Source organism: Manis pentadactyla, chromosome 3 (genome assembly GCF_030020395.1).
Source record: "Manis pentadactyla isolate mManPen7 chromosome 3, mManPen7.hap1, whole genome shotgun sequence".
Lineage (NCBI taxonomy): Eukaryota > Metazoa > Chordata > Mammalia > Pholidota > Manidae > Manis > Manis pentadactyla.
Genome location: NC_080021.1, coordinates 31,211,261 through 31,355,439, shown reverse-complemented (window position 1 = coordinate 31,355,439; position 144,179 = coordinate 31,211,261).

The following is a 144,179-nucleotide window of genomic DNA, read 5'->3' as shown; positions in this document are numbered from 1 at the left end:
AGGAACAGAGAAACAAAAGTAGTGGGGCACAAAGATTTACAGAGAAATGAAAAGAATAAGAGAAGTAGAAACATCTCATTAAAAAGATAAAAAGGATGCATTTGAGAATGAGGGGCAAATATGGAAGATGTAGAGAAAAATTCACAAGCAGAGCCAAAATACAGTCACAGGAAAAACTGATCAAAAAGAGACAAGTAATATTGATAATAACAGCTGTCAGTCTCTCTGGTATTCAAAATCCAAACAACTGCTTTCTCTTTTATTAAGATACCTTGAAAGCCTGATTCATTCCAGTATTTCAGAGCTATCTTGAAATTAAGACTTAATAAATTATTCTGAACATTTTCTCTTCAAGTCAAATTTGGTTTCAGGGTTTATTTGAGTAGGTATTATTTATAATTAAATCCAAAATGATGGAAAATATCTTTAGACATGAAGAAAATTACTGCTATTAATAGCTCTTTAATTTTCAAGGCTCTTGTCCAGAAGAGTCTAACTGGAGGGACATGATTCTGTGGATTATAACCTGTGATGTGCATAAATGTTTAACAACTGGCTCTCAGGGAAAGGAGGGGAAGGCCTGGTTTGCAGCATTTGCCAAATTCTATGGTATATACTCTTATCATGGCTTATTTTAAGATACCAGAATATCAGTAGATATGGATCTTGGGGAAAATGTACACAATTAATTTTATGGCATACAGTGATGGTAACTCACTTTTTAATACTTGATAAGTATGAAGTAATGGTAATTACCATACATGACTTCTACCTGTATTAACAGTCTTTCAGTTGCCGGTGGCATAAATCCAACTTAGCTTCATTTGGTTCTTAAGCTCCTTGTTGCTTTTTCACATGACAGATGTTCCAATGATTTCAGCTTTCATGAGAGATTTCTGTCTTCATCCTGACCCCTTAAAAAAGGCATACCTCAAGAATCAAAAAGGTTATGGTCTGGTCATGGAGACAGATTTACTTGCCAATATGCTAAAGTACAAAAGTATAAACCCCAAGAACAGAGAAAAAAGTATTAACTAGCATTTTGTTGTTAGTTTTCTTTTTCCTATATATATATTCAAAAATTTCAAAAACAAATGATAAATTCCTTGAGGTACTGGCTACATTTTACAACTTTTCCCTTTGTGACTATATTAATTTGGATGAAAATGGAAAATCCCATCATTATGATATTTGCTACAACTCATAGGTACCCAGTTTTCAGTACTATCTCATTACCAGGAAAATATGTCATTTTCCTTTTAGTTACATTTTCTGATTTGGATAGCTGATTTCTTTTGTTTATGATATCTATTGTTAATTGTAAGTCATAGTGATAGAAATAATGAGATGATACCCTTTTTCATAAAAATTTTATCTATTTCTCTTCTAATATTTACTTTTGAGGTTAGAACTTCAGATGCTGGCTTCTTTTCTAATTTTTGCAGACTGGTTATAAATGCCTTCATTTGAACAAGATGACTTCTACCTGATATGGTAAATACCTCAACAAATTTTAGTGTGTTATTATATTCCATCTAAAATGCACATAATCTTCTAAGAATTTAGCTATATGAAATGTCTAAATGTCCACATAACCAATTTTGGTATTTTTTTCTTTAATTTCTTTTGAAGTTCTATTCTACCTATGTTGCAATGATATTCAGCTAACTCTATTATACAGAAAATGAAGTTGTTAAAAACAAAGCACAAACATAGATTCAGTGATAAACATTTCAGCTTTCACTAGTAGGAAATTCTGTGCTAATGTGTTCAGTTTGGGAGAGGAATAAAAATGTTTCTCAGATTTCAGTGATGTTACATTAAGAAATAATGATTTGTTCCAATAGAATTTTTCCAAATAGACACACAGTTCACCTCGAGGCTACTTTGTACTGTTAGGCAATAAAAGAAGAATAACTCATTTTGTATCACAGTCATTTTTCACCACTGTGAGTGCTTAAACATATACTCAAATGTAGCTATTCTGAATTTCTGATTGTAACTAATGGCAAGTACTTTCAGGTCTGGCCAGTTTAATATTTAAAATGAGAATTAATGATTCTCAAACCTAGGATATTCTGAATTTATACTTCAGTGACAAAATGTCAAAAATATCCATTAAATTAAAGAAAAAAACCTGATAAAGAGAGAAATAAGTAGGACACACTCTCTTAAAAGTTTATTTTTAGTAGCCTGCTGTAGCAACTGAATCTCATTTGGACAGTTATTGTTTAATTTTTTGATACTGTATACAAATTTAGATGTTTTGAACATTTGGGTGACAATTCTCCATGGATATCCAACAGTTCTGCACATCTTTTAAGCAAGGTATTGATTGATCTTTGTACCATATTATCTTTTTTAGAATGTTTGTATAGAGAGCCATCTTTAAAGATAAGGATAGTATTTCCTTCTGGAGCAAAGGGCAAATATACCTACAGACCACTGTCATAAAGACAATGCCTTCCTCCAGATTAAAGGGCAAGCAGGCTTATTAGCCATTATAAAACATTCAAGTTCCTAAACTCAAGAGCCCCTCTCAAATCCATGTAGCCATCATCTGACTCACCGCACAGAGCCATATGGGAATTGTGTTTAGAGAAACAGTTCAGGAAGGCTGGTACTCTAGCTGCAACTATCACTTAGTACTATAATTCATCCTTCATTTCTGACCCAGGTGTTGTGTCTTCCATCAACATCTATAAAGTTGTGGCAGTCTAGCGTATTAGTTTCCAAGGAAGGTAAAAATCTAAGACCCTTCATAGTTTTTGACAATAAACTACTACCTAGTGTGTGGACAGGTGAGACACTAAAACTTTTATAGTAGTTACCTTTTCTAAATACAGTTATTCATGTTGTATATTATACAGGTGGATCTCTAGAAACATAGGCCTAATTTTATGAAATGAGGACTGATGACTGTCACTGACATTCTTCTCTGGATTAGTTTTGCTATGATACCTTCATTAAAAAAATTACTGCAGAATTGTTAATTCTTACAAGTATTCATTAAGCCAAACTTTATCTATATATACTATTACTCATTCTCTTGATGATTTTTTTATGTAAGGATTTTTCATTTGAGTATGCATCCAATCAATGAGAGTTAAGGAAATTAAAATAGTTATATTTATTTATCATCATGATAAGATTTATCAAATAAGATAAATCTGTTGACTCTTGCTTTTAATAGTCTCTTTTGATTATTTTTTTTTAAATTCATAATTATGGAACTCCTCATAATTTATTTGCACATGAATTCTAGATATTTGAATTTGACTGATGTTCCTTGAAACAAACAAAAAAATAAGGTTTCCATCTTCATAGAAAATTACAGTGGGAAGACAGATATAAAACAAGAAAAATCTCTAAGGGATCAAGTGGTAACATGAATAAATCAAGTCAGATATGTGAGAAACAATTGAGAGTGCTCAAAAGAATGGCAAATTGAAAAAATGCTTATGCTGTAAGTACAGAGTATCAGATATTAGTTATCATTTTTCTGTAGTAAAAGATCTTTCTAGTTTCAAGAGGAGCCAGGAATCTAGTCTTTTATGTAAAGATTTCAGATTCTAGAATGTGAGGAAATATGCTGTGGGACAAGCAAATCTCTGAAACTGTTTAGTCTTTTTAACTCCATTTAACAACTTCTGTTTAACAAAAATTGCAAAATAGTATGATGTGTACTATAATGGAGGTTTATATAAAGTGTGTAGTAGCATTGGGAAGGTTACATTAAAAAAGATAATCTTAGAAGCATTCATTCTTGGAAGGATATGTCCGTCCTTTCTATGGCATTGCTGAAAGAAAGCAAAGGGAACACGTGGAAAGCATGGGTCTAAGAGTTTTCCATGTGTGGGGAACAATTTGTGGTCAGTGTTTCTGAACACAAAGTTTCAGAAAACCCATGTGGGATATAAAAGAGGGGATATAGAGAGTGGTGGATGTGTTTGATCAGATGGGCAGGGCCAATTCATTGAAGTCCTTGAATGCCGTGCTTAAGAGTGCACTCTCTAGTGATGAAAAGGCATTAAAGCATTTGACTAGGGGGACTGCCTGATTGATTTGTATTCTAGAAATACTATTGATTGTTTTACTGAAGAGGGAATGGAAAGGGACCCAAATGGAAGCAGTTATTTCAGAAGGATAAAGGGACTGGGACTCAATTCAGTTGATTGGATTAGGTTTGGAGAGTAGAAGGAGCTCATGTACTTGATAAAAAATAATTTCTTGGTATGAAGGGATTTAGTTTTGTCTCTACAGCCTATATTAAAATAGTACTTTTTTTTTCATGTGAATTCACTAGATTAGTTCTCACAGGTTCAAATTAAAAGCTTACTAAAATTAGAGTGAAAAATATATACAGATGCTTTTAACAACATATTTTTAAGGTATTTTCAGAAATACTAGTTCTCTCAAAGGATGAATTTTTCATATTCCTTGAAAATAAACCTTTCCTCTCAGTATAGGAAGGAGAGAATACAGCTAATATACCAGCATGATTAGCATGCTTAAATGTATCTATTATCTGTCTCTACCTATCTATCATCTATCTATCTATCTATCTATCTATCTATCTATCATCTATCTATCTATCTATCTATCTATCTATCTATCTATCTATCTATCTATCTATCATCATCATCATCTATCTATCACCTATCTATTTATCTCTATCAATCCATGACCTAGCTGGGAGGTTTATGGCTGTGTCTGAAGCCCAAATCTATTGTTTCTTTTCTCAGTCTTGTCTTACTTGCAAATGACAAAAGCCAGTCTATATTGGTTTAAGCAAATAAAGGGGATTACTTGACTTATGTGACCTATAAGATCATAAATAGGAAAAAAATGTCAGTTTTAGTATTTGGGGTATATTTAAAAGAAAACCCAACTGATACTTTTAAATGAACTTATTAGTTCATTAATTAATTTAATTTAAAAATCCATCAGTAGATACAGAGCGATTGGGGCTCCGGCTCCCTTCCTATTTGATTTTCTCTCATTACTCCCTACATTCAACTTCATCCCAAAGTTTCCAAATGCCTGAAGCAGATCCAGGTTTTCCTTTGATGTACTGAATGTCCAAGAGGAAGAGAGAACTTCTTTTCCCTCAACCTTTATACAAATTCCTAGATTCTAATCTTATGGGACCAAGTTATAACATTTTCCTAATCCTGAGTCAACTGCAGTGCACAGAGGAAATGCTATTTACTGACTGATTTATTGGTAATTGGGTTAAATATCCATCTGTGAACCAATCATTATGAGTTGTAGAATATGATTAAGGTTTAGTGTCATGGGGCAATTAAGATCCATTCTTCAAATTGGGTTTGGAGTCAGTTCCACCAAAATGACATAGCGATTACACAATGTGGGAGAAGTGAAATGCATACTGCAAATGTATCTAATAATGCCCATGACACCTTGCTTCAGGAATGCTGGATCCAGGTCACTGGGAATATTGCACTCTCTCTTACCTCTGTCTTCCTTACCTCTGTTTCACATCTGCATTACATTCTCAAATTGCCGCAAGGTGGCTACTAGCTTCTGTAGGCTAAAAACATTCTACCAACTTAAAACCTACAGGGTAGGAATTTGATTTTCTTAGTAGCTCTAAACAAATGATCAGTGTGAATCTTTATTAGACCACCAGGAGTCACACATCTATACTTGAAATGAATTCTACCAGAGCTATGAATGCTTATATTCATTATTTCTGGGTCAGACATTCTTGCAGATAAGTTTAAAGATAGCTCTATTCAAATATCATGGACTTAGACTGGGAGCCAGGTAGATCCCCAACAAAAAAGCGGGAGACATTTATTAAAGGAGGGAAGTGATTGCAAGGCAAAACAACAATAGCAACAATAGCAAGCCTCACAGAAATGTAGATTAAAAAAACAAACAATTAACAATAGCATCTGTTCAATAGAAAAACAAAAATTTCATTGAATTGTTTTATGTCAAAAAATGTCAATAACACGTTTCATTTAATTTAAGTGGTATACTTACTGTTTGTAACAAAATAAAATATTGCTTGCCGTTTGGAAACAACAAAATATTTAGCCCACATATTTACATAAAATCACTACATTGTATTAACAGAGGATTACTTTAAAATAACAATAACAAATTTAAAATCCTCTATTACTTGGAATGAGTTTAAAATTTAATGTCACTTACTTTGAAATAATTTATTGAACATTCCTGAGACCCATAAAGAGGACCAAATTCTCAAGACAGAATTAATCTCAGCTTTGGCCTAAGGATTTTTATTTATTTGGTTTAAGGGATTATTGAAAGTTTTCTTACATTTGAAAAATATACTTCAAAAATCATTTCTATTTGCATTAAATAATCCAAAATTTATGTAACATTATGTAGTATTGGTGACTATGTCAAGAACAAGGTTGATGAATTAAAAAAAAAAAGGGGGCTGATAACTGCAGGAATAAAAGCCATTTTAGAAGGCTTTTTCATTCAAAAGATATTAATGTGATAAGTGCTCCATGGAGTCTGATTAGTGGATCTGCTCAGTATAAAATCTTCATGTAAGTCAATTTCCAGTTCTACATTTTACCTTTGGTAATATAACCACTGACTATACAAGACAGTTTATTTTTCCTAATTCCATTAAGTCTAAAACAAAAAAATATCATTAACTGTGTATCTAAACATGACTCAAGTTTGCAACCTCATATTTGTCTGATTAAGTTATATATACATATGAGTATATCTATAGAAAGTTGACCCTCATTAAAGAATTGGATGCATTAACAATGGCAGACATGATTCCTATTAATCCTGGCTTTCCAGTGTATCTAGAATGAATCATGACATGAGCTCTAAGCCAGGAGTTAAGGAACCCATCTTCCCTGATAGGATGGATTTCTAACATCTTTGTAGTGCAGGGATGAGCACTATATAAATAATACAAGTTGATTACGTGACTGCTTTTCCAAGAAACCACCTCTTTGCCTTAACTGCCCCTTTATTAGCCCTATCAATAACAGAACTCTGTTTTATTCAAGGAGTCACTTAACAATATTGAATGCCTCTAAGAAGTATAACGAAAAGATATTAAAATTACATGTTTTCCTGTCTTCAACATCTTTTAATCTTATGCAGGGTAAAATATACGTATGTATCTGTGTGTGTGTGTGTGTGTGTGTGTGTGTGTGTACATGTGTGCTGAATACATAAAGAACAGGTATAATCAAACATAAGATGATATTTTATTGTTATTTTCCATTGTTATCATTATTATTATGCTATGTTAACTTGAGTGAAAAAATAAATGAAAGTGAAAGAAATTAATAAAATAATACCTAGTAGCAGATGATTATGAATAGAATTGTGCAAAAGGAAAAAAATCTCAAAGGGAAATGCTCTAAAAATTTTACAGAAAGTACATGTAGTTGAAGCTGTAAGCAGTGAAATAAATTTCCACATTTGTATAATTTGCTGTAGATCACACAACCTGCTTTTTTAGGGACCCAGGTACAAGGCAAATGATTAAAAATGAAAATTTCCAAATATATTTTAATAAGTTTTAAATCTTTATAATGGGCTAAATTGAGGGCACTGTATTGGTGCATAGCAGGGTGTTTTACAAATGTGAATGCAACCAATCTGACGTTTCTTAAATATTCTAAGGGGAGAAATAAAGATTTGATAGAGTGTTGCCCTTTAGTCATTAATGTAATACTTTAAAATGTACAGGTATTTGATTTTCTTAACAATCACTGAACATTTCAGCAATAGTATAAAAATTTTGCCTCTGGGTGGCTCTTAACAGTGTATGTGACATGATTGGCTATTGGCTTAGGAAAGAGATTAAAAATCATAAGAACATTGTGGATAATTTCCAGCCCAGTTGGGTTTAAGCTTTATTCCAAATGAAGCATATATCAAAGGTCTTAGAGAAAAGAAAAATTACAAAGGCCAGAGCCTGTTCAGTTAGGTTTAGCAATAGTTAAGACTCATTTTGTATATTCTGTTCTTTTTTAGCTTTAATTCCATGACTATTCTGAGAAAAGACTGATTTTGTGGAGTGGTGAAATACAATGATATTTTTTATTTCTTGTTATTACTTAGATTTTTTTCTTTTAAAGAAGTCCACGTGCATTTTAGCTCTGTTGCAAGTAGCAGTGCACTTCATAATACTTTTTTGTGTGCACATGGAAATATATAAGCATTATATCTTAGGTGTGCTTACTATAGTATAAATATGGAACTTGGTACCAACATTCTACAGAGAACTTCCTTCTTCAGGAGTTCCCAGCATTTTATCTGTAAGATTTTCAGATCACTTCTCCATCTGTTTATCTTCAGAGGTATCTTCTTTTTCCCAATTTTTTTTTTGTGGTAAATACATCTTATCCATTTTAAGGTGTCCAGTTCAGAGGTATTAACTACACTTGTAACGGTGTGTTACTAAAACCAGAAAAAGACCTTGCCAAAACAAAACTTGAAACCCATTAGCCAACAATTTCCCATTTCCACTTTCCTTAGTCCCTGAATACCACCAATCTACATTCTGTTTCTATGATTTTGGCTACTCTAAGAACTTCATATAAATGGAATCATATATTATTTGTCTTTGTGTGACTGGCTTATTACACATAGCATAATGTCAACAAGTTCATCTATTTTGTTGTTTATATCAGAATATCCTTTCTTTTTAAGGTTGAATAATATTCTATTGTACCAATATAGCATATTGTGCTTACCCATTCATCTGTCAGCAAACATTTAGATTGTTTCCATTTCTTGGGTTTGCTTATCTATTCATCTATCAGAAAACATTTAGATTGGTTCCACTGATGGACCCTTGGGTTGCTTCCATATTTTAACTACTGTGAACAATGTGTTCTTTTGGATAAATATCCAGAAGTGTAATAGCTGGATCATATGTTAATTCTACTTTTACATTTTGAAGAGCTTCCATACTGTTTTCCATTTTATATTCTCACCAATAGTGCACAAGTGTTCCAATTTCTTCACATCGTCACCAACACTTGTTATTTTCTGTTTTTTTTAAAATAGTAGTCATCTTATGGGTATGAAGTGGTATCTCATTGCAATTTTTACTTGTATTTCCCTCATAATTTATGATACTGCGCATCCTTTTATGTACTTATTAGCCATTTGTATATCTCTTTCGGAGAAATTGCTATTCAAATTCTCTGCCCAATTTTGAATTAGATTGTTTGTTTTTGTTGAATTAGGAGTTCTCTCTCTAATTTGGATATTAATCCTTTATGACATATGTGATTTTCATATATTTGCTCCCATTCTGTGTGTTGCCTTTTTAGTCTGCTGATAGTGTCTTTTGATGCATAAAATTTTTAAATTTTCATGAAGTCCAATTTGTCTATTTTTTTGTTGCCTGTGACTTCAGTGTCATTGCCAAGAATTCATTGCCAAATCTAATACCATGAAACTTTGGCCCCATGTTTTAAGAGTTTTATAGTTTTAGCTCTTACATTTAGGTCTTTAATAAATTTTGAATTAATTTTTATGCATGATTTAAAAAATGGTCCAATTTCATTCTTTTGCATGTGGATATCTAGTTTTAGCAGTACCTTTTGTTGAAAAAACTATTTTTCCCCATTGAGTGGTCTTAGCATCCTTGTCAAAAATTATGTTAGTGTTTATTTCTGGGGCCTCTTTTCTATTCCATTGGTTTAAATGTCTATTTTTATGCCAGTACCACACTCTTTTAATTACTATAGTTTTGAAATCAGAAAGTGTGAAATCTCCAATTTTTAAATCCCCTGGAATTCAGTTCAGTCAGAGGTAATGGGCTTGCAACATTTTCCTGCCTCTTTGTACCTCTGCGATCGGAAGCAGCAATCAGAACACAGATCCTTAGTATTTGGAGGACAGGTACTTTTTGCCTGTCTTGGTTCCCAGAAGCAGCATACAAGCTTCTCCTGGCATGTAGATGCCTGCCATGAGGCTTCAGAGTGAGAAATGTGTAGCTGCTCCTATACTAAGAGCTGGAATTGACTGAAGTAACCACAATGTATCTCTAAGCCTCCCTTTAGAAGTTGTAAGCCTTCAGTAGACAAGAATTACAAAATAGTTATGCATCTGACAGTTTCTGCCAGTGAAACTGTTGTCTAGAGGTAAAGATAGATTCCTAGTACTTCCAACTTTGCCATCTTCCCAGAATTCTCTCAAATATGTGTTAGAGACAAACTGAAAGACCATCTAGGAAACAGGGTAACAAACTGGTTTGTCTTCCTTGAAATGAAGTGAAGGCGGTGAGGTGGAGTGGGCTCAGATTATGTTGTTTCATCTCTCCTTTCAGATGTGGGCTTGAGTAAAGCTCTGAAGAACAGTTTCCTCACCAAATGGGGATAACAATAGCACCCACTTCACAGGAGACCTTGTGAATAAAAAATAAGGTAATGTAAGTAAAGGCATTGGCATTCAAAAATGGAGGTGAACTGTGGCCTCTTTATTTTCCGTCTTAGGAGGTGTCATTTGGAGAAGAAAATGTTCATGCAGTCTAACTGATTATTTACAGACAACATGCATTCCCAGATTTATTCAGACAACCTAAATCAATTGAACTGCCTTCAGTGACTTCCAGAACACCACCGTCATTAAAAGATGATATTAGAATTGTGACTAATGAATGTTCTCCTTTGTGTGTGGTTATGTTCTAGTTTCATACAGAATCAAGAATCAAAACACAAAACTGCACATTCTACTTGAACAGCCTTTCTGTGGCTACTTCAATCAAATATAAATTCAGTGACATGAGAACCAAGGGAGTTGGAGATAATATTATATTTTATGAAATGAAGTCACTGTAAAGAGTGATCTTCTAAGATCTAAAAATGTGAGTTTCTTTTTGGTGTGTCTTCATGGATTTGCTACAAACTTTGTGAAATGTCAAGGCATGACATTGTAGTTGAATAGATTTCCAAATTGGTAAGCACCAGATACACTACACATATTATGTCTTTCATTTCAAAAGCAATTTTATGAAATAAACACAGAAACACAGGTGAGCTGTATTATAAAATGGAAAACATATTTAAATACTGATTTTGAGGATCATGTGATAAGTTAATATTGAATAACTGAAATAATTTGTTAAAGTCACAAAATACATGGTGAATTTCATAATGTGTATGTCAATTTTTGTCATTCTGGTCATTCCTTGTATTTGCCTCACTTGATATTTCCCCTAAGAGATTTACAATGTTTATATCTCCTCTCATATAGAAATCACCGATCACAATGTGGGCAGAGAGCTGAAAAATATTTTAATAAACTCAGAAGCTTTGCCTTGACTGGGAATAGCAGAGTACTAGGAGAATGTATTTTCCAAATGTTAACATCATGCTTTAAATATTTACATTATGACTACATTTGACAGATTTCTGGTGAATTCTTCATAGGGATCAAAACTATGAGAATGCTTATCTTCATATTTAGGCTGATAAATTACAAATGACCAGATGATGGCGCTCAGGAAAATTTGCATAGCATCTCAGAAACGGATGGTGAAAGCAAATGAAAACAAAAACAGGAATCAAGAAGACAGTTTTTATCTTAGCAAGTGAGAACCATTCACAAATCCTCAGGGGCTACAGCTGCTGTCAAACTTTTAGTTCAGGGAGAAACAGGTGGAAGTGAATTCATTCACTGGATGGGGCATTGAGCTGCTTATGTTCCTGCCCAAGTAGAGAGTATAGTACTCAGCCTAAAATGATCAGACGTCATATATTTTGATTCTTTGTTTCAAAATGTATAGCTTCATCTTACAAAAGAGTGACTAATTTTCATATATTCTTCCTTTATACCCCACTCCCTTCCATAGGTCTGTTAATAATAATTACTCATGGGCAGGTACACCAAGGGTGTTATTGCAACTCAGTTCACTTAGAAATTAATTCTCCCTGAATTAACAGAGTTTTGCTTGAACTTGAAAGGATGAATAAGGGTTTGTCACATGAACAAAGGGTAAAAGGGACTTAACAGAGGATATTGCTCATGTTTTGACTCAAAGGTACCAATAAGCTGGGTAGGTGTATAGGGGACCATATAATTTGTCATCCAGATTAGAATACATATGAGAGTAAAAAAGGGCACTGATAATTAAAAATGCATTACTTTTGAGATGCTTATTGACCCATGAATTTAATTTAATAAGTTGATTGGTATATATAATAATGCAATAAAACTTATTTTTCAAAACTAGTATTTCTAAAAATTAAGCAATTTGATGTGTTTATTAAAGAAAAATTTAAAATCTTTTTCAATATTTGAATATTAAATTCAGAAGCAGAATAATTATTTTTTATTCTTATTTATAACTTAAAAGACTTTTTCAGTTCTTTCTCTCTCTAGTATGTAGAAAATAGTCTTAACTAAAAGATTTTCAAAATATTGTTATTATTTCATAAAATAGCCTAAATTCTAGTTGATTGCATTTTACAGTAAATATACTTGAAATCATTGATAATTTCATTTGATTCTTCTCTGTAAGCAATAACACACAGGTTAAATTTAAAAAATATAACAAAATTAAATTTACTTATTTTTAAAATTTTAATACATTTACAGATTCATGTCACCACCAACATAATCAGTCAGATTGGTTCTGCCATCCCCAAAAACTCCTTATCTTTCCCTTTGTAGTCACACTCTCCCCTAACTCCTAACTCCTGACAACCACTATTTTGCTCTTTTACTACAGTTTTGTCTTTTTGAAAGTATACTTTTTCACAATTCATAAATTCATAGTTAGATATGCAAGTACTTTACAACAAACATTTTCAAAGTTACTGTCTTTCTGCCTCCATTAAGAATATCTTTGATTAACAAAGATGGTGGCATGAGAGGAGAGACAGAGGCTTCCTCCTAAAACTGGATACAATTAGAAAATTTAATTGGCGCAACTGATCCTGAAAGAGCAACAGGAAAGAGGACGGCATCAGATTGCACACACCTGGAGAAAAGAGCAGACCTCAGCGAATGGGGTAAGGGACCAGAGCTGTGCCTCCGCGGGACCCGAGCCCCTCCCCCACCTCAGCTCACCGGCGAGAGGAAGAGAAATGGAGCAGGGAGGGAGGGGAAGGCTTGGGGCTGCTGAATACCTGGCTCTGGAGATCTGCTCTGGGAGCACAAATCTACATTTCATGGTGCTTTCATGAGACTCGCATGACTACTGGGTTGGAAAGTTAATACAGGCAGAGTTCCCGGGAAGACAGGGATTTTGGCTGCTTGTGGAAAGCAGGGATCCATATCTGGCTGCTCTGGGACAAAAACATACCTGTGTGACCGGCCCACTGGCTCAGACAGTGGAGACAGGCACAGGAGTCAGGAGGTAGGGAACAGCTCTTTCCTCCCCCCAGGTACCAATACTGCTCCCCTGCGATCCCCGACATTGCTTCAGGGGCTGAGAAGCTTCATAATAGAGCTTCTGGACACTAGAGGGCGCCACATACAAACATGAAACGCTGAGGGAACCTTGCCCAGTAACACAACTCCTGAGAAAGATGTAAGTGATATGGATCTAGTGACACTTCCTGAAAGGGAGTTCAAAATAAAAATCATCAACATTCTAATGGAGGCACGGAAAGACATCCAAGAACTCAGGAATGAATTCAGGTCAGAGATCCAATCATTGAAGAACATGATGGGGGGTATTAAAAGCAGGTTGGATGTGGTGGAGGAGACAATAAATGAAATAGAAACTAGAGAAGAGGAATACAAAGAAGCTGAGACACAGAGAGAAAAGGGATCTCTAAGAATGAAAGAATATTGAGAGAACTGTGTGACCAATCCAAGTGGAGCAATATTCGCATTATAGGGATACCAGAAGAAGAAGAAGAGAGAGAAAGGGATAGAAAGTGTCTTTGAGGAGGTAGTTGCTGAAAAATTCCACAATCTGGGGAAGGACATAGTCTGTCAGGCCATGGAGATCCACAGATCTCCCAAAACAAGGGACCAAAGGAAGACAACAGCAAGACACACAGTAATTAAAATGGGAAAGATGAAGGATAACGACAGACTGTTAAAAGCAGCCAGAGGCAAAAATAAGAACACACACAAAGGAAAGCCCATCAGGCTAACATCAGACTTCTCAGCAGAAACCCTACAGGCCAGAAGGGAGTGGCATGATGTATTTAATGCCATGAAGCAGAAGGGCCTGGAACCAAGATTACTTTATCTGGTGAGACTATCATTTAAATTTGAAGGAGGGATTAAACAATTTCCAGATAAGCAAAAGCTCAGAGAGTTTACCTCCCACAAACCATCTCTGCAGTCTATTTTGGAGGGACTGCTATAGATGGAAGTGTTCCTAGGGTTGGATAGCTGTCACCAGAGGTAGTAAAACCACGATAGGGAGGGTGGAGCAGCTGATTGTGAGGCAAATGCAAAATTAAATGAACTATCCCCAAAGTCAATCAAGGGATAGACAAAAAGTACAGAATTTGATACCTAACATATAAAGAATGAAGGAGGAACAAAAAGGGGAAGAAATAGAAAAGAACCTTTAGATTGTGTTTGTAACAGTATACTAAGTGAGTTAAGTTAGACTCTTAGATAGTAATGAAAGTAACCTGGAACCTTTGGTAACCACGAATCAAAAGCCTGAAATGGAAATAAGTACATATCTATCGATAATCACCCTAAATGTAAATGGACTGAATGCACCAATCAAAAGACATAGAGTCACTGAATGGATAAGAAAACAAGACCTATCTATATGCTGCTTACAAGAGACTCACCTCAAACCCAAAGACATGTACAGACTAAAAGTCAAAGGATGGAAAAAGATATTTCATGAAAACAATAGGGAGAAAAAAGCAGGTGTTGCAGTACTAGTATCACACAAAAAATACTTCAAAACAAAGAAAGTAACAAGAGATAAAGAAGGACAATACATAATGATAAAGGGCTCAGTCCAACAAGAGAATATAACCATTATAAATATATATGCACCCAACACAGGAGCACCAGCATATGTGAAACAAATACTAACAGAACTAAAGGAGGAAATAGAATGCAACACATTCATTTTAGGATACTTCAACACACCATTTACTCCAAAGGACAGATCCACTAGACAGAAAATAAGTAAGGACATAGAAGCACTGAACAACACACTAGAACAGATGGACCTAATAGACATCTATAGAACTCTACACCCAAAAGCAACAGGATACACATTCTTCTCAAGTGCACATGGAACATTCTCCAGAATAGAACACATACTAGGCCACAAAAAGAGCCTCAGTAAATTCAAAAAGATTGAAATTCTACCAACCAACTTTTCAGACCACAAAGGTATAAAACTAGAAATAAATTGTACAAACAAATCAAAAAGGCTCACAAACACATGGAGGCTTAACAATACACTTCTAAATAGTCAATGGATCAACGACCAAATTAAAATGGAGATCCAGCAATTTATGGAAATAAATGACAACAACAACACAAAGCCCCAACTTCTGTGGGACGCAGCGAAAGCAGTCTTAAGAGGAAAGTATATAGCAATCCAGGCATATTTAAAAAAGGAAGAACAAACCCAAATGAATAGTCTAACGTCACAATTATCAAAATTGGAAAAAGAAAAACAAATGAGGCCTAAAGTCAGCAGAAAGAAGGACATAATAAAGATAAGAGAAGAAATAAACAAAATTGAGAAGAAAAAAACAGTAGAAGAATCAATGAAACCAAGAGTTGGTTCTTTGAGAAAATAAACAAAATTGATAAGCCCCTAGCCAGACTTATTAAGAGAAAAAGAGAATCAACTCACACCAACAGAATCAGAAACGAGAAAGGAAAAATCACAACGGACGCAACAGAAATACAAAGAATTATTAGAGACCACTATGAAAACCTATATGCTAAGAAGCTGAAAAACCTAGAAGTAATGGACAACTTCCTAGAAAAATACAACTTTCCAAGACTGACCCAGAAAGAAATAGAAAATCTGAACAAGCCAATTACCAGCAAAGAAATTGAAGTGGTAATCAAAAAACTACCCAAGAACAAAACCCCTGGGCCAGATCGATTTACCTCAGAATTTCATCAGACATACAGAGAAGATATAATACCTATACTCCTTAAAGTTTTCCAAAAAATAGAAGAGGAGGGAATACTCCCAAACTCATTATATGAAGCCAACATCACCCTAATACCAAAACCAGGCAAAGACCCCACCAAAAAAGAAAATTACAGACCAATATCCCTGATGAACATGGATGCAAAAATACTCAATAAAATATTAGCAAACCGAATTGAAAAATATATCAAAAGGATCACACACCATGACCAAGTGGGATTCATCCCAGGGATGCAAGGATGGTACAACATTCGAAAATCCATCAACATCATCCACCACATAAACAAAAAGAAAGACAAAAACCACATGATCACCTCCATAGATGCTGAAAAAGCATTCAACAAAATTCAACATCCATTCATGATAAAAACTCTCAGCAAAATGGGTATAGAGGGCAAGCACCTCAATATAATAAAGGCCATATATGATAAACCCACAGCCCATGGGAGGGTAGGGAGGGATAAGGGTGGGGATGAAGAAAGGGGGTATTATGATTAGCATGTATAATGTAGGGGGTGGGGGAAAGGGGAGGGCTGTGCAACACAGAGAAGACAAGTAGTGATTCTACAACATCTTACTATGCTGATGGACAGTGACTGTAATGGGGTTTGTGGGGGGTACGTGGGGTAGGTGGGAGCCTAGTAAACATAATGTTCTTCAACAAAAAAATGTGACACTGTACATGTTAATTTACACGTTGCTTTATTCATAAAATAGTTTGTGGTCAATGATTAACTTTTAAAGAAAACAGTGAAAATAGTATGATCAAACTTGAGCCACTATATAAATATGCATTCTATCTTCTGAATAAAGAAATATACAACAACAACAAAAAAAGAATATCTTTATGTGACAAATGTCTGTGTAATCCATAACTCTAAAATTAATGTCTGTGTGATTCTTTAAATGACTCTAGAAATTTACATGTTGCAACAGCAGATTTTGCAATGACATTTCATTCTGAAGTAGATTAGGAATTTAACCAAGGAAAATTAGGAGCCTAAACAGCTTTTTTCTACAGTTCAAGATATTTCAAAGCACGATTATAGGTGTCAGAATTAAGTCTTATATACTGGTTGAGCGCTATCATTTAATTTCCTTAGTTATTTCAATGCACTGATAGGTATAAATACCAAAGTTTTTCTGTTACCAAGAATTCTCACTATAAAAGCCTCAAAAGCTGACATTTTTGTTGCACGAGTTGATGAACATTTTGGTTAGGGTTTTCAGCTGAGTTTGAACAAGACATAATCCAAATTTGTAAGACTGACATTAAAAATTATTGATCATCAGCTGCGTACCAGGATTAATCCATGCTCAACATGGGGGATTCAGTGGTGAACCAGATATATATGTAGTTTCTAACCTCATGGAGTTTTCATTTTATAAAGACAAATAATAAACTGAATAAACAAATAAATTATATATTATGATAAATGCTAAGTATGAAATCAGTGGATTGCATGAAGAGGGGATCTTTGATGTCTATGTTAGATAAATTAATCAGGAAGTACCTCTACATTCCTGATTACAGATAAATACACCAAGCTGGGGAGTTTTAACAGCTGACATGTTGGAGTTGGAATTCAAATCTGGGTCTACCCAATCTCAAATTTGCATTTCCAACACATTTCAATGGGTGGTGGGAATACATGCTCAGTAAGTCCCCTTCAGATCCCAAAATGCTGAGATTCATGTGACATGGACTTTTCATGGATGTCAGTGTCTTAATGTAAAACTGCCTCCATTGGAATCTTTTAATTAGTTTTAGTGACATAGGTTTTTCATGGTTGTCAGTGACTTAATGGGAAAACTACCTCCATAGAAATCTTTTAATTATTTTTCCTATCATTAGAAAGATTTTCCTAATTAAGTCCTGGCATGAAATTAAAATAAGAAAGGGTATGATAAAGCAAGCACAAGATATGCAGAATGGTGGGATTATTAAACCAAAAAGTATTCACCTACATTTTTGTGATATATAATGTAATGTAATACAATTTCTCTCTGAATGCTATTGAGAAATTACATTATCTTTTTGTATTCAAAATGCTGCTACTAAAGTTGATGTTATCCCATGAATATGGATATGACTAAACAGAGCGACTTATTTGATGAAAAACTTGCTGCAAATAATATAGAGTGTAATTATGTCTGAAGAATAGACCTCTTTAGAGTACTTGCATGGATAACTTTTGGTATGTCTCCTAGATTATGCTATAGTATTCTGTTAAATAATTATCAGGACTTTAATTGCAAGATACCGAAAGGAGACAGGTGTGGATATGAAACACATTCTGAGTATGAACTCAAATGATTTGAGTTCAAGTCCCAGCTCTGAGCCTCAATTTCCTTTTATGTCTGTTACATGGGCATCCTGCTGTTTAGTTCACAGGGTTCAGTGTTGAAGACTGATAGTGCTGTGCTACCAGGGAGAAATATATCCTCTTATAATACTGATCCTTAAGGAGCAATGTTTTCTTTATTCACTCAGTGTTCTGGAATGGTTTCTTTAATAATTCCTAAATGTTGAATTTTCTATATATAGTTAAATTAAGCATGTGCATTTTAAATTACATGTAATGTATATCCTTTACCTCAACAGCAAAGCTTGGCCATTTCTGGCAAATGGAATTGTCCCTGTCCTAATTTTCTTTGGGAACCATTTTTTTGTTTAATGTTGTTGTCCTGCTGATCTTCTCTGCCCTGTGCTGTTCCTATATCATATCTGTTGAATCAAAATGGACTCATCATTGTTCCATGGCTTAAATTAATTTTAGGGAATCTTTCTTTCTCTATCTCTATTTTCTTAAGCTACAACTTCCACATTTATGGATTTCTATTGTTCTGGCTCTCACTGTTTCTAATTTGGTCCTGAATAGGTTTTGGGGAGGCTGCAACTTGAAGGATGTTTGTTGTCTTTCACCTGGAAGCCGGGGTGGCATCCTTCTCTAGCAGGGCAAGGGTCATCTGGGCTATTCTGGATGTTGGTTTTAAGTGAATAGCTTTCAGGTTGGTCACCACCTGAGAAAGGTTTCCCTGCTGTGTAGAAGTCATTGACTTTTGGACTTTTACTGTGCTGTGCACACTCGAACATTTCTGTAGTTTGCTACAGTCTGAGATATAGTATTTAACTATTATGAACCCAGTGTGTGCAGGCTATGAAAATGTTTTATCATCTTTAAACTATTCATTATGGAAGTGTGACAATATATTATTACTATCATTGTTATTCCATTATAAACTTTCATGCTTTTCCCCAGTTTGCGCTGGATTTATCACTGACAGGGCAAGTGACTCTCGGAAAGGTCCTTCCCTCTCAAGTTACTGTCCAATCTTGCAATTAGGAGTCCAGAAATGAAAATATTATATATTTGTTATTTTGCATTCAGATTCACTCAGTAAAATATTATTAATCATCTATTACATGCTAGGTACTCTTCCATGGGTGAGAGATGGAGTCATTTGCTAACTACATTATCTATTGTTACAAAAAGTATCTCTGGAAGGACTGTGAGTTGTTCCCATTATTCCCTGCTGGCTAAATACTCACGAGCTTGTAAATGCTTTGCAGCCGTGATTCTCGGTGGGGGTCCCCAGACCAGAGTATTAGCTCCTCCTGGGAACTTGATGGAAACGCCGGACTGAATCAGAAACCCTGGGTGACTCTCAGCAACTTGAAACAAGCCCTTGCCATGATTCTGATGACACTAGAGTTTGAGACTGTTTTACGGTATGCCAGTTCTAGAGAAGAAAGTGAGGAGGACCTGGTGGAGAGGAGAAACAGGAGAGGTGAGGTTCTGTATGTAAGGAGAAAATGAGAAATTCCCACCAAGGAAACAGAGGCTTGGCAAAAAAACTTCAGTTAAAGTACAAGAAAAGCCTGGATGTTGAGTGCCTGAGCAGAAGGTGTCCAGATGGAGAAAGATCTGAAAAATGAAAGGAATGAATTGAAAAGTTACTGAAACCTAATTTCAGATATGTCATTATTTGCTCAGAGGTGGTTGGCTCAGTAGTGAATACGGTTGACGTCTGTGCCTTACTCTGTCCCTGTAAAACATCTAAGTGTCTCTCGTGCTTGTGGGCTCCTTAGCACAATCACATTCTAGCCGATGCTTGACTATCATACAGTCCTTTGTCCTGTCATAGCCGACATATCTTCCCTGCTGGCTTTGTTTCCCAAATTCCTTTTGTTGGCAACTTGTTTACCTGAAGGTGTCATCTGCAGTAATTCATATAGCACAGCTATAATAAAAAGGTGGGTCAGCATAACTGCCAAGGAGACTTTAACTGGGTTGGTAGAATTATTCTTTGTAGGTCTCCTGAAAGACATTCTATTTTTCCTGAATGTCTCTTTTGCCAGTGATCTGTCTTTTGTCAGTGATCTGCTAAGGGAGTAAAAGTCAGTATAAATTTTATTTCATTATGTATGATGAAAATCTTTGTGCAAAGGTTTTCTTTATTCAAGTTGCTAAATTTTTTCGTTATACCCCTGCTTTTTTTGTCAGTTCACAGTGCTTGCACTGTCAGCATACGCCATATAGAATTTTTCCTGTGAAATTCTCATTAACTTTTATTAGTGTTCAAGTCATTAAGTTTGGATTTAGAATTTATGGGAAAATAAACCAACCCTTTGTTTCATTTTCCACTGCACATGCCATCCAGATCTCTCCTTCCCAAAGGCAAAAGCCTTCGTGGTCATTAACACATTCATTCTTCTTTAATTATTACATGTAGAAGCTTTCAACTTTCAACAAATTAATTGTAGATTAAATTATGTCATGTTGCTATTAAATAAAACGAATCATTTTTCATTTAGTAAATGATGAACCTTAGGGACTCTCAATAAATATTAATTAAACTATTTCATGTAGTTGTTTCTCTTTGAATTATACAATCTGGGCTTAGAACAAATGGTTAGAAATAATGGCAGGTGGGGTTTTTTTGGAAAGAGTGTAGAGTATGTACTTGGATTTAGTAAAAAATGAAGTCAGTGTGGAAGTGGCAGAGTCAAGGGTAGCATCATAATCTCAAATCAGAATTTGGTCAGGAGTCAGCAAAATTTCTCATGTTGTCCCAATTGTTTAGTAAATTATAATTAAACTGAATATATTTCCTTCCTTCCCTTAATCATTCTTTCCTTTCTTCTCTTTATTTTTATTTACTTATAATGGCCACATATAAATTATGAAAATGCAGTGAAGTAACATCTACTTTGTGAAATTAGGATTTTTAAAAAGCTGAGTTCTAATTTTCACTCGCTGGCTTTGTATTCTCAGACATTACTTTGTATCTAGGATTTTTATTTTTCCCTTTAGTAAAACTTCTGTGAAATGCACTTTAGAAAGGTAGTGTTCCATCTACTCATTCATCATTCAGTAACATTTATCGATTGTCTATGTTGCAGAGCTGCTGCTTTCACTGGTGGATGCCTGTGATCCCGTAATATGTACAAGACACATCTCTGGACACAAAAAGAAAACATATATGAAGAGGAAATAGAATACCTAAGGTTTTAAACAACCAAGTGCTTTATAGGTACTCATTGCATTCTCACCACAATGCTGTGATGTAGGAAAAATTATAAACTGATGTTAAAGAATGTGGAACTGAGGCTCAGAGATATTAAATGGGCTTTCTTAATAAAAAAAAAGATATTAAATGCAGAGATAATGAGATAATGTAGCCCTGAGGTGATACAGGTGGAATACAAACCCAGGAAAACTTGCTTTAGAGTTTAGGATCTTAAATACATTGCCAAAGAGTTTTACTCTAGAGATACTATGTAGGTATGCTTACAAACTGTACATGTGTGTGATAATATTATATCACACTTTGTTATTGATAATATTTATATCACACTTTGTTATTGGGTTGTTTTAAGGTGATGTAATATAAATAATAGTTCCAGACCTCAAGTATCTCCTAGTCTCATGAGAAAGACAAATAAAATATGATAGTAAAGATATGTACAGTCACTAAATAGGGTGAAATCAGTTACCTATGGAACTTAAATAAGGTGCAGCAGAGGAGTGAACGTTTAAGCTATGTGTGGAAAAACACATAGGTATTTACCAAGAACAGCAGGAAATAAGGTGAGGGGAAGGTGCTCTGGGCATGTTGTAACATATGCAAAGGCATGGGTCTTGGAGTTGCAGTGTTATAGAAGACACTGTTTATTGGGATGTAAGAATCACTTAGATTAAAAGAGGAAGAATACTGAGCAAGAAAAAGAGGTGTTCTTAAGTCAATGTAAGTGTCCATGTTTGTAAGTATCTCCAGTTTGCAGATGAAAAAAATTGTCATAATGGAGACATTACTATTCAGTTACTTGGAGCTAATGAAATTCAATGATAAAACTTTCTTCTACATATAAACCTGGTAGCCTTTTAACACTCTCAAATCATAGACAATTCTGGAAAATCAAATTTATCAATGCATGAGGGCATTGGAGGGTAAATCTGAGAAAGCTAGGGAAAAAGTGATAAAGAGCAAGTAGTGAAAAAGCTTATTGGTGAGAAAGGTCCTGATGAGAAAACAGCACTCTTTGGATGACCTTATCTGGGATGTTGTCATACAGGCTTAAGCAGCAGAGAAGATTTTAGAATAGATGCTATTGATAATATTATAGTAAATCACTTAGAAATATTTAAAGAACATTGAGGGTTAATGGGAAGTTAGCTAACATACAACTTTTGCAGAACAAAGAACTAAAGAGTTGTAGTAAGATATAGAAATTGAATGGATAAGTCCTATGGTCAGACTGATCTAGGAGGCAACTGGACTCAGGAGATCTGTGAGGTACTGTACCCTGAAACATTATAAATATCATATATCTGGAATTCAACAAGGAATTTAACATTATTTTTCTTGGTTTCTCTGCTCAAAAAATGAAGAAATATGAGCTAAGTAAAAGCAAGATAGCAAGAATAAGTGACTACTTGGCTGGTCACATTCAAGATGTGTTGAATAATTGACTCATTCCGGGCATTGCTCTGATTCAGCTACATTGGATTTCTTGCTGCTTTTTGAATAGGTCGAACATAATTTCACCCCAAAGCCTTGCTGTCCCATCTCACCCAGATATTTTCATCGTTTTCTCCCACTTCATTTAGATTTCTGCTCAAGTGTTGCTTGAGGAAGGTCTTACCTCCCTACTTACCTGAAATAGATAACTTCATGCTCAATTCCTATTACCATAGTTTATTTTTCTGTGTAGAACGTAACAGAATCTCACTACCAAACTGTCTGGCACATGGTAGGTGCTAATAAATATTTGTTGAATCAATGAATGTCTGAAATCAATGATTAGGATGGGGTTTCTTGTGGAATTATGTATAATTATCTTGTTTTAACCAGTAAATTATATAAAGACATACATGGCAACTTATTAAAAGCATGGGAGGAACTTCTGGAGAGACGGCAGATGGCATACACATGTTAGAAAAGACTCTGCAAATCTTTTAACACAATCTGTGGGATATAGACACAGTAAAAAGCTATTCTCTTTACCATATGCCCATGAAGTCATTTGAATCTAACAGGTAGAATACACAAAGCTGGGAAAGAAACCCTACAGAATTATGATTCAAAACGATTTTGAATAATAAGATGGACTGTATTTAAGAGAATGAAATATAACAGGAAAACTATAAAAACTACACTTGGGTTTAAAAACAACTGCATGAATACATGGTGGGTGAGGGTACAGTTAAAACCAATTTGTAATGAAACAAATGCAGCCCAGCCAAAACCTAGAGACTTTAGTAAACAACAAATTGTGTAATAAGGCTATTATAAATATTGATTCAATATTTGACTCTTCAAACAAAAGCATAGTGTCCAAGCACAGTGATAATTACTCCATTATATTCTGATCTAAATAAGACATGTTTGAATAAATGGTGTCTTTTGTTCATTTACCCATTTGCTCAATAAATTTTTATTGAGTATCTACTTTCTCAAGCTCTATTCTAAGTACTGAAAACACAACAGCAAATATATCTACACATTTGGTTTTTCTTTGTGATGGTATGCATTTTTGAAGAAATGGAAGGCTTCTAACTTCTCTGCAACTCATTTTAATGGAAGTATTGACAAATTAACATGTTTTCAGCCACGGGAAACATGACAAAGATGAAAATGATGAAGTCAATTCGAAAGAGAAGGCTTACTTTAAGTATTTGAAGATGTGTTTTTAAAGTGAATAAATGAATTCTGTATTCTTTTGAAATTGAATCTAAGACCAATAAATGAACTTGTGTGAAATAGGATTTAAGTCTCTACACATCCAAATTAATTACCTCTTAACACCGTTCTCCACAAAGCGCTGATTGTCCATCCCTGAATATTTTACAAAATCTAGATGGCCCTCTGTAGGAGTAGAAATTTTTCTTTAAAGGCCAGATGAGGCCATTTCCAATTCTGAGTTTTTGTAAAAAGGAATTAAATTTTCTGGAGCAGTTTTCAGAATGGAAGAATTGTGGTGAATGACTGTCAGAGTGTGTTTGGAAGGAGAAATTTTAGTGTGTGATCTTGTAATTGCAAACATTCTGAATGATTTATGAGACCTGTTTTGAGACTGTGCTCCTTTCCTACAGCTGAGGAGAGGTGAAGCAGAGTCCTGAAGGTGGAGATGGTAAAGAGACTGGTTCATAGAAAAAGGAGTGAGGGTAGGATGGAGAGGAAAATTGTGACTTGGTTACTAAGGCCATTGAGCTTTGCCTGACATGAGGGTGGGCCAAAGTTGTTGGTATGATTGATATAGAAATTTAAAAAAGCCTGAGGTCATAGCAAAATTTCCTAACCAGCTTCATAATTCTACTTTTCTTTTGCAGAGGGAAACGGTGCAGCTGGAGATGATTTAAGGGGAACTGGAGATGATTTAAGGAAAAAGATGATATTAGAACAAATGCAGTTTTATTGGAAATGAGAGGAGTTTCTGCAAAGAAGATCAGGTGATCAGATGACATTATTGAAATATAATAGAAATATAAAAATAATTTGATTAAATAAGGATAGAAAAAAATATCTGGAATATTATTCTGAGCGCATATCTGAATTATAGAAACTGCTAGACAGAGAGAGAGAAATTTGTACCCAAGATAGGAATTCGGAATAATAAGAGGACAGAGGCAGTGATCTGGTAAGAAGGCTAGGGAGACTTGTTAGGAATGTATTTGTAAAGGTTGACATGGAAATTGCTTAGCAGGCTTATTTTTGCAATTACAGGAGCATACTTCCTCAAATTCTTTTGGTTATGCCAATATTTATTTGAGAAAATAAGCCTCTTGGTGAGTGAAAAAGGCTTTGCTTCTTAGAATGACCAGAGAGATAACAGAAATGTCAGGTTTTGACTTGGGCAGAAGTAAAAAGTAACTAGTGAAAGAGAGCAGAGTGACTGTACCAAGCTGGAATGACAGATACAGTAGACTTGAGAAGGTATGTTGAGTCTCCATGTGAGGGAGTGAATTTGTGCTTTAAAGTCAGGCAAATTGTGTAATGAAGTTTGCAATTATGTTACCAGTCATATAGTTTGCTTTATCTCAAGATCCCCTTGCACTGTGGCAAAATATAGACAATAAAACACAGTAATTAAGAGCACAGAAGGTGGAGTCCGACCTCCTGGGTTTGAATCTAAGTTCATAATGTACTACCATCTAACTTCAGGCAAGATATTTAACATTTCTGTGACACAGCTTTCTCATACATAAAATGGAATTAGTAATCATATTCACCTCAGAAAGTTGTTGTAAGGATTAAACTGAGTCGATACATTTAAAAACAAGCTAAAACAAAAAAAAACCAAAATCAAGAAAATAAAAAAACCAAAGTCCTGGTACATAATGAGTGATATATATGAGATAGTTGTTAATATCCTGATGACCAAGTAGATTAATCACTTTTTTTTTTTAGTATATCATAACTTATTTAATGTTTTATTTAATGTATGTTTTGGTTACTTCTTTGGTGTTATTGACGACGATACTATGAGAATTTTTAGACACATATCTTTCTCCTTTTTTTTCCTCTGAAAAATGCAATAATAAAAGTCATAGAAGTTGGCTTCCTGGATCAAAAGTATAAACACTTCAGGGATTTTGAAAACACATTTTTAATTTTCTCAATAGAAAGATTGTAGTAATCAATATTCTTATTTTTCTATGCCCTTAAACTCATACTACACTTAGGTTTCTGCCTCATCATGTAGCAACATTTGTTAGGTGGGGCATTTACAGTTTTTGGTTTTCCAGAACATTTCCCCCTAATTTCCCTTCTTTTCATAGTCCCTTACCCTCCTGGCAATTAGGGTGGTCATGTGATGTACACCTCACCATCATAGTACCCTTTAGAATGGGCATGTGATCCAAGAAGAGCCAATCAGAGTTCTTCCCTGGGATTTATGTAGAAATAATGGAAGAGACCTCTCTGCCAATTTTGGAAGATATGAATTTGGGCTGTCTCTGGCCATCTTTCCCACAATATGGAGAGCTTTTTTTTTTTTTTCTCTTTCTTGTCAGTTCTGTTTTTTTTTTTTTTTTTTTTTGAGAGGGCATATCTTATATTTATTGATCAAATGGTTGTTAACAACAATAAAATTCTGTATAGGAGACTCAATGCACAATCATTAATCAACCCCAAGCCTAATTCTCAACAGTCTCCAATCTTCTAAAGTATAACGAACAAGTTCTTACATGGTGAACAAATTCTTACATGGTGAATAAGTTCTTATATGGTGAACAGTGCAAGGGCAGTCATCACAGAAACTTTCGGTTTTGATCACGCATTATGAACTATAAACAATCAGGTCAAATATGAATATTTGTTTGATTTTTATACTTGATTTATATGTGAATCCCACATTTCTCCCTTTATTATTATTATTATTATTTTTTTAAATAAAATGCTGAAGTGGTAGGTATATGTAAGATAAAGGTAGAAAACTTAGTTTAGTGTTGTAAGAGAGCAAATGTAGATGATCAGGTGTGTGCCTGTAAGATTAATCACTTTTTATATTTTCCACTATTGTTGAATCTTACTACTGTAAGGTCTTGGTAAGGCATACAGAAACAAAGGCAGACCCTTTTAGTTAAGAATTTCCCTGGAGACTTTGTTTATCATAGCTATTTTCCTTAAAGCACAAATTAGTGGCAGATTTATCTTTTATTTACTTGCTCTGATAAGATTGGGAGAATGAATCATAATTTTAAAAAGTGGTTTTATCTATCTTTGTTTTTGGAAATGTCTATGTACTCTTTTGTTATCAGAGATTTTAAAGGTTGGAGCTGCTTGTTTTCTTACCTTATTAAAGATCTCCACAGCATCTAAAATGCCCTTTTACTCTAATTTGATCATTCTCAGTATCAGTCCCCAGTAACTTAGGAATTCATGTTTCCATAAATGCAATCAAATCATCTCCTTCAGAATTTGACTACCCTAGAGTCTAGCAATACACAATCAAGTTTCGTTTTTCAGCCACTCAATCTTGTTTAGCAAAACTTGATTAGATTTTATCATCCTATTCATTAAAGAAAGATTCCATCTGTTTAAAACTTCTCCTGTTTATAGCAAATTTCTTTCTTGTTCTCTACTTTATTTTTGACTTATTCACTTCCTGAATTTTGTAATCGAAGAGGAATAACTGCAACGGTTTTTTTTGTTTTCAAACAAATGTTTTATTTTTCTTTCTAGATAAGTTAAATAATTTTCTAGTTATAAATCAGGAATTTCATATCCTCTGCCCTACTTGGTACGGCATAGGGCTGGGCTAAAATGAAATTTAAGGAATAGCTGGGGTCAACAGGTTGAATTTATAATCCAAATAATCCAAGAAGCCTCAGGATGGGAGGGTTATGATGATTCATACCAAAAATGAGTGGGGGAAAACTTCAAAAATTTAACTGGAACATTTGTGTGAAGAGGAGAGCTTTGGGAATGGATTTCACAGAAGGAGAATGCTGTAGTTCTTAAAAGGAGCTGTGATCAAGGACTGGGAAATGTGATCATGGCAGGGAGTACAGTGGGATGAATATGTGATTTGGAAATCTGATTCAACTCCATCATTTAACTTTCTAATCAACTTATGCAAACCTCTGAATTTCAAATTACTTTTCTATGAAATGGGAGGAATAATATCTACTATTAAAGGTTATATTAGATAATATGGAATTTCTGATTCACTGGTAAATATACCTCATATTTCTCCTAGAAGGGTCCACATCTTTTCTGGCTCCTACATACATCTTTGGATGTGATCTACTGCAAATGCTCTTAGGGAATCAGACTTCAGCCATACTGCTGTTTGGTTTTCATCTTGAACGTACTTGCCTTTCCTTTACCAGGAATGATTCAGTTGTCACATGGCTTGGCTCTATCAACCATTTCTAAGCTTACTGTCATCTCCTCAGAGAGTCCTTCCCTGTCCAATCAATCTATGGTATCACCATAAGTTTCTATTTTTCACACAGTGAATACTACTCTTTTGAGGTTATCTTGCTCATTTTTGTACATGCTTATTTCTCTTTCTCACTGGACTAAAAGTTCCTGGAGAATCTAAGCTGCCTTGTCTCTGTATTCTCAAAGTCTAGAGCTCTCTTCTTAAAAAGTAAGCAATCAATTATTATTTTGTTGAACTAATGATTAACTTAATAAATATGTGTAGACTGCTTGATATTGTAGCTAAGATATAGTTGTTATTGGACACCAAGAAACACCAACCTGGGAGAGTTACAAATAGCTTAAATGATAAGAAATAACTTACCTTTCTTCCCTGGGGCAAGTTGAATTGGATGGCCCAAATCTGCAGTAGTAATTCTTGCTCAGTGAAATACTAGACACTGCAGTTGAAAATTGACAGGGATATGTTTTGGATAAATAATATAATTCAAATCAATAAATGTATTTTGATCACCAATTACATGCAAGGTATGTAGAACACAAAGATAAATAGGAGATTGCTCCTGTCTTCAAATGGTTTACAATAAAACACAATCTTGAAAATATAAAGATTTAGAAACATATGATTAAATAATAATAAATCAAATGATTAGATCTTTTCTTTGATGTTTTACTTTTGATTGTGAGAAAGTCTGATTGCTGAGCACATAATAGTGCAGAGATTGATAGTTTTTGAAGAATTTGGCCACCTGCGAAAGTAGGTACTGAAAGAAACGAGATTCTGATACTCAGCCAAACTAATGAGGTGTGCTCTTTGGGGCAAATGGATTGGTATATCTCTAGCTCACTAAAATCTTATAAGTTCAGGAGTTTTCTGTAGCTCATTCAGTAACATCACAATATCTTACTCCAATGTCTAGTGCCAAGTCAGCTCTCAATAAACATGAGTTAAGTGAATTAGTGAGTTAAGTGATTACAGTGACAGCCAGAATCATAACTTCCCATACTTTCATTTTGAATGTGGTTCTCAAAATTGGAGTGTCAAAAGTTGGATAGTAACTCATGAATGATATACTCTAATTCTTATTTTATACTCAAGCCTGACACAATATGCTAAAGTGACTTGTTCAAATTAGTCACAGTGCTGGAAATCCTGAGATCTGGGATCACTACTAATATACTTCTCATTATGTAATGTTGCCAAAAATGAAGATTTCTTTGAGAACATAGCCTATCACATGGGACAGGTGTGCCTGATGTAGAGCATAGAGACACCAGGTATTGCAAGGAACAGGTTGTGTGTATGGTGTCAGTGCTTCGGTGTGTGTTTTCTTTCAATGACAGGGGCAATAACATTCTTCAGGTTTTTAAGCTTGCCTAGTGACTCAAGAAAGATTAAAAATGTTTAAATTAGGCTTTGAAGAATTAGGAGATAGTGAAGGTGAAGTTGGTATTCTAGTAAGATAGTGATGCTTAGGGCTGCTTCACGGAATATTAAGTTGTTTAATATCTGACTTGAACACAGAGTTTATTTAAAGGATAAATTGGAGAATGAAGAGGTAAATTGAGAACAGACCTTGTAAAATTTTGAATTTTAGGGGTTAATGACTGGGCAATGAGTATTCATTACAGGGTGTGAACAAACATGAAAGATACTAATTTTTTCTTCTTTTATCCTAATTTTTTCAACACAGTATGTATATGAGACCTCATGATGAAGTGATCAGAGAAGTGCATTCTATCATAATTTCAAATATGTAAGTAAGATTTAAAATGTATTTGGCACAATGAACTGTTTCACCAAGACCATATTAATTGTATTTGTGGAGCTTGTGGAAAAAAAGGAAATATATGTCTATTTATATAAAGTATTAACATTTCTTTAATTAAATTCCTCTAAAATTCCTTACAAAGTTTCCATTCAACTAGTACATGCCTTCCTCTTAATAAAATTGTGCTGAAAATAATTAGTTACTTAATTTTTATAAGGCATAATTTTAAAAAAGATTTAGTATCTTTCATAAAATATTTCAAAAGTGAGATTGGTGTGCTTGACCACATCAGATAAATTATGATTTTTTTGATAGTGTTGATGTTTTTTCTATGGTGAAATATAGCTCTCCTAGTTTTTTCACTTCTTTTAAAATTCAGTGTATCATGGGAGGAGACTTCCTTGGTATCAATAATGTTAATGTTTTCTCTACATTACTTTTCTTGTTTGCAGAAGGACCCAGGATAGTATGAAGTTATCTGTCAGATAAGGGTGTTACACATTGGAGATGCACTGCAGAGGGGATAGAGGTAGTAAGATAACTTGTAATGGTTTTTTACACATTTCTTTACCTGGTCCTTTGGGTAGTTGTGAGATGGTTGGACGAAAATCTGCAATCGGAGATCACAGACTAAGCATTAAAATGAATATATTGATTTCTAGAAGGATGAGGGATACTATGATTATCAAAGGGTCTACCTACAATTTTAAAATCCTATATGACATTTAGCTATCTCCTGGAAGTACTGGTATACATCTCTGTAGTAAAAGGAGGAAGTAATAAGAAATATATACTTTAATTTTCTCAAAGAAAATCTTTTAGTTATGTTAATTTTAAAACCTCCAAGTCTAACACAAATAGAAAAAAACCCCACAACTTTCCTTCCTAAAATATGGTATACCAGAAGGCAAGGGGCAGGAAAAAGAGTTATTTATATTAGGTTAATAGGTTAGGCCACATGAGTTTGAGAATCAGAGCTTGATTTGGGGAAAGAAGGCTGTGAGGACAAACGCGGATACAGATAAGGACACAGATTTTATTCAGACAGAAAAAAATAATCAAGAGTATGGTGGCAAGCAATAGGTAGCAAGCTTGGCAAGAATTTGCCTAAGAGAATTAGATAATAACTAAATAAATATCTGGGACAGAGAGAAGCAGCAGCAATAAAAAGACTAGAAAATGTATAAATCAGAGTAGGGAAGTAATGGCATTAGAGTTAAACCACTCTGGCATTAACATTAAAAAGTGTTTCTCCGTAGTGCAGAGATGGAGATAGAGCTCCAGATCTATGGAATCTACGAACTGGGTTGGTTATTAAGACTTGAGTATAAGGAGAAATGAAAGAAACTCCGTTACCCAATTGGGGTGCACTGAGTGTGGGCTCTCAGGTACAGTACAGTTGTCCCACTAGAGGAACTTGGGATAAAGGTGAAAGGTAAACTAGTATTACAGTGAAAGAAAAATAAATTTCCCTGATAATTAAACATATACACCTCAGACTAAGGACATTCTCTTGGCTTGAGCCAATGGACCAGCAGCTGTGAGAAGAGGACCAGTGCCAAGAAAGGTAGGGATGTGTAAGAAATTGCTTGGAGGTAAAGAAATACCAGATTTTCTTATATATCTTGCCTTTTTAAGTTTCTGTATATTGAATTTGAAACATTTACATGATATATTAGTACAAACATAAAGCTTATACCTATTTATCCAAACTTATCTTTGTGGTATGGGATCAAATATTTTCTTACTGATACTGTTGCAGGATCATAAAGGCTTAGACACACTGAAGCAAGGGAAAAGGCTGATGGTATCTAAGACAGACAACTTTTAATTCACACTTCATACTAGTCCTGAGAACTTGGAAATTCTCATTACTTCTCTGAAAATTAGTTTTCTCATCTGTAAAATGGGAATAATGAAAACTACCTCATAGAATGAATTAGATGTGCTTGTCCTTGTGAGCATTCACTTTAAGATAATCATGAATGTTTTGGTTAATTAAATACATTTTATTTATTTACTTTTTACAAGTCAAGATCAAATGGAGTTTATTCCAGGTATGCAAAAATGTTATTTTTTTTATTTTGGTATCATTAATATAAAATTACATGGGCAACATGGTGGTTACTAGGTTCCCCCCATTATCAAGTCCCCACCACATGCCCCATTACAGTCACTGTCCATCAGCGTAGTAAGATGCTATAGAGTCACTACTTGTCTTCTCTGTGCTATACTGCCTTCCGCATGCCCACCCCTACATTATATGTGCTAATTGTAATGCCCCTTATTCCCCTTCTCCCTTCCTTCCAACCCACCCTCCCCAGTCCCTTTCCCTTTTGTAACTGTTAGTCCATTCTTGAGTTCTGTGAGTCTGCTGCTATTTTGTTCCTTCAGTTCTTGCTTTGTTCTTATGCTCCACAGATGAATGAAATAATTTGGTACTTGTCTTTCTCCACCTGGCTTATTTCACTGAGCATAATACCCTCTAGCTCCACCCGTGTTGTTGTAAATGGTAGGATTTGTTTTCTTCTTATGGCTGAGTAGTATTCCATTGTGTATATGTACCACATCTTCTTTATCCAATCATCTACTGATGGACACTTAGGTTGCTTCCACTTCTTGGCTACTGTAAATAGTGCTGTGATAAACATAGGGGTGCATATGTCTTTTTGCAACTAGGATCCTGAATTCTTAGCATAAATTCCTAGGAGTGAAATTCCTGGGTCAAATGGTATTTCTATTTTTATTTTTTTGAGGAACTTGCATACTGCTTTCCACAATGATTGAACTAGTTTACATTTCCACCAACAGTGTAGGAGGGATCCCCTATCTCTGCATCTTCGCCAGCATTTGTTCTTTGGAGTCTTTTATATTTTGGCCATCCTGAGTAGTGTGAAGTGATATCTCACTGTTGTTTTAATTTGCATTTCTCTGATGACTAGAGATGTGGAGCATCTTTTCATGTGCCTGTTGGCCATCTGAATTTCTTCACTGGAGTAGTGTCTGTTCATATTCTCTGCCTAATTTTTAATAGGGTTATTTGCTTTTTCTGTGTTGAGGTGTGTGAGTTCTTTGTATGCTTTGGATGTTAACCCCTTGTTGGATATGTCATTTACAAATACATTGTCCCATACCGTAGGATGCCTTTTTGTTCTGCTGATGGTGTCCCTTGTTGTAAAGAATCTTTTAACATGATATAGTCCCATCTGTTCATTTTTTAATTTGTTTCCTTTTCCCGAGGAGATGTGTTCAGGAAAAAGTTGCTCATGTTTATATTCAAGAGATTTTTGCCTATGTTTTCTTCTAAGAGTTTTATAGTTTTATGACTTACATTCAGGTCTTTGATCCATTTTGAGTTTACTTTTGTGTATGGAGTTAGACAATAATCCAGTTTCATTTTCTTGCATGTAGCTGTCCAGTTTTGCCAACACCAGTTGTTGAAGAGGCTGTCATTTCCCTATTGTATATCCATAGCTCTTTTATCATATATTTTTTTGATATGATTTTGATATGATATGTGTTTGGGTTTATATCTGGCTCTTTAGTCTGTTCCATTGGTCTATGGGTCTGTTCTTGTGCTAGTATCAAATTGTCTTAATTACTGTGGTTTTGTAGTAGAGCTTGAAGTCAGGGAGGGTAATCCTTCCCACTTTATTCTTCCTTCTCAGGATTGCTTTGGCTATTCTGAGTCTTTTGTGGTTCCATATGAATTTTAGAATGATTTGCTCTAGTTTGTTGAAGAATCCTGTTGGTATTTTGATAGGGATTGCACTGAATCTGTAGATTGCTTTAGGCAGGATGGCCATTTTGACAATATTAATTGTTCCTATCCATGAGCAAGGGATGCGTTTCCATTTAGTGGTATCTTCTTTAATTTCTCTCATGAGTGTCTTGTAGTTTTCAGAGAATAGGTCTTTCACTTCCTTGGTTAGGTTTATTCCTAAGTATTTTATTCGTTTTGATGCAATTGTGAATGGAATTGTTTTCCCGATTTCTCTTTCTGCTAGTTCATCATTAGTGTATTGGAATGCAACAGATTTCTGTGTATTAATTTTGTGTCCTGCAACTTTGCTGATTTCAGATATTAGATCTAGCAGTTTTGGAGTGGAATTTTTAGGGTTTTTTATGTACAATATCATGTCATTTGCAAACAGGGACAGTTTAACTTCTTCCTTGCCAGTCTGGATGCCTTTTATTTCTTTGTGTTGTCTGACTGCTGTGGCTAGGACCTCCAGTACTATGTTGAATAAAAATGGGGAGAGTGGGCATCATTGTCTTGTTTCCAATCTTGAAGGAAAAGCTTTCAGCTTTTCACTGCTTAGTATGATGTTGGCTGTGCATTTTTCATATATGGCCTTTATTATGTTGAGTTATTGCCCTCTATACCCATTTTGTTGAGTTTTTACCATGAATGGATGTTGAATTTTGTAGAATGCTTTTTCAGCATCAATTAAATACATTTTAAATGAATATTTAAATGCTATTTTGAAAACAGAATAGTGAGAAAATGATGAAAACAATAAAAAAATTATGCACTGGGAAGAATCGTATTATAATCTAAATTCTGCTACAGAGTAGATTGTTACAAAGTTTTGTACATTTTGTTAAAAATCATCTATCACCATAAAATTTTCCTAACTTTAGGCTATTGAATCTACCTCCAAGAATTGATTCTATGCAACCAACTTAAAAGAAGGAGAAAAAATATATGTATAATGATATTCATTTTTAGGACAATTATTATAGCAAAAATGGAAAGCAATTTGAAAATCCAAGAGGAGGAAACCTTAAGTAATTCTGAGAACTAACATGTAGGAAAATGTCTGTTACAAAGTTAAATGAAAGACTTATTTTGTGAACTAACAGATGATTTCTTGGCGAATATTTCATGTATACTTGAGAAAACTACGTGTTCTGCTGCTTTTGATTCGAATGTTCTATATTTTCTCTTAGGTCCATTTGGTCTACAGTGTTGCACAAGTCCACTATTTCTTTATTGATTTTCTTGTCTGCATGTTCTATCCATTATTGAAGTAGGGTTATTGAAGTCTCCTATTATTTAATAGATATTTTCCAAAGAAGATACACAAATGGCCAATAGGAACATGAAAATATGTTTAACATCACTAATCAACAGGTAAATGCAAATCAAGATCTCACATCTGTTAGGATAGCTATTATTTTTTTAAAAATCTAAAAATAATAAGTGTTGGTGAGGATGTGGAAAATTATAAACCTTGTATGCTGTTGGTGGGAAATGTTAAATGGTACAGCCATTATGGGAGACAGTATGGAGTTTCCTAAACAAAATTAAAAAATAGAACCACCACATGATACAGCAAGTCCATTTCTCAGTATATATCCAGAGGAACTTGAGGAAATATCTGCATTCCCTGTTCATTAGCTCTGAATTTTTCCATTACTTGAACCAATGGATTCCTATTATAACCTAACTGCGTTTGTTTTTGGTTTCTTTCAATGAGACACAATTTTGAGTAACCAATGAAAAAAAAATCAGCTAATGGCTTAAGAATAGTTAACATTTGGAATTCCAAAGACTAGATTATCATTTCCTGGATTTTGCCTCAATAGCATAGTGAGAACTATATATTTGAATTATAGGTATTAAAACCAATAAACCAGTTTCCTCTTTCTTGCATTGCTAATAGAGATATTATTAATTTTATGTGTTATTGTGAGCTCAGTTATTTATTATTTATGGAGCACATTAGTTGCTGCCATCTCTTCTCAGCACTAGAGAATTTCTGGCTTTCTACTCCAGCTTCTCTTGAGACAGAATGCAAAGTGAGTTCCATAACCATTGAAGCCAACTGCTGTTTAGGTGACAGATTCTGGGACATTATGACAAGAGTACATAGATGACACCTTTAGATAATCCTGGAAGAACAAAGGGAAGACCTATCAAATAACTTTATTGAACCAAGCCAAAAAAATATCGCACAGAAGAATGCTTGCAAAAACATGAACAAAGGAAATGATTTATTAGAATGTTCTCTTATGAATCCTGACACAGCGAAAAGGCATTGGAATACACCTTTTTTTCCTGCTTTGTTGGCAGACTCCTCTCACTTGGGGAAACTTTATTTTATTAAATGACTGTCAAGAAAGAAAAGGATCTTCATTATCACATTTTTCAGGAAGGATAATCTGATACAACAGCTGTTAGCCTTTGTACATTATTTGTAATTTTGTCTCTTCCAAGGTATGTTAGGAGGAGGCTTGATTTTGATTTACAATATTTTATTGTTAGTGTAAAATAAATTACTGGCAGCATGCACAAAGATGCCTAGTTTTCATACAATAACTGTTTTATTCAGGAGAATACATATAACTAAGGATTATTACACTTTTTATATTTCTTTCAAAACAGCTTAAAAGTGTATATCATCGAAAATGATTTTTGTATGTAAAGCTTATCTTAGTGACATTTTTATAAATAGTTCATGGATTTAAGTTATGCACTCCTTTATTTATGAACTCTGTAATCTACATTGTAATTATCTCTTTAAGTATCTCTCCTCCTCCCCCCTTCCACCCAACTGGATGTGAACCTCTGGTGCAGGGATTATGGCCTATTAATTTAATTTTCTTTGGAACCATAACATCTCACACAGCGTCTGACATACAGTATTTGATAACTATCTTCTGAATGACTGACAATAAATGAAAGTAAATTCGTTCTTTCAAGGGCTATTTCTTGTTACCAACAGGCATTTAGTCTGCAGTTACTTATGATTTTGCTTTAAATCCTGACTACTCCATATTCTAGTAGAACATATAAAAAACTAGAACTGGGCTTAGGCAAGCCAGATGATTATATCCATATGCCTTCTATCTCTGATGGCTCCATTTCATATCCCTTTTCTCTACTTCAGCATTTTTTTAAAGTGTATTCCAAATAAATTTAGATACCAATGATGTGCTCTGTGATAAATAAACTCCATTTTCAAATAAATTTGGAAATGATACTTATATTTAATATTGCCTTCTTGGAAATTCATATAGAAATCATAAAAGAAAAGCCTTGAGAACTTTCTACTTGTACTGCAAATCATTTATGTCAAAATGATGTTTGCCAAACTTATTGGTATATGGAATTCTTTTTCTCTATAACCTATTACTGTCCCATGCTAATCATGAAGAAAACACATTATTATGTTGCCCAGTATACTTCAAAGTTACACGAACATTTTGTATGCTTGACTTTGTTCTGTTTTTGCATGCTTCAGTTGGCCAGCAGCCTATTAAATAAAGCAAAAAAATAAAGAACTGCTCTACCTTTATATATTTTATTGCATAAGATCCTAGGTCTCCATCTTGATCTGATCAATTTATTGCCCTTTACAGTTTCCTTTCTACTTCATCTCCAGTAGAAAACCCGTAAGCCAAGAGTTTATGGAATTTGGCCTGAGTTTCAACATGGTCTAAATATTATCAAAATAGAAGTTCATATTTTATATATTTTCATCCTATACTTTCTAACAAATTACCCAAAAGGTATTTGAAAAACAAATCAAGATTTCAATTATACTAGATAGTATGCTATGAGATACAAATCCATTAAACTGGTTTTGACATGTATCCACTAAGTTAAGCTTTTGATATTTATTAATTATTAGGTATTGCTTTAATTATCCTTATCCATTTCCCTTCCATTTCATGTGTTCTCTTGTATTTTCTGAAGTTGTTTGCTTAGATAAAATGAACCACAATTTTGGCACTGCTACCAGTTATTTCATAAATTTCATAGCCACTTCTCATGGTAGGGATGAAGACCAGAGGACCACTGAGAGCAGAATAACTTGCTGTAAGAGAAATTCACTAACACATGAAGCAGACGTTTGATTTTTGCTTTTGAGCATACAGTTGGCAAAAAGCTACTGAGATCACAAAATCTCTTAGACACATAGAGGTGCATTTGCAGAGTATTGTGGGAGTGCTGGCTTTTGAACTGAGAGGTTGCATCACTTCTTTCCCCCCAAGCTGTGCTCATTGGTAGTGTCATCTACTCTGTAATATTCTAGAATGAGATAAGCAAATTTTAGTGACAAATCTGAACTATTTTGTAAGCTAGCTAGAAAATGTTATTAGTAAAATAGATATCAGTTCTTAGTTAAAAAGAAAAAGGGATGAACATGTACACCCTCATTCCTTCTAAACTATAGGTATGAGGTGCAAAGATGAAAAATGATGAATTTCTGTCACAGAGGTATTTCAGCTGCTATTTTCATATGTTCAAACACAGAGCTATTCCTAAAATTCAATACAATTTAGTCATGTTTTATCTAAACCCAGTGACTGCAATTGAATACATGAAGTTTATAGCCATGACCATTATTGTCTCAATGGTTCAATTTTAACATTCAATCAGAGAAAGTGTTGGAAATATAATTTTTATTGTAATTTTTCTTATTGTATTTTGTGAGGGTTAAGTTAAGAATTCGAAATGAAATTTTATGGTATTTTGGTAAATATATACTTTGCATTTATAGTGAATCCAAGCAATTAATTGGATTAGCTTTATCAGTTATACATCCAATTCCTATTCCCTACTGTTTCATCAGTACATACATGTTATCGGTGGGTAAATCTGTAGATAAATGTTTTAATTTATCATAAGTAAATCAAGTGAGCTTAATTTGAGTCTTTGGAGATCTGTTTAAACAAAAAACGAATAGTCTGACCAATTTCTTTAAACTATTTTGTTCTATTTAATTGTCCTTCATAGTCTCATAATTGAAGAATCTTTCCACCTCTCCTTTTTTGAGAAACTTCTTTGGAAGTTTTCCCCCCCTTTTCTATTCTCCATTCTGAAAGCAGTCATAAGGCTTTAAGAAATTGTAACTATTAAATATAGTTAATAATTCTTCAGTGTTTTTTACCCTTTTTTCTTAATTTTAGTTTTGGTTTTGAAGTTGGCCAAACATCTCCAAAAAGGTCAACCTTACTTAGGGCTCACTCTTTTCTGATCACACAAATAACCCAGATAATAATAAGTAAACCAAATAAAGATCAGCTTCCTAACTACACTGGTGAACTAATGTATATGTTCCTTGGTCTTGATATGGATATATGTGCCACTGCTAAATAAGAGAGAGATGTTGGATTACTTAAATCCTCCAGAGGCCTTCACTTAGATATTTCATAAGAAATAATGGACTGTGTGCTTTTACAACTTGAAAGGGTACTCAGAGCAGGATTGGTGGATCTGTATTCTATGTCTAGGTGTAAAATAAAGGAATTGCATGGGATGTTAAGATTGCTACATTATTGAATGCCACATACACTTACTTTCCTAATGCAAGTTTTTCCTTTAGATTAGTTTAAACATGTTGGATAACAAAGGGTTTCTGAACATGAGCTTAAATGTGAGCTGCTGTCTGGAAGTGATGCTGTGAAAATAACAGAAGTACACCTCTTTGGTAGTGATTTGTAAGACCTTAGGATCATTGGGAGGATGCCTACTTGATTGCATCACATTAATTAATGAGAAATGATGATGAAAAATGTACTGGAAGAAATTACTGGGAGTCAATCACTCTCAGAAACCGACAGTGTTATGTGGGGCTACTCTATTACCTGAAAACATTCTTTCCAGGCAGGACAATGTCAAGCTCACTGCTGAAAATCTCCCTTATATCTATCAAAACTTTTCATCATTTAATGAAAATAACCCCTTTTAAGTCCTCCCATGTAATTCTTGCAACAGCACTGTCATAGTGGTCGTCACACTGTCTTGTAATTGTTAGTTCTGCAGTACCTAGTTGATCTCAGAGAAGCCTGTCTACGGTTTGGTCAAGGAGAGTCTCTGTCAATTGTTACTTCATTTAGCATTGAAAACAATGCTATAAAATAGGTATTATTACAAAAAAGAAAATGGAAACATAAACAAAAGAACTGGCTGAAAGTTAAACAGGTTACAAGTCTACTAGGATTGTTACTATTTCAGCCAGTGGTGATTCCTTGAAATTAGAAATCTTTCTGGGAGTTTAAATCTTAACTAGATCAGCATTTTGGAATCTGTGGCTTCATCTCTCTATGTGTTCCTTAAAGCCATTGTTTTCAGGGATTTGGCCCATTTCCAGGACCTTGATGAGGACAGGACCCAAGTCTCATTTCTTTTTTTTCTCTCTTATTTATTTATTTATTTATTCATTCATTTATTTATTTATTTTGGTATCATTAATCTACAATTACATGAAGAACATTATGTTTACTAGGCTCCCCCCTTCGCCAAGTCTCACTGATGCAGATACCTAAGGCTGGGGACATCTTTGTCTATTGGGCAAGGCAGAAGGACCATTCTAGTTCCAGAGCTTCCCATGGGGTTGCCCAAAATTCTTGATGGGTCTGCATCACAGCTTGATTTTCCCTCTATTCCCTCCTACTTCCTTACACTTACTCCATAATAAACCACCCACATGCTAAATTCCATCTTAAAACCCAGACTATCTGGGAAAGCAAGTACTAAATATGAAGTTTTGAAACTGAATCACTTCGTACTCAGATGACAGTGAAGATGTCATCACTGGTGGTCCGTGGAGCAGGGAAACCGGGCACAAAGTAGAGAATTGGGATGGGATAGTGGTGGAAGAGGGTGTATTGCCTGGTATACATTAGGTACTTGAGAAATCATGAGGAACTAGAATTATAAGAAAAACAAAATGAAATAGCCATTGTTAAGCTCTGTTGATGTTTTGAAAAAGACCTCACTTGTGGAATTTTAACTTCTAGTCCTTGCAACTGTGGGTTCTCTGGTAATTTAAAAACTTTAGTTCTCAAATGGGATGTCTGTCTGTCAAGGACACAGACATTGAGTTGTAAGTTGTAACATTGCCTGAGGACTTCAGACTCCTTGTTCCAAGGGACCAGAAGGCAAAAAGAGGAGTCAGTGTGCAGGCTGGAGAAACACATTGTGACTAGGAAGTGAAGGGCTGCTGGTGCACAATAGGTAAAGGGGTCCCGGGAATATATATGTCAGCCACATAATCCAATTAGCTGTCTCTTTTGATGGTAAATGGACAGGTACATCCACCCTGGCCTGAAAAAAAGCATGGTGATCAGGGGCTCAGTCCTCTCAGAAATGAGAGTCTGGGTCATGCCACTTGTATGTAAGTCACAAAGATGGCAGAGATGTGGACTAGATCGCGGATGAAGGAAATAATGAGACCAGTGGCAAACGTGGGGGCACTGATTTCTTTTTCTATAATTCCCCTAAAGGAATCCTAGAGAAGCTGCTTCCAGAAATGTGTTTGAAGAAGTAGATGCCAACAACTAAAGGAATGAACTGTGCTGGACACTGTGATATGCCCACCAATCTTTCTCAAAGAGGGACTCATTAAGGTGCTGGAAGTGTGCTCTGCAGAAAGCCCCCAGCTGCCAGCCCCTTCACACACTGTCCAAGGTCATACCCTTTCCTGGGAGTGCTCACACCCAACAAATATATAGAGGTAAGAGGATAAAAGCCTGGTCATCTTGGTCCAGAGAAATTTATATTTATTCTACTATAAGAGAGACTTGAACATATTTAAATGCTGTTGAAAAGAAGCATTAGGCAGGGAGAGATTTCTTCAGAATGCAGGAGAAGGCAGGAGAGCTGTGACATTCAGATCCCAGGTGAAATAACAAAAGGTCCTGTCTTATTAGCACTATTTGAAAGGCAGGGTCAAATACAATATCTTCTTAGAAGGCATCACCATTACTGCATTGAATTTTAAAATCATACTTGCAGTATATTGTAATGATTGCATTTGAATCATTTAATGCCTTTATTTTAATTTTCTAGACATCATAGCAATTTGGTATTGTCATCAAATCATCGGTATGATACATTACCTCCAAATTCAGGTATCTGCAATATAAACCAGGACTATAAGTATGCTTATAATTTTTCTTTTAACAATTTTTTTCCTATGAATTTTGACTGAATTAGGCCATGGCTGCTGGCAAAAACTTTGCATTAACTCTGGGCTTCATACCAAATACTACGTCTTTACCTAAAAAAAAACAGAACTTCGTATATCTGGATTGCTGGGGACTGAGGCTGATTTGGATACATGGGAATCCTGAACGGCTGGCTGTCTTTTCAGCCATGTGGCCACTTGTTCTCCTCCCTTCTGGTTAGCCCCGTTCTATTCTGTGGGAACCTGTCCCACCACTGTTCCATGCCAATTCTGCCCTGCATCCAGCTGGCCCGAACTCTACTGCTGGCTCTGGTTGCTCCATGTTTTCACGGCAGACTGAATCTTCTATTTCCAGCATGGCTGGCCCCGTCTTCATTTTTGGTCTTAAGCCAGACTCAAATTTATGCAGATAAACTGGAAATCTGGGTATGGATAAACAAATTTATGCAGATAAACTGGAAATCTGGGTGTGGAAATATGAGTTGGGACAGATATTTTGGACTGCTTTATAATCCATCAAATTTTGCAATGCATTGGTAGTTTGCAATGCATCCATAAGATGGGCAGTATTCTGTCTTCAAAGGAGTTTTTCTGTCATCCTGCTCTCTTCACTATGCTTCCATTTCCCATGGGATGAAAAAGTGGAGGGTCATGGTTCTGGATGTTCTTTTGAGATCAAGTGGTGCCAGATAACATCCACACCATTCTAACATATTTTATTGAAAGTTTCATTTATCACAAAGTGTCAGACACTACCCATTCCTAGAGAGTAGCTAAAAACACTTTAGTTTCTCTGAATCCTAAGGCACTCTTAAGTCAAGTAAGAACATTGGTAAGGAAGTACAGAAGCAAAATCTCTTTACAATCTGTATTTTGGAGATTTTTTAGTCTCGACATCCAGCAAATAATTAGGCCACTTGTTGGGGAAAAAAAAAAGCCAAGTTACAACTGCAAAATCTCTGAAATGTCCGTCTTCCATCGGCCTATGTTGAAACTATTTAATATAAATAATCAAATTTGGAGATAGGCAGAGCGATATTTTAACAAAATACAGTTAATATCGCTAATATAGTTGTTACCTTAGTCTATTTTTATACTTACATATATAAACATATTGCTCATCTTTATAACATTAATCTAATTTAAGGAACAGAATGCAAAAGCCAATTAAATCAAGCAATTTTATTTAAAGATACTGTAGTGATTTATAAAAGCAGTTGCTTGAGAACCTATAGAAACTATAATAGCTCGAGTATAACTGCATATATCACTTTGTGAAAGAGTATTTTTTTTCTTTCTTAAATCCAGGTTTAAAAAAATACAAGCCTAAATTTTCACCATCTGTTTCTCAGCTGCACAGATGGTTGCAAATTTAGTCTGTTGTAACATGCATTCTTACCGTGCTGTCCACAGTGTTCTCTGATGTGTCAAATAGATAAATTGGCAGTTAAGACCAGCAGTAACTTTTCAGCTACCTGAAAGTGATGTCGGAACCTGCGAACCCATGAAGAATTTCACTCTTTTTCTTAGGTAATCCCCTGATGGTTCCTTCTCAGCTAGTATTTTAACCCCCAGATTAAAAAAATTTTGCTGGTTTTCCATGTATCCCATTACCCCGATTAAATGTGTGCAATATTTAATGGTGATGCAGCATAGGATTGAATGGCAGGACTTGGAATTTAAATACATATGAGTTAAAACTGTTTACTATGAGAAGCACTACTTTATTATTTATCACTGATGTGAAATCGAAAATAAGAACTGATCTGTGCCCATTTGGTGACACACAGCTATTCTTGTTAGTGTGTTGGTTTTGTTTTGTTAGTGGTAGTTGGAAGAAAGAATTAGCCACTTTTCAACTATGTTACAGTGAAAAAGTCAGGGAACAAATTGTGCCACATACAGAAAATGGCACATGTGTACTGCAAGGCAGAGAAAAACGTTTGTCACAAAATTTATTCTCTAAATTTGGTGTGGTCTGGGCTCTTCTCCTCCTCACTCTCATTTCTGGTCCTGGCCAACCTTGGCAGACCCTTTGTCGAAACTCTTCACCTGAAGAAAACTGAATAGCATGCCGGGTTTGAAGATTCACCTGAACATCTACTTGAGTCAGGACACCATGAATCCTCTAAAGGAAGCAGAGAACCTAAGATCATTTACAGCTTAAGCATGGAGCGCTTCCTCTACATTTAGAGGCTATTGGGTTTACTAGAGTCCTATATCTCATTTATGCATGTGTGAGGAGTGTCTGCTTCATATTTTATTCAACTCACATTTGTTGAATACCTTTTATGGCTTATTGTCAACTATGCTAACTCATTTTTAATATATATTACCCAAATAAACAGTTCATTAATTTCATCTACACCTTTGTAAAGTGTATGTGAGTGAAAGTTTTAAAACAAAATGTGGCCACCATGTGCATACTATTTTGAAATCTGACATTTAACAAATCTCTTACTGTCATTAGTTTTATATGCCATTGTTTATTCTAAAGTATTTTCTAACTTTCTGTTATTAATAATGCGGCAATGAATGTTTTTATTGCTAAGGTTTTTTTTTTTTTTTTACTTTTTAACTTCTAAGATTATTTACTCAATCTAATTACTGTAGAAACTCTGTGGCTGGGTTAAAATGATTTTATAACCTTTAGAAGGAATAGCTGAACTGGCTTTTAGAAATGTATTGATTTACATTATTAGTAGGTGGGTATGTGAATATTCCTTTCTTCAAATACTTGAAATTCCAGTAAATCTGTGCTAACTCTATTAATATTCTTTTTAAAATCTTTTGATAATTTTACAGAGGAAAAATGATATCTCACCAGTGATTTATTTTTTACACTTGATTACAATTCTAACTCAATATGTATTTAAATTCTATGTCACACTATTCAATCCTATGCCAAATCGCCATTTAATATTGCACACATTTACACTTATTTATAGTTTTTAATTTTGTTTTTTGATTTTCTTTTTAAGAATCAATTGTTTTTCCTCTTTGGTTGTTTGCGTACTTTGTATCCTGAACAAATGTTTCTTAGATCCTTTGAAATTGTGGGTATCACACTTTTTCTTCAATAGCAGTTTTCTTCAGCTCAAGAATTATCTTAAGTTGTTTCACTATCGCCTCAACTATTACATTCTCAGGGTAATCCTTGAGCACAAATACATATTAATTTTCCTATATAAAAGTAAATATTCTGGGACACAAAGGGATGTTTAGAAGGGAAAAATCATATTTTGATATAATGGCATGGTCTATTTTTTTTACTAATACAAACATTTTATTTTTTTGGAATTTTTGCTCAGTGTTTCCAAATACAAAAAGGACCTCACTGCAGTTACATATTACAATGTTGACATACCAAGTTGACTCTGAAGCTGTTATTTCCACTTTCTTTTCTCATATGTGAGTAAAATTACAGAGTAAACATAACTGAACATAAAATAAAATCAATCAAAGAGGTCAGAGAAAGTTGTGAAGACTAGATATATTGAGCAGTCTTTCTTCCCCTAAAGGTTTTACTATAAGCACTTATTAGGTAAGCCTGAAAAAAGTTTTCCTTATAGGTGCCCTAAGATTGGTTGACTCATTATTACAAAGCATGTCTGGTAGGCTTGCTAAAGTGTATGCAGGGCTATATGTCATGAAGAATTTATATCAGATGTTAAAAGTGATTCGAGAATCCCATTAAAAGAAAGAACCTTAATCATCTACAATAACATTGCATTAATTATTGATAAATCTAATCAGTAGTCTGAAATTGCTCACATCTAATATTAATCGGAAGGCAGATGAATTCCCATCATGATGACATGCTCTTTTTACTTTCAAGTACCTTTACAGTATTATTTAAATGTTCCAGGGCTGGAGAAAACTGAGCTGATCAAGAATCAGAAAGATTAGATTCTTCAAAGGAATAACTTCACTGTGGTTAGGAAATACTCTCATAATTAGTGTATTCAATTTTGTCAGCTCATGTAAAGTGTTGTTTTAAAATCAAATTTGGTGTCAATTTCTTAGCATTCCTCTACAGTTATACTCAAAATAGACACATACATGCAAAACATTATTTATTTTCATCCTGCTTTCAAAAAGCATAGAGAGAGAAAAAGAGAGACTCATAAACTGAATGACAGTAGAATCACAACACAGCTTAAGATATAAAATACATCCATCAGAGAACTGTTTCCTTAATCTTCCTGGATCATATTCTCTATCCTCCCTACCAGGGTTAATCATCATTTTGAATTTGAATTAGTGTTTACAAATAGTATTTATTCCTTTGTACTTACTATATATATGTACACATATATATATATATATACAAATTAATTAAGGCAATATATAGTATTATCTTCCATGTTTTAATATTTATAGAAATTGTATCATTATGATTCATATAGCTCTGTATGATTTATTTGTGGAGCTATGGTCTGCCCTAGTGTATGTGTATACTAAAATTTATCATCTATTCTAATAGACATTTGTGATTTCAAATACTGCTGTTTTGAGCATTCTTGTACATCTATAAGAGAAAATATTCAAGCATTTATCCTGGGAATAAACCTAGGGTGGAAAAGTTTATCTGAAGCATATGCAAATCTTCAACTTTAATAGGTATTCACTAACTTGAGATTGTGCTGATTTGCCCTCCCACCATCTTCTTCCCTCTCTCCCTCTCCCTGCCTTCCTACTTTCCCTTCTTCTTTCTTTCTCTCCTTCTTGAAGGATTAGATTTTAAACTATTAATTCAGTCTTGTTTATAGTTAATTAATGTTTTCTCTTTCTCACTGAGTTAATTTTGGGCAGCTATATTTTTTCTAGTGCATTGTCTATTTTCTCTAAATTTTCAAGCTTAAGTATTCATAATACATTCTTTTTACATATCTTTTGAAAATCACTGCTGTATTCCCCTTTTTAATTCTTAACATTGCTTATTTGGAACTTATTTTAATTTTTCTTAATCAACCTTGTCAGTGGTTTGTCTATTTCACTAGTTTTCCTTTCCAAAAATCTAATATTTCAATTTGAGAATCTTCTGCATTGCATTTTTGTTTTCTATTTCAAAATTTCTTATTTTATACTTATGCAGCTGTTTATTTTTATATTCATATAGCTTATTTCTATTATATTTCAACACTATAATTAAAGTACTTTTCATTACACTAGTGCTAAGTTGTTTCTGATCTATCACCATTTTTTCACACTTTCAGGACTGTGATTTTAAAATTTTAATTCGTCTTATTCTTTTTTTTATCACTTAGTATTGATTTCTAACTAATGGTAATTATAACAAAACATTATTTGTCTGAGATTTTATTAGTTTCTCTTTTGAGTCTAGTAAATAGATAACATTGCTGTCCTTTCCACAAATTCCTGAAAACAATGTGTATTTTCTAATTGTTGACTTCAGGGTTAAATGTGCACCCTATTAATTAGTAAACAGGTTGTTCAAATCTTCTTTGATCTTTCAAGTTTTTCTTCTTGATCTATCAATTATGAGAGTTGTGTTAAACTATATATTTTTTTGTGTTTCTGGATTTGTCCATTATATTTTACAATTATGTATATTTTTGCTTAATATATTTTTAGACTATGATATTAGCTTTGTTTCTTTGTTACCTCATATTCAAACTTTCTATGGTCTGATGTCTTATATGTGCATATTAAATTGTATAGTTAGGTTGTATTTTATCCAAACAAATCACCTCTTTTTATCTTTAACTGTTGAGTTTAATACATTTATATTCATTAGTATCACTGATAGATTTGTACTTAATCACTCTATGTTATGCTTTTTAGATATTTGACTCCTTTGATATATAACCTGATATTTCTAGAAAAAAATATTTTAATGTACTCAAAAAATTTTTTTTAAATTCTTGACCCCAATGCCCCTAGCACTGAATTGGAGTTTGCACATATTCAAAATAGTCCCCTTCACCACTGATTGTCATGTCTCTTATCACCCAGTTTTAGGTTTGTGAGCAGCGGCAGTAAAACAAAAACTAGAATTCAAGAGCATTTTCATTTTTTTTCTAGTATGTTTCTAGGCCCCAAAGAAACCAAAAGTTGAGTGTTATAATTCATGAACATGCAACCTGTCCCAGATCCTGTTAGGCAGTTAGAATAATCAGGATGAGAACCAATTTTTTTGTTATCTAAAGGTAAATTTTCTTTAATCTTATATTTAAGTATTTGACACATTGGACTGGTAGTGATAAAATTGCATAGCAAAAAAGGTAATATGATAATATGATATTACAGGTGTCTAAATGCTATTCTACAATGTGTGCAAATTCATATTTAATAAAAAATGGTATAGAAAGGACATTATATAAATCTTTTTTCTTTCCTTATTTAAGTCCCACCTGTCTTAACTGAACAAGCTGCTACTTTAAGATACAGTTGAATTGTATGATTGGATTCTCTTTTTAATTGCTCTGTGACAGACTTCACAGAGTCCTGTCAAATTTGAGAGGAGGAATTACAAAAGAGAGTTTCATCCGAGTTGTACTCATCACAAATAGAACTGGTGAAACGTGGATAATGGGCGTGTGCCCGGGCTTCTTTGATTTAATTGTCTAAGTGCTCTGTAGTAATACGTCTGGCTAAGGTTTTCAAAGAGTGAAAGTTGCTAGAGTATAGAGCGATTTAATAAAAACCTCTCCAATTGACTTTCAAGATACTTTGGCTCCCCAAAGACAGGAAAGCTGAGTTTGGAGAAGAAAAAAAATAGATGAATTGATCTTCATGTGAACCTTTCTGGGTAACTAGATAGATATTAACCTTTCTGAAAATTCAGAGTTAAATCTCTCTGCTTGAAATATGTTGCTTTTATAAAGCTAAACTTCTGCTAAGTGAACTAAACACTATGGAGTACACACAATGAGATGGTTATTCCATCACCTTCATTAGCACAATGTCTTAAGGGTCCCGGATGTGGCACAGGGAGCACTGAGGGAGGGGCCACAGAGAATTACAGGGGAGAAGGCAGTTCTGCCCACCTAGGCTTGTAGTTCTAAGAAGGACCTCTGCCAAGCTGGAGAAACTGAGCTAAGGGAATTGAAAAGGAAAGAACCACCCCCTTTTCACTGTAATTGGTCCCTTTGAGGCTAGCTTTGCCGGGAGCAGATAATTCCAAAAGGAGGCAGGCAACCCACTTGGGTTCTTTAAATGATCTGAGGGGAAGCATGGGATAAAGATTGGGGGCATTTTCCTTAGGGGTTTTCCTGTCATTGAGGCTCATCTCTGCTCAGCTCAAGGGTTTTCTTGGATTCTTCTGTATCTTTCATTTTTACATTTTACCATTCTCCTGGGTTTGCTGAGCTTAGTTGTATAAATATCTGAATAGTAACTTTCAAGCCCAATGCTTTGTTGTTAATACTAATGAGGAAGTAAGAATTCCAAATATATACAAAATATAGTATATCTTTATCTATCTATGCATATCCACACATCTATCATCTATGTTTCCACATATCGAATAAAAATAGATCAATCATTATAAATTGTTGATTAGAACAGTGTAACTATTTCTAAAATAAAACAATTTCTTTCTTCCCAGAAAATCATGAATAAAACCTATCTAATACAGAGCAATATGAAAGATTTTATTAAGGATACAAAAATGAAGGCAAGGTCAATGGCTATGAAGTACTTACACTATAGTAACAGACACAAAATAGCTACAATACATGGCAGAAATTGATGAGTGCCACAGGAAAGAAGAATAAAAATTCTGTAATAATTTAGAATGGTGTTTCTTAAACTCTGTGGAATATCAGAATCTCTGAAACCTTTGTAATTATGCATATTCATATTTTGACTCTTCTAGTATAGACATAGAATTTAGAATATTAATCAGATCTCCACGTGGTTGTAATGGATTGGTCTGAGGACCACACTTTTAGAAATACTCAGTTGGTAGAAATATTGTCTGTGGCTGAGGACGATGAGGACAAATAGTCTTCGTGGAGCATATAGGACTTTTGCTGGCTCTCAAAGACAGAACTGTGACATGGATGGACATAGAATGAAGACAGAATGGAGATAAAGAGGGAGGACAGTCCCGGTGGCAGAAACAGTGTGAAGAAATGCCTGGAGAAGTTGTTCTCAGAAACTTCTCTGGAATAGACAGCCATTGGAAGTAGAATTGCAGAAAAGCAGTTGTATGAACTTGGGGAGTCATCCAAGAATTAGGATTCTAAAGGCCCAATGGAACATGGCTATTCTGACATCTTTAGTTAACTCAATTTTTATTTTGGAAATAGAGAGGTATGGGAAAAGTCATTGGAGGAGGGGATGACAGTAATAACTTAATGAAAATACAGTTGTTTGAGACCTTTGTTATCCATGTGAATATTGTTAAGGACGTACTTAGCTCCCTGTTTTTGCTGCCACGTTTGTAAGATGGGGAGGGTGTCCTACCTGAGGGGGTCTGTCTTCTTTGTTAGAGATTTTCCTGGTCAGGCATCCTATCAGCAAAGAGTGCTCACTTGCTTGTCTTGTCTTCTAAGCTCAGGAACTTGCTTTGGATTTGTTTCTGTCCTAAAAGAAAGCATAGTATCTATATAATAGTGTTAAATGAATTGAATAAGTTAACATTTGCAAATCACTTGTAACAGTGTTCATTAATGTAACATAAGCAACAGGACAAAACAAAGCAAAAAGAAACTTCTTGGTTTCTGTTTCTATTACTGTAGAATTATGTAAACTGTTGCCTCAACTGTATTTGGTACAATGTATTTTCTTTCAGTTCTAATACATCTTCACTTTGTACAACCCTATCTTCTAACTGTGATATTTTACTTATTTCAGTATTTCTTAAAACCTGATCATGTTAACTCTAAATTTATAAAGAAGTGAAGTTCTAATTTTATACCTACAGTGTTTCTTGGTTCCTCTTCGTTGGCTCAGTGAGAAAGGTGCTATTGATTCTTTTTTCTATTGTTTCACATTTTTGCCTCCACCAATGGCCCTTAGTATCTGTACTGGGTATTTTCCATTTACTCCTCTAGCTCCATTCTCCTAATACCGTCTCTGCATCCCAGTGGCTGGCCTTACAGATTGCAGCACCTTGGAGTCCTTGTCCTTTGGTTTTGGCAATAGACCGCCCTTTCAGGGGATGGGTGGTTGTACCTGGGCTGAATGTCCTCAGCAGAGGAGAGCTTATATGAGTCAAAGGGACAGTATTATATACATTTCTAGGAGAAAAAAGGATCATTAAAAGCTATTGCTCTTTACTAGGTGCCATTTGGGAGTCTTGTCATTTTCCTCAGTCTTGACCTTCCATCTCTCACGGATTCTGTTCTGTTGGTATAATACAAGGGACTCAAGCCTGTTGCAGCACAAAAATTCCCTAACTTTTGAAGGTGCAGCCAAACCTAAGGTGGCTTCTGAGAAAACAGATAATTGCAGAAGTAACTTGGTCCAAGTCTCCTCTCTTTTTCTTAGATCCATCTTTTCATATCTGAGGGGAAAAGGTCAGCATATGGAACTAGCTTACTTTTAAAAAGGGCAAATTTGTGTTACCTGCACCATCACTCTACGTGGCAATCCCAGTGCCGGATACTGCTGATCCAATAGCACTCTTTGGCAAAGCTACATTCTGCAGCAGAAGCCTTCCCAATACAACCTTCCAAATAGCCATTCCGAACCCCTCAGAACTGGTGCTCAAGGTGAAGCAAAGTTTTCATTCCTTCTAAGAATAGAGGGACAAAAAAGCTCTTAATTTGTCCATGCTGTAGTTTAGCTCACCAGGGAAGGCAGAGTATATAGGAATTTGGTGCAATCATCCCAACAAATAACAGTGCTTTTTCTTTTGTATAATTTCGGGGAAATACTGGGTTAAGTTACACAGCTCAAGCAGCCATTTGAGCTTTGCTTATCCTAATAGGCATTGTTCATCTTCAACAGATGAGGAAAGTTTACAGCTTGAATTAATCAGATTAATTTTGGTTTTAACAGGAAATTCTAGCTGGAATGAGTTTAGAAGGGAAAAAAGACAACTTAGGGATACCAAACTACAGAAATGCATGGCAAAGGTAGCAGTGGGTCCAAGCAGCATGGAACCAAGGGGAGAGAAACAGGCACATCTTGGAGATACTACGGGTTGGATTCCAGACCACTGCCATAAAGCAAGTATCACAATAAAGTAAGTGAAATTCATTTTTTTGGTTTCTCAGTGTGTATAAATTTATGTTTACATTGTACCATAGTCTATTAATTGTGCAATAGCATCATGTCTCAAAAAGTCAATGTACCTGCCTTAATAAAAAATACTTGGGGACTCTCTTGTCCCCTCTGGGCTGAGCCAGGAGCTCTGTCCTCTCACTTCGTCTCTAAATAAAAACTCCTGCCTTGCTCTCCTAAAAAAAATAATAATAATTAAAAAGAATACTTACTGCTAAAAAAATGGTAAACATCATCTGAGCTTTCAGAGTGTTGTACCTTTTAGCTGGTGAAGGGTCTTGCCTGGATGTTGATGGCTGCTGACAGATCAATATGGTGGTTACTAGAAGCTGGTGTGGCTGTGGCAATTTCTTAAAATAAGAGAATGAAGTTTGTGGCATCTATTGACATGAACTATTGTGAATAATTTCTCTGTGGCATGTAATGCCGTTTGATAGCATTTTATCTGCAGTAGAACTTCTTTCAGTCTTGGAACTGATCCTCTCAAACTCTGCTGCTGATTTATCAACTATGTTTATGTAATGCACTAAATCTTTTGTTGTCATTTCAAAAATCTTCAAGCATTTTCCCCAGGAGTAGATTCCACCTCAAGAAACCTCTCTTTCCTCATCCACAAGAAGCAACCTGTCATCTGTTCAAGTTTTATAATGAGATTGCAGCAATTTAGTCATATATTCAGGCTTTACTTTGGATTCTAATTCCCTTGCTATTTGTACCACATCTGCAGTTACTTTACTTCCTCCACTGAAGTCTTAATCCCGTCAAAGCCATCCATGAGGGTTGGAATCAGCTTTTTCCAAACTCCTGTTAATGTTGATATTATGACCTCTACCCTTGAATCATATGTGTTCTTTACGGCATCTAGAATGGTGAGTCTTTTCTAGGAGGTTTCAATTTACATTGCCCAGATCCATTAGAGGAATTCACTACCTATGGCAGCGAAAGTGTTACAAATGTATTTGTTAAATAATAAGACTTAAAAGTTAAAACTACTCCTTAATCCATAGGCTGCAGAACGGATATTCTGTTAGCAGGCATGGAAACAACATTAATCTTGTTGTACATCTCCATTAGGGCCCTTGAGTGACCAGTTACATTGTCAATGAGGAGTAACACTTTGAAAGGGATCTTCTTTCTGAGCAATGGTTCTCAACAGTGGGCTGACAACATTCAGAAAACCATGTTGTCAACAGATGTGCTGTCATTCAGGCCCTGTTGTTCCATTTATAAAGCACAGGCAGAGTAAATTTAGCCTAATTCTTAAGGGCCCTAGGATTTTCAGAAAGGTAAATAAATGAGCATTGGCTTCAACTAGAAGTCACCAGTGCACTGAACCCCTAAGAAAGTCAGTCTGTCCTTGGAATCTTTGAAGCCAGCCACTGACTTCACTTCTCTAGCTGTGAAAGTCCTAGATGGCCTCTCCTTCTGATTGAAGGCTGTTTAACCTACACTGAAACTTTGTTGTTGAGTGTAGCCTCCTTCATGAATGACCTTCACTAGGTCATCTGGGTCACCTGCTGCAGCTTCTTGGTCAACGCATACTGCTTCCCATTGCACTTTGATGTTAAGTAGAAGCTTCTTTCCTTAAACCTCATCACCCTCTGCTGGCTTCAAATTTTTCTTCTGCAGCTTCCTCACCTCTTTCAGCCTTCAAAGAATTGAAGACAGTTGGGGCCTTGCTGTGGATGAGGCTTTAGCTTAAGGGAATGCTGTGGCTGGTTTGATCATCTGGCCAGACCACGAAAACTCTCACCATCTCAGCAACAAGGCAGTTTTGCTTTCTTATCATTGGTGTGTTCACTGGAGGAGCACTTTTACTTTCCTTTAAGAACTTTCCTTTGCAGCCACAACTTGGTTGTTAGGCACAGGAGACCTAGCTTTTGGCATTATCTTAGCTTTTGATATGCTTTCTGCAGTAAGCTGAATCATTTCTAGCTTTTGATTTTAAGTGAGAAACATGTGACTCTTTCACTTGAGCACTTGAGGCCATTGTAGGGTTATAAATTGGCCTATTTCAATACTGTTGTGTCCCAGAATAGGGAGGCCTGAGGAGAGGCAGAGAGATCTGGGAAAGGACAGCTTGGGCAGCAGTCAGAACACACACATTTATTAAGTTTGCTGTCTTATATGGGTGCAGTTCATGGCACCCAAAAACCACCAGATTGGTAACATCAGAGATCACTGATCACAGACACCATAACATAAATGTAATAATAATGAAAATGTTTGAAATATTGCAGGAATTAGCAAAATACGACACAAAGAAATGAAGTGAGCAAATGCTGTTGGAAAAACTGGCCTGAAAGACTTGCCTGAGGCAGTATTGTAAGAAACGTTCAATCTGTGAAAAATGTAGTATCTGTGAAGTGCAATTATGTGAAGCACAATAAAATGAGGTATGCCTATACTGTAGGGTTTTTTCCCCATATTTTATTTCTGTTTCTATCAGTTGGAACATTCCACTAACATTACTAAACTAGTATCTCATGGCTTTGCCAACAGAGAGAAAAAGCCCCTTTTCACTTTTTTTTTCCAGTTAAAAGAATGAAAGCTAGGAAACACATAGCAGGCTTGGTTTAAAATGTGCCCTGGGAGTGGTATGCTATACCTGGTCAGCCTCTAGATCTATATGGTCAAAGCTTAACAGTGAAGAGCTCAAAATACAAAAACACAGAGCTTAAAGCAAAGAACAAATATGATTGAACAGACAAAATAAATTACAAAGTATTTGCCACATTTTTTTGGTTATTAAATATTTTATTGTACAAAATATCTAAAAGGACCTCTGATTTGCTAAGTATCTTTTACGAAAGACTGGTACATTTTAAAGATAGTTCTCAGAATATTGAAATAGTGGCATATCATTTTTAGAGAGGTCAGACATTCAGAATTCTGGCCATATTCAATGCAGCTAAATCAGCCAAACAAAGCAGCAGTTTCTCACACTTCCTTTAACAAAACTTTCATACTCTCTAGTTATTTGGTTTCTTTATGTATTGTTATTGATTATACATTTTTTCCCTTTCTATTCACTCATCTTCTACCTAAACTTTCAATGTTTGTGGGAAATTTACTGCCTGATGAACTCTTGTCTCTAAGCTTTTATACTATGTTGTTCTACAATTATTTAGCAAAATTGCAAGTATTGTAAATTGTTGTATCTGTGTCTGTGGATATAGAATTTATGTTTGTTTGCATGGTTCCATAGATGTGTAAGTGTATGAGTGCGTGTGCTATGTATATAAGCCCAGGGCATATAATTCAATCTACAAGTTCTATTGTAGATCATAGAAAAACAAGAGGAAGCACAGAAAGCAGCTTGGGAATTAACCTACAAATTGCCTAACTGCAGAAGTTCTATCGTGAGCTGTTGTTACTGATGAGGGTAACAATTATGTTCCATGGTACATAATCTGCCCTGGTGGGAAAAACAAGAAAAGTCATTGTCGCATTAGTTATTTCTGCCTTACTTTTCAGGGAATTTGGTCGTTTCTCTAAATTGTGGTGCCTGAATTGTGAACATTGCTTTCCATTGGAGATTCCAAAATAAGAACCAGACGAAAGTTATACAAATGAATACATATTATTTGATATTTAAAGAGTGTATCAGTTAGCATTGAGGATGGCCTAATGAAAAAGAACCCAAAATACTGGTGACTTAAGTAAAGTATTGCTTAATTCTCTGCTATTTGAATAAAATCCAGGGTCCAGGAGTCTTGGCCAGATGTGAATGTTCCCTACTCAGGAAAGGTCTCTTCTCCTTCCATCCCATGATTACTTGCATGAGTTCTGTTTTCATGACCCAAACTGAATTTTAGGTAGCAAAAAAAGACTTCCAGTCTTTTAAAGAGTGCTTGCAAGAGATGTCTACTTTAGTCTCTCTGGTCAGAACTTTACCTCACATTCTCATCATTGATCCTCTTTATTTAATAGTCAAATAACCATCTGCCACCCTATGAAAAACCTACAGTAAATTATAGGTTATGGTTATTATTCTAGATGTTTTTTTTTCTCTAGGTTTATTGAGGTACAAGTCATTAAAAATATAAGATAGGAAAGGGAAAAATATCTAGGTGGTTTTATAATGAAATGTTAATGGTAATATAATTGACTGAGGTTTTAAAGATGATCATTTCTGTTTATTTTCTTTTTAGTCACTTAGCATTTTTAACTTGTCTATAATTCTGTATTACTTATATAATGTAGAAATAATAAAAGGCAAAAGTATAAGAAAGAACAGTCTCCAAGCTTCATGGTTCTCTGCTAAGGGAAATTGGCAGAGCAGCCACTATCAGAATACACTTGAAAAATGGCAGCTTGATATTCATGCTAGAAAAATTAACATAGGCAGAATTTATTAGTTGTGATGAACATTGATCCAGTAAATATATGATATCTTATTTATTTCACATGATAATCTTGCAATGTCAACCCTAACTGAAAGATTTACATATAAAAATAATGTTTAGTAAAGAAGTTAAACTTAAAAGATAAGGAAAAGGAAGAAAAGATTCACTCTGCATCTATATTCTCTCTTTTAAAGTTTCAGACTTGGTGTAAATGATTTTTCATCCTTTCAGGCTTAGACCTTTAGTAATTAACAATTCATTAAGCATTTCTTTCTTAAAAAGCCATCAATAGTTATTGATAGAGTACATGTTCAATGGAAGTGATAATAAAGTGAACTTTAAAAACTTGGAAAGAAGGAAAAAAACAACTTAAACAAAAAAAAAACCCATGTTTAGCTGATATAATTAGCTATTCCTGATATATCATTTAGCAGAAAGTAATCAACTTCCACATACTGTGTAAATGATGAGTTTAAGAGTCACTGCAACTTAAGATAAAATAACTATGATTGAAATTTAGTATCAGTTGTATTATACCAATTCTGGAAAACTAATACAGAGAGAGGAATGGGCACGTTAGGAGAAAAAAAAATGCAGAGTATGAGAGGTTGTCAGGGTTTTCCAGGAAAAAGAGGTCCTCATTTTAACAGTTAAGAATAGGATTATTGAGAAGATAATAGTATGCCTTTGGGATGTGGAAGGAATCTTTCCTTAGTTATTTATCTCAGCTTATTTTTTGGCTATCATTCAAGCAGATGAGTAGTTTGGTTTCCTAAATACTTTTATATCAATTATTGATTTTGTTTTTATAAAGTGCTGCTCATTTGTACAAATAATTGTCAAAGTCAATTCACTACAGTCCAATCATTCCTTGACTGGAGAGATTTGTGTGTCTTGCCCTTCACAGTTAAGGTTAGCCCCCAATGCCATGGTGAATTTACCTAGGTGATGCTAGGGGATGCTTCCCAAAAGCTGGCCAACTGGCTTTCTTCTGGTGACTTTTCCACCTCCAAATCTCTCTTCAAATTTCAACAAGACACAATCTCCAGGGTTGCAGATGCCAACTTTGTAACCAGGTGTATTCTCTTTTACATCACACATTTGAGGAGACCAGGATAGTTATCCATAAAAGAGCAAAACAAAAAAAATATTTCTTTTATAGATAAATTGACTAAATGCCTATTTCTTCTACTAGAAGGAACTTGTATCAGTGAATGATTAGCTAGTTTGAAAGTCATAGAGTGATTTTCGAGATGATAGTTCTCTTCTAGTCTCTATTCTGTGCATTCAAAATAAAAGTTTAATTATTCTGATAATTTAATGATGTCAGCATTCATATTAGTCTTCAAATATTTGGGTTGTTCATAGAGTCAGTTGAATACAACTTTGGTTGTATTCTAGGTAATGTGGGTATAACGGAAAGATCCCTATTTTTCCTGTTATAAACACTCTTCCTTAAATGGAAATTTAGGGTTCCTCAAAGGTTCCTCCCAGTTTCAGGATGTGGACATAACCTTAAAATTTGTTGCCCCTTATGTTCCTCATATCAAATGATATTGAAGTCAAGGCCAGTAAACTTTTGTTGCATTCACAAATAGACTTACTTATCTTGGCCTTTTAGAGTAGATTTGTACTTACTGGTCTTTTCCAGATGTGCAATTATTTTTAAAGAACTTTTTCTTTTTAAAATAGCTATGTGACATTTATCTTAAGAGTCAGATGATTTAAAATTAATTGAGTTTTCAGAGTTAGAGGATTTAGCACATGGATTGAATGAACACAACTCTAGGTAGTAATTTCTAACTTGAATTATGGTTCTGAGGGTTGACAAATGGCAGCTGATGTAAATTTAGCATGAGGAAAGCAGAAGAGTACAAACAAATGCAAAATCAATTCGGGGTTTGAGAAAACCATTACATACATGAAAGAGGTTGAGAAAAACTTGTCATAAATTGTAGAAGTCCACAAATCACAAATTAAGACAGTGTAAATTTTCAAATATCTCTGGCTCATCTTAAAATTGTAATTCAAAACCTTAGGACTGTTAGCTGCCGACTCTGAAAATATTCTTTCACTTGAGGAAGGGGGGAGGCAAAGAAAAAAAAAGACATATCTTTCATAAAGATAGGATCCTTTTTTGTAGGAAGACTGGAAGAATACAGCTGTGTAAAGGTGAATATCTTCCCATGAAGAAGGCATGAAATTTTCCATGTTAAAAGATCTGTGATTTTTAAAAAGTGAACATGACTGTTTTTCTTCACTGTTGCAAATTGACCTAAGCCCTTTTGCCCACTCAGCAAATGCCAGCTATCATTTGATAAATATTCATGGCCTCTGGAGTTTAGAGGAGGTGGGAACTGCATTTCTTTCCTTCATATCTTTTGTTCTAAGTGGTAGGTATCAAAGAAGACAAATACTGACTAATGTACAAATATTTAACAGCATGAATGCACTAAACAGGTCTTATGACCTATTCAGCTCCTCTGACAAGTACCTCTCTCTGTCTTAGATATTTTCACTGGAACTTTGCATGAAGACTTGATTCCAAGGTGGACTCATAGATTCTTTCAGGGCAAAACTAGCAAATTTACTGTGAGGTCAAGCACACATTCATTGTGAATTTGGATGTAAAAATGTATTAGCTTGCCATGATGACAATGACACTGTAAAATGGACATAAAATTTGAATGTCATAAAAAAAACGAAAATATATATTTAGCTCATGATCCTGCATTTTGGCAGGTTGGGAAGAGAGGTCTGGCTGATCTACATTGGACTTGGCTGGGTGACTCTGCTTTAAGCAATAACTCCAGCTAGAGTTGCCTTTTGGCTAGATATGATTTGATCTGGGGCCCAAGTAGATGGAGAAGCACCAGTCTCATGGAAGCTTATTTTATGGGAATAGTAGAGGCAGAGAGAGAAAGTCCAACTTTGGTTGTATATATATATATATATATATATCATTTACACTAATATTTTACTGGCTAAAACAAGTCCTATGGCCAAATTAGTAATGAAGGATAGAGTAATATATTCCTTCCCTTTAGTTAAAGAAATAACGAAGTCAAATGGTAAAGATGTGGATATAGGGAAAAGTGAAGAATTGGGACCACTGAAACAGTCTAGCACAAGGACCAACAAGGTTATAGAATATAAGCACTGCAGGCCCTGCTTGCCAAACTCTTATACCTAATCTTAAGAAAACGAGTCCTTTATATATGTTCCTAATCAAACACTTCTCTAGAGCATCACTGTTTCACCAATGAAAGTATTACCTGTAACATCCTTCTGCACATTAACAAACTCCCTGGTGTAGATGTCCATCATAATGATACTGAAATGCTATATAATACCATGTAGAGTACTGATTCCTGTAAAAGGTACTTCAAGTGCTGTCAAAATAATCTTACGGATGTAGACACATATACATCACATTGTTTATACTGAAATATGTTTAATATAAGTTACCACACAGGCAAGGAATGCCAAAAGAATTTCAATGGATACCTCCTGGTTTTTGCAGGGCAGAACCACATGTGTTACAAGAAAGCAGCCCCTCAGATTTTAAATTACATATGTTGGGTTGAAGAGAATTTCAGGTTATTAAAATAACTTGGATTGAGCATAATTTGAGGCCCTAACTCACTAGTTCCTGAAATTCTTCATCATATTTCTTTTTTTATTTTTTTTGCCTCTCTTCATCTTGGATACTTGGTGTCACCTATTCCTGAGGTATGGCCACCCTGACCCATTATCAATTGATTAATAACTAGACTACAAACAGCTAAAAAGTATTAAAAGCCAGTGGTACTGTCAGAACCACATAAATTTTTTCTAATAAGGAATTTACCCTGGAGGGAAACAGAATTACTATCCTGGCTAGTTAGCCAGAGATTGAAAAGGTGAGAAGAGCAATCTCTCAGAAATGAGTGGCAATTCTTGACTGCAATTACTGGGAAGGAGAAATATGAGTAAGTTGAAAAAATATTCACAAGAAAATTGCTCTCCTGATGTTTCCCAGTGCTGGTATGGGAGGCAAGCATGCAGTCATGCAGGAAAGTTAATTGCCTATGAGGCTTGCAGCAAAGGAATAAACCAGAGGGAAATCATTGGATTGGAATCCAAATGTAAATTTACAAAAAGGAAATTAGTGAATGATAATAAAGTCAAACACAAGGAAAGAAAGCCAGTAAAATATTACTAAAATGAGAGCAGGCACTTGAAATGTTTCTAAATTTAAGAAAACTGTAAGTTATGAACCTATTTGTACACTAATACACTTTCTGGTGGACAAAATGAGGCTACTCTCATTTGAGCAATAAAGATTATAGGCAAAGGGTCTCAGCATCCATGGAATGAAGATATGAATCACAAAACATCAGGATTCCCTAAAGAGGCAATTATTATTAGAATCGTTAAGAAAATAAAACTATGTGCAATAATTCTGGACAGGAGAGAAATCATTTCAATATATGTCTAAAAAAGTATGCAAAAATATTTAATAGAATATCTAAGAAGTCATTGAGATTCATGGCTTTTTCCAAAATCTCTACAACTTATCAATGAAATAGTGGGACTATTTATCTTTGAGAATTTCTTATACTGTCTTTGAAAATACTTTAAAATTCTTTTTATTTTATTTTTTTATTTTTTATTGAAGGGTAGTTGACAACAGTATTACATTACATTAGTTTCAGGTGTACAACACAGTGATTCAACATTTATATACATGATAATTCTAGGTACCAGCTATCACCATACCAAGTTGCTACAATATTTTGACTATATTCCTTATGCTATACATTACATCCCAGTTACTTATTTATTTTACAATTGGAAGTGTGTTTATATATATATATATATATATATATATATTTGTGTGTGTGTGTGTGTGTGTGTGTGTGTGTGAGGTCATCTCTCATATTTATTGATCAAATAGTTGTTAACAACAATAAATTTCTGTAGAGGGGGGTCAATACTCAATGCACAATCATTAATCCACCCCAAGCCTAATTTTCGTCAGTCTCCAATCTTCTGATGCATAACGAACAAATTCTTACATGGAGTACAAATTCTTACATAGTGAATTAAGTTACATGGTGAACAGTGCAAGGGCAGTCATCACAGAAGCTTTCGGTTTTGTTCATGCATTATGAACTATACACAGTCAGTTCAAATATGAATATTCATTTGATTTTTAAACTTGATTTATATGTGGATACCACATTTCTCTATTATTATTATTTTCAATAAAATGTTGAAGTGGTAGGTAGATACGAGATAAAGGTAGAAAACATAGTTTAGTGTTGTAAGAGAGCAAATGTAGATGATCAGGTGTGTGCCTGTAGACTATGTGTTAATCCGAGCTAGACGAGGGCAATAAACATCCATGTATGCAGAAGATTTCTCTCAGAACATGAGGGGAGAGGTTCTAAGCCTCACCTCTGCTGCTCCCCATTTTCTCACCAGATGGCCCCCTGCGACTGTGCCTGTCTTAGGTTGTTCCTCCCTTGAGGAATCTTACCCGTCTCTGGCTAACCAGTCATCTTCTGGGGCCATACAGGGAAATGTTAAGTTGGTAAGTGAGAGAGAAACCTTATTGTTTGAAAAGGTTAGCTTTTTACTTCTTTGCGTATTTATGCCCTGTGGCTTCTATGCCCAGCATTTGTCTTGAGGTGTCTTTACCACTTGGAAGAATTATGATACTCGGTAAATTCGACATGTGGCACTAGTTCTATTTAAAGGTTGTGATTAGGTAGGAAGAAGAAAAGCTATAGAAGTAGCAGGCAGAAGAAAACCTGGGAAGATTGATTATTTCTTTGACATATCTTCTTGTAGAGTAACTTCAGCATGGATAGGTTTTAAACTACTAATTAAATTGTGCACACACATTAACATAATAGGAATATAGTTACCTAACCAAAGCATACCTGTAATTACCAGCCATCTCCAGTGAAACCAAGAAAACCAGTTAGGCACCTTAGGCATTTGTGAAAAATTATCTATGATATGGTGGATATTGTCCAACTGAACTTAAACAGTCTGAGAGAATTCAGATAAATTAGAACAACCCATTCCTGGGGACTGTTCATATCCCATATGTTCTTTTAACAATAAATAGTCTGTGGTTGTAAGATTTTGGAGTGCTACAATTTGCACTTCTCCTTATTCTTGGTTGAGTTCCAACAGTATAGATCCAGTCCAATTTGTTGTTTTACTGTATGCACAGGCCAGCTTAGATATCTCCTTCATCATTCCCATGGCAAGTCCAGGAACTGGTGGGATGAGTGCATCTACACCTGAGGCAGTGCGTGGATCTTTGTTGGAGTTTTTTTTTTTTTTTTGCTGATCATCTTCTGTCATGAGTCTTCCCGAGAGTGCTGATGTTGAAAGTTCTTTTTCATATCATATCTTAGTTCATTTTTGGGGTAGCCAAATTAGGCTTTGATCCTCTGTATAAACACAAACAGACCCTTTGCCTACACTTTTATATGCCCTTTATATCATTGTGTAGAACTCATTGGAGGTCACCACATAGGAAGTGCTTTTTTTTTTTTTTTTTTAATCATTAATCTACACTTACATGACGAATACTTTGTTTACTAGGCTCTCCCCTATACCAGGTCCCCCCTATATACTCCTTTACAGTCACTGTCCATCAGCGTAGCAAACTGTTGTAGAATCACTACTTGTCTTCTCTGTGTTGTACAGCCCTCCCTTTTCTCCTACCCCTCCATGCATGCTAATCTTAATACCCCTCTTTTTCTGCCCCCCCTTATCCCTCCCTACCCACCCATCCTCCCCAGTCCCTTTCCCTTTGGTACCTGTTAGTCCATTCTTGAGTTCTGTGATTCTGTTGCTGTTTTGTTCCTTCAGTTTTTCCTTTGTTCTTATATTCCACAGATGAGTGAAATCATTTGGTATTTCTCTTTTCTCTGCTTGGCTTGTTTCACTGAGCATAATACCCTCCAGCTCCATCCATGTTGCTGCAAATGGTTGGATTTGCCCTTTTCTTATGGCTGAGTAGTATTCCATTGTGTATATGTACCACCTCTTCTTTATCCATTCATCTATCGATGGACATTTAGGTTGCTTCCAATTCTTGGCTATTGTAAATAGTGCTGCGATAAACATAGGGGTACATTGGTCTTTCTCATACTTGATTGCTGCATTCTTAGGGTAAATTCCTAGGAGTGCAATTCCTGGGTCAAATGGTATGTCTGTTTTGAGCATTTTGATGTACCTCCATACTGCTTTCCACAATGGTTGAACAAGTTTACATTCCCACCAGCAGTGTAGGAGGGTTCCCCTTTATCCACAGCCTCGCCAACATTTGTTGTTGTTTGTCTTTTGGATGGCAGCCATCCTTACTGGTGTGAGGTGATACCTCATTGTAGTTTTAATTTGCATTTCTCTGATAATTAGCGATGTGGAGCATCTTTTCATGTGTCTGTTGGCCATCTGTATTTCTTTTTTGGAGAACCGTCTGTTCAGTTCCTTTGCCCATTTTTTAATTGGGTTATTTGTTTTTTGTTTGTTGAGGCGTGTGAGCTCTTTATATATTCTGGATGTCAAGCCTTTATTGGATCTGTCATTTTCAAATATATTCTCCCATACTGTAGGGTTCCTTTTTGTTCTATTGATGGTGTCTTTTGCTGTACAGAAGCTTTTCAGCTTAATATAGTCCCACTTGTTCATTTTTGCTGTTGTTTTCCTTGCCCGGGGAGATATGTTCAAGAAGAGGTCACTCATGTTTATGTCTAAGAGGTTTTTGCCTATGTTTTCTTCCAAGAGTTTAATGGTTTCGTGACTTACATTCAGGTCTTTGATCCATTTTGAGTTTACTTTTGTATATGGGGTTAGACGATGGTCCAGTTTCATTCTCCTACATGTAGCTGTCCAGTTTTGCCAGCACCATCTGTTGAAGAGACTGTCATTTCTCCATTGTATGTCCATGGCTCCTTTATCAAATATTAATTGACCATATATGTCTGGGTTAATGTCTGGATTGTCTAGTCTGTTCCATTGGTCTGTGGCTCTGTTCTTGTGCCAGTACCAAATTGTCTTGATTACTATGGCTTTATAATAGAGCTTGAAGTTGGGGAGTGAGATCCCCCCTACTTTATTCTTCTTTCTCAGGATTGCTTTGGCTATTCGGGGTCTTTGGTGTTTCCATATGAATTTTTGAATTATTTGTTCCAGTTCATTGAAGAATGTTGCTGGTAGTTTCATAGGGATTGCATCAAATCTGTATATTGCTTTGGGCAGGATGGCCATTTTGACGATATTAATTCTTCCTAGCCATGAGCATGGGATGCATTTCCATCTGTTAGTGTCCCCTTTAATTTCTTTTAAGAGTGACTTGTAGTTTTCAGAATATAAGTCTTTTACTTCTTTGGTTAGGTTTATTCCTAGGTATTTTATTTTTTTTTGATGCAATTGTGAATGGAGTTGTTTTCCTGATTTCTCTTTCTGTTGGTTCATTGTTGGTATATAGGAAAGCCACAGATTTCTGTGTGTTGATTTTGTATCCTGCAACTTTGCTGTATTCCGATATCAGTTCTAGTAGTTCTGGGGTGGAGTCTTAAGGGTTTTTTATGTACAGTATCATGTCATCTGCAAATAGTGACAGTTTAACTTCTTCTTTGCCAATCTGGATTCCTTGTATTTTTTTGTTTTGTCTGATTGCCATGGCTAGGACCTCCAGTACTATGTTAAATAACAGTGGGGAGGGTGGGCATCCCTGCCTAGTTCCCAATCTCAGAGGAAATGCTTTCAGCTTCTCGCTGTTCAATATAATGTTGGCTGTGGGTTTTTCATAGATGGCCTTTATTATGTTGAGGTACTTGCCCTCTATTCCCATTTTGCTGAGAGTTTTTATCATGAATGGATGTTGAACTTTGTCAAGTGCTTTTTCGGCATCTATGGAGATGATCATGTGGTTTTTGTCTTTCTTTTTGTTGATGTGGTGGATGATATTGATGGATTTTTGAATGTTGTGCCATCCTTGCATCCCTGGGATGAATCCCACTTGGTCATGGTGTACGATGGTTTTGATGTATTTTTGAATTCGGTTTGCTAAAATTTTGTTGAGTATTTTTGCGTCTACGTTCATCAGGGATATTGGTCTGTAGTTTTCTTTTTTGGTGGTGTCTTTGCCTGGTTTTGGTATTAGGGTGATGTTAGCTTCATAGAATGAGTTTGGGAGTATCCCCTCCTCTTCTATTTCGTGGAAAACTTTAAGGAGAATGGGTATTATGTCTTCCTTGTATGTCTGATAAAATTCTGAGGTAAATCCATCTGGCCCGGGGGTTTTGTTCTTTGGTAGTTTTTTATTACCGCTTCAATTTCATTGCTGGTAATTGGTCTGTTTAAATTTTCTGGAATTCTTTTGATTTTTACCTAAAAAAAAGAAACAAGTGCTTATTGTAAGCTAACAATGTTTTTATCTATAAAAATAAATTCTCAGATGTAAAAAATGATTACTTCTTATCATTTCAAAAGTCAGTGTTTAATAAAATAAAATGAACAAGCTGTGTGTACATGAGGGCAGAAGATACATGGGAAATCTCTGTAATTTCTACTCACTTTTGTTGTGAATCTAAATGTATTCTAAAAATAAAGTATATATATATATATGTATAAAATAAATAACATTTATAATTAGAAACTTCAATATATTATGCAGCTAAATCTCTTCATGTAAATATGAGAAAACTGTTCTTAGATTACTTGAACAAGAACAGAATTCTAGTAGATATTAGATCTTTGGACTCCTAGCTAAATGCTCTTGGACTCCAAAATTCTCAATAATATTTGACCAGAAAGAAATGGCATACCTATCAAATGAAAAATAAAAGTCTTATGCAATTGTAAATTGAGAAATATTTTATAAATACTCCTTGCAATAAAAATGAAACCAAAATGAACATTTCAAACTATCTACACAGCAATGAAAGTGTGGCCATAGTTACAGCATTATTCTGAAGAAAATAAATATTTAAAATATATCTCCATGAAAAAAACCCCACAATTATAAGACTAAGTTATTTATTTTAAAGATTTAAGGCAAAAAAACCCCAAAGTGAATCAAAATTACGAGAATGAGAAAATTCACATAAAAAGAAAATATTTAATTGAATTGAATAAAATAAAATAAATTCTAAAGTTGGTTCTTAGAAAACAAAAAACTTTATATACTGACTGATAAAAGTATAAAAATGAAATATATAAAAATATAGGAATGAGTTTTTAAATATAACTGTATGGAATAAATAAAAATAAAGTATAGAATCTATAAAACTCAATGAAAACTTAAACTTCTCTAGAAAATAAGTTATTTCAAAATAGAACATAAATTTTTAAAAATCTGTCAAGTTGTAACATGAATACGTTTCTTACCAATGAAGAGATAAAAGTGTGTATTAAAAGATTAAGAAGTTATATTTTTTAACCAAGTATTAAATAACTTTTAAAGAACAGGAAATTATGGTTTTTGTTCAAAATGATTTGATCTTCAAAATGTTTCAGACTAAAAAAAATGAAAAATTTTATAGTTCCTATTTATGAAAGTAGTGTAAGCTTAATGTCCAAACTTTTTTGAGATAAATAAAACATATAGACAATTTCCCATATGAATATAGAGGTAAATATTCAACATGTTAACTAGTAATGAAGTTTGTGATGTAATCAAGTTTAATTGTATCATGACCAAATAGGGGTCACTGCAGGAAACTGAAGGCAATTCAGTTTCAATATGAGGAAAGTCATCCATTCAACCTGAATAGTTGAGTACTTTCTCTGCACCAGTTCTTGATTTTGCTGTGAATATTACTGAAAGTTGGTATATTCCTTTCCTTTTGCTGTATCCTTTATAATGGAGGGTGACAGATAATAAAAAAGAAACAACTGAATTAATAATATAATTTCAAATATAATAGAATTTCAAATAATAATATAAATTCAAATAAATAATAATAAAATTTCAAAGCTATGAAAAGTGAAACAAAGCACTGAGTAGACACTGAGGTGATTGTAGAAGCATTTTTGATTGTCCTCCTCCAAAAAACTGATACTTAAGCAAACATCTGAATGATGTGAAATGCAATCCATGCAAAGATCTGGAGAAGAGCACTTTCTGGGAAAGTCTAGAGGACTTGAGGCAGAATACCAAGGAATTCTGTGTAAACAAAACATAGTTATGACAGAAAGAGTGTCAGGTGATACAGAAGAGGCATACAGCATCTGGCTAAACTCAGGCCTCTTAAGTCATAGAGGATTATGTCCTACGTGTTATGGAAAGCCATTTTGCATGTTTTAAGAACAAGTATGATGTAACCTAATTTATACGTTTAAAGTATCATTTTAGGTGTTTGGAAGATAACTGGATGAAAGATAGCATAATGGCATAATTATGAGGCTTTTTGCTTTTTTTAGTACTTCAAGTAAAAGATGCATATGGCTTGAACTAACAGGCATAGGTTCTGTGAAGAGTAGTTGAATTTGACATATTTTAAAGAAATTGCAGAAAAATGTGAATTGTAGATTAATTTGGGGTGACAGAAAAGGAGGAATTAAGGATGATTTGTTGCATAGATGTATATACATATGCATATGTCTGCTCTGTATTTGCTGCTGTGTATGTATGCGTATATGTGGGGAGGTGGAGGGTGCTTCTGATTTGCAATGCAATTAAATGAGATGGGACAAATAAAGTTTATTCAAGGAGAGAATAACATTCATTTTTAAACATTGAGTTCAGTTGCCAAATTGATTTGCCTACTCTAGGTCCTACAGATTTCCATATAACCTTATAACAGTTTTACATTTCTACAGAAATTATTTAAACAAAATACCTGCTGCAATTTTCATAGTGACTGAGTTGAGCTTGTAGACCAATTTGGGAGAATTTCCATTTTAATGATATTCAGTTTCCAAATCCTCTAACACGGAAAGTCTTCCCACTTAATTAGGTATTCTTTTATTTATCTCAGAAAGGTAAAGTTTTCACTGTATAAATCTTGCATTTATTTTGTTAAGTTGTATCCATGATTTTATTTTCTTTTAGATGCTATTTTGAATTGCTTTCTTAATTTCATGGTTTGAATGTTTCTTGCCAGTACATAGAAATACAACTGATTTTCCTATACTGATCATTTTTCCTGAAACCTTCATAGAAACTTGTGTATTAGTGCAATGTTTATTGTGGAATTTTTAGGATATTTATGTACAAGATCAGATGATCTTCAAACACATAGAGTTTTACTTCTTTTTCTCCAATCTGTATGTGTTCAATTTCTTTTTCTTGCCTTGTTGCACTGGCCAGACTCTATTAAGATCTTGAACAGAAATGGTGAAAGCAGGCATTCTTGAATAGTTTCTGACCTTAGGAAGAAATCATTCAGTCTTTCTCCATTAAGTATGATGTTAGGTATAGATTTTACCTGAATGCCCTTTATCAAATTGAGAAATTCCATTCTATTATTAATTTGTTGAGATTTTTAATCACCAGCAAATGCTGAATTTTGCCAACTGCTTTTTCTGTGTCTATTAGGGTGGCCATGTGGTTTTTATCCTCTTTTATATTAATATAAAATATTACATTGAGTTTCAGATGTTAAATCAAACTTGAATTTTCAGGATAAATGCCACTAGATTATTATATAGTATAATCTTTTTTCTGTGTTTCTGAATATGTTTTGCTGATATTTTGTTAATGATTTTGGCATGTCATCAGATATTGACCCTTGTTTTATTTTCTTGTGATGTCTTGATTTGGGAACAGTACAATTCTGGTTTCAAAGAGTAAGTTGGAAAGGATACTTCCTTCCTCCATTTTTCTGAAAGTGTTTTTGAGTATTGGTATTATTTCTTATTGAAATATTTGATAAAATCCACCAATAAGACCATCTGGGCTAATAGTATTTTTGTGTGTGTGTGTGTGTGTGGAAAAACTTTTCATTACTAACTGAATATATTTATTATTCAGATTTTCTATTTCTTCTTATGTTAGTTCTGGTAATTTTGTCATTTTAGAAAAACTTTCATGTCTCAAATTTTCTAATTTGCTAGCTTATTTATTCAAATATTCTCTGATAAGATCGTCTCTTCTATGAAGCCTTTTCTGACTACTTAAATCGGAGAAACAGCCTTGACATTATTTTCATGTCTCCTTTAACCCCCCAGAATCTCTCTTGCACACACTGCATTGAAATCATTAATGTGCACATCTCGCATCTGTCTTTCCACCAGACAGTGAGCTCCTTGAAAGCCGGGCTGTGTCCTAATCAATTTTGGAGTTGCCAGTGTCCTTCAAAGGGTCTCGCTGTAGTAACTAGATATAGGTTGGTTTCCCCAGAAATGGACTCAGAGATGGGGATCTATTTGCCAGTAATTTATTATGGAACTGCTCCCAGAAGAAACAGTTAAGATGGAAGAGAGCCAAGGAAGGAAAGGATGCCAAGCAAAAAGGTGATTTCAGTCAAAAGTACCACAGAGGGGAGCATCAGTCTGATCCCATTATGAACTCTGGAGCCTAAGTTTGTATCTCTGCAATTGTAAATTGGATGTAAAAAGAAAAGAAAATATGTGTAGCTCAGTACTGATTTCCTCCTTTATTGCTGGTTTTGTTATTTGTAGATTTTTTTTTCTTGGTCTATGGGTTTATCAATTTCATTGATATTTTCAAAGAAACAACTTTTTATTCTTTGGCTGCTTCTGTTGTTTTCTGTATTCTAGTTCATTTAGCTTCCCTGCAGTCTTTATCATTTCCTTATTTCTGCATGCTTTGAATTTAGTTGGGTTTTTGAAGAGAGGGTATGTTAATCTAATCATTTCATTATGCCAGAAATGAATCTCTAAAGTAAAGATGCATCTTTCCAGACCTAATTAACCAGAATCTCTGGAGATGATTTCACTGAGTGTTTACTTCAAAAAATTCCCATGGTGAATCAAATGCTCACCAGACAGAGGTACAATTATATTTGGCAGGTCTGTGAATTTGGTTAAGTGTGTATTCAGAAACAATTATATTCATATTCCTGACATAAGATAACCAAGCTTAAATGAAACCTAGGTATAGAATCAATAAAAGTTACATACATACATATATACGTATGTGTATATATATATATATATGCACACACATATAGATATGTAACTATGTATATATACATATATAATATTTAAAATGATAAGTAATATAGCATTATCATATCAGGTGTTTGGTGCAGCTTTTTCTTCTGAAGACAAATTTTTATGTGAATTCCAAGGTTGTTTGGCATGAATAGGTAATTAGGACAGAGAAAGTTAGTTAATACTTAATTTGATTAGGTTTAAGAGCTTGATATCTCCTTCCCTTGATGATAATACTTGACATAGTTAATTCAAATATCCAAGTCAATCAGTCACTCTTCAATGGACAGTGTTAGAAACATATTGACAGTTCTTTCTCTTTGGTTGCACCTATTCTAGATTCCCTTCAGATCTTTAATTAACAAGATTGCTTTAAATGCAGGATTAGTATTAGTTGCATGATTGGATTTGCAAATATACAAAGTCTTTTCACAGCCATATATTTAAAATCTCCTCTATTGTAGGCTTTTTCTACATAGAGCTTCATTAAGACTGTGACATACTATCAAATGATATTAAGACCAGAAAAAGAATATCTTTATCACTGATGTTTTAGTAGCACTCTAGATAAAAGTTGAGAGATGGATATAACATTACTTTTTCCAATACTGGATGATGATCACAATAATCTTGATGTTATAGTTTTACGTCTAATAGAAAGTTTAAGTTACTATAAACTTGGGTAACCACTTTCTATGTATTATCTAACATTCATAACATATATTTTATTTAAGTTAGCAACACATTTATTAATAACAGTAACAGGATACCTAAGAAAGTTACTTTAGATAGTAGAACTTTTAAAAATACTACACTCCAAATTTAAAAGAGATAAATGAAGATTGTAAGAGAAGGAAGGTAAAAATAATTTGTTTCTATCACTTAAATATTTAAATGAAGTCTAAATAAAGGCAACATAATTGAGCACCCTTTCTGTTGCCTGTTTTCATTGCTCCATGTATAGCAGGAATCTGGATGTACAGACTTCTTGCCTTGAGGCTATCACTTGTATTTGCATATTTTGGTTTTAGTCATATGAAGCAGAAATTATAAATTGGCGCCTCATGGGTAAAAAAGAGAGAAACTCATGTTACCTTATAAGTATTTCACTCAGATCAACGTTCTCTTTCAGGCCTTTATGTGCCAAAGGTAGCATTTTAGTTGGTTAAGTCTCCAATAGTCATGAAAGTAGTATACACATTGCATGATGATCTGGACATTTTAGCACCGTAAAACACTATGCATTTGTTTTTATTTTCTTTGTGTTTACTGGAAGAGATATGGACCCGAACTTTTTGGATAACTGGCATCATACCTGTCTTAGTCAGTTTGGGCTGGTGTAACAAAGTGCCATAGACTGGATGGCTTATAAACCACAGAAATTTATTTCTCGTAGTTCTGGAAACTGGGAAGTCCAAGATCAAGGCACTGGAACATTTAGTGTCTAGTGAGGGCCCTTTTTCTGGTTCATAAATAGCCATCCTCACATGGCAGAAGGGGTAAGCAAGGGATTCGGGTTTCTTTCATAAGGCCAATTATCTCATTCATGAGGATTATATCCTCATGACCTATTCAGCCCCCAAAGGCCCAACCTCCTAATGGCACTACCATGGGGACTGGATTTCAACATATGAATGTTGGAGGGACACAAATATTTAGTTTCTATCAATCCCCCCTTCCCTTCTCCTGTGTAGACACAGGAATGCTCCTGTGGCCATATAGAATGTCCTGGGTTATGACCTGCTGATTCTGCTGAGACTCAAGGAAAGAACAAAACATTGCAAGTATCCCATGAAGGAGAATTAACACTGATTTTTATTTTTAAGCAACAACACTTAGAAACAGTAGAATTCAATGTGTTTTTGAAAAGTAATCATTATGTTTATTGTAGTAAAAAGTCTACAATAAGGCTGTTTTCACATGGGCCCAGATTTATTTATACAGGATTTCCCATTAGAAAAGCAAGTTTACTTCAACGAAATTACACAGAGACAATGCTTGAAAGACTCTAGAGAGAGCAATGCCAACTCAGTAATTTCCTAGCAGCTTTCCTCATCGTGATCCATAGTCTATACCTTAGCAATGTTTCACTCAGTTTGATAGTTGCTAAGCAACAAATAAGGATAGAGGTTAAGCTTCTAGAATCACTTACACATTAATTATAAGTCAGTAACATTAGAATAGTGCAAGTTCTAGTAATGGAGGGTATTACATATGTTGTCATAGCATGTTTTTTTCCCCACCCAAGAAGAGAAAAGATCTTTGTGCTACTTGTCATGGGGAAATGACATTTCATTAGCATTTGGAGGTATCAAAGGGATAGGTTTTAAGAGAAACAATTAGGTGTTTTATAGCTATCTTTCCCTTTCTCAGAGGTTTTCTTTCTTAATTGCTATTGACTTTGCATTCTTTGAACTACCGAAGCTAACAATAGCAGAAGTAGGTACTAAGTTTCCTAGTTAGGAAGTTGCTGAAGTGTTTTGATGATTGCATGATTACCAAAGACTTATAAATGTAAGGGAATTAAAGGCTATTAAGTGCAAAGAAATTAAAGACCAATTCTTGTTTCCTATACTCAGAGATCCTGATCAGAACTTAATCTTCTCCCCACCCCCACACAGGAAAAAGCAACATTCTAAAATCATACTGCATCTCCATCCCTATTGCTCAACGTGCTTACACTACAACCTACAGTCAGTCACTCCCTTTGTGAAGTTGCTTTGCTGTATGATTTCATTTTCTTTCTACATGGAAAAATCTGTTGTTAGTTTAAGCAAGTATCTTTTGCTGTCCTATGGTAGCATGCCAATATTTGGCCATTAAAATGGGCAATGGAAAACTCAAAGCATGTCAGCAGTGAGCTGCTGATAGACTTGTTTTTTCAGATTGCGCAGTGTAGACCTCTTAACAAAACTTGATGTGATTTAGCTGCACTACAGTCTATCAACTAACACCATTTAAGAGACCCGCCATTTTAAAAATGCATTTAGACTTCACACATTTTTATATATTTCCAGGGAAATGTGTACAGTATATTGAAAAGAATATGGACTATGGACTATAAGTTTAGATAAATATGAGTCTTATTTCAAGCTCTGGCACTTGACACCTTGGTGATCATGGCTCAGCACTTCACTGTTTCTTAGTCTTAGTTTGCTCACGGACAAAGTGGGGGAGGGACCTAACTCAAGGGACATTTGCATGGCCACTGGAGAGATCCCTTTCCCCTCCAGACACACACACTTTCGTTTCTTCTCTGTGCTTTCATCTTCGCTGGATGATTCACTCTCTCTCACCCACTGCTATGCAATGTTGCACGGGTTTAATCATTGGGAGACAACTCTTAGACAAAGGTATTACCTTTCCTGTCAGATACTATCAGAAAACAACATTCTGCTATCAGTGTATAAAATTAATATAAAATGTGCTGTGACAAACACTGGAAGACATAATGTGGTTGATCGCACATCTGTGCATCTATTATTTCTGTAGTGATTTGTGGGCAGAAGAACTACCAATGAAGTTTGTATTTTATGTATTTACTCACTGTAATGCTAACCCTAACTCTAATTGGTAACTGAGATTTGAACCATTTTGTTGTGAAACTAGTGTTATTTAACTAAACTTTGGTATCTGAAATTCATGTATACTACAGAAGTGTGAAGCAAGGACTGTGTATGTGTGTATATCTATCTTGTTTTCTCCAAGAAAGAGCATGGACTTTGTCTGTTTTATTTTCTGCTATCTTCCTAGCACTCAGAACAATGCTTAATACATAATGTGAAATTTAAAAAAAAAATGAATGTCATCACATGCCTAGAGTGCTTATCACAGAGCCCAAAATACGTAACAATTACCTACTAAGTGCTGGGTTTCTTAGTGTTTACTTAATGCCTCTGGTTTTAAGAAGAGGTAGATTTTTCAAAATGAATTAAGCACTCAGTCTGCTCTGAGTATATATTTGGCACAGTATAATTTTGTGAAGGAAGATAGAATTTAGTTTCCTAAAATAGTCTGATTGTGCAGCTTAAGGCTTCGTGTTTTACAGTCACCAAGATCTAAATTTGACTCTTGACTTTGCTACTTCTCCCTTGGTAGGTTATATAAACACTCTAGGCATCATTTTCTTTATCTAAATAAGGGCAGACACTCTGTCTACTCACCTAGTTAAAGTATGAGACTTAAGAGGGATTATATTTGCAAAATGTTTAGCCTAGTAACTGGCACTTAGTAAGCACACAAAATATTTTAGCTATTGTGTATAACTGTGTGGCCTAATAAAGAAGTACAAATTTTTTTTTAACAGATACAGTGAATTTTAAAAAGGAGATGACAAGAGTATACTACAAATATATCCCACTGTGGCCATATGTTGTATTTTTTTATTCAAAAGCAATTTCCTCAAGTGTAATCAACTTTTCTGTTGAGGGTGAAATATGAAATTGAGCAAATCCCATGTCTTCCTCTTGGATGAAATCATTGCAAACAGTCACAAAACAGGAGTCTATAGATTTATAGAGAGAGATCAGAGCTGCAGAAGATTAAATTGAGAATGGAAGTCAAGTTAGATATAATTCTGAAATCAAAACCTATTAAAATGACTCAGTATTTTAGTTCTTAAAACATGGCAAGGTTCTTAATGCACATGTGCTTTAGTTTATTTGTTTATAAAATGGAGATAGTAAAAATTTCTATCTTATTGGATATTATGAGGATCAAATAAGAAAACACATGAAAAGTATTTATCATGCATTCTGGATATAGTAAAAAATATAATGTTCTTTGTATTCCTTTGTCCTTATTAAGCTAATCCCTGAAAATTCTTTATTATGCATTTTATTTCTGTCCTCTTTTATATTAATGCTATTTCCTTTTTAGTTCCAAGCTCATTACAAGATTAATGTAACAGTATTCTTCTGGTTTCCATCTTCAGTTGTTCTTTCATTTACCCCTTTGCTAAAAGTTTTAATCATTCTCCACTGTGCACAAGAAAAATCAAAACTCTTAACCACTGGTTACAGTTCTACCAATATTCCAATTAATACTCCCTATACTCTTCCTGTTTCAGTTAAATAATTCTACTTATTTCTCTACTGTACTCCACACACCATTTGTTTACCCAATATGGTTGGACAGAAGAGTTCTGTGTGTGCCATCTCTAACTGATGGGCAACTGTCTATGATGGGCATTCTGAGACTGTCCCTAAAACCAGGAAGAGGAGAAAGCCACAGTTCACTGGTGATGTGTGCCATGGGCTCTGGAGTAGAGACAGGATGAACATCAGAGATATTTGTCATCTCTGACTTTCATCATTCCCCCTGACAAGACATACTTTAAAGCCTTTTCTCTGCTTCCCTAAATTCTAACTTTTTCATAAATTCAGATCAAATCTGACTTCTTCTATAATTATCCCACTACCCCACCTTTCCCAGCCCACGATAATCACTGCCTTCTCACACAGGATTTACAACTTGAATTCCCTCTTTGACACTAACATATGCTATTTGTATGGTGGCTCATGTTGTAACCTATAGTTCCTGTGAGGCTGATTGTATTGTGCTTCTTTCCAGAACAGAATTCTGATTGCATTGTTTATCTATAGTTTTTAATAATAAATAATACAAATACCTTAAATTTTTATTATTTCATCTTTTTACATACTGGATTCCATTAAGATTTAATTCTCCATGGTATTATTAGAATCATGCTGTAATGGTTTGAATATTTACTGACTTCTGTAGAAAGTTTATACTCATCAACTTTACTTTCATGTTGGGTGCTATTCAAATCAGACATAAAAAAAGCCAGATAGTGTGTCTTACAAACTCAATATATCTTTATGAGCCCAGGCGTTCTTCTGATAAGGACAGTCTAGTTAAATTAAGTATTAGAAAGGATATTAAGCATGTTTTATACAAACTATGGGTCCTAAATTAGAGAAAAGGGGTACAGTGTTACCCTTTGAGTTACCACTATATTCAAATATAGTGGAAGGCTTTTTATTTTTCAGGGTAAACTATGATATGAACTTAGAGCCATCCTGCTTCACTTCCACAGATACTCCCTTGTTACCTAGACCTATTTAAAGCTATCTAGAGATTAAGTTTTGGGGATTATTCAGATAAGAGTTTAAACCAAATTGAAACACTTACTAGCATCTTGATCTTGGACTAACTACTTAATTTATTTGGGCCTCAGTTTCCTTGCAATAATTTGAGACTGATAATCTTATCTCATAGATCATTGAATGGAGAAATGAGATAAGGTTCCATGTCTTTAATAAAGGACTCAGCAAATGATAAAGAAAATGTTAGGTTTGGCAGTTGAAGCTGTATCTTTTATTGATCATAAAGGATACATTTTTCATTTTCAGGACTATTTGAATTTTAATATCATGTTATGTTAATGACTTGGAAATGTAAGTCCTTTTATTCTGGATCATAGATTCAAAATTCTAAATAAAACATTTGTAACTGAATTTAGCACTGTTTAATAATTATTCTGCAGTATGACCATTCCTTTCATAAGAATGAATTCAAATTAATGCTTTAATTTTCTAAAATCTATTGATAAATTATTCATATCAGTTGTTTATTTTAATACTGTTTATATAATTTATATATATATACATACATTTATACAGTCATTTATATTTACTGTATGTATTTATTTACATTTATATTATTGCTGCCTAACAAATCACTCAAATTCTAGTGAACAAAACAACAGCCGTTTATTATTCCTCTTGAGTGTAGCCCAGATTTGCTCACACCATGGTGGTTAAGTTTCAAGAGAAAGCATGGAAGAGTTCAAGTTCTTTGGAAGCCTAGGCTCGGGACTGAAAAATAATGCTCTTACCACATTCTGTTGAACAAAGTATGTGTATAGACAGCAGAAATTCAAAGGCTAGAGAAACTGACACTTCCTTTTACTGATGGGCTACAAAACTTATTTTAAAGAGGTGTACATATAGGGAGAGGTGGAAAATTGTTGAGGCTTGTGTAATGTTACAATATTAATAGAATAAAGGAGAAAATAACAATATAATAACATCAACTATACCTGTTGAGAGGTTATTATATTCAACAAATAGGACACAAACTTTATGTAGAAGAGAGGTAGAAGGACATACCCTGCACTTGATACAGAGTATCTGTAGAAACCTAAAGATGTCGTTTTCCATTAGTAGAAGCTATTGGAAATATTTGTATTAGTCAATATTTGTATAGTCAATATTTGCATTAATTTCTTAAGATTAACCTAACAAAGTACCACAAATTAGGTTGCTTAAAAAAGCAGAAATTTATTTTCTCACGGTCTGGAGGCTAGAAGTCTAAAATCAATATGTCATCAGGGTTGGGTTCTACTAGAGGCTCTGAGGGAGAATCGGTTCCATCATTTTCTTCTAGCATTTGGTAGCTGTCCACTGTCCTTGCCATCCCTTGGTTTGTCTCATTCCACTCTCTGCCTCCGTCTTCACAAGGTGCTTTCCCCTGAGTCTTTGTGTAGCCTTATCTTGTAAGAACACTGGTGATAGTGTTCTAAGGGCCACCCTACTTGTGTATGATTTCATCTTAACTAATTACATCTGCAGCAATACTATTTCCAAATGAAGTTACATTCTGATATTCCAGGAAGGACATTAATTTATATGTATGCCATCCAACCCAGTATGATCTTACAGCAGTGGGATGCAGATATATATTGTGTTCAACTAATTTTGTGAATATTTATGTCAATTATTTTAGATGAGATAAAGGAATAAAATAAAGAAACATTTAAAATGAAGATCAGTTACCCTTAATAATTTATAGGGTTTACTTCCTGGAAAATTCAATTCATTTTTCAAATTATAATAATTAAAATGATAGTTTAGCAGAATGGCTGAATTCTAGGTAAAATGCTGATATAAAGCTAGTAAAGAAATACACTGGGGAAAAAGATAGCACTCAAACAGGAGATTCAAAACATAAGGAAAATAAAAGTGGATATCATATATGACAAAACATGTGAGATAGCTCATAAAGATGAAAGCCTTATATAAATAGTGTGAAAGAATGTTTTCTGGGTGGAACATCTTAATATTATAAGGATGTTAAGTATGCTAATATTAATATGTAACTCTATTTATAATGTCCATCTGGAAATATTGTAGCCAAAGTTTTGAAAATAAGGAACAATCAAGTGGAACCTGCTTTAACTGGTGTCTAAAAGTGTTGTAAAGTCTCTAGAGATGAATAAATAAGGTGTTGATTCAGGAAACGATATAAAGATCAATGGACCAAAATGACAAGTTCAAAAACAGGACCAAGGACTTCTGAGTGTTTTTGAATGAAAAACATGGCACTTCAAATCAGTGGAAAATATTTGTTTTTCAATAGATTTTTATAAACATAAATTAAAGCCCTTTAGATGGTAAATGGTAACGATTTTAACATTATAATGCAAGAAATCACAAGGAGAAAAGACGTTTGTGTGCTCTAGAAGCAGGTCATCTTTGACCAGTCACAAAAGCTAAAAATCATAAATAACTGGCAGATTTGACATTGAAAGGTCTTTAACAGAGAAAAACATCATAAATAAATGTATAAGGCAAATGACAGTACAAAGGAAAATCTGAGAAACACATATAACAGAATGAATTTCTTGAAATCAATAAGTAAAACACATGTACTCTAATAGAATAATCAGGAAGGATATATGCATGGTAATTCACAGAAAAAGAGAAGTTAATGACCAGTAATCTGCTATGAAAATGCTCAAACTCATGGTTAACCAAAAAGACTGATGAGATTTTTAAAATTAGTAGTGTGGTGAAATTTGGAAGACAGAATATTCATGTTAATAAAGGCATAGGAAATTCTCAGATACACAGAAGTACAAGAACATAGTGGTTAAAAGCTGGCCCTCTGAAGCTAGATTGCCTGAGTTCAAATTGCTGTTTTACCACCTACTCTTGTAATTCTGGACAAGTTATGGGACCTCCCTCAGCATCAGTTCTCTCTGAAACATCTGAAAAGGAATAATATTAATAATAATAAAAAAACTACTTGATAGGGATTTTGGGGGGTACTAAACAAGTTAATATATGCAAAAATATCCTGATCATACCATATTCAATAGATGTTAGCTAAAGATGTCATTCCATATTTGAGAGTTTTATAGGCTACACTATTTTGGAGAGGCAGTGTGTGGGTATGAATGTGTATACAAAATACAATATTCATATGAAAATGAATTAGATAATGCCTTAGTACTAATACATATAACTCACAACGTAATTGTATAAAGAAGTGTACATTTTTACATGAAAATTGGATAACTGCAGTATATCATGATCTCATTTTAGTAAATAAAAGGGAAAAAGCTTATCTTTTTATATGCATATAGAGAGAAATGTATAATCAGAGAATATTTCCATAAGCATCTAGCATAATTCTGGCACAATGCACAGTGACTCGTTCCGAGCTCCAACCATAAAATTCCAGGGAGTTTTGAAGAGGCCTTACCAATTCCCCTGACTCCCAGCCAAGCATGTGACTGGAGGGGATAGATGCTCTTATAGGCTCAGCTTGGGCCGAGTATTCAGGTCTATGTATAGAAAATGCGAGACCCTCATGACTAGAGTAGACAAGAGTAAGTGTTCAAAATTAGGGGAAGTATTACCAGAAAAATGGTGGAATGGTTTTGGGAAATTAAAAAAGAAGTGACTACCACATTTTCCATTATTTTTAAGCATTTCCATATATATGTGCATTTCTTTGTCTCTCTGTCCCTCGACTCTCTCTGTCTCTCTCTCTTCACACACACACACACACACACCACTGTTGCCATGTGCCTTTCTCTTTTCAGTTTACAATTAGTGAATGCCTTTTTAAAATTTAATTGTAAGAACAACTCATACTCATTAGGGCCTTATCCTGGTAAAGTTTTTGTGGCTTATTGTTAAATTATGAAGTTGATCTGGAACTATGCCCTATTTAAATTAAAGAGTTTGAGTTTCTAATGGCATTCTTTGTGGTGAAGGAGATGGGTAAATATGAAGTACAGGATGGAGTGATTTTTATTGATACAATTTCATTGTTCAGTTAAAACACATTAAAATGAGGCTTGTAAAAATGACTTTGGGACATTTTCTACCTCTATATTACAATTTATAATGATATTTTATCAAGCTAAGGAGACATTTTTATGATCCTTCCTTCTATTCATTTTGCAAAAAAGCTAACAAAAGCTAGACATAAGACAGGAAAAAATGGACTTATATGCAGTTAGATCTGTTAATGATTCTGTTGTCTGACACCAGGGATTTATAAACTACTGCCCTTGGGGCAAATCCAGCCCATGTTTTTGAATAGAAAGTTTATTGGCACACAGTGACCAATATTTGTGTACATACTACCTGCGATTTCTTTTGTGCTATACTGGCAGAATTGAGTATTGTGATAGGGGCCTTATGGTTCTCAGAGACTAAAACAATTGTTATCTAGCACTTTACAGAAAACTTTGCCAACCTATGTGTTATACACTTACCCCAACATACCGAATAATTTAAAACAGCTTCTGTGCCTTTTCTGAGAAACTGTCAGTGGATATTCTGATAACCATGCTCTTTCTTTTGAAATCATACTCTTTCCGTTAATATATTTAAAACTATATCTTATTTCCCTTATATGCAGTTTTGACTGCCTCTTAACAATTAACTTCTAATTTCTAATTTAGTTTTTCCTCTGTGCGTTTAGGAAATTTAATGCCTCATGTTACTTCAACTACATTAAGTGGTATATATTGTTTTTATTTGTGTTTGTTATTATTTGTAAAACTCCAAGCAGCCACTGAAACCAAAAATAAATTAATGGAACTGTAATAACAGTAAAGTACAGTCAAAGCAGTACAAACTACTTATTTACTTGTGAAATTTTTAAACAGTCCTATTTGGAGAGTGTTTTATCACTGACAGAATTTTCAGGTATTTTATCATGTTTAAGTCCCATAAGATCATAAGATATATAGACAATATTTTTCCATTTTATTGATAAACAAAATAGCCTAGATGAATTAGCTAGATGATCAAAGTCACACAACTAGTAAAAGAGGAAGGAATTAATCTCATACATTTGATTGATTTCTACTTTGCTACAGTTTCAGTTGATCTATCACCTATCCATCTATCTACCTTTCTATCTATCATCTATCTATCTATGTATCTACATGAAATACAGCTATATTCCTTAAAGTAGATAAATTTAATTTTTCTTACTGTCTAAAACAGTAGAGACTGTTTTACTTATGCCTTATTGATTCCACCAGATAGCTTAGAGCACTACTTTGAATATAGCGAATCACAGCTTTGAACTCCATAAAATTTTTGAATATAATGCTATTTTAATGTTTGGTAAGAAGCTAAATTTAATTATAGGATTGGATGGAAATTATAATATTGAATCTATTGCTTTGTCTCACTTAGTTATAAACTCCTTGAGCCCCATATCTAGATACTTCTTGCTTTTTGCTGCCTAAGTGTCTTCACCTTTCTTATTGTAAAAGACCCTTCTTTTTATTGGGAAAACACCCTACTCTTTATAGCAGAAATCTCTTATGGAGTTGCATCTAACTCCACTCTCTAGCTTGCTACCTGGGCTTGGCAAATCAGAGCATTATATCCTCCTGCCCTAGTGATGGGTTCAGGAATGAGCTTTTATGGAATGCTTAGGAAGAAGGTACAGTATTTCGAACTGACATTTTTGGTAATAAGGATGATTCAGTCCAGGAATTGATAAGGATGAAATCCATGAAGCCAGGACCTGAGAGAGAGAAAAGCAGAATAGAGAGGTAGAGAGACACTGGACTTTGTTAATATTATTTTATTCAGTGGAACCCAGTCATACCTACTGCTATGTTAGTACTTGTGGATTATGTAAGCCAATAAATTCTTGTTTTTATAAATAAAATTGAATTGCATTTTAGTTATTTACAAACCAAATAAGTCATGACTGAAAAACTGTGCATTAGAATAGCTACTCATTAAATACTAATTCTATAACTGAATGGAGAATATTAGTATAAAAATAGATAAGTGGCTACAAAAAAGCTTTCAAGACTTTTTTGTTCAAAATATCCACTTATTATAAAAGCTCTCTATGTTAAGTTATGTAAATATACTCATTTATTTGTTGTGTAGATTTTTATTAGTGTAATTGTCAGTAAGTCTTTAGAAGGAGATAAAGATGGGAGTTACAAATCTGTGGGGAAAGGATGGATTGCTCAACGCACAAAAAAAATAGAGCAATTTGGAAACTTTCAATGCACAAAAAGCAATATTTGGAAAGAGGATATAATATTGATGAGATATAAATATACTACTTTGAAAGCTTCCAAAACAAGAATATATAACTCAGTTTGCATTTGATTAAACAATGAAAGTGAATGAACTTAATTTCTGAAAATTTTGGAGTTTTATAAAAACACATAATTACCTCACATAATTATCTTTGTTTTAATAACTGCATTTATAAATTATGTGCCAATATATTTATGATTCTGTTTGGTCTTTGTGTTTTTATTCTGTGTATACCTGGATCAAAGTGCCGATAAGCCAGGTGCAACTTGATTCTTTAATGTGCCATTCTACCAAACCACTGAAAGTTGCAAATAGAAGTTGAATTAAAAAAAAAACAAAGGTGTGTAAGTGGATTTTGTCTTTAATAACATAAGAAGCTTAAATTAATGATCTTCCCTTTGTGTCTTTAGTTTTTGTAGTGTAACAAATTTTCTTGAGTTGAGAATTTTATTAAGAAAAATAGCTCTTTTCTGAACAACTGTGTGCAAGGTTCTGTCTTCCTCTTGTCCTAGTCTCCCCACATGGCCACTTCCCCTACCATACTGTAAGCTCCAGCAAGGGAGGAACCATGTCTGGCTTTTCCCATGATGTTATACTCTGACCTATCTCAGCACTTGACATGTTGTTGCTAAAGGATGAGGGATTAATAGTTGGAAGAATTAGAGGAGAGGAATGAGAAGGAGTATTAGCATGCAAGAGAACAGCATACACGAAGGCAAAGAGTAATAAAAAAGCATATAGCAATTAGGTCTCTGGAAGTACCTTTATAGAATAAAGGCAAAAGGGAGGAGAGTAGTGAGGGGTAAGAAGAGAGGCCATGAAGACCCATGTAAACCTAAGGAAAAGAAGCTCTGCTTTATTGTGGAAACTGGTAAAATATTGAAGGATTTGTACGTAAGGATTAAAGTGAGTAGGCTTACATTTTGCAGAGCTCATGCAGATAAAAATGTAAAGGATAGAATGAATGAAGTGGAGACAGAGACAAAAAATCCAGTTAGAAGCCTTTTGCAGTAGATGGGAATGATTGAACTGATAGAGAAAACAGAAATAAATAAGAAAGAGAAAAGCAATTCAAGAAAATTGCAGAAGGCATCATCCAAAAATCATGTCTACTCCTTTAGATGCAATGAGAGATGAAATGAACGAATGTAGATATACAGGAAACATTCAAAGATCATGTTTGGGAAGAAAGAATTAAGTTTTAAAACCTTGACTTTGAGGTCCTTGTTAAAAGACTAAGTGCAAATATCCAGTTAGCTTTAAGCACCTGGGAGCCATTATGCATTTATTCAGTTCATCAGTCAGTGTTTTTTAAGCTTCTTTTTGTGTGTCTAAGGTACTGTTTTAAGTGCTGAGCGCTTGGTGTTGAAGAGAACAAATCTTTGCTCACATGAAGCATAGAATCTAGGGTAGAAATTTACAGTAATTAAAGAGGCAAGTGAACATATAACATAATTTCAGTTACTGGTATGTAATAAGAAAATAAAACAGTGTTGGTATCTAGACAGGAGGTTATTTTAAATAGGGTGGCCAGAGAAAGCCTCTGAGGTGACATTTAAACACAGACCTTCAATCATGAGAAAGAATCTTGTCACATTAGCAAGGGGAGAAGAAAATTTAAAGTGGTGGCAAGTTGTCAACATCGTCAAAATCCAAAGAGTGCAATAAATTAAGGATATAAAAATGTCCTTTGGATGTAGCTATCTGGAGGCCATTGGTGACCTAAATGAGAATAGTTTAAGGAGGTACAAGAACAGGTATTAGACTGAGAAAGGAGGGCACAAATGGGCTTAAAAAGTACAGAGAGTTAGCAAAAGATAATTTTTAAAAGAAAGCTTGACTGTGAAGAGACAGAGAGAAGTAGCATTGATGCCAGAATCTGAGGAGTGCCAGGAAAGAAAATTGTAAATTTTTCCAGTTTTATTTTTTCATGAATCTGCAGAGTGAGTACATTTTTGCAACACTCATTAGAAGATAAAGAACTAGCTCATTGGTAAAACGATTTAGTATTTTAGAGGTGGGTGATGGTGTTTTATTTCTTAGCCCATTAATTTCATGGTAGAACCAAAAGGACAAAAGTTGGGGTGCTGTGGGTAAAATATCTGCATGCTGAATAATATAAAAAGTTGAAAGTCACTAATAGATTACATCAGAATGGTCTGAAGTTAATGTTTTCAAAGCAGTTCTAAATATTATGAATATTATGGATGGGTCTTTTTTTTTTCTTGAGTCATTGTTTTTGCAACAAGATGACAGCAGTTTTTAAACTTTCCTTTGGAGAATGATTGAAATATTTGCTCTTTCTGATTCAACATAATGATGGGAACAAGGCTTGGTAAAGGAGTGTTGCACTTTCAGTAATAATCTTGGAGATATGTCTCTTAAAAAAGATGAAACACTAAGCATAATCTGGCCTAATAATCTTAGTCCCATCATGTTATTTCCCTTCTGAGTGTATAAGTAATTCTTATTTTTCCAAGTAGCACTTAAAATACATTGTCAAATGATGACAACAACCATTATTTGCTCCTTATTTTACCAAGCAGTGCTGTCACTTCTGATTTTTAAAGTAAGACTTTTCTAGATAGTCTTTTGAAAAAGCCTTTATCAAGGAAACCTCTGGCACTGAAAATTAAATGTCTCCAAGAATGTTTTTGTGTCATTAGGATGTGAGCTAATGATGAGCTCTCAGGTAGGGTCTCTACCTAGAAACTGCTCAGGAGACCCAGAATTTAATTGATTGTAGCAAGTAAAACAGGGCCATGCTAGGCAACTGTCAGGTTTCAAACAAGTTGCTGAGCATTTTTCTTATGCAATTAATATATGACACCTTAAATAACATAAGCTTGCTATTCTTTATTAGGAGAAACTAGGGCATGGTTGCCAAAAGAAATAAAGTGTTAAGAATATCTGCAACTCAGACAATTAGATTTCTATTTAGAATTCCATGCAGTTACTTCAAAAGGTATCAGAGGTGACCCTAAGATTCTCCACAAACTTCCTTCACAGTCTAAACCTTTCTTACCATGAAAACAATGTCAACATTATGTTCAAAGATACTGACAATATTTCTGAAATGATGATAGTTTATCTGGTGAATAACAAATCCAGTTTTGCTTTTTGATTTGCCCAACAATTACTAATTTCTTTACAGACTAAACCATTTTTTCCAACCGTGTGTTAGGAGGCTTTGGGCTTGCATCTCAGACTTTACAGAGTCTGTAAAGTATTCCTTCCACTACTGTTTGTGTAAAAAGGAGCAAAGGGCATGTACACAGCTGTACTTATTCAATATCATATATTGAGCCTCTATTATGAGTAGACTTTGTATTTTTCTTTCTTCTAAAAGGTTATTTAAACACTGGTTGTTTCCAACTCAGAAGAGATCCCTTAGAGCAAGAAAACTGTAATTGGTGGTTGGGTATTTAAGCTCCCAGAAATCCTATTTATTAGAAACTGTATAGTCTTACTAACTGTGATAAATTTGAATTGAGGGATAAATCAAATTTAGAATAAAAGAAGAGGAGAATAAATTATCTTACTTGATTTTCCTGAGTCCAAGAATGTGGTATTAGACAAACTTTTCTAAGGGCTTACTTTTGGACACCCAAATCCTACTGTTTCTCAAGCTTCATGAAATATGGTCTCAGTCTCAAAATTTTGCAGAAAGGGAGAAGAGTGGTGAAATTATCAGTTGGCAAAAATTAATGGAGAAAATTAGGGGCCCTTCTGGTGAAAGTGGAGAAGGGAACAAAGACTGTACTTTGGGATCTTCCCATATTATGAAGCACGAAGGAAAAGATCCTGACTTCCACCAAAATTATAGTCACAATACAGTGGCAGTATCTATATAGTAGGAATTGAAAGATTAATACAGACATTTTTATATTTTGAAACAATTAGATAAGTCAACTATAAAATAGGTTTGCAGAATCCACTTCACAGAGTTTTTAACAGAAAGCATTACTACATGGGTCAGAATTAATACTCCATAAATATTGTCTGTCGTCCACACACACACACACAAAAACTGACTGTAGATTTCTAGCAAGATTAAGAACAAAGAAAAAGATTAAGTGAAGAGGAGATCCTTGAAATATTTAAGGAAGAATCTTTATAAAATCTTTAATGGAGCTTCAATTAAAATTACATGCCTAATAGTGTTGATATCTTTAGAGTGGGAATTGAAAGATTCACACAAAGACATACTATATTTGTATTAAGTGTACTAGCATAAAGTTGAGTCAAATGGGTTCCAGCATTTGACCAATTTGTTATACTTGACACATATATGAACTTGCTAAGATTTGTTACTTTGGCCATTGTACATTATTTTAATCCAGTTTTATTTTACAAACACGTTTAAGCAGTGTTACGGATTGAATGTTTGTGTTCTCCCAAAAACTCATCTGCTGAAGCCCTATGCCCTAGTGTGTTAGTGTTAGGGTATAGGTTTTGGGAGGTCATTAGATTTAGATGAGGTCTGAGGGTGGAGCCCCTTTGATAGGATTAGTGCCCTGAGAGGAAGAAGAAGACATACCAGAGCTCTCTCCACCATGTGAGGACACAGCAAAAAGGCAGCCTTCTATAAACCAGGAGGACGGCCCCCAGCAGAACCCAGCCATGCTGGGCCCTAATCTCAGAATTCCCAAACTCTGGAATTCTACAAAAATTAGATATCTATTGTTTAAGTCACCCAGTCTGTGACATTTTGTTACAACAACTTGAACTGACTAGACAAGCACCTGCTTTATGCCACACACTTTACGAGGCATAGAGGTTGAACAATGAGACAGGATACCTGCCCTGAAATGTTTCACTGTTTTCTTTGCTGTAACTTGAGTAACATGAGAGAAATATTGAGCTATCAGAGTGATAACATCAGTTGCATTTAAACACTAACTTAGAAGGAATCATATTTTGTATTTGCTGGAGAATATCTAAATCTTGCACTAAATCTAGTGACCTGTACTTCTGTTTCTCAATGTGTATCTTAAACTGTGTCATTCTTTTGATTTCTCAGTCCAGAAGAGATGGAAGCATAGAAAGAGGTTTAACCATAGTCTACAAGTGCCTGAACAAGTAAAGTTACTTTCTTTTTACTGACATTAATGGGATATATTTTATCTTGTTACAGGCAGAACCCTAAAACAACTGACAATATCTTCAATAAAGTCCCAGGTCTTGAGATTCTTACTATAATCTTGGAGACAAGTAGACAACATAAAACAAAAGGAAAGATAAAAGTATGACTGTGGTTCAGAAAAAATTGCCCTATCATCAGAGGAACCTCTTAGAGAATTAATTTAATCTGTGAAATTGGGAATTTAACTTTTATATAATCTCTTTTATAGGACTTCATATTTAGAGCCCAGTGAAAATATATGATCTATTATGGATAAATGTGTTCTTGAGTCTTAAAGTAATATATAGTTAGAGGAATCATAACGATTCATTATACTTTGAGCCCTAAAACAAGTTAAAAGGGAGATTTTAATAAAAGAAATTTGTGTATATATATATGTAAAGAAAGATCAAGGGCAAATAACTCCAGTGCTCAGTGTGTTCTTCATTGTTTTTTACCTCCCCATGGATTTTCTTTACAGCATCTATATGTAGGGGTGTTGTGTCATTTTCTAACTATCATTATCTTCAAATGCCATAAATTTTTATGAAAAATGTGGGGTGGAGTTGGAGTAGTTTGTCTCCAAATTATGTTAGTTGGCTCAAATCCCTCTTATCTAATTATATTTCTTTCTCATGGGCACATCTCTCCACCCACCCTAAACCCCTCTTCCCCAACACCATCAAATTTTTAATGTGCTCACTTCAAAGCTTGAAATGCAGTTTCATCAGTTTTATCTTTTGGGTTCATTTTTTTCAGTGTTTCAATGTTTCCATGTGCCTTTCCAACTAGGACAGTCCCTTTCAGTGTGATCAGATACATAAAACTTATTTTTATAACTAAGGGTCATTGGAGAGAACTTTTAGGACTATGATGATTTGGAAAAAATTATATACTTGAAGTCTGAGGATTTATGTGACAGCTTTCAGCTTCTTTTTTTATTTTGGCCCCATTTCTACAGGATTTGTTATGTCCTTTATAATTTGCTGATTGTGATTTTAACTGCTACCATGTTTCATTGAGCATAAAGCTTTATGTTGATTTTTTTTGTGGTAATTTATGAAGTGGCTTAAAGATAAGGAAGAAAGTAAAATTGTATTTAGTCTTTTTCAATTGATCACCTTTTCTTCTTATGTTAATACCACTGTTGCCAAATAGACAGGAAAATATGCTTTGCTGTTGAAAATGCAAATTGCTGCAACCTTGAATACAGGAATTTGGTTGTAGATCAAAATCCTTAAAAAGGATTATATATTTTGGTCCAAAAAGAATTCACTCCTAGGAATGGATCAAAAGGACATAAAGATGTTACCTGACACTTATGCATCAAGTATGTTTATTAAAGTGTGTTTGTTGCATAATGTGGCAATTTGTGAACTACCTAAATATCTAAGAGGAATGATGTAGTAAGTAATAGAAGGCATGTCAACATTTAAAATGATGTTATGGAGGTATAACTGTGATTATAGGTAATGTTCATATTGTATTATGCTGAAAAAGTTTAAAAACAGTAATCTCACTTTTATAAGAAAATACATGTTTCATTATATAGATACACATATATATAAATATAAATTTGAGAAAATAAGTAACAGAATGTAAATAACAAAGAGATTGTGGGTGTTTTATTGTTTGTATTATATATGCTGCATTTTCTACAATGAACTTTAAATGTTATTTTGAAATAATTCAGGAGAAAAATTTTCAAGATATTGTTATTGCCATCAACTTAATATTTAAAAATAATTTTGCAGTTCTTAGAATGTACTTAGTTTTTTAAAGTTCAAATATTTAATTTCTAAAATAATAAAGAAATAATATGAGGGGACTTTGTGACTTGATTTACTTATTAACACAAAACAGTATTTTCCTCTGTTGAAAATGACCGCTTTCTCCAGTAATGTACCTTTTTAAATGCTTTTTAAAACCTAATGCTAAATTGAAATACAACATAAATTCAGTAATTCATGTATCAGACTCTCAATCACCCTAAACAGAGGATAGGAAAACAAATCTGATTATTGATCCACTACAATTTAACTTTATCTGCTTAGTTTTGTTTGTTCTCCTAGAATCCTTTACCCATATTAAATGTTTCCAAACCAGAATATGTGTGATATGTTAAGAATAAACATACATATTTTACCACAGTAATGGTGAACTGACACATAACTGTTGGTTGAATAAATGAATGAATAAATATAAGATGATTAAAAAAGAAAAAATAAGAACATGATAATTATTTTAATAGTTCCCTTTTTTAACAATTTGTTTTTTGAGATACAAATCCCTTCCTTTTCAATTTCCCGAGATTAAATCTCCTCTTGCTACTACAGAGTCCTTGTTTTTCTCTAATTTTACAACGTAGATTCATGAAAATAAAAATTTCTTCTCTTTGAAAAATCTGTCAAGAGAATGCAAAGACAACCCATAAGCTGGAAGGAAATATTTGCAAACCATGTATCTGCTAAATCACTTGCACCTGTATTTTATTAAAAATTTAAAACTAAGTAAGAAAGCAAATCAATAATAAATAGACATAAGTCGGAACACAGTTCTTCACTAATAAAAGATGCAGATGAGAAATAAACACAAGAAAAGATGCTGATTATCTTTATTGACTAAAGAAATAATGACTTAAAACCACAATGAGGCATACTACATACCTATTAAAAAGACTAAAATTAAATAGACCCACCATATCAAGTGTTTACTAGTATGTGGAGGGAGATTGGACAAGGTCAGGCAGTTTCTTAAAAAGTTAAACATATACATCTCATATGACCCAGACATTTCACTCCTATATATTTACCCAAGAGAAATGAAAACATATATTTATATTCCAAGACTGCAATACAAATGTCTACCAACAGGTGAGCAGATAATGTGTAGTATATGCCTGTATGTGCAATTGATCACTACTTAGGAATTGACTATGGATATGTACTACATAAGTATGATTCTCAGAGTAATTTTTTTATGAGTGAAATAAGCCTGGGAAAAACTATCTGATTTAACTTATTTATATAAGATTTTAGAAAATGCAAACTAATCCAGTCACAGAAGAAGATCAGTTGTTGTCATGTGAGAATGAGGGGACATGGCAAGGGGCTGGAAGTAGAGATTGCAAAAGGGCTTGAGGGAACTTTTTGGTTACAGGTATGTTCCAGAGAGGTTCATATGTTTATTAGCTTGATTTTGGTGATGATTTCATAGGTGCTTACACATGTCAAAACATATCAGTGGTACACTTTAAATATATGCAGTTAGCTATATGTCAATAAAACTGTTAAAAATATTCTGGGTACCAAGAGTAGTACATGACAGATATAATTTAGATATTCATACAGACTAATGAAAAAAGTTGAAGACAAATAATTAATATGCATACTTTTAAACCTGGAATGCAAATTTGTGGAACCACAATTATAAGAAATAATGTTTTCCTCTGCTAAGTTATTTTTTAAAAAGTATCAAAAACATAATCAGTTTAATCACAAGTTTAATCCTGTGAATGTGTGTTTATGTATCCTTTAAAAAAATCATCTAATTAAATGCATGTATATGACTTAGAGAGTTTAGTATGCTGTTTTTTATGTACTCTAAAGAGTACATAAAATTGTAATTGGTGTAATGGTACAAAATACATTGTAATTGGTGTAATGACATTGCAAAATATTTATTAATATTACAGGTAAAATATGTTCCGGGTACTTCCCTTCAGCAACTCATGATCTAATTTAAATATGGGATTTACATTTAAAAAAATCACTCTGTCTTCTGTGTTGACAACAGGATCAAGTATTAGAATAGTAATATAGTAGAAAGGACCCCATGTTCCCCGCCCGACTCCCAAATTCACATCATGGCATTCCAGATAAGAAGGTGATGGTTTGGCATAGGTTAGCATAAAGGTGAAGTGAAATAGATAAATATAAGTTATATTTTGGGTGGTGAGTTAAGAGCACTTGCTGATGAATTGGAGTAAAAGTATAAAGGAAAGCAAGAAATTAGGGTTGATTCTTAAGTTTTTGGGTTTAAGCAACTAGATAGACAATGGTGCTGCATTTCACATGTGTAAAACAGGTCTGGAGGACAGAAAACAAGTATCTTAAATTTCATTGCCTACCTTCTATTTGCTATGTAGATGTACATATATACTATATTTTTAATTTATATTCATATAGTCTAGGCTTAGAAATACCAATGTTGTGACATTAACTACCTTGTGAGATAAATTATTTCTAATTTCAAACTGTTTGTAGGCTTATCTAAGATCTTCTTATCTGGGATCTTCTGAAATCCATCTGTAGCTCTTAATTCAGTCCTTTGGAATACACTAATTTTTGGTAATGGGTCAAGACATATTGATTATAATTTGTTTTGAAACTTCAAAAGCAATTTTACATTTACTAAATTTCTTTAAATTGGTGGGCATTAGCCAGCTTTTATCTTTTTAATGTAAATTGCATAATATGAATATAATATTTTATAATTTTTCATTTTGATATTAATGAATAAAATGAAAGCATAACATAATAGCTCACAGGACAATATGCTACCACTTATGAACTGAAAAAATTTTTATTCTAGTGTGATCCAAATCTATTTTACCAGTAGATGACAGTCTCAGCTCACAAAACTGAGACTCAAATAATTGCATATTGGTGAATTCCATTAGAGGGATTTCTGTTTAAAAAATGTGGAATAGCACAGATTTTATGTCAAGAAAAAAGGAATTAATGAACTTGGAAGGCAGAACGCAATGCAAGCTCCTGAACAAGGCTATGACTATAACAACAACTGGAAATAAGATTAGTCACTTCTTCCACATTTTTCACATTGATATAAAGAGATACTATCTCCATACGAAGTGAGAAATAAAAAAGGAAAAAAATGTAAGTGATACTTATTAAAGTGATTACTCTGCTTACTTTATCTTCCCTCCTGTCTTGTTTTTACATTATTTTTTTTTCTGATGTATGTGGGATAAAGTATATAACACATTAAAACCAAGTTGACTGGATTTTTGTGTACCAAATTGTAACATCCTGGAGTTCCTGAATTAGACAATGAGGGGCTTTTCTCTCAGCTAACCATTTGAGAATTGACTTTTCTCTCATTGAAGAAAGTTGTATTCATGTGCTAAATCAGGATTTTAGGCATGTCCTTAGATCAACTCTGTGAGCAGCTCAAAGATGCTCAGTGTCAGATGCTATTCACTCTTGATCAGGATGAAATTGTACCTGTAATAATATATTGATTTACGATTTTTAAGAAATCTTTCTTTAATTATTCTGAGATACTTATAGTGTCTGGGTTACTATGTGTATGCTTTATGTGTATACTACAGTGCCTCAGATTTTTTTCTGCCTTGTAAAATTATATAAATATTTAAGAGGGCAACACAGCATTAAAAAATCAAAGAGCTGTAGAACAGGAGTTTATTTGCTCTAGGAAAAGCTAAAACAATTTGAATAGAAACTATGGGAAATACACCTATGAAAGGAGGTATTAATTTCAGGCACAAAAATACTGCTACTATGCAAATGCATAAAGACATACCTGCAGATAGCCAAACTAGCTTTCCTTAATAAAGGGAGAGAATAGTGAAGTGTCTCCTTCTAGAGCATTTGAGGATTTTTGTGGACCTGCTACTTGATCATGGTGAATATACATAGTGAATGAAGAACTCAACTCATTAAATAAAATGTTCCTTACTCAGAGGCTCCCTTACATATGAAATGAGAAGAGGTACCCAGAATAGGCAGAAAGAATGAGAATTAATTTGCACATGCAAAATTCTCCCAGCAATTTTCTCTGCTGTTTTTTTTGCACATAAGGTACAGCAGGATTGAGATAGAATTACTTATTAGTCTGTAAAAGTCACTAAAAAGCACCAAAATACACTGAAATTAGTGCCAGTTAACTCAGAATTCCACCCCATTTCTGATTCCTTACATATTAGAGGTTATGCCTGATCTACAAGTAAAAATATAGAATAAATGTTCAAATAGAAAATATACAAAAAATATGGCAAAATTGAGCAAACTATCAATAAAGAATTTTTGATCACTAAACTACTGTGTATTTTAAAAAGAGACATTTGTAAGTTGAGCAGTGTAATTATAGAGGCACCATCAGTCATGGAATCAGCTAGCTAACTGCTGTCTAATGCTGACAGGTGTAGTCAGGTGAAATTCTAAAATTAAATAATAAATTGCCTGATGGTCTTTAGAAGGATAAGACTTCATTTTATTTTTCTTCATTTTCATTTTTCTCTAAATTTTAAATACTATACACTTCTCATTTTTCAGAAAATCACAATGGAAACTGAAGGAATGTAAAAGAAGAGAAGTGAAATACAAATAGGTCATATTGGGTCAAGATTAGAAAATTAATTTAATTTCAATACAGTTATATACCTAATACAATCCTATGTGAGTATGATGTGTGCTATCCAGATACAACATATGAAGTTAAGTGAAGGAAACTAATGCCATACTAGGTAACATGTTATATAAGTGATGTCACTGTGATGTATATATTTCAATTTCTTCCCAATAGAATCTTCTTTCCACCATAGAGCCACCTGTGTACAAACCACCATTATCTCTCACCTAGACCAGTGTTACATCTTGTGGAAGGCATCCCTACTTCTACTCTTGCTTCCCTTCAATATACATTTTTCATACAGTTGAGTGAACATTTGTAAATGGGAAGCAGAGCCTCTATTTAATATCTTCCAGTGGTTTTCTGTTGCTCTAGAACAAAATAAAAACTTATAATTGTGACCTATATGCCATGCATGAACAGGCCCTGCCTACCTGTCCCTCCTCATGTCCAACTAATTCCTCTATATACTTGCCCCACCTGACCCTTGTCCCGTCCAGTGTCCACTGAGGTGAGGTCAAATGAGCTTCTTTAGTTCCTTGGATATTTCAAACTCTTTTTTTTACCTTAGGACTTAATCACTTATTTCTTCTACCTCAAAGATTATCTTTTGAATTTTGCGGTCATACTCCACAGTAAGATTTAGATTTTGTACTATGACCTGACATATGCATGTGTGCATAAAACTGCAATGACAGTTTTTTAAAACAATACTTGTCCTTGCCATATGTGGTAGCTCTGCTTTTTCTTTCTATTTTATTTTTTTAATGACTGGTCACAACCCACTGAATTGATTTCATTAGTCACTATTGTATTATAACCCAGAGTTAGCTTGTATTTTTACAACAGAATTATTGTCATTCATTAGATCTCAAAATAAATATGATCATCTATTCATGAAGGTTGTGCCTGATCACCCAATCTAAAATAAGTCCTTCTTGTTGCAATTCCATACTAAGTCATAACATAAGTAAGCATTTATCATTTCACCTGTTATTCTGCCTCAATAAACTGTATGATCTTTGCAGAAAGGAGTGCATCGCTCGTGTTCATTTTTTTTCACCCAGTGCCTTATACAGAGCCTGACTCATAGTATAGGGAGGGAGTCCATTTTTCAGCCTAGTACAATTAACAGTTCAATTACCTTTTACAGCTCCTCTCAGGAGTTGCTACAGGAAGTCAGTTTGCTATCAATTTCCTTAATCACTTAAAATCAGAATCCTAGTTATGTAATAAGCTGAGAGAAGTAAATGTACATAAACAATTAAAAGCAAAAATTGGGACTCTAGGTATTCTTATTTGTTTAAGATTACTGGATTAGTTTCCTGTGGCTGCTCTAACAAATTATCACCAACTGGGGGTTTACAAGAGCAGAAATTTATTCTCTTGCAGTTTTGAAGGTAAGAAGTCTGAAATGTGCATTACAAGGTCAAAATTAGTGTCAAAAGGTCTGCACTGTCTTTGAAAGCTCTAGGAAAGACTCCATTCCTTTCCTCTTCCAGCTTTCAGTGGTTGTTTGCATTCCTAGGCTTGTGGCTGCATCACTGTAATCTCTGCTTTGGGCTTTATATTACCTTCTCCTCTGTGTATGTCATCTGTAATACATATGATTGCATTTCAGTTGCCCCTGGATAATCCAGTATAACCTCCCTCTCTTAAGATCCTTAATTTAATCACATGTGCAAAGACTATTATATAAGTTAATATGCACAGGTTCTAGGAATTAGAATGTGAATTTTAGAGGGAGTCCATTTTTCAGCCAAGTACGATTATCAATTCACTTTGCAAATATAATTATCAATTCACTTTGCATTGGTATCAAGGATTTGTGCTCACCAATTACTTTTTGGTTGTACTGTTTAATTATTTGCCACTGAATTAGTCCAGTTGAGGCTAATTCAGAGGCATTTAATAAAAAACCTTTTTCCTTAATGATTGGACTTTACTCTTTGTACAAGTAGTGAATATTTCCACTTAAAACAGTAATAACTGAAATTGGAAAATTCTCCTGATTCTAGAGAAAACTCATAAAATAAAAGGTTGAGGTCATTTGAAAGCCAAGTGTAACCAAAATGATATTGGGCTTTCAGTGACCCAACCTCCTACTGACCTTATGTTTAGTTGAATTGTCATGGCACTGTGCAAATGGGGTATCCATATTCCATTCAAATTCTAAGCAGTAAGGCAATCATCATGTTAAAACAGCATTTAAATATTTCTATATAAAGCCAGGGAGAATATATTCCCAGAGTTTAGAGATCCTGTTCCTTCAGATAGAGGACAGGCAGTGCACAAGTTAGGGAGTTGGGGATAAAGATGCCAGAGTAACCAAAGAAGCCTATGTATTTAATGACTGTATTTAGAGCATATATATATATATATAGGCAAATGACTCATAAAGGCGATGAAGAAAGAACTGGCTGTCCTAGGATATCAGGGAGAAAGAAGGAAATCAGACAATTCCAAAATCCCACCAGTACTAACCCAGGAATATTTCCTCAGCCACCCTGGTTATTATTGTGTGTTATCAGATACTGCTCAGAGTTTGTAGGATTAAGTCCTCAACACAGAGAAGATTTAATCATGTTCTACAGAATTAGGTTTAATCTTTATAAATCCTGTAAATAAAAATAAATAAGAACCAACAACTTGAAGTAACTTTTTATGTAGGGAATTTGATAGAGCATACCTTACCTGTACAGTAACATCCTCATTTGGATGCCTAGATTAGACAAAGCCAATACAGGAGTCCCAGCAACCTTACAGAACTTTCTCTAGGCTCCTTTTGCATTGCATGAGCAGCTCTGTCATTGACCTAAGAGATACATATTTATTTTAAATAAGGATGTAGTAAAATAAAAAATAGAGCCATATATGAACCAACACATAATTTATAGTAGACTATAATTTTCTACCTAATACCTATTCTCCACTTTTTACATGTTAGCAAAATTGAACTTAAAATTTCCTTTTACAAATATTCCCTTAACTGCTGAAAACTAAATATGACCCAGAGCTTTTCTTTTGAGATCAAAATAATTAGCAAAAAATAAGGTCTATTCTAAATATGTGATATGTCTATATTTAGAACCCAAGTGCATATTAATTAATTGACTAGTATATTTATGCACTTGAGCCACAGACTAAATTAGATTAACAGAAAATTAAATGAGGGATTAAGGAAGTATAAAAATGAATTTGAATGACAGATATGTTATTTTTACATTCATGTGGACAAATGACTTTTAACTGAAGCAGCTGTAAGTTGCAGCTGGTAAGTAAAATCGAAATACTTAAACCATTTCTCCCAGCATCTTGGCATATTACTTGGAATACTTCCCACACTATAGCAATTTAGCCATGAAATATGACATCAAAACCTAAGATTAACTGCTGACTGGTGACTTCGGTGATAAAGGTCACATTTGAAGTGAGAAAAAATTAAATGACCAAATAAAACTGGGAACTGCAAATTCAGTTAAATCAAACCTATGTAAGATCTGCAAAAGAGTAGGTAATGACTTTGAATTTTAATGCTTCATGATCAAGAAATAAAATAATTTGACAACCATCAGATTTCTATCAAACCCAAACTGGTTGTAGTGAGGCATTGGTGGGAGAGAGGCAGTTTTACTTGAATTCATTTGTGTAAGCTGGGGCAGTAACTGACTGTTAATTTAATGACTAATTGAGGCTCATCTCTATGGTTGCACTAAGGGGAGCTGGCATATTAATGTTAATCTTGTCTATAGGTTGCTATTGAATATATCACAGTCATGTTTTGAAAAGTGATTATTCTAAGTGGATAAGCCATTACATGGATTTTTTTGTAGTGGTATACATATATATAAATATATATATACTTAAGAAATATATATATATATAAGTTGTGATAAAACACATTTAATATAAAATTAACCATTGAACTATTATTAATTGTGCATACAGTGATATTACAGCTGTAAGTGAGGTACTCTAATGGAGGTAGATATGGACTTGAATGATACTGCTTACCAATTAACCTACTTAGGATGCATGAGAATAATTTCATCAAAAACTAAATTTGATCTTGAAATAGAGACCAGTCCCATTTTGCGCAGGTCATCTCTAAATACAACCCCAATCGCACACATTGTTGTTAATGATCACCACCACCCATCTCTAGAACTGTTTTCGTGTTGCAAAGTTGAAACTTTGTACCTATTAAACAACTCCCCATTTCCATCCAGGACCTGTCGACCATTCTACTTTTTGTCTCCATGAATTTGATTACTCTAGATACCTCAAATAAATGGATGATACAGTATGTCTTTCTGTGACTGGTTTATCTCATTTAGCATAACATATCCAACATCTATCTATGTTGTAGCATATGACAGGATTTGCTTCCTTTTTAAAAGCTGAATAATATTCCACTCCATGAATACAACCCCATTTTGTTTATCCATTCATTCATTGATGGGCACTTGAGTTCCTTCTGCCTTTCAGGAACTATGAATAATGCTGCTACAGATGTACAAATATTTCTTTGAGACTCTGCTTTCAGTTCTCTTGGGTATATAGAGAATTGATGAGTCATGTTTGATAGTTCTGTTTCATTTTTTGAGGAACCACTATACTGTTTTCCACAGAGGCTACATCATTTTACATTCCCACCAGCAAGGTACAGGTTATAACTTCTCCATATCTTCACCAACACTTGTTATATTCTGTTTTTACTTTTTAAATTCACCATCCAAATTTAAAATATGGGTATGAGGCTGCTCGATTTTTTAATTATCAAATTGTGGTGTTTTGATCAGTAATAATAGTTATGGCAACTAATTCTGCAATGTAGATGAACCAAAGAGCCAATGTATTTAACATTACACTGTATTTTGTATTTTACATTTGTATATTACTTAAATGATGATTTTTGTCATCAATGCTGTGTATCTAGTGTCTGAACTTCATATAAGATATAGTTTCACAATATTGTTGAATCATTTTTAATGTAGGCATATAACTTCTTAAAAGTAGGTTCTATTCCATAAATCTATCTGAAAGATAATTATTAAGAGCATCAAAAACACATTTCCATAGACTTAGCATTTTAAAAATATGTCATAGGCTATCCCAAAATAGAACATTTGACTTATACCATAGTTGAAATTTGGTATACTAGACAAATCATCAAAATTAAGATATGAAAAATTGAATAAGATCTTTTTAACATGTTGTAACATAAATGTTTTTACAAAGGCTAGGTATTTTGGTACACTCAGACAATATGTATCTTCAAATATACACTTAACATCTTCACACAATGCCCTCCAATAGGAGGTATGTACTTCAACATAAAGTATGCACCACATATGAGGTAACTAGTTTGAGACATTTTTATAACAATCACTAATCACTCAAATGAAAATGATGTAACAAATGTATATATTTTGAGCTTTTTTAAAGGGGTAGTACATGGAGCATAGTTGAGAACTGTATAAGAAAGTATACACAAACCATTTCATGTTGTTTAGCAAATGCTCATTGAGAGGCACCCAGTTAAAACAATAAAACCACATTTGATATCATGCTATAAATAATTTATATAAGGTCTTCAAAATGTCTTTTTTCAATGCACGATTTAAAAAAAATATTTATTGTGTAGGGTCCTACAGTTATTATAAAAATGACAACCCCAAGATGATGGCATGAGTGGTGAGACAAAGAACTCCTCCCCAAATCACAAATAATATGAAATATATAGTTAATACAACTAATCCTAAAGAAGCAAAAGGAAAGAAGGCTGCACCAGGCTACATACACCTGGAGAACAAAGCAGACCTCAAAAAACAGGGTAACATACCAAAGCCTTGATCCAGAGGAACCAAAGCACTTCCCCCACCCCAGCTCATCAGCGGGAGGAAGAGAAATGGAGCAGGGAGTGGGTGGAAGCCTAGGACAGCTGAATACCAAACCCTGGAGATCTTCTCTGGGAGCACAAACCTACATTGCATGGTGCTCTGGAGATTAGTGGGGCTGGAAAGCTAAGATAGGCAGAATACTTGAGAGACTGAGATTCCAGCTGTTTGTGGAGGACAGGGATGTACATCCAGCCACTCTGGGACAAAGGAAAGGCGGGAGGAGTGAGAGGCTTCCTAGCAGCGAGAGGGCTGCTGAAGGGGTGGGGATTGCACAGAGCTTGCTGCATGGGAGAAGGGATAGGAGGGCAAGGTTGTCAGAAAGCACTCTGACCAGCAGATTGGGAACTTTCAGGAGATTCAGGTGCTCCATCACACTGGCTGGCTACTCAGCTCCAAGGCCCCCCACTGTGATACACAATCTGCTGCACCTTACTCCTGGCCTGATGGCACTGGCTCACAAACTGGCAGTCACTGACCTGGCATCAGGCCAGCCAGAGGGATGCCCTGCCTACCATAGCTACAGAAGCAAAGCACAGAGCCTTAAACCTGTGTGCTTGGTCAACCGGCTCTGACAGTGGAGACAGGCACTATAGGTGGGAAGCAGGAAACAGCTCTTTCCTCACCCTCAAGCACCAGCTCTGAAGGGCCCCCACCCATAAGATGGCAAAATTCCTGCTTCTCTTCCGGGTCCTCAGTCCCGCCGGCGCCACCTGAAGCCCAATCACCCCTCGCCCCCCTAATCCCAGCACCTAGCCAATAGCCACCAGCCCCGTAGAAGTGACACCACAATCACCCCATGCCCCTTCCTATATAACCCAGCACCTTTCCTTAATAAAGCGGAATTCTCTGGTGAATTGCTGCTGTGTGTCGCTCCCTTCCTTTGATTGGTGCTGAAACCCGGGAGACGGGACACCCCAACTGGGCCCCGTCTTCCCCCTGACACCACCAGCAGCTTGCTTTTTCTGGCGCTGGCTCCTCACACTCACCACTCCTCTCTGGCCTTTGGGTGAGTTTTCCCCCGGAGTGGGCCGCTCTTCCCCGACGAGGAGGGAGCTCTCCCCGCCTCAGGCCTTCACGGCTGCGGGGGACCCTCAGGCCCCCCTCCAACAGCCATAAACGAGGTGACTCCTTGGGGATGAGAACGCCCCCTTCCCCCCCTCCTCCTTCTGTTCCTTCTGCCGAAAACTCCTAGTACTAGGTTCCTCGTGACCCCGGCACTCTGCCTTCTTAGAGGAGTCTGGGTGACGACCCACACTTCCTAAGAAACCGACTCGTATACGAGTTTCCGCAGACCCCCAAGGATCACCGGGGACGCCCTTTGTTTCCTTGCCGTCTGCTCCCAGTCCGAGGATGTCCGTTCGTCTTCCCCTGTTTGTCTCCTTCTCTGTCCTTTAGCCATGGGAGCCTCCTCATCCCTCCCTGAAAGTTCACCTCTTGAATGCCTGCTCAAGCATCTAGCCACCCTCTCCCTGACACCTGATATAAAACCAAAACTTCTCCATAAATACTGCTCCCAAGATTGGCCGACATGCCCCCTAGACAATCACAACCAATGGCCCGCAGGGGGAGCTCTTGATCCTAATATCACTCGCGGTCCTTTAACTGCTGCCAGCGCCTGAAAAAATGGAAGGAGATTCCCTATACCGAAGCTTTCCGCCTCCTCCTCCCCCGCCTCCCCCCAAGTTCTCCTAGCCTGCAAGCCGTCTCCCCTGCAGAAGCCTCCCACCCACTCCCTTCCCCCTCCTCTCCCACAACAGCCCCTCCCCCTTCCTCCCCCACCATCTCCTCCCCCACCTCACCCCCCTGCAGATCAAGCCTGAGCCTTTCAGCCCCCCTCTAAGTCCCAGGAGCCTCCTCCGTCTTCGCCTCCATCACCTGTTTCTCCCCCACAGACTGAGCCTGAACCCTTCAGTCCCCCTCAGAATCAGTCCCGAGGGCCTCCCAAAATTATCGCCCCCCTTCGAGAAGTAGCAGGATCCGAAGGCATCGTGCGCGTTCACGTCCCTTTCTCTTTAGAAAATTTAGCCCAACTTGAGAAACGCCTAGGTTCCTTTTCCACTGATCCCACGACATATATCAGGGAGTTTCAATGAACCCTCCAGTCATACAGCCTCACACATCATGACATTTTCATGCTCCTGGCCAATACCCTCCTTCCTGAAGAGCGTAGATGAGTTTGGGACTTTGCCCAAATGCACGCCACCAAAACCCACAGGACTGACCCCACCTATCCCCCTGGCCCCACTGCTGTCCCCGAACAAGACCCACACTGGGATTATAACACCCCCGTTGGTCTCCGCTTTCGAGATATCTTCGCCTGCTGCTTAATAGCAGGTCTGAAAAACGCAGCTCGTAAAGTAGTCAATTTTCAAAGGCTCCAAAACATAATTCAAAGGAGGGAGGAGACATGCTCTGAGTTCTTAGACAGACTCACTCAAGCCCTGTTACAGTTTACCAGCCTGGACCCAGAAACGCCTGACGGGAGACATGTCCTTATGACATACTTCCTGGCTCAAAGCTACCCTGACATTAAAGCTAAACTCAAAAAGTTAGAACAGGGCCCCACTACCCCACAGACTGAGATCCTAACAGTGGCCTTTAAAGTCTTCCATAACCAGGAGGAGGAGAAAGAACACTGTAAACAAAAGGCTGATCAGGCCAATTTCCAAATGTTGGCCCAGCTGATGAAACCACAACCTGGGCACTCCTCTGCAAACGAGCCCCCCCATAGGAGCTTGTTTCAAGTGCAGAAAAGAGGGACATTGGTCAAGGGTATGACCCTCCCCCAGATCTCCTACCACTCCATGCCCCTGATGCCACAAAAAGGGCCACTGGGGGTCTGATTGCCCAACCACCCGAAGGGGAGGCTGGACGAACAACCCCCATCCTAAGCTCGCCGTAGTGGGGCTGGCAGAGGAAGATTGACGGGGCCCGGGGGCTTCTCGCCCGACCATTTCCATCACCAAACAGGAGCCCAGGGTTACTTTAATAGTAGATGGCCGCCCCATCCTCCTCCTGGTTATGGAACACTTTAAAGGCCACTGTTAGGATCTTCAGACATTCTGAACAACTCACTTGGACAGTTTTGCCACAAGGCTTCCGAGTCCACCTTATTACAATACGTGGACGATCTTCTACTCTGCAGTCCCTCGTGGGAACAGTCTCAACTTGACACTGCCTCCCTACTTAACCTTCTAGCTTCCAGAGGTTACCGGGTATCCCCCATCAAAGCCCAAATCTCTTCCCCTTCTGTCACTTACCTCGGATTCCTTCTATCTCAACAAAGAAAGTCCATTACCTTAGACAGAAAGTGGCTCCTCTCTGACCTTCCCGTTCCCAAAACCAAGACAGAAATCCTTTCCTTTCTAGGCCTGGCTGGGTATTTTAGAGCATGGATCCCTAACTTCTCCCTGTTGGCAAGACCCCTATACAACCTCAGCAAGGGCCCCCCTGAAGAACCATTATCCTCCTCACCCCGACACTCCTTCATTAAGCTCCGTCAAGCCCTTGTAGAAGCCCCAGCTCTCCATCTTCCTGATTTGTCGAAGCCCTTCTCATTATACATTCATGAGAGGTCCAGTCAAACTCTAGGAGTCCTAGGCCAACATTATGGCCCATCCTTTGCCCCAGTAGCTTAATCTTTCCAAGAAATTAGACCCCACAGTTTGGGGTTGGGCCCCCTGCCTACAGGCATTAGCCGCTGGACAGCTCTTGCAGAAGGAAGCTCATAAACTGACATTCGGGGTGCCCCTTACCATTCTGCCCCCACATCACCTAAAGGATCTCTTAACCTACAGAAATTTACAGACTCTCCCTCCCTCCAGACTCCTGACCTTACTGTCCTCTTTCCTCCAAAATCCCGTTCACCCCCTTTGACATCCATACCCGAATCATGACTTTTTCCTCCTTTACTGTTCCCTCGCTCTCTCTTGCTTTTTTTCCTCATTCTTATTCTCTTCCCTGCCACCCCAGCCTCCTTTGTATGGCGATTCAAAGTCAGACAGACTTACACACAGCATCAAACAAAAATTACTGCCCTCATTGCCACATCAGACTGCCCTCTGAAAGGCTGCTCCAAGCCTTTATACCTCCACTTTCCTCCCTCCACCGAAGTGTTCACTAGCAGCTACCTTTATTCTCCCTACCTCTGCTTCCTCTATGACCAAAAACAAGCCTGTTGCAGGCGATGGCCAGACACCTACTGGGATGTCCCTACTGGGATGTCCCTACTGGTCTTGCGCCATTCACTACATGGGTAACTCCCAGTACCCACAGTATTACTCCTCCAACCCATTCTCTTCAATAGTAACAAACCCCTTCCTTACCTGGCTTTGGCCCATTGCAGGCCCTATAATAATCATTCTTCTTGCCTGTCTCTTCTTGCCTTATAAAGTTTATCAAATCCCAAGTTGGTAAAATCTCTAATCAAACTTTCAACCAGCTTTTACTCAGGAACTACCAGCTTTTTGCCACAGAAGATCCCTCACCCTCACGTAACCTCCTCACCACACGCTGAGATGGACCCCTCTCTCCGCTGGAAACTGTTCCTGGAAACAATGGCCACAGACGCCTGGCTTCTGGCACCCGTATCCTCTTGGCACCATTAGAATCAACAAGTCCTCGACCTATGGTTACAGGGATCCTTCACTGATTTCCAACCTGAATAAGTCCATATCTACTCGTCCTTACTGTGGGGAGTCCTATCAACCCTTTCCTCCCAGTCCTCAAGCCCTCACTCCCTTCTCCACCCCCATTCAGCAGGAAGCAGTCAGAGAGAAAGCAACGTTCACAACCCCATAGAGGAGAAAGGGGGGAATGAAGGGCCCCCACCCATAAGATGGCAAAATTCCTGCTTCTCTTCCGGGTCCTCAGTTCCCGCCGGAGCCACCTGAACCCCAATTAACCCTTGCCCCCCGAATCCCAGCACCTAGCCAATAGCCACCAGCCCCGTAGAAGTGACACCACAATCACCCCATGCCCCTTCCTATATAACCCAGCACCTTTCCCTAATAAAGCGGAATTCTCCGGTGAATTGCTGCTGTGTGTCACTCCTTTCCTTTCAAGCTCTGCTCCCCTGCAACCCCCAACCTCACTCCAGGGCTCAGCAGCTGAGCAGCTCTAGAGATTAGAGCTTCTGAGCACTATAGGGTGCCACATAGAAATATGAAACTTCAAAGGAACCTGGTTCAGACCAGAATCTCACAAGACTCAGAAAAAGGGCCAAATGAAACTAAACTCTCCAATTTTCCTGAAAGAGAGTTCAAAATTAAAATCATAAACATGCTCACGGAGGTACAGAAAAATATTCAAGAACTCAAATATTCAAGAACTCAAATATTCAAAATATTCAAGAATGAATTTAGGATGGAGATTCAATCATTAAGTAATTCCGTATCTGAAATGCATCATACAATGGAGGGATTTAAAAGCAGATAAGATATAGTAGAAGAGACAGTAAATGGAATAAAAATTCGAGAAGAAGAATGCAAAGAATCTTACACAGACAGAAAAAAGGATCTCTAAGAATGAAAGAGAGAAAGAAAAGAAGGAAGAAAGAAAGAAAGAAAGAAAGAAAGAAAGAAAGAAAGAAAGAAAAAGAAAGAAAGAAAGAAAGAAAGAGAAAGAAAGAAAGGAAGAAAGAAAGAAAGAAAGAAAGAAAGAAAGAAAGAGAGAGAGAGAGAGAAAGAAAGAGAGAGAGAGAGAGAAAGGGAAGGAAGGAAGGAAGGAAGGAAGGAAGGAAGGAAGGAAGGAAGGAAGGAAGGAAGGAAGGAAGGAAGGAAAGAAGGAAGGAAGGAAGGAAGGAAGGAAGGAAGGGAGGGAGGGAAAGAAGAAAGCCCTAATATAAACCCAATCATATATGGTCAATTAATATATGATAAAGGAGCCATGGACATACAATGGGGAAATAACAGCCTCTTCAACATCTGGTGCTGGCGAAACTTGAGAGCTACATGCAAGAGAATGAAACTGGATTACTGTTTAACCCCATACACAAAAGTAAACTCAAAATGGATTAAAGACTTGAATGTAAGTCATGAAACCATAAAACTGTTAGAAGACAACATAGGCAAACATCTCCTGAATTTAAGCATGAGCAACTTCTTCCTGAACACATCTCCTCGAGCAAGGGAAGCAAAAGCAAAACTGAACTCATGGGACTACATCAAACTAAAAATTTCTGTATGGCAAAGGACACCATCAACAGAACAAAAGGGCATCCTACAGTATGGGAGAATATATTTGTAAATGACATATCCGACAAGGGGTTAACATCCAAAATATATAAAGAACTTATATGCCTCAACACCCAAAAAGCAAATAACCTGATTAAAAAATGGGCAGAGGATATGAAGAGACAATTCTCCAAAGAAGAAATTCAGATGGTCAACAGACACATGAAAAGATGCTACACATCACTAGTCATCAGGGAAATGCAAATTAAAACTACAATGAGATATCACCTCACACCAGTAAGAATGGCCAACATCGAAAAGACTAAGAACAAATGTTGGTGAGGATGTGGAAAAAGGAGAACCCTCCTACACTGCTGGTGGGAAGGTAAGCTAGTTCAACCATTGTGGAAAGCAATATGGAGGTTCCTCAAAAAACTAAAACTAGAAATATAATTTGACCAGGGAATCCCACTCCTTGGAATTTACCCAAAGAATACAACTTCTCAGATTCAAAAAGACATATGCACCCCTATGTTTATAGCAGCACTGTTTACAAAAGCCAAGATATGGAAGCAACCTAAGTGTCCATCAGTAGATGAATGGATAAAGAAGAGGTGGTACATATAAACAATGGAATACTATTCAGCCATAAGAAAGAAACAAATCCTACCATTTGCAACAACATGGATAGAGCTGGAGGATATTATGCTCAGTGAAGTAAGCCATGTGGAGAAAGACAAATGCCAAATGATTTCCCTCATTTGTGGAGTATAACAATGAAGCAAAACTGAAGAAACAAAATGGCAGCAGACTCAGAGACTCCAAGAATGAACTAGTGGTTACCAAAAAAGAAGTGTGTCGGCGGGTGGGTGGGGAGGGAGGGAGAAGGGGATTGAGGGGTATTATGTTTAGTACACATGGTGTGGGAGATCACAGGGAGAACAGTGTAGCACAGAGAAGGCAAGTAGTGAATCTGTGGCATCTTGTTGCACTGATGGACAGTGACTGCATAGGGGTATGGGTGGGGACTTGATAATATGGGTGAGTGTAGTAAGCACATTGTTTTTTCATGTGCAACCTTCATAAGAGTGTATATCAATCACACCTTAATAAAAAATTTTTTTAAACCCTAAAGAATCCACTCCAAAACTACTAGATCTAATATCTGACTTCAGCAAAGTTGCAGGATACAAAATCAATACACAAAAATCAGTTGCATTCCTATACACTAATGATGAACTAGCAGAAAGAGAAATCAGGAAAACAATTCCATTCACAATTGCATTAAAAAGAGTAAAATACCTAGGAATAAATCTAACCAAGGAAGTGAAAGACCTATACTCTGAAAACTACAAGACACTCATGAGAGAAATTAAAGAAGATACCAATAAATGGAAACACATCCTTTGCTCGTGGATAGGAAGAATTAATATTGTCAAAATGGCCATCCTGCCTAAAGTAATCTACAGATTCAATGCAATCCCTATCAAAATACCAACAGCATTCTTCAACAAACTAGAGAAAATTGTTCTAAAATTCATATGGAACCACGCTCCCTGACTTCAAGCTCTACTACAAAACCACAGTAATCAACACAATTTGGTACTGGCACAAGAACAGACCTATTGACCTGTGGAACAGACTAGAGAGCCCAGATATAATCCTGAGCATATATGGTCAATTAATATATGATAAAGAGCCATGGATATACATGGGGGAAATGACAGCCTCTTCAACAGCTGATGTTGGCAAAACTGGACAGCTACCTGCAAGAGAATGAAACTAGATAATTGTCTAACCCCATGGACGAAGTACACTCAAAATGGATCAGTAACCTCAATGCAAGTCATCAAACCATAAAACTCTTAGAAAAAAACATGGCAAAAATCTCTTGAAAATAAACATGAGCATCTTTTTCCTGAACACATCTCCTTGGGCAAAGAAACCACAATAAAAAATGAACAAATGGGTCTATATCATGCTAAAAAGCTTCTGTAAATCAAAGGACACCATCAGCAGAAAAAAAAAGGCATCCTACTGTGTGGGAGAATATATCTGTAAATGACATATCCAAAACATAAAGAATTCACACACCTCAACACCCAAAAAGCAAATAACCATATTAAAAAATGGGCAGAATATATGAACAGATACTTCTCCAAAGAAGAAATTCAAATGGCCAACAGGCACATGAAAAGATGCTCCACATCACTAATTATCAGGGAAATGCAAATTAAAACCACAAGGAGGTATCACCTCACACCAGTTAGGATGGCCAACACAGAAAAGAATAGGAACAACAAATGCTGGCGAGGATGTGGACAAAAGGGAACCTTCCTGCTGGTGGGAATGTAAACTAGTTCAACCATTGTGGAAAGCAGTATGGAGTTACCTCAAAAAACTCAAAATAGGAATACTATTTGACCCAGGAATTCCACTCCTAATAATTTACCCTAAGAATTCAGGAGCCCAGTTTCAAAAAGACATATGCACCCCTATGTTTATCACAGCACTATTTACAATAGACAAGAAATGGAAGCAACCTAAGTGTCCATCAGTAGATGAATGGATAAAGGAGAGGTGGTACTTATACACAGTGGAATATTATTTAGCCATAAGAAGAAAATAAATCCTACCATTTACAACAACATGGATGGCACTAGAGGGTATTATAGTGAAGTAAACCAGGCAGAGAAAGACAAGTACCAAATAATTTCATTAATCTGTGGAGCATAAGAACAAAGCAAAAACTGAAGGAACAAAATAGCAGCAGACTCACAGAACCCAAGAATGCACTAACAGTTGCCAAAGGAAAAGGGACTGGGGATGTTGGGTGGGAAGGGAGGGAGAAGGGGAATAAGGAGCATTATGATTAGCACACATAATGTAGGGGAGGGGCACGGGGAAGGCTGTATAGCACTTAGAAGACAAGTATGACACTATAGCATCTTACTATGCTGATGGACAGTGACTGTAATGGGGTATGTGTTGGGGACTTGATAATGCAGGGAATCCAGTAACCACAGTGTTGCTCATGTAATTGTATATTAATGATACCAAAATAAAAAATATATAAAAAAATAAAAACTTAACCAATGGAAAATAAAAGGAATATATCTGAATAAAAGTAGAGAAACATATAAAAAGCAAAAAAAAAAAAAAAAAATGACAACCCCTTAACCACAGAAATGGTTTTATACATTTATTGTGCATGAAACTTATGGAAGTTTTATGACTGTCTACACTCCATGAAAGGAAATTTAATGTCCCTTTAACAAAAGAGGTATGCTTTGAATTACTAATCAAAACAGATTGCCAGTTGTAAATGTGTTTCTGTAATGGGGGTAGATATGGACTTGAATGATACTGATACCAATTAACCTACTTAGGAGGCATGAGAAAAATTTCATCAAAAACTGAATTTGATCTTGAACTAGGGAGCAGTCTCATTTTACACAGGTCATCTCTAAACACAAAAGCGTGGAGAGAAATGAGTATTGCCCTATTGACTAACACATGAGTCACTGTCGGCTCATAGTAATTGCATTGTAAACAACAAGACCTGTATTGCTTTACTTTCACAAAAATGAAAAAGGACCTTCTATTTCTAGCATCCACTCTATACTCATGTTAATAGGGACACAAATACAGAAGTTTTTGTGTAGGCTCATTGTGATGATTTATTACAATACTCTAGTATGTAAAATATAAAAGCCCTTATTACCCAGGCACTTGCACAGAATTCATTTCTCTTCGTGCCCAGTATTCTTCATGGAGGTCCCACCTATTACCATTATTGGCCAAAAGCATAGTTTTAAGGAGACAACTCCTGTTTTGGTTTACCTGCTGAAATATGTAAATGCCCCAGAAAATTTTGGAGCTTATGGTCCCCAACAGTACAGTGCTGTTGATAAACTACAAAATTATCCATGAATAATCTTTTTTGAATATAAAGTTGACTAGATATCTTCCCTTTCACAAATCATTGGCAGTTCTTAAAAATATGTACCAAAATATCTTAGGTTCAAGAAAAGGGGCTCAGTTTCCTTTCTGATGCTCCCTACACTTACCCAGAAAAGTAGATGTGATAAACTTATTCTGATTAAAGCACAGATGCTTCAGGTCTTCTCCCCTGGAATTTTAATGCACATAGAAATTCTCTTTTCTTTTGTAGTATTACTTGCTATCTATCATCTGTAATATTATATACTATCATGATATACTATTACATATACTTTCCCTCTGTAGTACTGTAGTATTATATCTATGCACTGGGCAACTCCACTTATATATTCCAGCATGATCACCTTCCTTGTTTTGCTATGTCAACTAGGGAAGTCTTATACTTAACTTTTATTTACCCTGATGTGCATTCCAGTTTAGAGGTTAGAGTTTCTTTTTCATAAATACTTAATGATTTATTTATTTCCTCATATTTTCACTTTAAGAGTATGGCATCTCAACAGATTTCAAATTGGGCAGCAACAGCAGCTGAAATGCACCAACCCATAGTTCTGGAAAGTATGCCGGCGATCTATTATGCTGCTCTTTGATGTTTAGCAATTTAATTCTTAACCAAAAGAAACTGGGGCACAGGAAAGATGAGTGGCTTGGTATTAGAGAGAATGGGAGCATGTGTACAACTTACTGGTGGGCTTTTCTTTTTCAAATCTTTGTTTTCTGTCTTTTGAGCCAGAGGGAATTAGGTAACAGGAATAATGTCCAAATAACATAGCTGAACTCAGTTTATATTGCCAAATAAAGTTCATTAGGATTTGTGAAAAAACATCAAATACCACAGGGTCTTCATCTAACATGGATTGATGAAGAGAGAGTTTGCAGAAATCTTAAAATTATTTCAATTAACATTGGGACTCTTGTTTTCTACCCTGTATTTCATTGCTTATATTTTTTTCACTTCCAATATTTTAAATACTGGGAAATAAAATACACAATGATAGGGACTCAGTAGAAAACAAAACAAACAAAACAAGCAAACCTGGAACTGGTATTAAAACTATCTGTTACTGAAGAAAAAGATTACTTTTATAAGGAATAATTTAAAGAGATTAAGTTACCATTTTAGAAATACTTTCATAGCATAACTGGTGATAGATGTGTTATTGGATCATCTCCTATGCTAAATCTAGAAACTCAAGCAAACAATAACAGCTAATATTTATAGGATGCCTACTTTGTCTCAGACACCATACTAAAGGGTTTTTCATTATTAATCCTCACAGTAAACCTATTTAGTGAGATTATCATTATTCCCATTTTGCATATCAGGAAACTGAGGTTTAGAAAGCATAAGATCAAACAGGTGTTAAGTGGTGGGACTAGGAACAACTACCTATTTATTTATGGTCCAGAATCTTTATGTTGGGTTCATATTGTGGCTCTTAATCTGGTACTATGCTTTTGAAGAGTTGGTATAATTTGCACCTTATTTTAAGATTACCATTTCTAAGATAAATGTTCACATTTTTTATAAATCAAAATAGGCATAGTTAATTACTCTGTTTAGCTGCAGACAATTTGCCCTTTTTATGATAAAACATGTGTATTTGAAGATGGGAAGTCCATGTGTATATTGTCTGAGAGACATAATAAAATGAGATGGGTTGAGAGATTTTTTGTTGAATTAGAATAGCAAGATTTTATGTGCTTGGAGTTGGCTAATGTGGCTCAATCCTTTTTTCACTTCATCACTTTCTCTCCTTTCTCCCTACTCATTAATGTTAGGGCATAAAGCTGACTATTTTTTCCAGTGGCACTTTGTCCTTTTCCTTTCCTTACATATTTTGTGCAATACCAAGGTAGTGGAAAATGAATTCATATGTGGGTCTTGTTGTGATATCTCTAATGCAACTCATTAGTGTTTCAAGAACATATATAGCACAGAAACCATTCTAGGTTTATTTTTTTAAAGCTAATGAGCCTCTGATTAGCATCTGACTAGCTGTAGTTTGCAAGATGTGTGCCCTTCCAGTGATTTATAGTGGTTAACATAATCCAAGATTCTCTCTCATCTTTAAAGTTTTTCTCATTAGCTTGCTTAAGGAAGTCACACACACACACACACACACACACACACACACACACACACACAGTTCTGATGTTTCTCATGAAAACAGAGCACAATAAAATGCTACTACATTAGAATAAATTACTTTCAGTAAATAAAACACATTCATTAAATATTCCATGGGGAAGAAAGAAACAGTAAAAATAACATTATTGTATAAAATATGCTGGCAATCAGGAAACTGCATAAATAGGGGTTTATATTGATGTACATACATAGCATAATTCCGGATGGGTAATGATGTGTCTCTATTTGAGTCTTATGTTAAAGTTTCATTAATTCCTACATTTATTCATTCATCAAATATTTTCCAAGCATATGCCATATGACCTTAAGCCTTGCAGGCTTCTTAGAGATATGATCAAGAACATTGTAAATATGGCCCCTGTCACAAAATGCTTGTATTCTGTGGAAGATAAACTGATAATTAAGTAAGCTATGAACTGTGGTAGATGTCAGTTTAGGAGAAACACATAGCAGGGAGAAATAGTCTATTAGGGAGGCCAAAGAATTTTTATTAGAAGAAATGAATTGCACCCTGAGAATTAAAGAATGAAAATGAGGTAATCAATGAAACAACAAAGTGGTGTGTGTGTGTGTGTGTGTGAGTATGCATGTGTATAGGAGTTAGGACTGGATGCCTAATGTTCTTGCAAACCATTTTTCAAATCTTTCTTATTTGTGACATGAAGCAATAGTTAAACAAATTTTAAGGACTTTTTGCCTAGGAAAATACTGTGTCTATGAAATCCTAAAAGCAGCATTATATTAATGAATAAGTTAATATTTGGAACATCAATTAATGAGAGACTAGAAGTATCAAGCTCTCCTAATGCTTAAGCAATATACTGCTTATCAAAAATTCTGTATCTTTTAAAGTTACAACTCTTTGAACAAATAAGGTAATAAGCTCATTCTGAGTACATACCTCGGATTATGCTAAATGCTTCTTAAACATTTAGTAAATCACTATGGCAATAAGATAAATAATATCCTAGGGCTTGAGAGAATTATGCAGTCTCTGAGGTATGTAACTTTCTGCTAGGGGTTAGTGTGCAAAGTGAGAGAAATTGGTTGTTATCAACCTGAGAACAACCCATTTGTAAAAAGTAAAGTCAAATTGTATGCAGAGTATTAAGTTCATGCAATCCAGCCTGTAAGAAACCTTTCATTTCATCCTGCAGAGAGAACCCTTTAAAATATTCTGAGATTTAGGGCAGAAGAATCAGGTCTATTATAACTTCAAATACTTGAGTTTCTCCTAGCAGCCACTAGCCCCTCACTCCAGCAATGTCTCATGTCTAGAAACTTGGAAACAAGGAAAGAGTCTAGTTGTAATGACAAGATAGTGTCATTTTCTACATGGGTCTTTTGGGGAATGGATTTTTTATGACAATCATTGGACTAATATCAGAATTACCCACATAAAAGGACATTGGCTTATAATCAGCAGATGGACTGTGGAGAAACCATTTCTCAGAATACTGCAAAGATTTAAGCAGCATGATTATTTGGTAACATGTGAACACTGACTCTATTTCTTCCTTCTGAAAATGGAATGGCCTTGTGGATCTGAGACTGCTTCAAGACACAGAAGAGCTTTACCCAGCTAATTTCTTTGTATGTGTGTGGAAAAATCTGATAAAGTAGTCTCCCCTAAGACACTGAAGACCTATATTCTGTTTAGCATGTTGTCAGTTGAAAATATCCTTATTTTTAAGAGAATGCTTATTTAATTCAAATAATTTAGTTTTAATTGTACAAGTTCAGGAACTAATGCAAATTCTGTAGAAAATACATCTCTGGGCATGCTTTACAATGAACTATTTTGCTTTGTAAAGATGGTATAAAATAATATTTGGGTACAAAGTGCAGTTTCAAGACTTATTAGCTTTGAGACTCTTCATAATGCATTTTCCCTTTCATGTTTTCAGTTTTTTTTCATATGTAAAATAGGGAAAACAACAGTTAAAAATCTATTTGTAAGGAGCGGAAGATGGCGGCGTGAGTAGAGCAGCGGAAATCTCCTCCCAAAACAACATATATCTATGAAAATATAACAAAGACAACCCTTCCTAGAATAAAGACCAGAGGACACAGGACAATATCCAGACCACATCCACACCTGAGAGAACCCAGCGCCTCGCGAAGGGGGTAAGATACAAGCTCCGGCCCCGCGGGAGCCGAGCGCCCCTCCCCCCCAGCTCCCGGCGGGAGAAGAGCAGGCAGAGCGGGAGGGAGACGGAGCCCAGGACTGCCGAACACCCAGCCCCAGCCATCCGGGCGAGAGTGCAGGGCCCTCGATACTGGGAAAACAGGGCAGCAAGAACAGAGAGCAGGCACTGGAGGCTGGGCGACAGAGGACATAAGAAAAGCGCGCGACCATTTTTTTTTTTTTTTTGCTTTTTTGCTGCTTTGTTTTGGCGAGCGCTTTTTGGAAGTCTTAAAGGGACAGGGACCCCAATACTAGGGAAACAGGGCAGAAAGATCGGTGAGCAGAGGCCTTAGGCTGGCACCAGAGAATAAAGAAAAACGAACGACCACCTTTTTTTTTTTAATTAAAATTTTTTTTTTTTTTTAACTAAAAAAATTTTTTTTCTTGTTTTTTTTTGTGGTCGTTGTTTTGTTTTGGCGGGTGCTTTTTGGAAGTCTTAAAGGGGCAGGGCGGGTCACTTAATCCAGAGGTAGGGAATCCGGGATCTCTGGGCACCCTAACCCCTGGGCTGCAGGGAGCAGGGAGGCCCCTTACGGAGATAAATAGCCTCCCAGCAGCTCCTGCTCCAACGCGACTCCACCATTTTGGAGTAGCTGCCCGAGCCAGGCCACGCCCACAGCAACAGCGGAGATTAACTCCATAGCAGCCGGGCAGGAAGCAGAAACCCTGTCTGCGCGCAGCTGCGCAGCACAAGCCACTAGAGGTCGCTGTTCTCCCAGGAGAGGAGGGCCACAAACCAACAAGAAAGGAAGTCCTTCCAGCCGTCACTCGTCCCAGCTCTGCAAACTATTCCTATCACCATGAAAAGGCAAAGCTACAGGCAGACAAAGATCACAGAGACAACACCAGAGAAGGAGACAGACCTAACCAGTCTTCCTGATAAAGAATTCAAAATAAGAATCATAAACATGCTGACAGAGATGAAGAGAAATACGCAAGAAAAATGGGATGAAGTCCGGAAAGAGATCACAGATGCCAGAAAGGAGATCGCAGAAATGAAACAAACTCTGGAAGGGTTTATAAGCAGAATGGATAGGATGCAAGAGGCCATTGATGGAATTGAAATCAGAGAACAGGAACGCATAGAAGCTGACATAGAGAGAGACAAAAGGATCTCCAGGAATGAAACAATATTAAGAAAACTGTGTGACCAATCTAAAAGGAACAATATCCGTATTATAGGGGTCCCAGAAGAAGAAGAGAGAGGCAAAGAGATGGAAAGTATCTTAGAAGAAATAATTGCTGAAAACTTCCCCACACTGGGGGAGGAAGTAATCAAACAGACCACGGAAATACACAGAACCCCCAACAGAAAGGATCCAAGAAGGGCAACACCAAGACACATAATAATTAAAATGGCAAAGATCAAGGACAAGGAAAGAGTGTTAAAGGCAGCTAGAGAGAAAAAGGTCACCTATAAAGGGAAACCCATCAGGCTAACGTCAGATTTCTCAACAGAAACCCTACAGGCCAGAAGAGAATGGCATGATATATTTAATACAATGAAACAGAAGGGCCTTGAACCAAGGATACTGTATCCAGCACGACTATCATTCAAATATGACGGTGGGATTAAACAATTCCCAGACAAACAAAAGCTGAGGGAATTTGCTTTCCACAAACCACCTCTACAGAACATCTTACATGGACTGCTCTAGATGGGAGCACTCCTAGAAGGAGCACAGCACAAAACACCCAACATATGAAGAATCGAGGAGGAGGAACAAGAAGGGAGAGAAGAAAAGAATCTCCAGACAGTGTATATAACAGCTCAATAAGCGAGCTAAGTTAGGCAGTAAGATACTAAAGAGGCTAACCTTGAACCTTTGGTAACCACGAATTTAAAGCCTGCAATGGCAATAAGTACATATCTTTCAATAGTCACCCTAAATATTAATGGGTTGAATGCACCAATCAAAAGACACAGAGTAACAGAATGGATAAAAAAGCAAGACCCATCTATATGCTGCTTACAAGAAACTCACCTCAAACCCAAAGACATGTACAGACTAAAAGTCAAGGGATGGGAAAACATATTTCAAGCAAACAACAGTGAGAAGAAAGCAGGGGTTGCAGAACTAATATCAGACAAAATAGACTTCAAAACAAAGAAAGTAACAAGAGATAAAGAAGGACACTACATAATGATAAAGGGCTCAGTCCAACAAGAGGATATAACCATTCTAAATATATATGCACCCAACACAGGAGCACCAGCATATGTGAAACAAATACTAACAGAACTAAAGGGGGATATAGACTGCAATGCATTCATTCTAGGAGACTTCAACACACCACTCAACCCAAAGGATAGATCCACTGGGCAGAAAATAAGTAAGGACACGGAAGCACTGAACAACACAGTAGAGCAGATGGACCTAATAGACATCTATAGAACTCTACATCCAAAAGCAGCGGGATATACATTCTTCTCAAGTGCACATGGAACATTCTCCAGAATAGACCACATACTAGGCCAGAAAAAGAGCCTCAGAAAATTCCAAAAGATTGAAATCCTACCAACCAACTTTTCAGACCACAAAGGCATAAAACTAGAAATAAACTGTACAAAGAAAGCAAAGAGGCTCACAAACACATGGAGGCTTAACAACACGCTCCTAAATAATCAATGGATCAATGACCAAATCAAAATGGAGATCCAACAATATATGGAAACAAATGACAACAACAACACTAAGCCCCAACTTCTGTGGGACACAGCAAAAGCAGTCTTAAGAGGAAAGTATATAGCAATCCAAGCACATTTAAAAAAGGAAGAGCAATCCCAAATGAATGGTCTAATGTCACAATTATCGAAATTGGAAAAAGAAGAACAGATGAGGCCTAAGGTCAGCAGAAGGAGGGACATAATAAAGATCAGAGAAGAAATAAATAAAATTGAGAAGAATAAAACAATAGCAAAAATCAATGAAACCAAGAGCTGGTTCTTCGAGAAAATAAACAAAATAGATAAGCCTCTAGCCAGACTTATTAAGAAGAAAAGAGAATCAACACAAATCAACAGTATCAGAAACGAGAAAGGAAAAATCACGACGGACCCCACGGAAATGCAAAGAATTATTGGAGAATACTATGAAAACCTATATGCTAACAAGCTGGGAAACCTAGGAGAAATGGACAACTTCCTAGAAAAATATAACCTTCCAAGATTGACCCAGGAAGAAACAGAAAATCTAAACAGACCAATTACCAGCAACGAAATTGAAGAGGTAATCAAAAAACTACCTAAGAACAAAACCCCCGGGCCAGATGGATTTACCTCGGAATTTTATCAGACATACAGGGAAGACATAATACCCATTCTCTTTAAAGTTTTCCAAAAAATAGAGGAGGAGGGGATACTCCCAAACTCATTCTATGAAGCTAACATCACCCTAATACCAAAACCAGGCAAAGACACCACCAAAAAAGAAAACTACAGACCAATATCCCTGATGAACGTAGATGCAAAAATACTCAACAAAATATTAGCAAACCGAATTCAAAAATACATCAAAAGGATCATACACTATGACCAAGTGGGATTCATTCCAGGGATGCAAGGATGGTACAACATTCGAAAGTCCATCAACATCATCCACCACATCAACAAAAAGAAAGACAAAAACCACATGATCATCTCCATAGATGCTGAAAAAGCATTTGACAAAGTTCAACATCCATTCATGTTAAAAACTCTCAGCAAAATGGGAATAGAGGGCAAGTACCTCAACATAATAAAGGCCATCTATGATAAACCCACAGCCAACATTATATTGAACAGCGAGAAGCTGAAAGCATTTCCTTTGAGATCGGGAACTAGACAGGGATGCCCACTCTCTCCACTGTTATTTAACATAGTACTGGAGGTCCTAGCCACGGCAATCAGACAAAATAAAGAAATACAAGGAATCCAGATTGGTAAAGAAGAAGTTAAACTGTCACTATTTGCAGATGACATGATACTGTACATAAAAAACCCTAAAGACTCCACCCCAAAACTACTAGAACTGATATCAGAATACAGCAAAGTTGCAGGATACAAAATCAACACACAGAAATCTGTGGCTTTCCTATATACCAACAATGAACCAACAGAAAGAGAAATCAGGAAAACAACTCGATTCACAATTGCATCAAAAAAAAATAAAATACCTAGGAATAAACTTAACCAAAGAAGTGAAAGACTTATACTCTGAAAACTACAAGTCACTCTTAAGAGAAATTAAAGGGGACACTAACAGATGGAAACTCATCCCATGCTCGTGGCTAGGAAGAATTAATATCGTCAAAATGGCCATCCTGCCCAAAGCAATATACAGATTTGATGCAATCCCTATGAAACTACCAGCAACATTCTTCAATGAACTGGAACAAATAATTCAAAAATTCATATGGAAACACCAAAGACCCCGAATAGCCAAAGCAATCCTGAGAAAGAAGAATAAAGTAGGGGGGATCTCACTCCCCAACTTCAAGCTCTACTATAAAGCCATAGTAATCAAGACAATTTGGTACTGGCACAAGAGCAGAGCCACAGACCAATGGAACAGACTAGAGAATCCAGACATTAACCCAGACATATATGGTCAATTAATATTTGATAAAGGAGCCATGGACATACAATGGCGAAATGACAGTCTCTTCAACAGGTGGTGCTGGCAAAACTGGACAGCTACATGTAGGAGAATGAAACTGGACCATTGTCTAACCCCATATACAAAAGTAAACTCAAAATGGATCAAAGACCTGAATGTAAGCCATGAAACCATTAAACTCTTGGAAGAAAACATAGGCACAAACCTTTTAGACATAAACATGAGTGACCTCTTCTTGAACATATCTCCCCGGGCAAGGAAAACAACAGCAAAAATGAACAAGTGGGACTATATTAAGCTGAAAAGCTTCTGTACAGCAAAAGACACCATCAATAGAACAAGAAGGATCCCTACAGTATGGGAGAATATATTTGAAAATGACACATCCGATAAAAGCTTGACGTCCAGAATATATAAGGAGCTCTCACGCCTCAACAAACAAAAAACAAATAACCCAATTAAAAAATGGGCAGAGGAACTGAACAGACAGTTCTCCAAAAAAGAAATACAGATGGCCAACAGACACATGAAAAGATGCTCCACATCGCTAATTATCAGAGAAATGCAAATTAAAACTACAATGAGGTATCACCTCACACCAGTAAGGATGGCTGCCATCCAAAAGACAAACAACAACAAATGTTGGCGAGGCTGTGGAGAAAGGGGAACCCTCCTACACTGCTGGTGGGAATGTAAGTTAGTTCAACCATTGTGGAAAGCAGTATGGAGGTACATCAAAATGCTCAAAACAGACTTACCATTTGACCCAGGAATTCCACTCCTAGGAATTTACCCTAAGAATGCAGCAATCAAGTTTGAGAAAGACAGATGCACCCCTATGTTTATTGCAGCACTATTTACAATAGCCAAGAATTGGAAGCAACCTAAATGTCCATCAATAGATGAATGGATAAAGAAGATGTGGTACATATACACAATGGAATACTACTCAGCTATAAGAAAAGGGCAAATCCAATCATTTGCAGCAACATGGATGGAGCTGGAGGGTATTATGCTCAGTGAAACAAGCCAAGCGGAGAAAGAGAAATACCAAATGATTTCACTTATCTGTGGAATATAAGAACAAAGGAAAAACTGAAGGAACAAAACAGCAGCAGAATCACAGAACTCAAGAATGGACTAACAGGTACCAAAGGGAAAGGGACTGGGGAGGATGGGTGGGAAGGGAGGGATAAGGGGGGGAGAAGTAGGGGGGTATTAAGATTAACATGCATGAGGGGGTAGGAGAAAAGGGAGGGCTGTACAACACAGAGAAGGCAAGTAGTGATTCTACAACATTTTGCTATGCTGATGGACAGTGACTGTAAAGGGGTTTATAGGGGAGACCTGGTATAGGGGAGAGCCTAGTAAACATAATATTCGTCATGTAAGTGTAGATTAGTGATAGCAAAAAAAAAAAAAAAAAAAAAGGGCAGTTCCTGTGTGGTAACCTCCAACGAGTTCTACACAAGGGTATAAAGGGCATATAAAAGTGTAGGCAAAGGGTCTGTTTGTGTTTATACAGAGGATCAAAGCCTAATTGGGCTACCCCGAAAATGAACTAAGATACGATATGAAAAAGAACTTCCATCATCTGCACTCTCTGGAAGACTCATGCCAGAAGATGATCATCAAAAAACCCCAACAAAGATCCACGCACTGCTACAGCTGTAGATGCACTCATCCCACCAGTTCCTGGACTTGCCATGGGAATGAGGAAGGAGATATCTAAGCTGGCCTGTGCATACAGTAAAACAACAAAATTGGACTGGATCTATACTGTTGGAACTCAACCAAGAATTTGGAGAAGTGCAAATTGTAGCGCTCCAAAGTCTTACAACTACAAACTATTTACTGTTAAAAGAACATATGGCATGTGAACAGTCCCCAGGAATGGGTTGTTTTAATTTGTCTGATTTCTCTCAGACTGTTCAAGTTCAGTTGGACAATATCCACCATATCATAGATAAGTTTTCACAAATGCCTAAGGTGCCTAACTGGTTTTCTTGGTTTCACTGCAGATGGCTGGTAATTACAGATATGCTTTGGTTATGTAACTATACTCCTATTATGTTAATGTGTGTGTGCAATTTAAGTAGTAGCTTAAAACCTATACATGCTGAAGTTACTCTACAAGAAGATATATCAAAGAAATAATCAATCTTCCCATGTTTTCTTCCGCCTGCTACTTCTATAGCTTTTCTTCTTCCTTCCTAATTACAACCCTTAAATAGAATTCGTGCCTCATATCAAATTTACCGAGTATCATAATTCTTCCAAGTGGTAAAGATACCTCAAGACAAATGCTGGGCATAGAAGCCACAGGGCATAAATATGCAAAGAAGTAAAAAGCTAACTTTTTCAAACAATAAGGCTTCTCTCTCACTTACCAACTTCACATTTCCCTGTATGGCCCCGGAAGATGACTGGTTAGCCAGAGACGGGTAAGATTCCTCAAGGGAGGAACAACCTAAGACAGGCACAGTCGCAGGGGGGCCATCAGGTGAGAAATTGGGGATCAACAGAGGTGAGGCTTAGAACCTCACCCCCCCGTTCTGAGAGAAATCTTCTGCATACGTGGATGTTTTATTGCCCTGGTCTAGCTTGGATTAACACATAGTCTACAGACACACACCTGATCATCTACATGTGCTCTCTTACAACACTAAACTATGTTTTCTACCTTTATCTTGTATCTACCTACCACTTCAGCATTTTATTAAAAATAATAATAATAAAGAGAGAAATGTGGTATCCACATATAAATCAAGTATAAAAACCAAATGAGTATTCATATTTGAACTGACTGTTTAGAGTTCATAATGCATGAGCAAAACCGAAAGTTTCTGTGATGACTGCCCTTGTACTGTTCACTATGTAACTTATTCATTATGTAAGAATTTGTTCTAAATGTAAAAACTTGTTTGTTATGCCTCAGAAGATTGGAGACTGACAAAAATTAGGCTTGGGGTGGAATAATGATTGTGCTTGAGCATTGACTCCCCTATACAGAATTTTATTGTCGTTAACAACCATTTGGTCAATAAATATGAGAGATGCCCTCACAAATACAAACAAACAAACAAACAAACAAACAAACAAAAAAAGGACAGACTTCCAATGGTAAAATAAATAAGTAACCGGGATGTAATGTATAGCATAAGGAATATAGTCAAGATATTGTAACAGCTTGGTAGGGTGATAGCTGGAACCTAGAATTATGTATATAAATGTTCTACCACTGTGTTGTACACTTGAAACTCATGTAATGTAATACTGTGTGTCAACTACCCTTCAATAAAAAATAATTATTAAAATTAAAAAAAAAATCTATTTGTAGTTTGGATTAAATGAGATAACATAGGTAAAGAATTTACTGTAGTGATCAGTATATAGCAAGTGCTCAATAAATGTTAGCTGTTACATGCACAAATGTAGGAGAAACAAGAGCAACAATAACAATGGAGATATGAAATTAGAAAGAACACCAACTTTTTCATAAATATTAACCTGTCTGAAAAATTGAAGAATATTTGTTTCTCTTCTCCCATTTTATATCCTGCCCACAACAGAGAGGGCAAATTGATATATTTAATTTTATGTAAAACATTCACATTAATATCAGTCAATTAGCTCTTCTATAAAATTCTCAAAATAAAATTTATGCCATTCTATAAACATCACTGTTTATTTAACTTTATTCCCAATGTGTCCTCCTTAAAAATGTTAGAAAATTTAAAGAAAATTTGCATTTCAAATAGCCTCTTTTGGAGCTTAACAACATATTTTCCCAAATATCTCAACTGAACATAATATAAAACCTCACTGTGAACGAAAGCATTTGTTGATGTTCAGTAAGACCAGTCAGAGTCGAAATAGCACCAGTCAGGTGCAAAGCAGCAATAAAATGATCCAGCGCATTCAGTCTAGGGCTTGCAACTCAGAGCTAAAGAGTACTGCAGTCAAAAACCAAGTTAGAAACAGAAAGAAAGGCAATGAATATAATTAATCTTATATTTTTATTAGAAAGCAAATAAAGTATATTCAAATTTTATCATCTAAAGAGACAAATATGTCAATAAAATACTAAATTCTTAATGGGCACTAATTTAATATTAATTCTAATTCTTAAATATCTACAAAACTGTACTTGATCTTTTAATAGCTTTATTTTATATTACCTGTATACTCTACCCATCGTATGTCCTACAATTTAATCTTCTAAAGAACATAAATCTCTTGTACATTATGGTGGGGAAGTATTAACTTAGCAAGATTCAAAATAGCTATTAGAAAATCTTTCAAAATATTTTAAAAGTCAATTTATGACTGTGTATTTTTAATCTTTATTTAGTGCTTATTATATGCTGGGCAACGTATTAAGAGTACTACATGCTCTATAACTTAACCTTAGTGGCCAGTTTGGTAAATGATACTGTATTAATTTTACAACTGAAGCAATTTAGATGCAGAGAGGTGAAGAATCTTTCCTAAGGTTTCATAGCTAAATATGTAGGAGAACCTGGCCTCACAGCTCTGACTACTTAGAAGTTTCATTCTGTTTGATTGAAAAATAAAATTAGATTCAAGAAGTTATATATTTATATGTTTTAAAGAGTTGAGTAGAATTTCAAGGTGTGTTACAAAAAACATCTCTCCAACTTCCATGGCCCCTCAGGCTGTAATAGTCAAGTTTTAATTAAGCTAATTATTTTGATATTTATTTCTGCAGGCCTAAAAAAAATTCTACTTTTTAATACCATGTGTTATATCCAAAATAAACCATAACAAATTTATAAGAATCAGGCTCTCATAGATAATATTCTCAGCAGCAATTAAATTAGAAACCAAAAAGGAAATTAAATTTTTTTCTTCTTGTAATTCAATTTGTTATATTTTATTGTTTTACTTTTGTCAAGGTGATTTTTAGATTGTACAATTTTATGACTCTTTAGTCTTGGAAGTTGTTCCTTTCCCTTCTACTGAGCATTTTAATGGAAATCTTAGCCAGCTACATATATTGATCCTTGAACAACATGGAGGTTAGGGGCACCAAAACATGCAGATCCCTGTGCAGTAGAAAATCTACATCTAAATCTAACTTTCCCAACATCTTCCTAAGTTGACAGAAAGTAACTGCACTAGTGGGGGTGAGGAATCAATAACATCGGTAACTGTTGAACCACTGTGTTGTATACTTGAAACCTATTATAAGATTGTATATCAATGATACTTCATTTAAAAATACCAACTCCCCCAAAACTTAGCTACTAATAAGCTATTATAAATAAAATGGGTCAATTAAATTCAGGTATAAGAAAGAATAGGAGAAATGGGAGGGTTGTTTGTTCCAACAAAGAGAACAAGCAGAGGGTGAATTAGCCGTTCACTGGTCCCTACTAGGGTTGACGCCTGCCTGCAGGTGGATCAAGCTTGGGCTGGGAGCCGCATGCTTCAAGTGGCAAAAATTTCCAGCCTTTTTCTTCTGAGTTGACCGACTTAGGCTCTGACTTCATTGCTGCACTCAGACCCCAGCAGTTCACCCTCACCAAACTAGCAGCAGGTTGGCTCAGTTGGTCAGACTGGCGCTGACGAAGTTGCAGGTTTGATCCACCTTGGCCAGTACATACAACAGTTTTCCTTTTCCATTTCTGCAGACCACATCACCTGAAACTTCTGCCTTACATCCAATTACAGATATTGTATGTTTATTGGAAGAAAAATCTGTGTCTATAGCAACCCCATGAAATGATTAAGATCCCCATTTTACAGAAAAGGAACATGAATTTAAAGATATTAGCTATTGTACTCATGATGACTCAATTAACAAGCATCAGGCTGAGATTCAAACTTAGTGTGCAAGCTTTTCCAATCTCGGAGCAGCTTTGTATGCACACACACACATAGGCATAGAAGAAGAAACTATTTGAATTCTGGTTAATTAGGACTTTCTTTTACCAACAGTCCTCCCCTACTCTAAGTCCAACAATTTTAGGACATTTTTTGGATAATACAGTGCCTGGCAATAATAAGCACTTCATAAAGATTTATCAAGTGAATACTTGCCAAATAAATGAATCAATGAATGAAAAACATGCTAGTGGGTTGTGTTATATTTCTCAGTGAAAGACTGCAGTTGTTTTGACTTGACACTGATCCTTTCCAAGGAAGAAAGGAAATATTTGTAGTATGGGACAAGATGGAATTCCATCAGTTTGTGATTAACTGTCCAGATACACTAAAATTATGAAACTTAAGGAAATATGCTAAACCTCTGTACCAACATTTTGTTTTACTAGAATACATGATATCTTTGTGTAGTAGAAGGCCTACACAAACTTATCCTTCTTTCTACCTCTCATATTATTTCGATAAGAAAAAGCATATTTCACTTCACACTTTGAGATCAAAGTATTAAAATGCATATGTAACTGGGTGAGAAATAAGCACAAATATCTTTTCTTCAGAAGATGATGCTGCACCAGAAAGTCATTTTGTTTTGCAGAACTGGTGGATTAAAAGGTTGGAAGGCACAGCATGGAATGGCAATAAATAAAGAAAGAGAAATGGGGTGCATTAAAGACTAACTTAACAATTATGCTAATGAATTTTTTAAAAGATTCCTCATTTGGTGTGGCCTTGGGTGAACTATTTATAAGGAATGTGGGGTGGCTCTAAAGCATGCACTGTGAGCTATCAAGCCCAAATAAGGATCTGAATAATACATATCAAGAAAGAGCCAGGGTCCTTGCAGGAGTGATACTTTTTATTGTACAAAAACTGGGATGCTTATTTCTCTATAATAACTTTTTTACATTTGGTTTTAAGTTTTAAAACAGAAGTCCTCTGTTTGACTTTTGGCCTATGGTTCTTCCCTCAATTACTGAGGACTAATGGGAGGCTTGACTTCTTTCAAGTAGTGTTCTTAAATTTAAAGTTTTTTAGAGGATAAAGGCAATTGAAACAATAAAGATATATCTATATTTTTATCTTTGTATCTATTTATCTATATTCATTTATCATCTATTTATCATGCCCTTGATACAGATGTATTTAATTTACAATAAATAATTTATTTCATTGAGGAATAACTACAATGTGATATAGATCTATATTTCTCACTTTCCATTCTTTTTCTTTAAGTCCAGTTAAACTGTGTACCTTCTGACTCATAAGAACAGAAATCCAGGGGCATATTCAGGTACGCCCTGCTTTCTGAAATGTCACATTAGGCAAGTTTGCTTTTAGGAAAGACCTACATTTAGTAGTATAAAAGCTTTTTTGTAAAAGTGAAAATCGTCTTCAGATTTCTTTGGTTAGTCAAAACGGGTACTAATGTAGGTCTTTTGCGAAAGCAAAGTGGCATAACATGAACTCTCAAAACGAAGGGGCTACCTGTGTGCCATCCAATTTGAAGATGAAGCTTCTGGCAGAGTGGGTTCAGACAGGAGGGGGCAGCCGACAAGCCGGGCGCCCAGCCGGGAACTCTTGCGCAATGACTGTAACAGTACAATACAGGCTGTCCTTTGAATAGTCCCTGCAGCTGTTGCTTCTAGAGTCTACACTCTATTGATTTTGTAAATAGTAAACTGTTTCCTTAAAAAGAGTGTTTGGCTGACTTGTGAAAACTCTGGTAGAAAGTTTCCAAATTTCCCTGACCAGGAGCCAAAATTCCTGGTTAGGCTTTACAAGCTCACTGTACTGTCAACATGTGGTTTTCAGTGTGCTTTAGAAAATACAGCAGTGATTTCTGTTGCATATTTTTCATAACCTAAATATGACTAGTCAGGAAAACATTCTTGTTGGTAAGTTTCTGAAATTTAATTTTTTGTGCAATGGAGTCCTGGGGTGGACAGAATCACTAGAAGAGAAAATGAAGTGTGAATGTATTACTGAAGTAAAAGGAGTGCTCAATCTTGTCTAGAATTTCTTCCAAAGTCAAAGCACTTTCTGAGAATTGTCTCATCCCAGTTTAGCCTCATGGTGATATTTTTCTTTTCTTTTGGTTTTGAGAAACAGTTCAAAGGAATGGATTTCCTATTGCTTTTGCTTATCTACTCTCTGAAAATGATTTGTGATAAAAATAAATTTAACTTAACAATATGTATTAATTTCTAATCATCTATTTAAACCGATAAAATGATAGTAAGCAGGATTGGTTTTGATCAGCACAAGGCAGGGAGTCAGTATATGGAAGAGCAATTGGAAATAACTGAGGATCCTTTCCTGGCCGTAGAAATCATGGATATACTGGTTAAGAACCCTCTTTGATATCGACTGATTATTAAATGGAAAAAGAATAGGGCAACTCTTACTTCTGAGAGATAAAACAAAATCTAATTGGCTTCTTCATTTCAGTAAGCCATATTTAAAAAAAAAATGATGAAGCTATGTGTGGGATACTTCTCAAGTACACAGATGAGGTAATCTTGAAAAAAACAATTGCTATGGATTTGCTTTTTCTCTTTACAAAATTTGGAGGAAAAATATTTATTTACCCCTTATTTCCCTCATGAATGCTATAGAAAATATGTATTTATCTTATTTGAATTCTCATGTAAAACACCATGGAGGCCCTTAAAATAAGAGGAATTTCTTTAAAATCTGAGGGCTTTGATACCTAATTCTTACAGCAACTTTCACAGTTGGTGTTTGAATAAACATGGGACAAATTTAAAAACAGAAACATGTTTCATTGGAAAGAATACCAAACTCTGTTAAGAAAATTAAGAAACAGAGTTTGGTGTGCTCTTGAGGTTGGAGCTGCTTTCTGACAGTGGTAGATACTTGGTTTTCTGTTTTTCTACTCCCTCCATCCACAGTGGGAATCTAGTGGTTTTTATGAATTTTGTTTCCATAAAGTGGAAAGTTAGGCTATATAAAAATGCATTTCTTCATTAAGGTATGCCTGAAGTAGTTTTAGCATTACTTAGTAACTGTACACATTAACCAGTTTTATATATTTAATAATTTGTATCATTTTTCTTTTGAAGTGCAGTTTTGCAGTTCTTCATTTGCATTTCTAAAGTTCAAAAGTTATGAAAAACATTGTTTTTTTTCATAACTCTATAGCAGAAAAACATAGTCTGACTTCATATGGTCTTTACCTGATGTCTTATGAATCTTCATATATTTATTTCTCTGATAAATATTACTATTTTCTATTACAATGTGCTGCCCTAAACTTAATGTATAGTAATTGCATTATATTAGCTTTCTAAAACACAAAGAGGCCTCAGTTTCACAGCATAACTAGTCATAAGAGTTTCCTATAAGATAGGTCTTATATTTTTCCTTTTCCAGATTTTTTTGGTATGGTTTGTTTTGAGTCTAATGAACTAATTTTGGTTATTGTTCTTGAGTGGCATTCAGTGTTATTATTTAACTTTTCTTCTATTAACATTTAATACTGAGAGTATCTCTTTATTTATGATTTGATTTGAAGAGGCACACTAATTCATCATTTTAAAAATAGGAAACCTTAGTTTATCTAGTACAAACGAATCTGAACCAGAGCACTCAGATTTGGCATTTAAGGTCTAAATTTTTATAGTCTGCTTGAAGAAAGAAAGGGCACCTTAATCAAGTGTTATTTCATCATTTAGTTAGCAAAAGAATTTGCCATCTTTTACTTTCAGTCCATTCATCTTTGACATTTCTTTCCTTCTGCTAAAAAAAAATACTCAAAACACCAAAATAAATAAATAACTCGGAAAAATACTGATACCAATTTGAAAAAATCAATTGTATTTTTTAGATTTTAAGTTTCAAGTTAGGGCACATCTTTTATCTTCACATAGTTAAAAGCAATTATCACCAGTGAAAGAAAAGGAAAGAGGTATTTAATATTTTTTTTAGTGACAGGATTCATGGAAGATTAATAGTTTCCATTTGTATCTACAGTTAACTTCATTTCATTTTAAAATGTAAGCAAACAAGTTATTGTAGGCATTTGAATGAAAAGTAACTTGTCTTTAAATAAAATCTTGGTAGGTTTTCATGAGTTACTTTACCAACTAATGTTTGCTTTAGTTATAAAATTATAATTTTCACCAACAATATTCAAAATATAATATTACATATTTTCCTTTACACAATGGGCAGTGGGTTGATTTTTCATAGAAATGTTAGGATGTGTATTTAAAATAACTTCACATTAGAGTCATTCATTTATTTCAACAATGCCTTTATCCATGTTTTCAGAGCATATGTTTTGAAATTGATGTTTAATAAAATCTATATTTCACTTTAGAAATTTATATGAATTATATATTTAGAAAAATATGCACATATATATGACTAATGAACCAACAAATGAAAACCAGTTTTTGTTCTCTGATCAGTTAATTCAAAATTGTATTTAGTGTATTTGCCTTTGAGTGACTTTTGTAACTTAGTAGACGAGTTCCCTTTCATTAAAAAAAAAAAGATTTGAAATGACTGGGATTTTCAAAAGAATTTATTCATTTAATGAATATTTGTCAAACATCTACTTTATTCTGGTGCTATTATGTCATAGGGAATACAACAGTGAACAAAATAGACCAAAAATTCCAGCCCTCAGTGAGGCTAACTTTCTAGTAGGGCAAGACAGTCAGTACACAAAACAAGTAAAGCCAATAAGAGGTTAGGTGTTCGATAACCAAAAGGGCCAGAGAAAGAGATAGAGAATTCTAAGGTGGGGGGTTTGTATTTTAAATGGAGTAATCAGGGAAGATATTATTGAAAAGGTAACATTTGAACAAATACCTGAAGGAAGACAATGAGTGAGCCATGTTGATAACTGGGACAGAGTATTTTAGGGAGAGCAATCAGCAAGTGCAAAGACCCTGAGGAAGGAGTATGCCTTCTGTGTTCCAGGAAAAATACGGGACCTTGCATCCCTAATGTATGTATGCTTTTTCACAGATATTTGTAAGTTCAGTTTCTGAAGTGTTATTTAAATTGTATTTATAATTAATGCATCATTAAAATGATACTATAAATAATCCCCCAAAGAAAATATTTTGAGATTCAGTGTGAGGATTGCTTGAAAAACAAAATAATATCTAGAAAAAAGGGAAGTGGGAGTCCCTTGCTACTCAGTACTAATCAGTATGCTTGTGAAGCATTGCATGTAATTTTACTTATTTTGTTTTAGAAAGGTTACAAATAAATAGGAGTGACCCAGAAGAAGAGGTCAGTGTGATGAGGGAACTTTAGGACGTATCACACGGAGCCACAGATGGATCAAGAATGTTGGGTCTGCAGATGGAAGAAATTCCAGGATAGAGATTGAACAGAGAGGACATGAGAGCTCTCAACTATTTGATGTTTTGCCAGAAGTAATCGGGAAACTTTAAATCTGGAAATTTTACTTGAGTATAGCTCAACCCTTTACTTACATGTTGCTCATGTAAATTATAATTAGGCAAATTATAATTAGACTTTCTACAAGTGGCTAAAGAAAGTAGAGACAGTATTACTGAATAGTTACTTTATGAACATGTTTCAAGAGACCTTAATATGCTTAGCATGTGTTTTGGTTATCTCAGTTAATCCTTATAACAGCCTGATGAAGTTGTCATCATCCCTGTTTTACAGCTGAGGAAACTGTAGTTTCAGGGCATTAAGTCACCTCTTCAGAGTTTCACTGCTGGTAAGGATTGATTGTCTCTAAACCCCACAGTCCTTAACCCTCCACTGCCACCCAGGAATCCCATTACAGTGCAAGAAAGAATTGTCTAATTATGAGGGCCAAGCCATCTGAGATTGGAGCTACTAACCTCTCAGGGAAGTGAAAGCCTTACCTGAGGTGGCCGTTGCTGGACTACATGACCATTTAATAAGGATGCACTGAATATTCAAGTCATCTCAGAAAGACATACCTAAGATCTCTCCTAATGTTAAAGCTTTGTAAATATAAGTTTTATATATGTTAAAGGCATCAGAGTACTGTATAGTGAAAACTTATAGATAGTCATGTTTGTAGTTCATATGTTTTTTAATCAGTCTGATTTCATTTTTATATATTTTGATCTTAGTCATTAGGCTTATTTCCCCAAATCAAAATTTATATGCTAGTTATAAAACAAAAATCAGACTCAGATTTTCGGATATCTGTTTACTATTTTTGAATTGTATCACAACCTAAACACATCTTCTGGTGAATATGAGCCTTAACATCTAATGAACTACTTCACAAAATGTTTGCTTTTTGTATTATCCAGAATATTTGATTTAACAAAAGTTGCTACAAAGTCTATTCCTTAACATCTACCTCTTTGCATTCATCCCTTACTGACACAAGTGTGATACTCGTGATACTCAAGCTTTTGCATACCAAAACATTTTCCACTAAAATATTAGAAATATTTTCCAACCCATTTTTAATAAATAGAGCCCTTCTTGTTAGTGTGTTAACTTATAACTTCCTGTTTCTAAATGAATAGCATAAAGAATTCTAAATTGCTGCTTGCATTCACCCCAGAGAGTAGAAGCTTCAAAGATGGATGCTTTTAGGTTTGACATTTAAGGAAGATGTAGGTACATATTTTATAAATGGTATTCAACCTATGAATGATAGATTAGAACTTGATAGACACCTCATTAAAAATGCCCTTGCTGCTTGGTTTCCTCAAAATATTGATTTCATGAAATATTGTTTTTCTATTTGCTCTGATTTTTCCAAGTTTGTCTAATCATTAAATAAGTGTTTCTACTTCCCAGATGTATGTTCTTGTGTCTTTTCCATTTATGACAAAATAGCTTTTCTTTTAAAATGAAATAATAGTTATGCTTATAGGAATAGCTAAATTTTATATTGAACAAATATTGTACGAAGAAGCACTTCTATTGAACTAGGTACTATTATTGTTCCTTGCCTATATGCAAATTTGTGTTATGATCTACAGTTTTCAAATGTTACTTTGTCATTAAGGCTTTCCCTGAACATCTTATTTAAAACTGACATCTTTAACTCCCACTATCCTCAATCTTGCTCTATTTTCAATCAATAGTATTTATTACTTCCTAATCAACTATTATTTCTTACTATAGTTTATTGTTCACTTATACTCACTAGAGCAGCTCCATGTGGACAGACAGTCTTGTCTTTTTTTTTGGCAAGATCAGAGCATAGCACGTATCTTGTATGTTGGAAGAGCTCACCAAATACTTTTTGAGTCGCCTCATTTTACCTGTGAGGAAAAGGAAATAAAGCAAAGGAAAATGATGCCATCAGTTTCCTGATCACCTCTAGGTTCAAGGTACCATATCAGTAGGAGCTGGAATAAAATGGTAAGAAAAGAATTGATTTGGGCCTCATTTTCTCACTCCCTTAAAACTGACTTTAAAAGGGAAGATATTAATCAAATAGTTGTAGGTCTGTGTGTGTGTTTGCGTGTATGTCTGTTTGTTATAATTACCAACTCTGATGAGGACTTAAAAGAGAGGCTTAGAGCCTTGAGAGAGCCTGGACATTACACTTAGCATGCGGGTAGGGGTGGAGATTAACTTCCTCTCTGGGATGAAAAGTGATGAGACATGCGAGGACCTTTATAAGTAAAAAGGGAAGAAAGAATGAAAGAAAGTGAAGAAAATTAACATCATTTTAAAGAAATCCTTGCTCATATTCTGGTGCATATATTTAAACACAGAGTACAGCTGTGGTCTTGATGTCCATTAAGTTACATATAATAACACTAATTCACTACTCTTTCACATGAACGGGAAATCCTGATTCTGTCTTCCAAGGTTTCTGTTAATTTATATCTACGATTTTCAAGATCACCTTTGCTTCCAAGCTCAGGGCCTCCATATACTGATTTAGTTCAAGGTTTCTCACTGAACTTATTTTTTTCTGTTAACGCTATGTCATATTTAAATAAAAATAAAAGGAACACAATAAAATAAAGCTTTGTAGCTTAAGTAGAATCAGCAGCTACGATGTAGCTAATAATGAAAGTGGCAGCTATAAATGTAGATGCTTTGTTACCATACACTTAGCAGTGTCATCATTAGTGAATAACTGATGTACTAACCGATGTATGGCTTACCTTGATTTTTCACAATAGTGCATTACAGGAAAAAATACATATACATTCAATGTACCAAAACACCTTGGTTTGTATGTAAAATGGAGTTAGGTTCCAAGCACAGATAATTTAAGCAGGTTTGTGACTTCAGTGAACATCTCTCAGTACTGTGTGTGCATTACAAAAAGACTTAACATCTCTGTTTTTTTCTTCTAATTGCCAAGGCACTCATATTAAATGGCAATCAAGAAATTGCCCTTTGTTCCTTTCCAAAATGCTCAGTAGGTAATAGTATGGCTCCCAATGAAAACCACCCCCATCACGAGGAATGCTCCAAATGTCTTTGACAGGCCTGAATACCATGACATACAGGCAAAGTAAAATCTCCCTCTTCCTCTGCAATATAACCCACCTAATCAGTTCCCATATTCTGCCTTGGAACTACGTTCTTCTCAGGACTCCTGCCAGTGTGACTAATCCTTCCTTCAGGGAAAATTCTAGCTCCTCAAACTGTGGTATGGATTTGTCCCCTGGTCCTCCAGAGAACCTTTGCTCCTCACCCCAATGCACATGCTGCCACTGAAATTAGACAGAGATGATTGATAGGTACAGATATGGATAGATGATAGATAAAGCATTATGGAGCCAACTTTATTAATTCAAGTAAAAAAACTTTGCCTAACAGAAGAATTAGCATCTCAGCCTAAATATCTGCTTTGAGGTTACCTCAGTTTTCTCCAAAATACCCTTGCTCTTAATTTGTGTAACTAAATGCCTATTCATAGAATTTGCTCAAAATAAGGACAATCTAAAAGGGAATTCAAGTATCAGTATTTTTAGATATTAGCAATTAGACATGGCTTTTAGGTGAAATATTTCTTTCAGCTTCAACCATTTAATATCTATAAGGCCTCAATCTAGAAAAAAAATTTCATCTTGAGTTTCATCCACTGCATCCCCCAACATTATCATTTCTCTTATCAAAAAAGGATACCTTACCTAGATGGGACATAGTGTTATACTCACAAGCTGATCTTTCTCTGAACTTCACTGTTGATATAATATTTCTGATGGTTTAAATCATCTCAGGAATATAAGGCAGCCGAATCATTGCTTTTTTACTTGATCACTAAATTGCCATGTCCAAATCCTGCTTACACATCATTTTTGTATAGAGGACTGCTGATTCTTTATGGTGAATCTTCAAGTTTATGGCTGTTTGCTGAAGTTTCAACTCTAAGTAGGTTCTGGACATGTTTACACATGGTAGTGAAATTTTATCATGCTATGAATTTAAATGCAGTTGTCAATTCTGCTATTTGTTCTCAGGCTTGCAATGTCCTTATTCATGTTTGATTTCTATCATTATAAACCAACTTCCAATTTCTCCTTAATATTTGAATTAAAAAAATATGATGTAGGATTTTTAATTTCCTACTTAATATCACTGCTTACATATTAAGAAAAGAAGCCAAAATAAGATTTTCACATTGTGGGTACTTGCAAAATTGTGTGTTATCAAAGAATGTATGTTATTTACCATAGTAAATATAAGAATTAAAGTAAGATTGAAATGTCTATTTTAAAGTGGCCCATTGCAGCTTTTATAGGAGAAGTCTAGAACAATGTAGTGTACTGGTCATCAAAATATTTTGATCTTCATTAAGAAAATAAAACAAAATTATAATAGAATGATTACATGAAAAGTTTATGTCACTCAAGCTAAAATGTGGAGTAGTTATTAAAATTTAGGGGAGCATTTTTTATGTCTGAACTGCTCTCTATATATACTCAAATGAGATGTCAGCATGACATGGTCAGGTCTATGGGATGCAGTGCCTGGAGCTTTGGGAAAAAAATAAAAACAGGAAACAACAGTATCATCCACAATCAAACCACTTCAGTCTTTTGGAATCTAAAACCTAAGAGGCTGGATTAACCCAAGGGAGTATTTTGTGTCTGTGATAGTCATCTGGTTTCAAGTAGCACCTACATATTTAAATAAACATTATTTTATTCTAAATTATTATTCATGCTTTATTTATTTTATAGTAAAGGACATTATATTGAATATTTAAAAATAATGTGTAGGAAGTGATCTTAGACAAATATTTTAATTTAGGAGATTAAAGGGAGTATTATGAAATATTTATCTTGTTGAAGAGGGGACTTTGAGTTTGATAAGGTTGAGGAACACTGTAGTACTTCAGATGTCTTCGCCCCTTACCATGGTCAGCTTCTCTGAGAAGTGTACACATGCACACTTCTGAAGGAAGTGACTGTATCTTACTAATGTTTCAGACAGCTACATCTGAACAGTTCCTGGCACACAGTACCTTCTCTGTATATGTTTGTTGATTTGGATTAATTTACTTAATTACTCGGTGTCTATCGATTTAGTCAAGCAAATGAAAACCTTATGTAAATTACTGTTGGGCAGCTGTTTGTGGACAGAATCAATATATTACAGTACTAATAAAACAAAATGCTTTAGTTTAAGACTCCTGGCTTCTGTATTGCCAGCTCAAAATAAAACATTGAGGAAAAGACCTCTCATTGGCTTTGCTGGGTCATTTGTGTTATCCTGAACCCATCACTGTGGCCAGAAAACTGAGTACTAAAATTCAATGGAAATTTGTTCAGGACTGAGAGGTAGTATAATTAGAAATCTGGCCAAAATCATATGATTAGGGGAGTAACCCCAGGAAGTTAGAATGCATTGGTAGATGGGTACACAATGAGATACCTTCAAGAGCCTGAAGATTGTGGAAACAAAAGTATTTGTGTGTGCACTCACGCAGAAACACACACAAAGTACATATCAAAAATTTCAAAACCCAGCCTCTTCCTTTTGACTAGGGTGTAGGGCTGGGTGAATACAGAGTAACAGCTCCAGTGTTCAGGCTACTCCCCATGTGAAGAAGCCTGATACATAGAAAAGAGAATGATGGTGGCAGAACTAGGAGAGCAAAGCAGAACTAGGAAAGAGAGATATGCATCCTTGGATCCAGTTGTGCCTGAGATGTTTTGCCCCATGATTTTGATTGTCTGAGGCAATAAATTTGTCTTTTAATTTATTTGGGTTGGGTTCGGTCACTCAGAACCAAAGCAGTCTATTTAATACTGATTGGTAACTCATTATATCAAGAACTATGCATTATGATATTAGCAAACTTATTTGGCCACAAAATCAACACATGAAACTGCAAAACTATTGTCTTTTAATAACTAATTTTAATTATTTTTGTTTCTAGCCAAACAGAAAAGAGGTTGCATATTGTGGGACATGAATGTATACAAATACACCTTAAAGTGATTATGGATCTCTTTTCTTGAATGACAGGTTCTGTCAATTTTGTTATGAATTACATGAAAACTATGCCCAATGGGAATATTACATTAAAGTCCATAAAAGGTAAAATATTTGAATAATTTTGGTTATAGAGATGAAGTTTATTGAATGCTGACACTTAGAAATATGCTGGCAGTCTGTTGTGACTCTGTTAGTAGAGACTCTTGTCTTGATGATTGTCACAGTATTATGTGTATAATTTTTATCTGTTTAATTATATTTATTTGAAATATACTTTTTAATTTATTAGCATTAAAATATAAGTCATGCAATAATTTAACAACAATTAAAATATGTTCTTTAATTTCTGAACAGCTATGCTTATTTTGGGGGGAGGTGGGACAAAGTGGTGTGACTTCTTAAAAACATCAAAGCATGAGACTAAATGGCCTGCAAATCCAAACTTTCTCTGGTAGTCAGCTTGCTCAGGCAGACCACCTCAGGGTTTGTAGGGTTTTCTCCACTGTACCTTAACACATGGAAGGTACTTTCAGTTAGAATCTGGTTTGCATTTTCTTTTTTCTAAATAGAAATATAACTGTGATATTAAATCAAAGAGTACAAAATAAAAATGCAAAATTTGAAGCATTTGGTCTCGTAAGAAGGTAATTGAAATAAATTAAAAATTTGATTCTCAAGTTTGTACTAATTTTTGAAATTTTTTTATGTTGACAAAAGAAATTCGCACCATGTGAATATGGCTCATCTAATATTTGTTGATCTTCACAAGAGATGATGGCTTCAATAGATCATTCATGAAATGGTAAATTATCATTACTTTGATTAGTATTAACAGAGTTACAGCATAGACATGTCCCTCCACAAGATTTGCTAAGGCCCTAGCGTTTCTTCATTCTTTTCTTTCTAGATGTTCTGCAAGAACTTGACCTAGAAATAGTATGTCTTTTTTCAGATACATTAAGACATTTATTTTTCTTCCATAGAATTTATTGCAGCATGTGATGCGATTATTCAAGAACTGATGTCAGACACATAAAAGCTCTTGTAGAAATATGTAAAATTTACTGCTTCCCACCCACTCCCTGTAGTCTTTAAATTAAATGAACCACAAAAGTAACAATCAAACATTTAGAAAATATGTCAATTTTTCCTCCCACGTTAATTTTTCTCCAAGTCAGTTTCCCTCCATTTTAAATTTCAAGTAAGACATTTTGAAGGATTTTGAAGATAAGCATATTTCTTTTCTTCTGTTGTATTATTCCATACCCAAATATTTGAGTAACAATGGAGTCTCATGTTTTGTTGTTTTCTAAAATATGAACAATATGGTTGATGATAAAACTAAGGAGTTTTAATTATGAGATCAGAAAAACATATTTTACTGTTCCTGTAGACAGCCTGACAAGTCTCTGTTAAGCTCTTTAACTGAACACATCATATAAATCAATCACCTAAATAACTAATTTTTTATTGTTTTGATTAATTTACCTAGTTTTTTTCTTTGAGACATAGAGAAACTAATAGTGTACTAGGAAGTTGATCACAAAGGATCCAGACAAAAAATTTCCATAGCAAAAAATGAATCAATTAGTATTTCTGGCCTAAATCTATAAGCATAACTGTTGCGCTCACAGAAATGTTGAAATCAGTCAAAGACAGTCCTCCTTTCTCTAAATTTCCAGCATGTTAAACACAATTGGGTGATTTTTTATTCTCTTAAGGATCACAATGGTCAACTGCTTGTGCATGTTGCCATGGTTTCCAAGTACCTTTTCTTTGATTAAACTTGTAAAGGGAAAAAATTATATTTCCACAGACTTCATTATACACATTGGATGCATTATTCTAATTATTATACCATATGGGATACAATGAATACTGATTTTATAGCTTCATTAGTCTTTATATACAACTTGACACATTCTAGAAGGTGCTTAGTCTTATTCTAAATGGTCAGTATAAGTTAAGGTGATCAAATACATAAATAATGGAAAAATGAATTTTTTTACTTTAACTTCATTTATAAATACCACATTCAGTGTTATAAGAAGAAATTTTGTGTTTGGGGGAAAGTTTTTTGTTTGAAATGGAGACAAAAGGTTAAAATTAGCTAATTTGGTTTAATCCTGTAATTATGAATTTTAAAATATTCAAATAATAATTACCAAAATTCTCTATTCTTTGAGAGAAATTTTATTTTATTTACTTTTAGTTGTGTTATGGAGGAAAAGTTGCTTTGTACAAGAACATATGAGTAGTTAAGTAATATTGAAGTTGATTATTTAATAAGATTTTAAACTGCCTGAGTTATAGATTTGTGAGAAGTTTAAATGTGAAAACTAACAACACCTTTCTATTTTCATATTAACATTGATATGTAAGGCACAGAAAACTCACAATAAATAATTTAAATTGACAAAGTACCTCTTGTATTTAATATTTTTAGAAGGAAAATCACAGATTATTCCTTGTGTATTTTGTACCTCATCCACATTTGGATAGCTTTGAAAATATGGGTTAGGGTCTAGAAGTGGATCTGAATGATGTATTTTGTCCTATTTTGTACAACTCAAAATTTTCTTTATAGGTAATAAATTCTATCTCTATATTTCACCTTGACTTTTTTTGGTAAAAAATATTCCATTTGCGGGATAATAAGGCAATTGTTTTTCATGCCTCCAACCTCTCAGTTCCATCATTCAGCTGGTTAGATCTGTCATGCTTGCCACTCAACCAGGCATCATGGGTTATTAACTCTCTTCTCTCCTGTACATGAGAATGTGCCTGTCAACCACCTATGACAATTAATCAAGACTAAATGGTATGTTAATATTCCAAATAAACCTCTATTTTAAAAATGCAGTATCTTAAAACAATTTAATGTTGTCCTCTTACTTATGCTAAGGTGGCCACAATTCAGAAGCAATGAACATTTGAATTCAAGGCAAAACTAGTCCCATGACGTGCAAGCATCTCCATTAAACGGAGTTGTAAAAAGTCTTCTAAAAGGAAATTTAAAATGATACTTTCCTTATGTTTGGATTGTTTTCTTGTCATAATTTGTGCTGTAATGTGATCTCACCATCAAAGACTACATACACGTCTGCAATGGCCAAGTGGAAACAATGAGATAATAGCCTCATTTCTGTGGGATACTTCTTGTCAGCTGTGTACTGAATTAGACTGTCTCCAGAGACACTCTCCCCTTCTCCATTAGTTCTTACACACAACAATAATTCTTAAATACTCCAACAACAAAAAATATGTAAGCCTGCAAGGAAAAAAAATGTTACCTGGGAAGTTATGTGTAAATATTGTACTTTTCTTCATTATTCAGATCTGTGCAGATAAAATGGCTTAATTGGGTAATTGTAGCCCAGAGGTACTAGGGATACATTTGAAAAAAATGAGTGTCTAATTAGATGGAAAATTATCCAATACCATGACTAATGACATTTTAAAATAGGTTAATTAATCGGGATGGTGGTCAGGGATTAATAAATTAATGTTTAGACAAGTAAGATTAAAAGGAATAAAGACAGTGGTAATTAAGACAAGGAAACAGATTAAAGGAAAGAAATAATATAAGAGAAATACAAATAATGAACTTTATCTGAAAAGGAAAAAAACACATTTGCCCATGGGAATATATATAAATAGAAACAAATGCTATACATAGTGTGAGAATTTTTAAAGTAGTTTATAGTTTGACGTAAAACAGCCTATGTGCTTGGCAGAAGATAGATAAAAGTTAAGTACTGAATAAATTAAAGGAATTTACAAACTTTTTGCATAATTACAACATGGGAAAGAGTCATAATATTTTCATATGTTTGTTTCTTAGTCAAAGAGGTGATACCATTGCTAATAAAATTATCATAGAATAATTTATTTACATTGGTTTCTATATGAAAACAAGACTTATGGTAGGGAAAGATAGAAGATAATATGTTGTAAGTACTTACAGAAAAAAGTGGCCATTATGCTCACTGGAGGTCAGTGTTAGCCATATTATTATTACATAAGTTAATTAATGATTTGGAAAACTCAGTAATGATAAATGAAAATTTGCAGATGACTCTGGTTATGACTATTTGCTCATAATATGATGCAGTAATCACTTTGCTATTATTTGAATCTAATAGTGACACTGTTTTTGTTGATATGGTAGTGCAGAACTGAAGAAAATGAAATTGAGCAATGCATTTAGAAGTTAGCAGAAGTATGTAATTAGAACGTTTAAACATTTCTGGATGACAGCAGCTCAGACAACCTATGATTCTGATCTCTTCCCTAAACTTGTATTGGATAAGAAAAGGGACAACTGTAATTCTATATTACATGGTGAGCATTTATTTCCCTCTTTCCAGATATTACTTCACATTAATCTTTATTATCATTTCAATTAGAGGAAAGATGATAAAATGAGTGGAGATCTCTATTTTATGGGGCTCCAAATTAAGTAATAATAATGGTAGTGATGGTCATGGTGGTGTTATTATTGCAGTAATATTACTATGACTACTAGTAACACAGCTAGATAATGCTTATCTCTACCTTTCTATGTGTCAATTCCTGTGCTAAATATTTTGTATGCATTAAACTCACTTATCTTTGCAACAATGAATTCATTATTACAATTAAGTTGCTGTAGGCTTGTAGCCTTTTTAATAGAAATATAAGGACACCTGTTCTGTATCTAATTGTTTTGGAAAGATTGGTACATCAAATGTAACAAGTCCAAACATACTTAGGGCATTTTAGAGGCAGAATGTCCACAACTTTCCACTACCAAGATTTTTTTTTGGAGACATTTCATTAGTATAGCTCATGTTGAATGCTATTCTTTGGAGATCAATATTTGGGAAGAAAAACACACTGCAAAATGCAAACAGAAAACTCCCTTTGTGAAATATGACATTCAATCTGTGTCTAAGGCTGGAACTCTGTGGTTGATTAGAATGATGATTTGCAAATAAATTAGCAGCAATCAAATGCTTATACCCACAACTGGTAAACTGATACTGACTTCATTACGAAAACAGACTAATGATCGAGAAACACGGCAGGTAGCATGCAAAAAGTTTTAAATACTTAACAGAAGAAAGTTGCTCCTATGTTCATCAGACGTAAGTGTTAGTCATGTTATAAGTCATGCTTGTTAGTCTTTGCTCATTAAGACAGTCATGTTAAACTGAGAAAAAAAGGTTTATATATATATTTATATAAATTTGCAAACCTTTCTTTCCTTAACGTGAAATCTTTTCTGTGTGCTATAATTTGGCATTGGCATTTTCTTTATAATATAGTGTATTGTTAGCTTTGGTTTAATAATATGTAAAATATAACTCTAAAATAAGCTTTATTTTTCTTGAAATCTGGATATACATATAAAACTAACATTATAATATGCACTAAATGAATATTTGATCAATTACTCAGTTAATTCCAGATTGGATGTTATATCGTTCCTAGGTCAAAAATTAAAAATTCCAAAGTGACTATGGCAACAACCCAATTTTACTCTCTAAATTTATTAACAATACATCTTAACCTGTACATACATGTGTGCAAATAGTAGATAGTTGAGCTAAATCAACAGCATTAAAAAAATGTCTGATGAAATCAATAAAGAATAAAATAAAACCTGTTTCTAGTCTTTTAGAGTTTGCTTTAGAATTATCTGATCCACTGGAGCATACACATATGTTATCTTTTGCATAAGGCATCAGTCATATTCTTAAATACACAATTTACAAAGATCATTTAAGTGAAACTACCATGAACTGAAGTTGGGATTTACCACTTGGCCTATATATCATATAGATTTACTAAAATGTTATTTCAAGCATGTAGCCCTAGAGGTCACTCAATTTAACTGTCCCCCAAAGTTATAATAATTGATTATGGTAGAAGTCAAATGGACAGCATATGAAACTTATAGCCATAACTGAACTCATTTAAACACATTCCCAATGTCAGAGTCAATTGCTTCTGGCAGTTCCATTCCTGTTATCATGTTGATATAAAGGTAATGGGAAGTGACAAGCAATATCAGAAACACTCCATTGTAAACAAAATACTCTTCAAACATTTAAGTGACCATGATGACAACCTGTTCCGTAAGAGTCAAATCCAGCAAGTCTTTTATAGCTTTCAGAAACACATCTGTGTTTTACAAAAACAGATCTTTTCCTAAAGATGTAAGTTTGTCTGGCTGTTGTTGTTCCCTGAATAAATAAAAATGCTGGTGGTATAAATGTACTTCCTTTTCTTTGTCTATATCATATACTTTCCAGGTTTTATAACTTTATGATTATTTCCCCTGCCTGGAATGAACTATATTCTTGCCACTGGCCACCTCATCTTTGATGATTTGCCTCAGATATAATTTCCTTATATTGCTTTCCCTAAACTTCTGCATTCTACCCCCCAAAAAATTGAATTATATTTGTTTATAGTACTTTTTAAAAATATCAGTAGTGAAAGCAAATATCTCAGTCTGTAACTCAAGACACATCATGTTCACTTATGTACAAAAGTAAACTCAATGTTTTATCCTTCCCAAGGCAAATTGCTCATACTCTTGAATTAACTGTGTAAGTGATTAGAGTTACCATCTATTTATTTCAGCCATCAAGTCAGTAACTTGGAAGTTGTTAATAATTACACTTTATGCCTCATCCTCCATTGTATTTATTTGTACGATTGAAATCTTGTCAGTACTTCAAAGAACAGCATATCTGAACTCTCATAACTTTTCTGTGTCAACTCTGCTACCAGTGTCAAATATCTATGGACCTATCATCAGCTTCCTTTCTAAATGGACTATAGGAAAAATATCTGTTTACTCCACTACTTTGTCATTGTTATGTCCCCAGCAAATACATATGATATGACAGGATCATCTATACGTCTAAAAATATAATACCAAAGTATTCATGGATACTTCTTGCCTATAAGATCAATTTTTTCTTTTTCTTAACAGAAAATAAATGTCCTTTCATATATCCAACACACAATTTTCCAGTCTCTTTTTTTGATATTTCTGGTATACACACTCTCCTTATCATTATTCTATGAATTAAATTATTCATGCATATATCCAATAAACATTTATTGGGTGCCCACTATGTGTTGGG